This window comes from Phoca vitulina, unplaced genomic scaffold, assembly GCF_004348235.1.
Source record: "Phoca vitulina isolate PV1807 unplaced genomic scaffold, GSC_HSeal_1.0 scaffold29, whole genome shotgun sequence".
Classification (NCBI taxonomy): Eukaryota; Metazoa; Chordata; class Mammalia; order Carnivora; family Phocidae; genus Phoca; species Phoca vitulina.
The window spans coordinates 19,183,636-19,325,663 of record NW_022589732.1 but is presented as its reverse complement, the minus strand read 5'-3'; the positions used below and the strand labels follow the sequence as shown (position 1 = coordinate 19,325,663).

The following is a 142,028-nucleotide window of genomic DNA, read 5'->3' as shown; positions in this document are numbered from 1 at the left end:
GAAGAGGGATGATGAGAAACCTACCCAAGTCAGCAGAAATCAGGACAGAAATAACACCTAAGTATAATAAATAATAAACAGAAAACAAGATGCAAGGAATAAAATCAAGAAAATCTGGTATGTGAACAGTCTGAATTCTCTGTCAAAGACAGAAACCACCAAATTTGGTTTGTTATCACTGCCTTTTGCCATCCTCCAACCCCAGTCATGTGCTGCGCACAAAAGAAACATTTTGTCTTTTTTTTTTTTTTAAGATTTATTTATTTGAGAGAGAGAACGCACAAGCAGGGGAAGGGGAGAGGAAGAGAGAGAATCTCAAGCAAGCTCCATGCTCACACTCAGTGTGGAGCCCGACATGGAGCTCGATCCCACAACTCTGAGATCATGAACTGAGCTGAAACCAAGAGTTGGACGCTCAACAGATTGCCACCCAGGTGCCCCAACACTGAAAAAGAAAGATTAAAAATTAAGGGCTGGCAAAGACATACTAAGTAAACACAAAGGAAAATGAGAAGTGGAAATATTTATATTAAATATATGTTGGGGACTTTTCAACAATCCTGCCTCAGCAGGCTGAGGTTTTTTTCTAGTCCATTTTCAGCCACTTGCCTTTACCTGAAAACACAGGACTTTGACACTACTCACTAGGATTTTCCCTCAAACCCATTGATGTGACTTAAAACACAAGCACAGAAAAGAGCCTAAGACTTGGGAGCCCAAGTCTTTATTTTTTATTTTTTTTAGAGGGGGTAGGCAGAGGGAGAGAAACTCCAGTAGACTCCCCGCTGACCCTGGAGCCCAACACAGGGCTCGATCCCACGACCCTGAGATCATCACCCGAGCCGAAACCAAGAGTCGGATGTTCAACTGACTGAGCCACCCAGGCCAGGGCCCAAGTCTTCATAGCTCACATTTGGCCTTGGGACATTTTTGTGTACTGACTATTTTGTCACATCCCTTGCAGAATGGAGAAAGGCCCTGTGCTGTCGCAAACGAGGAAGGAACAGTGTAATTGCCAGTCAGAGCTGTCCCTGGCTGTAGATGCAAAGGAAGGAGCAAGAACCACAAAGGGAGAGAAGTAGTACCTGGGTCTGTCCCCAGAGCTTGCAGGCAATTATTATTATACCCATCCCTCCTAAGAAGTTGACTATCGTGGGGACCACTGGGACCGGATTATTTCATGACAATCGGGGAGCTGAGAAGCAGGTGGGGGAGACCCGAGCACCACTTGCTCTCCATAAGTCTGAACTGAAACAGGCCCTGGTGTAAACCCTCTGGCTGATGCCTGCCTCTATGTTTCTGAGCCTTTCACTTACTGTCTTACAAAATACACTTATTTGTTCATTTTAGGTCTGTAAAGAAGAAAGGATTTTCCCAGACCCTTGGCAATATAGTCTCCTAAAACACAGATAACGTGGCACGTAAGGCCAAAGGCCAAAAGCATTAAATAAGCAACAAATGACACGAAGTACAATCCGCAAAGATAAGCTTGATAAACCTGCATACACCAAGCATGGATGTCAGATTACTACATCTAGAACAAATATAAGTACAGCCTGACTTAAATAGAGATTATAGTGAGAATTTTTGGAACACCTCTCAGAATGACAGACCAATAACGCAAGGAAAGGCAGGCAAGCTCAAGTTAACAGATACATCTACAGTCTGTGCCCCACAGAGAATACATAGCCTTTCTTGTCCGTGAAACCTGCTGGTATGGATCATATAGTTGCCACAAAGAAAATCTTAATACAGCCCAGCGAGAAGAAATTTTGCTGATCACATTCACTAATCATAACCCAATAAAACCAGCAGTCCACATTAAAATGTGATCATACTCCCCACAAAACCACTTAGAAATTCAGGATGCTGTCTTCTAAAACATCCTTGGATCAAGACCGATCTACATGGCAGGGCAGCTGGCTGGCTCAGCTGGAAGAATGTGTGACTCTTGATCTCAGGGTCATGAGTTTGAGGCCTGTGTTGGGTGTAGAGACCACTTAAATAAACAAACAAACTTAAAAAAAAAAAAAATCCCTGATCTACATGGTGACCATAAAGGAACAGAATGGTGAGCCTTTCAAAGGCCCACCAGCTAGAGCTGTCTACACATGAAAAATGTTGAGCTTTACATGCTTTTTATTTTTTTTTTAAGATTTTATTTATTTATTTGACAGAGAGCTACACAGTGAGAGAGGGAACATAAGCAGGGGGAGTGGGAGAGGGAGAAGCAGGCTTCCCGCTGAGCAGGGAACCCGATGCGGGGCTCGATCCCATGACCCTGGGATCATGACCTGAGCAGAAGGCAGATGCTTAACGACTGAGCCACCCAGGCGCCCCACTTTACATGCTTTTTAAATCAAAGTAAAAGACTAAAAATATAAACGAACCAATTTAGATATTAAAAGTGGAGCAACAAAACAAGCCAAAAGTACAAAGGAATGAATAATGATAAAGGTTGAAATTAATGACCAAGAAACAGAAAAAAAGTGGAAAGGATACAAAAAAATTATCTGGTTAGCAAATCCAGTTGGAATACCATTCATAATATCTACTAAAGATGTATTACAAGGCCTGTAATCTGTCCCTGATTTGGAAAAGTTAATATAAAAATGTCAACTCTTCCTTATAAATACATTCAATGACATCCCAATCAGGGTCCTATAGGTTGTTTATTCCAATACTATTTCAAATTATAAAAACAGTCAGTGGTCTCAACACCCATCAATAAGGGAAAGGTTGTATAAACTGTGGTCCCTCTGTACTATAGAACATTCTACAGTGGCTACTGACCCTGAGCACCGCTCACCCAGAGTTACTGCCCGTGATAAACTAATCAAAACCACAAGCTGCGGAGTAAGGTGTGCAGCATGAATCCATTCTGTGAAAGAAGCAAACCTTTACAAGGACCCCTGGGTGACTCAGTCGGTTAAGCGTCTGCCTTCGGCTCAGGTCATGATCCCAGGGTCCTGGGATCGAGCCCTGCATTGGAGGTCCCCGCTCAGTGGGGAGTCTGCTTCTCCTTCTCCTGTTCCTCCTCCCCCTGCTTGTGCTTTCTCTCTCGCTCTCTCAAATAAATAAAATCTTTAAAAAAAGGAAGAAGAAGAAGCAAACCTTTACAGGTGCCTGTGTCCCTACCACACAGAGGGATGGAGGGGGGACCCCTGGGCTGCAGGCCACCCACACTGCTAACTCCTCCGGGTGGAATGGGAAAAGGATGAGCTGAGAAACGGAAACAAACACCCCCTCAGTGCGGGTCTCCCCCAGCACCACCCAGTCCCTCTCCTTCCCTTCAAAGCTCGTCTACACTCAGCATGGCCAGATCTGCACTCCTGCAACTCCTCCGCCCATTCATTCCGATCTGGCTTCTACACCAACACCCCAGCAGAACAGCCATAGCTAACGTGCTGCGTGTCCCCCTTGTCACTTCCCACAGCAACAACAGCCACCACCGGCCACTCCCTCCTACTGAAGTGGACTCGCCCTGGCTCCTGTGACCTCACACTGTCCGGTTCTTCCTTCCCCCTCACGGACTGCTCTTTTTCTAGCTCCTTCCTGGGCTCACAGTTCCTTTACTCAGCTGTTCAAGGTGAGTTCTTCAATCTCATCATGTCCTTTATAGCAGATACAATGTCTTTATAGCAGATAAAAATGTCTCTCTAGCCCAGACACAGCTGCCTACTCGGTTCCCCGATGGCACCTCAAATGCTCCATGTCCAAAACTGAATTCACGATCATGATCTTGCCCACCCTCCAGACCTGGTTCTCATCCAGTATCCCATGTCTCTGGGGAATCCAGGCAGACAACCTAGGGTGGGTGGGGTGGACTGGTGCTTTTGTGCACGTAGCATAGGGCCTGGCAAACAGTGGGTACTCATTAATGTTGGTTCAACAGAAACATGCCTTGTCACCCACTTCCTAAAAATAGCCGTGACCTTTTAGGTGAACACGGCAAACTCACATCTGCTATCACCAGCAGCCCCCCACACACACATTAACACCCTTTCCCCCCCAGAGATGCCACTCCCAGGCTTAATCTGCTACATGCTCCCCCTGCCCAGCTAAGCCCCTCTGGGTTTCTCCTCTCCACCTTCATTCCGATTCATCTCAGCTCATGATCCTCCCAGCCAGCCTCCCCCCAAGCTCCAGGTGACAAAGGCTGGGGACACCAGACTTCCCTTGCAATTTCAGGAGCAATTCTTCCCTTCTTTTCTGCTGAGGCAGTGGGACTTTCAGGAGCACAAGCCCCTGGAAGATCAGACACTAAGGGATCACAGAGCCAGGCGTCAGCCGTCTGCACACTCCAGCCCATCTCAAGGGTTCTTGCAGTAATGCACCCAAGAGATTAACATTGTCATGATCACACCCTGACTGATCTTAAACCCCCTCCGCAAACATCTCACCAGATTCTGCAAACAACCATATGAGGTAGGCATTTTACCATCCAGAACACTGGGACCCTGTGTGGCTCCACAACTTGTCCCAGTGACCCAAAACGGATGAGAACTCTTGATTCCTGAGTCCTCGGTTGCCCTCACCCATTACTTTCTCCCATCAGCGTGTTCGAGTTACTGTTAGGGCCCTATGTACTGTTAGGATCCTCCCAAATTCAAACCACCGGGTGACATCAGACCCTCATTTCATGCGGTGCTGGGGCCAGGGTCAGCAGGCCTACTGTGGTGTGGTTTCAGCCATTATTAGAAAGCTCCACTGAATTTCAACAACTCCTTGTAAAATTGCAAATTCCCAACAAAGAAACTTCAGTTTCTTCATTTCCCCTAAGAGCTTTCCTATCCAGGATCACTCAAATTCCTGATGCACCAGGGGACAATGGCATCAATAGGTGTTGTAGGGAAAAGTCCAGAAAGACCTGAGTCTGCCTGCTTGGCTGGGACTGTGAAGCACACCAGCACACAGACTCTTCCCCGAGTGCCCCCCCCCATGGGATCAAGTGCCAGAAGCTGCCTCAGGCTTAAGGAGAGAGGAACGAAGGAGGTGAATCCAAGAGGAAGGAGGGAGAGAGCTCTAGAAAGGCCCTGGGTTCTCTGCACAGATCCCCAGCACTCGGTGCAGATTTCCTTTCTACATTCACTTCCTGCCTACACCGGCTTTTTGTCTCTCTGTACTGCAGTGAATTCCCAAGAACCCACACTAACCTATTCTGGCTGGATTCTTACTCCTGTCACTCCAAACTACCCATCCTCCCCAGAATCACATGAGCAAGGCATCGCTAATCGATCTTGGCCTTCTAGGTCCAGCAATCCAGGGTGGGCCCTATCTGTTACCCTTGCCCTGGCTCCATAAGGGAATCAAAGGGGCCTCTCAGGCAGCCCCTACTGCCACCTCTCAATCTGGACTATTTCCATCTCAGGCTCTCTTTTGTTGCCTACTCAAACCCAGCCTTCAAGGTCTAAGATCAAGGAAAACCTTACTTTCTGGGCCTGCCTCTTATGCGCAGTGAAATTCTGCTGAGCACATATATTAGGCAAGGCCTGTCCTGGGTGCTGTGAGACCAGGAGAGGAGTAAGAAACAGCCCCTGCCGTCCAAAGACAAAGGACAGGGCAGAGATAAGACACGTGGCCATACAAATACTAAGCAAGGCAAGTAGGGAGAAGTGATGCCAAAGGAGTGGAGGTGGAGGGCTGCGTGGGCTCAGAGTATGTCTTGGCCCTTCCTGCTAGGAGCAGGCCCCTGGATGGCTCCCAGGAGGGTGGGGAATCATGGGCAGAGATGGGGGAGGAGGGCATTCCAGGAGGGCAGAACAACATGAACTACAACAGAGGAACTAGCAGGAGAGCAGTTCAATTTGGACCTCCAGCTGCAGGAAAGAAACGACAGCTATTACTACTGTATTATTATTGTTGACACTTCTGTCCCAGGCCCTGCCGTAAGCTTTACCCCATGTGGATGACATCCACCTAAAACACACAGGTATGGCCTAACAGTCACCATCTCAGCTCAGTGTCTGGGCTGTATGGTTGTAAAGTATTAACTCATTTAATCCTCACAATGCCCCTGTCACGTAGGTATTATTACTCCCACTTTAAAGATGAGGAAACCGAGGCACAGAGACTAGTAAGAGACAAGACTATGGAGGGATGCAGGACCCTGAGGTACTGAGCACCCAATGCCAGGGGCAACAGACTTCCCTGGCACCTCACCTGGTCTGTCTTGTCAGGGACCACCTAGAAGCACAGGAGTGTGCCTTGAGGGAAGGAGCACTGTTAATCTTCCTGGAATCCCCAACAATGGACTGAAGCAAGGAAGGAATGAAGGAACATAATGAGAGCCATTTAGGAGTGAGCAAAAGAACACACCCTGCCTGTCCAGCTCCTGGACCCAGCCTTGCCCTCCCCTGCAAGCTTTTGTTCCTGTTGTGGGAGCAGGGAAGAGGCTCATCCCTGGTCAGGGCAGCCAGCAGTAAAGCGTGGGGGAGAGGGGATCGGGAGAGAGAGCAGAGTGGCTGGCTACCTTGGATACCCAAAGCAAAGCAAGGTCACTGATGGGGGGGAGCGGAGAGAAATGTCCCTGGGGACCAACTGTAACTTGCTTGGGCTAGAACTGGCTAGCTTAACTTCTCTCCTCTGAAGGGGAACTTTGCAACTGTCCTTTAAACCAATAAACTGGGTTTCTGCCCTTTTAAGCCTTCATCAGGCTAGGTAGAGCCCAGGGAGAGAGAAGAGTTCAAGAATCCCTCCCTGAAACTGTAGCTCAAGGGGAAAGTCAGAGAGGGTAAACACACAGGTGAACACAGCGCCCGGGATGGTTCCGCATTCTCTCAAAGGGCCTTACAAATAATCTCCAACAGCAGCAGCTCCCAGGATTTGCGTCCTCCCGGTTCAGGAGGAAAGTTCATGAAGCCAGCCTCTGCGAGCTCTCCTTAGCACAAGCCGGAAGGGCACCTACACTCTCGAGAACTCGGCTGGGTCTGAGGGGCCCGGGCCACCGGCCATCCCCATACCAGCCAGTCGCCTTCTGGTCGCAGGTTCACCTGGTCGCAAGTTCACCCAGTCGTCCCACGCCCACCCAGGAGCGGCTGAACCCCCGACCCCAGCCGCGCAGCACAGTCACGAGGCCCTGGCCACAGGGGGCCGGCCTGTGCACCGCCCACCCCACAGGGAGGGCAGCCCCCCGCGGCCGATCGACCCAGGGCAGCCGGGCCGACGCAGCCCGTCGGGACCCAGCCCGACAGCCCGACACCACCATCCTCCCCCACCCCCCCAACCGCCGTGCCGCCGTGCAACCTGGAAGCCGCAGGGCCGCGGCGGGAGCCGGCGCGGGGCGGGTCCGGGGCTCACCGGCCGGGCCGCGGCGCTCTGCCGCCACCCGGTCCCTTGCCGCCGCCCCGCTCCGTGCCTCCGGCGGGCCGGGGAGCCCTCACTTACCGGGCCACTGGCCACTGACCACAGGGGTGGGGGCCGCGAGGGGCGAACGGGGCCGCGGGCAGCGGCGGCTGTCTCCGCGGGCGTCCCGGCCGCGGCGCCTCGGTCGGCCTGGAGCTCTGTCCCACTCCGGCTCTCGGGGCACTCGGGGTACTCCTCGAGCGCCGCAACCGTCAGGGCCGGGCCGGAGGAGGAGCCTGCGGGGCGGAAAACTCGGCGGCGGCCCAGCGCGCCCCGGGGCGGAGCCTCTCGCGCTGGGGGCAGGGCGGGGCGAGGGGTGGGGCCGGAGCGCGGTCCCGCCCCCAGGTGATTTCCTGGAGGGCTAACCCGCAGAGAGACGCTTCCTGGGGCGGGGGGACAAATCGCAGGCCTTCTGGCGCTGTTGGACCGGGAGGGTATTCCGCCGGTGCCGGGAGGTCGGCGAGGAGCCCCCAGCTACGCCCGCCTCCTCCGTCAGTCGCGCCCTGAGCCGCGTTCTCCGGGTGGGTATTCCCCAAGCCCCCTCCAGCCCTGTGTACCGTTGTTAGCGACTCTCCTTCAGGTAAAGAGCGCTTTCCACAATAGGAAGGTCATGCAACAGTATGGAGGTGGGGGTGGGGAGAGTAGCTTTATAGTGGAGAGACCCGACAAACTACCTTAGCTAAGTGATCAAGGTCAACGTCAAGAGAGATAAATCATTAGTGATACGATGTGCCCATGTGGTCTTCCTCCCAAGAATATAGCCAAGAAAAGCCTAAGGAGATAGGAAAATAATGTAGTGTGGCATCCTGGAGGGGATCCTGGTAAAAGGACATTAGAGAAAAACTAAGGAAACCTAAATAAACTATGGACGTCAGTTAATAATAAAGCATCACTGTTGGCTCCTTCACAGTGGCAAAAGCACCATGCTAATAGGAAATGCTAATAATAGAAGAAACCAAGTGTTAACTTCTCATTTTTTCTGTAAATATAAAACTGTTCTAAAAGAGTTTATTTTTGAGGAAAAAAAAGCTCTCACGGATAATAAATGAATATATGGTAGTTTAAAAGCAGTTTTTAGAAACAGATTCACACTTTACTCTTCCAGCTCACTTTTAGGTGTGCCCTTCCAGATCTTTCTCTCTGCAGCACTCTATGTGTGTATATACTCACCTAGATGTACTGTTTAAAACGGTGTTGCAGTATTTTTCTGTGACATGCTTTTTTACTCACTACATCTTGGAGGGTCTTTCCATGCAAGCGCACCTTGTTCTACTTGGTTCTTCCCAAGGACCCAAGGGGTGCGCAAACGTGCGTGTCACCTAGGTCCTTAGGGAAGGACATTTCGGTTGCTGTCGGTTTGGGGCTATTGCGAACAGCACTGCTGGTCCTATTTCCATTTTCAGAGCGCACAGAGAGGGAGGGACCGGGGTGCTTAGGTCCAAGGGGAGACTCTGGGTAGGGTTGCTGGTGCCGGGCGGAAGCCGCGCCCTCCGCCAGTCAGTTGCCGCCCGACTACGAACCTCGGGGACCCAGTCATTTTCCGCGGCCTGTGCAACACCGCTGTCCCCGCAAAGGCGCGGCCCTTTTTCGGGGCTGAACTGCATTTTTCAGCGATGAGTGGGCGGGTGAGAGTGAAACTCAAGCCAAAGGCTCCAGTGCGACTCGGAGGAAATACCCCGCCCCCACCCCCAGCAGAAGACGAGCCAAGGGTCAGTGGCACCAGGAGACTCCGCCAGGCTTGGGTATTACCGCGGTGGAGGTGCCCGCGGCGCATCAGGAGCGGGCGTCGGAGCGAAGCCCCCGCCGAGCCCGCGGCGCTCCGAGAGAGCGTCTGTCGCCTGGTGCGCCCTGGGCTGGGGGCTTCGTCGGGGAAGGTCACACCTGGCGCCCACGCAAGCCTCTGCTTGGACACCCTGCACCGGCGCCGCTCGTGCCGCGGCTCCCGGCGGCCTCAAAGGCAAGCTTCTTTGAACGGCTCACTTTTTCCGTAGATGAGCTATTGCTTCCTTAAATACCACCTTAAAAAAAATAAATCAGTAGGGGCGGAATTCCTTCTGCGTGTAGCACACACTTTCCTACGTCAGGACTGAGCTCTTCAAGGCCCAGGATGGTGAATAGCTACCACTGTGCTCACCTTTCTGTGACTTTCAACCATTTATTTTTAACAAACGTCATGTTGAGCTCCGACTTGGTTGGGACACTTGTGTCGGGGAAAAGGTTTGGTGCGCAAACACCTGGGTCCTGTCACTTGGAAGTGATTCGTTCTTTGAGCCTCGGTGTTCTCGCTTAGAAAATCTTCCAAATGATCTATGAAAATCTGTAAAGTAACCACTGCTTCATCGCTGCTAGGGGCTGATGCAAACATCAGATGAGGTAAGGGGAAGCGAGTGCCTTGTAAACCGGTCAGGTGCTTCAGAGCTCTGAGTAGTACAGGACCTTTATAATCTTTCTGATGTTGAGTCATTGTACAGACAGTGTTTGAGTACAGGCAATGTGCCCGGCCCTGTGCTGGGTGCCCCAGAGACAGGGAGAAAAGAAAACTCCTTCGCTCTAAACGCAGTTCTCTAGTGGAAAAACAAATAAATCGCAAATACCTCACAAAATACAGGCTTGTAAAAAGGATCCTTGGGGTCAATGATGAGATGGAAGTGTAGAGGACAGGATCCAGAAAGGCTGCTTCTGATCAGTCTGGCCAGACTTTACAATCGACTTTTAATTATTTTTATTTTTTAAAAAAATTTATTTATTTGTCAGAGAGAGAGCACAAGTAGGGGGAGTGGCAGGCAGAGGGAGAATCAGGTTCCCCGCTGAGTAAGGAGCCCAAAGCCAGCTCTATCCCAGGACCCTGGGATCATGACCTGAGCCAAAGGCAGACGCTTAACCAACTAAGCCACTCAGGCATCCCTATTTTTTTTTTTTTTTAAGATTTTATTTATTTATTTGACAGAGAGAGACACAGCGAGAGGGGGACCACAAGCAGGGGCAGAGGGAGAGGGAGAAGCAGGCTTCCCGCAGAGCAGGAAGCCCGATGTGGGGCTCGATCCCAGGACCCTGGGATCATGACCTGAGCCAAAGGCAGATGCTTAACAACTGAGCCACCCAGGCGCCCCCCTATTTTTTTTCTAATCATGTTCATTCTTTTTAAAAAAATTATCTACTGCTTTCATTTCTGCTTTTATCTTTGTAGTTCTGTTCCTTCTTTCTTTGGATCTGCCCTGGTGTTCTTTTTCTGGTTTCTAGTTGAACATTTGGGTCACTTATTTTCCAGATCTTTCTGTTGTTGTTCTCTGATAAATGTATCTAAGACTAGAAATCTCCCTCTACATCCTGCTTTAACTACAAATCACAAGTTTTAACATGTCATGCTTTTGTTATCTCTCGGTTATAAATATTTTGGTTTTTTTTTTTCCAGTAGGATTTTATCCTTAATTCATGGATTATTTAGAAGCATGTTTCCATGGTTTTTTAAAAAACATTTTGTCATAGATTTCTAATTTTAATGCTTAGAGATTTTTGGAATTTGGTGAGACCTCTTTGTGGCCTGATAGACTTTTTTTTTTTTTAATGTCCCAGTTTTTGTGAATGCACAAGCTTCTTTCTATATGTTTCTCCATCCAGTTTGCTAACCTAGTTATTTAGGTTGTTTATACCCCAGGTTTTTTTCTGTTCAAGCCGTTGATTTCCGAGAGGGTTGATTTAACGTTTTCTATCTTTATTGTGCTTTGCCAATTTTCCCCTATAATTTGATCTCATTTTGCCTTACAATTTTGAGAACAAATTATTAGGTTCACACAAGTTCATAATTGGTTTATCTTTTGGCGACTTATCTTCTTTTATCATTTTTCTCCTTAAAAAATTGCCTGCTCTTTAGTATTGCTATCTAAGATAGTATTTGTCTGGTATATGTTTTTCCTCTCTTGTTTTCAGGCTTTACTGTTCTTTAGGTTCATGTCTTGGAAATGACACAATTTTTTAACAATTTTTAAAAAGTTCATCTGAGTATCTGCTTTTAATTGGTGAGTTTAGTTTATTTTAATAATGATTACAGAAATTTTTGGACTTATCTCTGCCCCCTTTTAGGAGATACACACATATACACACACGGGTGCGTGCACGCACACACATACACTCAAGGCTGATATTCACCTAAAACACGTGCTAAAATGCTGTAAATTGTAAAAAATCAAAATTCTTTCATCCTGCTTGGTAAATAGTGGTTGCCTTGAGACCTCATAGTACCCCCACCCATGATCTTCCCCTGATCTAGCAACAAAAGGGGCAATACTTATCACAGGGGGCCCTCCAGCACCTTTTTCAAGTCTCTTATTGGTTAGTAAAGGGGCCAGGTAGGTGGATTAATATTTTGACTATCATGTGAAATACGCTTTCTCTTTGTTTCTTTTTTCTCTTTTCCTACTCCCATTTGGAATGTTTGAATTTTCTTTGTTTAATAGAGAGGTAATACTAGAATTAAAAAGATATGAATAAATAGCTGTTTGTTAGACACCTTTACCAGAATATCCCTCATAAAACCCAAATTTATAATGTCAAAAAGTGAACTAACCATCTTTCCCGCTCAACCTGTTTTTTCTCTTGGATTCTGTATCTCAGCTGAGATACCACTGCAGGGCCCCTCACTTCTACGGGTTCTTCATGGGAGAGGCTTAGCACACTTTTCTGTGGTCCAATGTTTTTGTAGAGTTTGCAAAAGTAAGCTATTTTGAATACAAACAATTAAGACATCTGGCTCTTTTTATCCTGAGTTCTCTAAAAACCCCTCACAGCAGAGGGGCCGTAGGTATTTTTGGGGATTTAGCTAAAAAAAGGTGAGCTGGAGTTTCGCTTAGTTAGGGTTTAGTAGGATATGTTCATACCATTTGCAGTCACTTCTGTGTGTGGTTACATTACTGCTCATCTTTCAATGTAGGAACGGTTTCTAGGAACATGGCTCTGATTCAGCCAGAAGAGCCAGAGATGTTCAATAATAAACATGTCCTATAGCACCTGTTTTCAGAAATATGTAGGCAGTGAAGGAGAAACAAGATTTGATATGTTTGGAACCAGAAACCAGTCTATGGAAAATTCTTCCAACCATTGTATGTATGAAGTTTTAAGCATGTCAGTCTATTCTCATCCAGGCCCATTTATTTTTTGTTTTGTTTTTTATTTTTTATTTTATTTTTTTTTTAAAGATTTTATTTATTTTTCAACAGAGAGAGAGACAGTGAGAGAGGGAACACAAGCAGGGGGAGCGGGAGAGGGAGAAGCAGGCTTCCCACTGAGCAGGGAGCCCGATGTGGGACTCGATCCCAGGACCCTGGGATCGTGACCTGAGCTGAAGGCAGACGCTTAACGACTGAGCCACCCAGGCGCCCCTTGTTTTGTTTTTTAAAGATTTTATTTATTTATTTGAGAGAGAGAGAGAGAGCATGTGAGCTGGAGGAGGAGCAGAGGCAGAGGGACAAGCAGATTCTGCACTGAGCATGGAGCCCAACATGAGGCTCTATCTCATGACCCTGAGATCGTGATGTGAGCCAAAATCAGGAGTCCGTAGCTTAACTGACTGAGCCACCCAGGCACCCCTCATCCACACCCATTTAAAAGGGAAGCCCTCCCGTAGGGAATATACTTGATAAGGCAACAAATGCAATGATTACATACAAACATATAGAAATAGATCTTTTGAAAAACAATTGCAGGAAATATATTTTACTAGCACTCTGTGTAATATGGCACCAACTGTGGGAGTGCTGCCTGTGTGTGAAATTAAATGCTTTCTGTATCTGACTGTATCACATCCTAACTTATATCGTGTATTTTATACTGATAGAGTCTATAAATTCTAGATGCACAGGCCAAGAAAGATGAAATTTTATTATGACTTTATATGAACTACATCAGCAAGAATAACACAAAACTCAATTTACCACTACAATAAGAACATCCATGACAAACTGGCAAATACCCATACCAATTAAAGAAATGTTTAAGTTTAGACAAGAAAACTTAAATGCCCAGAAATCTCATAACCCATACATGAAACTTGCTAGAATTATTTCCAACTTTGACAATAGTGATACAAATATACAGTGTAGGGAAGGAAAAATTCCTCTTCTACCTTTCAAGTTCTTCCAGTTGGACTAAGAGTTTTTTTATATGTATTCTTTTTTTTAAGATTTTATTTATTTGCGATAGAGCGAGCGAGCAAGAGAGCACGAGTGGGGGGAGAGGCAGAGGGAGAAGAAGCAGGCCCTCCACTGAGCAGGGAACCTGACCCGGGGCTTGATCCCAGGACCCTGAGATTATGATCTGAGCCAAAGGCAGACACTTAACTGACTGAGCCACCCAGGTGCCTCTGGGATTAAGAATTAAATTTACATGAGACAGGTTAATAGGAGAAAAAAAAAAACAGTTTTATTATGTGCGCACAGAGGCCCAATATTGAAATTGAGCCCTGAAGAAATGACCAAGGCAGGCAGTTTTTATACTTTTTAGACAAAGAGATGATACATTTCTGAGGAATTGACAGGATAAAGAAAATAGTGGAGAACTTCGATTAGGAAGAAGTTCTAAGCAGATTTTGGGCTGAGATAGTAAATTAGTAAAAAAATAATAGGGTTTGTTTCTACAGCTTTCTTGGCTTTAAAATTCCTATCTGGTGATAAGGATGTCTTTTTACTTCTTAGTGTAGGGAGGGTACGTTTTGTATGGGAGATTTGTTTCCTGCTTTCGGGAGGACAGAGCAGGGGCTGAGTGTCTTGCACCTGCTTTTTCCCAAATAGCCTCAGTTCAAAATAATCAATACACCATTTGGGTATATTTTGGGCAGCCTGCCCCTGGCCCTTACGACATGATACTACCAGCAGTATTAATTGTTCGCAGCTCAAATAGCTTACTTCTGCAAATTTTACAAAACCGTATGACCATACTGGAAGAAGACTGAGGTCTCTTTCTATTCTACTAAAGAAAACTAATACTATTAGAAAATCCTCCCTATCTATAGATTTTTCTTCCTAAATATTTCTTGCATCTGATCCCTACTTTCCATTGGTTAAGTACCACTGTTCTACTTTTCAGGCCCTTATGATTTCTAGCCTGGACTCCACAGGAGCTTTCTATTTTTTTTTTTTTTTAAGATTTTATTTATTTATTTGACAGAGAGAGACATAGCGAGAGAGGGAACACAAGCAGGGGTAGTGAGAGAGGGAGAAGCAGGCTTCCCGCTGAGCAGGGACCCCGATGCGGGGCTCGATCCCAGGACTCTGGGATCATGACCTGAGCCGAAAGCAGACATCTAATCACTGAGCCACCCAGGCGCCCCTGCAGGAGCTTTCTAACTGGTCTTACTGGCCCCCAGTCTCATGCCCCTCAGATCTGCCCCTCACATCCGACTGTGTCACTCCTTTAGGACCATCATGCTCCCCAGGATAAGGTTAAGCTCTTAGGCTGACACATAAGACCATACCCTGCCTCTCCTTTTGCAGTGCATGCAACTCTTGCCTCTCTCAAAATGTCAGCTCGCTTGTAATCCATCCTCCCCTCCATACCATGTCATGTCCCCATACCTTTGCTCATCTAGTCCCCTCAGCCTGCAATATCCTTCTCTTCACTTTTCACCTTGGTTGCTCCTACTCATCCTCCAAGACTCTGCTTAATTTTCATCTTTTCCGGAAGCTCTCGGACTTCCTCCTTCAAGATAGGGGACTGAGCACATGCTGTAGTCTATCTCCTCAGCCCCAAGCTCCAGAAATTTCAGGAAAGAAAGAACTGGTATTTTTAAAGAAGATGACAAATAAGGTTCGGAGAATTAGAAGCACTGAAGAATTTCTGAGAACTTGAAAGCAGACAGAGTGAGATACAACACTTCAGCCTAGCACATGAGCACCTAGTACATATATCCTTGAATGTGTGTACTATACTATCTACTACAAAAACAGGACCAGCAACAAGGACACCCCATGCCTGAGGTAGAGGAGGCCTGGGACAAAAGGCAGCTAACAGGTTACTGATGGGAAGGTGAGCCACACTCACCGTGGGAGCAGCTAGATGAGTAGACTCCTGAACATTTCCTTAAACCCCACCCTTGAAGACAAGATAGCCAAGACGGGAGTGTTTGTCTCCACATATGAGGGAGTGAAAGACATGGCAAGGCCCAGATGGATGGCAAAGCCAAGGAGAAAAGGGTAGCCGCTAAGCCCCAAAGACCAAATACAAGAGCATCCACCCAAGGGTCCACCCTGCCCATCTTGCCCATCCTGCCCATTCTGAGTGTGTGGAACACATATGCAAAGTGGTTTTCATCCCTCCATCAGAGGGAGTTATGCAAACAGATGTTCTGCAGGAAATTGCATGGGCAGACATGAGTTCACTGCCAAAAAATTAAATACCATTTGAGAAGCACCAATCCATGAAGGAAAGATTTATAACTAAAGAAACATAATAATCATTGCTAATATTTACTGAGCATTTATGTGCCAGGCACTATTCTAAACACATTGCATATGTTAAGAAACTTGAACCTGACCAGAAATCTTTTTGGGTAGGACTATGTTTATCCCCTTTTACAAAGGAGGAAGCTAAGGTGTAAGTGATTAAGTAACTTGCTGCAAAGCTATACAGCTTAGTGCACAGAGCCACAATTCTACCAACCCAAGCTGTCTGCCTCCAGATTCCAAGATTCAACAAAGCAAATAAGGCAACCAGTACTGAGCTTTGAAGTAAGTATAATTAATATTCTCAAACAAGAGGAAATGCAAAAGAACCAATTAGAGATGTTAGAAATGAAAAAATATAATTATAATTAAAGAAAGAAAACCACCCCAAGTATATGAGCTAAGGGGTAGAATGTATGTAGCTGAAGAGCTAGTGACCTAACAGATTGGACCAAGCAATTTTTCCTGAAAACAGAAAGGGATAAATAAATATAAACCAGAAAAGAAAAGATAATAGACATGGAAGAGAGTTCCAGAAGAGCCACCATCCATCCATCAGGTGTTACAGAAAGAGACTAGAACAATGGATGTGTCCAGTGAAACGTGGTTGATTGGCAACAATCTCTTTTCTAACCCTCCCCAAATCCTAATACCATGGCAATAAAGGAATAGCATAGGTGAAAACCTGCAAAGGCAAAAGGAACAAGAGAGAAGAAAATGGTGCTCAAAATTTCAACACTTTTTTTTTTTAATTATTTAAGTAGGTTCCACAACCAGCATGGAGCCCAATGTGGATCCCAAACACACGACCCTGAGATCAAAACCTGAGCTGGGTATCAAGAGTCAGATGCCCAACCAACTGAGCCACCCAGGCACCAGGCACCCCCAACAATGTTTTGAAGACCGAAAACATATGGTGGAGTGGTAATTGACTTGGTAGAAAAGAGGACGCTTTACCTTGGGTGCCCCAGAGGGAGAAATCAAGGAGAAGCAGCTGATTCTCCCCACCCACCCCCAGAGTCAGCAAGGCTTAGCCTTACAGATGGAAGGTAGAGTATGAGGGTGCAAATGGGAACAGGGACATGGGTAGAAACCCTAGTCACTTTCCCTAGCCCCTTCAGCAGAAGTTCCCTCTACCTGTGGAGAAAGAAGACTTATTTGTCATATAAGTTGAACTATGGAGACTGCAGAATAGGATATGTGAAGCACAATGAATTTGGGAGGAGGAGGTAGGGTATGGGTCTACACAAAGATTAAGCAAAAATCTGCATATTGAATGATGGGACCCTAGTCCCCAGGAGGTGATAAACCTGATTCAAATTCATAAGCAGGGAACTAGAGGTTTGACCTCCAGTGATAAAACAATCCTTTTAAGAGATATCCTCCAACCTTAGGGGATTTATAGAAAATGAGCAGCCCAGACAAATGTCCTCCAATGACTGATAGTTACTGGTTCTCTCAATGCAAAACTGACTGATGCTTGAACACCCTGCAGTGAACACCATCAGTCAACAAGCCCCACTGCCACGCAGAGATTCCAGTCATTGTTTTGTGCCTCATCCCTAACTGTGAATATCCAACTTAGGATCACCAGCCTGAAAGGAAGACCTCCAGAGAGAGTGACCAACCATCCTGGTTTGCCAGGGGCAAGGGGGTTTCCCAGAACACAGGACATTCATTACTGAAACTGGAGAGTCTCTGGCCAACCAGGATGAATTGGTCACCCTACTCCAGCATGTGTAAGCAAGATCCATAGCTTGGCTTTTGCTTAATAGTTTCCAAACCTGACCTACTTGCCCAGCTCACAAGCTGTGAGCATAGTCATCTGCTATTATTTATAGGGTCTTGTGGTAAAATCTGCCAAAAATTGTATTAAATGGTTTGTGACTTTTGCAGATCCTTTTCCAACCTTTGACATGATACGTAGGGAAGGATATGGACTATGCTAGGTATCAAAGATAGCTCCTCTAATTTTTAGTTTTATCTTTAATCACTTGAGACCACATTTGGATGGGCTACATATATGTTTTCCTGCTGAACTCAGTGCAGCTCCCCAGCTAATGCTCGTTCTGAAGGGTCAGTGTCTGTGCCAGGCAAGTCATGAAATGTGGTATCACCATGCCATCCCTGCCCTTTACCGGAGAACAGAAAGCTAAGCATTCTCCAGGATGCAAGTTACCTGATTTTGATATCATGGACTCAGAATAATCTTTTTTTTTTTTTTTTTAAGATTTATTTATTTATTTTAGAGAGAGAGAGCATGAGTGGGAGGGGCAGAGAGAGAATCTCAAGCAGACTCCGTGTTTAGTGCAGCGGAGCCTGACATGGGGCTCAATCCCATGACACGGAGACCAGGACCTGAGCCGAAACCAGGAGTCGGATGCTTAACCGACTGCACCACCCAGGCGCCCCTCAGAATGGTCTTAATAGACAATCGATACTACTATCTTATTACCTCCAGAAACAAGGACTACCAATTCTGGATCTGAAGCAATCATTTTAAGAGATATCCTCCAACCTTAGGGGATTTATAGAAAATAGTTATGAACAGAGAGCTACCTTATTTGGTTACTTTGGGAGTGCATTTCACGTTTAACTAGCAGGGCCTGCTGTTCAAAATGAGATGTGCTGCAGGTATTTGCCTGTGTGGCCAAATAGGCTCTGTGGTTACACACCTGCTTTCCTGTTTCTCCAGACTGATTTTTATTGCCATTGCACGGTATGAGGTGCAACTGTGGGGCTTCAGTTACCTGCCTGTGGCATTCTTAGGGAACTCTCCAGGTTTCTCCTAAAGCAATTCTTGGCTCTACCAGCAGGGGCTCCCTTGACGCACTTTGGAGGGGATGTGTGTTGGCCTTTGCTTTAAGAACATGTGCTTGCTGGCCCCCGAGTTTTCCTCAGAGGATTGAATTGAAGTCCCGGTTGAGTTTATTATTAAGGCATGTGGCTCATTTCTTAAATGGCAATGGAAAGTACCAACATTCCAAGTCGAATTTCAGCCCCAGAGTCACAATGTACTTTTTAAAAGTTTGGCCAAAAGAAATGCTGTTTTGGACAAGTACCTATGAAGTATGTATTTTATTCAATCTCTAGACACATATTCTTAAATGTATATATATTACCAATTCAGCTGGAGCAGCAGAGTTGTGTGCTTGAGTGCCTCCCACGGCTTCTTAAAGATGTACTTTTAGTGGATTATGTTTTGGTTGGTGGCCCTCAATCTATACTGAGGGACATTATGCAAAATATGGCTTTGAACATTGACCCCTTGTCTGTTGCAGGGATGTCATTGAGCGCGCTGCTTGTTATGTCCATAGCGACCTCTCCAAGAGGACAACTTGTAGAAACGAATGTGTTATTTGGTCTCACTATCTGGAATAGTTGCCTTTTTTTTTTTTTTTTTTAAAGCAACCTGCAAATACTCTGGATCTTATAATAGGTCCTATTTCCCTCTCCCTATCTGCTGCTAGGGTCTTAGAGCTAAGCTGATAAAGAACCATGGGACTGTACAAAGGGGACTAATCACTCAGGTTGGCACCGTTGGTGAAATGGAATCAGAGCCTGGGGTGTTGGCAAGGTGCTCTAGAGGCTGTAGCATCTTGAGTGTCAGGGAATCCCCTCCCTAGAGGAAGTTTGGAGACCAACATAAGTTTCTCCAAACCAGTCTTATAGAAGTGCCTGCAGATTATCCCTCTCACACAGAGTTGGGGTTAGGACAGGTATAGTAGGGTGATGACACGGGAGAGAGGCCTATCGAGTCTTCTATCCTCCCTCACTAGCTTTCTGTCTTTTATCACACATGGCATGGTTGGAAATGAATGGGCACCATATATGAAGTCAAGCGCCATGTGTTTCCCAATGCTGCACCCATCCCGGTCTCCAGATCTACGTACTTTCTGCCCCCAACATTCACTTCCGTTATGGGAGCCAGGGAAACAGTATACTCTAGATATTAAAAGTGTAGCTCTGGAGTCAGAGGGCCAATTTCAAATCCTGCCCCCATGCTCACTAGCTGAGTGGCCTTGGGTAAGAAATGTAGTCTCTTGATCTGTATGACAGGAGCCAAAACACTGTTTGCCAAACACAGTTGTTATGACAACACATTATATAACTACTGTGAATCATCTAGCACAGAGCTTGACGCAGCAATAGATGTTTGCTATGAAGAAATTCATCATGGTGGTTAAGAGTTTGGGCTTTGGGATAGGATATACGAGTGTTCAAATTCCAACTCTTCCTGGGCCAGCTGTGAAATGTTGGGCAACTTTCCAACTTCTTTAGTCCTTAGTTTTTTTCATCTGCAAATGGGACTAATAATACACATGAAACTCTTGACACACCGCTTCCTATGAAGTGTGTGTTCCATAAATGATAGCTCTACTTTCCTGTTATTTTACTGCCACCCCAGGGGAGAATACAGCTCAAGCTAAACAGGCAGGAGGAAGTGCCTAAGAGAGATTCTCCAGAGCTGCCAACCCTTTGGTAGCAGGGGAACTGATCTCCACCTCTGACATAGAGTAGTAACATAGCCACTTAGATTTATTGTTTTCTGTGTGCTAAGCAATGAGCTGAGAGTTTTCTATTTTTGTTTGACCCAAGACTAGGTATGGTGGATCTTTGGAGAGGCACAGGTACTCTATCAGTATAGGTCCAATCAGGAGACAGAAACCACATTGGGGTTTAAGCAATGGGAGTTTACTATAAATAACATTATGCTATAATAAAAGCATAATTATAGGATGTAAAGAGAACCCTCTAGGGCTACTCTCCGTACAGCTGAGAAAGGGAACCCAAGGAAGGGAATACAACCTCAGAAGGGGGCCACCTCTCAAGGCTGTGGGTCAGACCTTGTTGGAGAAGGTAGCATGGCAGCCCCTTGGATGGTGGAGACATTTGCAGGTGCCGTGGCCAGAGCTGCTCTTCAGTTGCTAGACAAGGGTGAAGCAATCTGCCCAAACACAGGTGTGTCACAACCTGGTGGTGGGATCTGTGGGCAGGTAGGGGGAGTCAGACAGCAGTGTAGGTGGGCGGCAAGGAGCACACAGTGTCTGTGTTGGGAGGGTCGACGGAAGGTGATCACCAGGCTGGACAGGACTCTAAGGTATCTGGGGGACCTCTTGGACACAGAGCTGGGGCAGGGCACCACAGGATGTCCGACACCTGCCAAAACCAGCAGCAGAAGCCCCTTCCTCCCGTGGAGTTCTCCCAGCACACTCTGCTGAGAAGGCTTACCAGTATGCTCACTGTAAAGGCAAGATGCTATGGGGATTCTGCCCATTAGCACACAGCAGCTCTTTGTGGGTGAATTTGGAGCTGAAAAGTAATAAATTGATAACTAGCATAGACACATTAGGGGCATTTGAAGAAAGCTGAATACACACATGTATGGATCCATGTATTCATGCATGTGCACATATGTATACTAATCCACCCTGCTCAGGGGGTATACTACTCCTAGAATGTTCACAGACCCCAAGTGAAGAACATGATTTGTGGTTCCCTGGCGGCCACAAGAAAGCCTCCATAAAGCACTGAACTCTGTGGCAAGATGGAATGAAAGAACTGGCCATGAGACTTCTAAAATCCTGTCCTAGTTATGGAGGGTGACATTTCTTCCTCTTTCTCCACTCCCTTCCACATTGCTCATGGCACCCAAGGGAGACCTGAACCCTAGCAGGGCAAGCCCATTTCCCTTTTTTAAATTAAATTTAATTAAATTAAATTTAATTAAATTTAATTAATTTATTTGAGAGAGAGAGAGAACACGAGCCAGGGGAGGGGCAGAGGGAGAGGGACAAGCAGACTCCACACTGAGCACAAGAGACTGACACAGGGCTCAATCCCAGGGCCCTGAGATCATGACCTGAGCCGAAATCAAGAGTTGGATGCTTAACCAACTAAGCCACCCAGGTGCCCCAAGCCCATTTTCTTTTTGCATATTTATTTCTCCCAAAGCCTAACTAATCCATCTGTCAGCTTGGGCACACAGAGGGCACTGTGCTCTGAACAGCAGGCTTCCTGGGTTCCTACTGAACAGACTCATGGACAGTCATTTTCCTCCACCAACTAAACACCAAGCTGCTTGTCGATAGTGACAAACACCAGTTTTGATACTTTCTACTGTTTTTGGCATGGTAAGTGCCTACTCATGGCCCTGCTGGGAGTAAGGGCCCAGAAGCTGAAAATTCACCTCCCATTCTGCTCCAACCCCATCCACAGGGCCGGATGTTGGTAGTGGTCAGAGACCGCTGAAGAATGAAATCGATTCCCTTAGGTGCTCAAATATTGTTTTGTTTTGTTTTGTTTTTTTAAGATTGATTTATTTATTTGACAGAGAGAGACAGTGAGAGAGGGAACACAAGCAGGGGGAGTGGGAGAGGGAGAAGCAGGCTTCCCGCCGAGCAGGGAGCCCGATGCGGGGCTCGATCCCAGGACTCTGGGATCATGACCTGAGCCAAAGGCAGACGCTTAACGACTGAGCCCCCCAGGCGCCCCAGTGCTCAAGTAGTATATGATGCATACATGGAACTCTGCCTCCATCCCACACCTACCAGAGTCAGAGGGGGCTCAGGAGCCTGCATATTCTGGATAAGACTGCCTTTCCCCCAGCCACATCACATTCGGCAGAGAGAAGAAGGCCTCTGGAATTCCTCATATTGCTGTCAGGCCCCCCTCTCTCCTCCCCACACGTACTCCTCACCACCATCATTTGCCTTGAGAGCCTCAGGGTCCACCTCATTAGGGCTTTATCTCCATTTGCCTCAGTCACTCCAAAAAACTCAGGCACCCAGGCCATCCCTTATCTCCCAGACTTGAAAGCCCATATAGCTCCTTATGGCTCTCTCCATCCTTTTCCCCATAGCACCTGACATAGAGTACAGCTGACCTACTTATTTGTTAGACTCCCCCGATTGAGGGCGGGGTGTCTTGTCTCTTTTGTTAACAGCTATACTCCCAGCATCTAGAAGGCATCTGGCATACAGTAGGTGCTTATTAAATATATGTCAAAGGAATGCATGAGCAAACAAAGCATCTTTGATGCCCTCCGTTCTCTGGGACTCAGTGTCTACCACAGCCCCGTTAGTCTTGTTACTACCTTCCCATCAAGGGCCTAAACCACAGCCCTTCCCCCACACTGGCTTACACAACTCTCTAGCAATTTCAGAGCATGGGCTTTGGAGACACACGGGCTTGGAGACACACGGACTCTGCCGTGTAGAGCTTTTTAGCACCTCTGTGCCTCAGTTTTGCTTACTTGTAAAACTGAGATTTTGTGGTCAAGTGGATTAAATGGAAGGTGTTTATAAAGGACTCAGCGCAGCTCCTGGCCCCCAGTAAGTGAGCAGTAAAGGATAGCAAGCAAGCAGGGAGGCCGCAGAGCGGGGTTGGGAGGAGCAAGGAGCCTTCCCCTGTCGCTCCATCCTCGATGCGTTGGTAGGGGATGCCCAGAACCCTGTGCTAAAATGGATTCTGGGCAGGCCCTGGGCTCAGGGGGAAAGAGTCCAACAATCGATTAATGATGTCTGTCATGGGCATGGGTTCTGCAGGCGGCGAAAGGATAAAGGAAGTAGCGGACCCAGGCCACACATTTGCCATCCTGATCTACAATTTCCACCTCCTCTCCTTTTCTTTTGTACATCTTGACTACTTTCAAGGGTAAGAGCTCCTCTCTTTCCGGGAGCTCCTCCCTGACCTCAGAGTCCTTCACACACCCCCACCCTGAAAATGGTACGGTGTGCTCTTCTGAGCCCCCACACATTTTCTATGCTGTGCCTTTATTATTCACCATATAGCATTTTGGATTGTGTTTTAACTTTCAGATCTCCTGTCTGCATATATAGGCTGAAAAATGCCTTCAGGGTAGGTTTTGCCTTTGAGAACTAACTTGGTAAAACAGGGTGCATTGGATTAGGAGTCAGAAACCTGACCTTGCTGTGCGACTTTGAGCACATTGCCCTGCCTCTCTGAGCCTGTTTCCCTGAATGAAAATGGGAACCTTAAGCAAGCTGCCTTCTCTGCCCACTGTATCCCAGCGCTGCGGGGGGAATCAGTATTTCATAAGGCTCTGTAGGGAGTAAGAGCGTTCATGTCCTTGTTGCATATCCCTGTGCTCTCCGCTTTCAGTGTCTAATACCAGAGTTTCTGCAGATGCAGAGTACGCTTTTCTCAGCAAAGGAGTAGGCAGATGAGTGCTCTGAATGGGAGAAACAGGCACTTAGGACATACTGACAGCTGAGTTTGGAGAAGGGAAGGGAAAATCCAACATTTCTCCCTTCATGCTTGCAATTGGGAAGAGTTAGGAGCCAGGAAAGGTAAATGCTGTCATCTGCTGGTCATTTCCTGTGTAGCAGCATCAAAACAAGAGTTTTGCAAACCTCTCGTGTAAACTTAGCTAAGGACCCAGGAGGGAGGAGGTGGCATTTGCTGAACGCTTACTGTTTATAAGGGACTATCTTCAAAGATGCTATAGAAGAGAGATATGAATTAGCCTTGGATGCTGCCAATAAAGAGGTCACGGACTCCAGAGAGCTAGAGCCGCCTTCCCGTGCCTGTGTGCCTCAAGCACATCCTTCAGCCTCTCTGAACTTTGGGTTTCTCACTGGGTGCATGGACTAGGATGGTCTCCAAGCATCTGAAAGGAGGACCTTGAAAGAGGAAGAGAATGTTACAGATGGGTACTGAGACGGAAAAGAGGACAGGTCAAGAGAAGCCCTTGGAAAGCCTGACATGTGTCCTCTTCCCTTGTCTCCTTGTTTGTGAAGCTGTGGGTTAGGCTCCGCATCTCTAAGCATCTGTCCTCCTCTGACTTCTTTCTGCTCAGGGGAAGGGACAGAGGAGTTGAAAGACTTCTCGAAGGAAGAATGGAACCAACACCTGTCTAGTCTCCACCAATTTTAAGAAATGGAACCATATTGTTGCCTCTGAAGTCGTCTATTATATGAATATATTTTAATTTATTTACACATTCTACTGTGGAGGGCATTTGAATTGTTTCCTATTGTTTCCAGATTTTTTGCTCCCTTGGACATCCATGCGTGTATATTTCTGTCAAGTATATACTCAGGGGGTGGAATTGTTGGGTTATAGACCAGGTGCCTTTTCAACTTTAGAGATAATTACAATTCATTATCGCAAGAGGTTGCACCAATGGAAACTCACATTAGAAGTGTGCGAAAGTTCCCATTACTCCAAATTCACTGCAAGTACTTGATGCTGTCAGATTTTTTTACAGTTTTGCTAATTGGGTGAGGGTGAAATGGTGTTTTACTGGGTTTTCCCCAATTAATAATGAGCATGTTTTCATACATTCATTATTTTGCATTCCTTCTGTCAAATGCCTGTTTATTTCTTTGTCTGGTTTTCTCTTGTTTTGTCTTTTTTACCTCATTAATCTGTAGGAGTTTTAAAATATATTTGAGATACAACTCTTTTATCATCTATGTATATTGGTAAATTTTTGTCCATTCTGTAGCTTGCCTTTCTACCTTCTTATAAATGTCTTTTGAAGACTAGAAGTTGTTAATGATAATGTAGTTGTACTAGGCAGAATCCTAAGATGACCGCCATGACCCTCATCCTGGTATAATGTCCCTCCACCAGAGTATGGACAAAGCCTGCACATATGACAGGTATCATTGGTGATTGTGTCATCTGTGGCAAAAGGAATTTTGCAGATGTGATTGTGGTAACTAATCAGTTGAGTATGAGTTAATCAAGTGGGAGATTGTTAATTGGTCTGTGTTTGTAACAAACCCACGCTGTGTTAATTGCTATGGCTTTCTAGTAATTCTAGATGTCTGGTAAAGTAATGTACCCATCTTGTTCTTCAAGAGTGTCTTGGCTTTGGGCTCTTCCAAATAAGATTTAAGATAGTTCATCAAATTTCATAGGACAACCTGTTGGGATTTTTGTATGAATTATAATATTATATCTATAAGTCAGCTGTGGGGGGATTAGCATCTTTAAGGTACTGAATATTACAATCTATGACTATGGTCTATGTCTTCTTTACTTGTCTTCTTTAATATTTTTCCTAAAGATTTACATTTTTTTTCCACTCATACATCTTTTGCAAAATTTGTTTTTAGGCACCTTGTGTCTTTTATTTCAACTATGAATGGCATCTTTTAAAAATGTATCTTTTCTGTTTGCTGCTGGTGAATAGAAATGCAAGCTGTTTTTATATTTTGATTGTGTATTCCGTGACCTTGCTAAATATTCTTACTCATTTGAATAGCTCAGTTGTAGATTCTCTTTGGTCTGATTTCGTCAATAGATATAGGACAATTTGGATTTGGTAATTTGTATCCTTCAAAGAAATGCATTTCATCTATATTGTCAAGTTTATTGACAAAGTAGTTTATAATACTCCTTTAGTATCTTTTTATTTTTTATTTTTATTTTTTTTAAGATTTATTATATTTATTTGAGAGCGAGAGAGAGAGCAAGCAAGCGAGCATGGGAGGAGGCAGAGGGAGAGAAACTTTAGCAGATCCCATGCAGAGAGCGGAGCCCAAGTGGACTCTATCTCAGGACCCTGAGATCACGACCTGAGCCAAAACCAAGAGTCCAACACTTAACTGACTGCGCCACCCAGAGGCCCTCTTTTATTATGTTTTTAATATCTGTAGGGTTTAAATGGTGTCTTCTTTTTATTCCCAACATTGGTCATTTTTATCTCTTTCCTTGATCAGTCTTATCAGAATTTTTGTTTTGTTTTTGCTATAATTTTATCATGTATTTCTGCTGTGTTGTCCATGAGTTTTTGGTTTGCTGTCTAGTTGCTCTGTTTACATGTGATGATTAGGGGAGGTTTAAAAATGATGTCATGGGGCGCCTGGGTGGCTCAGTCAGTTAAGCAGCTAGCTCTTGATTTCGGCTCAGGTCATGATCTCAAGGCCCTGGGATCGAGCCCTGCATCGGGCTCTGCGCTCAGCCAGGAGTCAACTTGAGATTCTCTCTCCCTCTGCACCACCCTTTCCTCCACCGCATGTGCACACGCTCTGTCTCTTTCTAAAATAAATAAACAAATCTTTTGAGAAATTAATAAAAATGATGTCATTATCATTTTCCCACAACCCCACACTTTGAGTTTTGAAGTATATTTCAATGGGTATAATTTTATGTTGGCAGATTTTTTTTACTTTCAACACTTTAAAAGTGTTGTTCCATGGGCTTCTGGGGATGAAAACTTCTATGTACCTATAAAATACAGTACATCAATAAAGAATAAATTATTTACTCCAAGGAAATTTTTTAATGTACAAATTAGAAAAAATCATTATCGTGTACTTCAAGATATATTATAATATATCCAGAATCTAATGATAACTTTTTAAAAATACAAATGCATGTTCTGTGTTTGGTTACCTCTAAGAGGACTGAAATACTACCTCACTCTAAAATATTCCAGGAAAAACTAACTATGTAGAATAATTTTCAAAAATTTGGAAGGAGGGACTACATAACACTTATTACAGTGTTTTATCATTGTTCACTTGCTTATTTATATTTTATTTTAAGCTTCTTGTCGGTAGGAAACATGTCTTTGTAATTGTTTCCTTTTGGTGAAGACTTTTTTTTTAAAGATTTTATTTATTTATTTGACAGAGAGAGACACAGAGAGAGAAGGAACACAAGTAGAGGGAGTGGAAGAGGGAGAAGCAGGGAGCCGGATGCGGGGCTCAATCCCAGGACCCGGGATCATGACCTGAGCCGAAGGCAGACACTTAACGAGTGAGCCACCCAGGCGCCCCTTGGTGAAGCCTTAATATATTTTAAATAGCTTTGTGTCTTCCAGAAGTAGTATGTGCTGGAAACATGTTATTTCTTTATTGGATTAACGATAACATGAAGGTAGTGAGATGATCATGCAAGGTGAAAGGGAACCAGTATTTCTTGAGCACCTACTGTGGGTCCATGATTACGGGAGTGTCTTGGAATTTGGGTGACATTGGGGATAGAAACCGGTGACGGAAATGATCAGAGTTGGCCTTCAAAGGCGGGGAACCTGCTATGTTTTGCTATGTTTTGCTGGCCATGGAGTATGTTTCACCCCACCTAGGAGTAACAGGGGCAGGGGTAGCCTTCACTGGTCAGGTGTGGGACTTAAGGAACAAAAACCCTGTGAACTGTGCTGGTACACAGCACCAAGGTCCACATGGAGGATGTCTTAGACACAAAGTGCCTGGAAAAAAGAAGATTCAGGAGGACACAGCTACTGAAGTCTTTGAAGGGCTACTGTGTGGAAGAAGGAGCAGACTTGTGTGAAGGTCACAACGGTGTCCTGTGGGTGGAAATTAGAGGGAGACAGATTTTGATTCTAGCTTCTTATTAGAGCAAGCCACTTGTAAATAGGATGGATTGCTTCAAGAAGTACTGAGCTCCCCATCTCTGGAAGTACACAAGCAGAACTTGGCTGGCCATCTGCTAGCTCACATGATTCCTGCATAAAGAGGGATGTTGACAACTGACTCTGGGGTCCCCAAGTTTTTGATTGAACCTGAGAGAGGCAGTCTCATCCCCTCGGGTTCTCAGCCAATTCATTCAGACACTGAGATAGTCATTTTTTATTTTTTATTTATTTTTTTAAAAAAGATTTTATTTATTTATTTGACAGAGAGAGACACAGCGAGAGCAGGAACACAAGCAGGGGGAGTGGGAGAGGGAGAAGCAGGTTTCCCACAGAGCAGGGAGCCTGATGTGGGGCTCGATCCCAGGATCCTGGGATCATGACCTGAGCCAACGGCAGACGCTCAACGACTGAGCCACCCAGGCGCCCTGAGATAGTCATTTTTAAAAAAGATGTATTTATTAAGTTGAGAGAGAGAGAGAGATGCATGAATGGGAGGGGCAAAGGGAGAGGGAGAGAGAATCTCACGGAGACTCCTTGCTGAGTGTGGAGCCCAATGCAGGGCTGGATCTCATGACCTGAGCCGAAACCAAGAGTTGGACGCTCAACTGACTGCGCCACCCAGGTGACCCTATAGTCATTTTTTATTTAATGGAAGATATTCAGACCAATGTTTGGTGGGGGGACACTGGCACATCTAGAAAGAAATACAGTAGGAGAAGCAGAATCTGCAAGGAGAGAAGAGGGAGAAGGGCTGTTGATGATGACCCAAAGCTTAGACACCAAGAGTCAAGAATATTCCATCTGGGCCAGATGTTTATACATCACTCTCGCTTAAGGACTGTATGGGTTAGGGTCTCCACGGGAAACAGAGTTGCCTCAGGTGACCCCCATGATGATACTATAATAGATTACTGACAGAGATATGGGCAGGTGAGGGGAACAGGCAGGAAACGGAGAGGCTCCAGAGACTAGCCCCGGTGGGAAGGCTGTACCACCCCAGGCTGCTGGGATTGGAAGAGGAAACGGTGTTCTGGACCCCTTGAGAGCCGGGGCCACGGAAGAGGGGTCTCCTGAGGGAACCGTCATCATGGAAGTCACACCTGGTGATGGAGACATGCTGATAAGGAGGGAGGGGAGCCAGGGAGGAATAACCATGGGACTCATTCCCCTGCCCTCCTGAAGCCCCCTGCGCCACCCTTTGGTCAACCTGATCATTAACCAGAGGCAGAGGAGCCAGGGGGACTTGGTCTACAGCGGTGAGCCTCCCCGAGTGCAAAGCAGAAAGGGGAAGAAAGTGCGGGGAGGGGTGACAAACAGAGGATGACCAGAAGAAGGGCTCCTTTCCCTGCCCTTTGGGGCAGAGCCTACAGGCTATCCCACAATCTCCTGGGCTGGAATGCAGACACCTCAGAAGATGAGGGCAGAACCCCAACAGGGCAGGAAAACTAGAATGAGTGAGCCTCGTCCCCAGAGCCACAGGGTTGCTGCCCCAGGTCCAGACAGTGCCATTAGGATTGTCAAACAAAGTAGCAGTGGGGCGCCTGGGTGGCTCAGTTGGTTAAGCGACTGCCTTCGGCTCAGGTCATGATCCTGGAGTCCCTGGATCGAGTCCCACATCGGGCTCCCTGCTCGGCAGGGAGTCTGCTTCTCCCTCTGACCCTCCCCCCTCTCATGTGCTCTCTCTCATTCTCTCTCTCTCTCAAATAAATAAATAAAATCTTTAAAAAAAAAAACAAAAAAAAAAAAAACAAAGTAGCAGTGACTCAGAGCTGCCAACCTGGGGCCCCCACCCAAACTATTACAACCTTTTGTGGATTTTGAGAAGGACAGAGTCCCCATTTTCCAGGAAGCTTTAAGAGCTGACTGCGTGTTTTTACAGTGTGCCCCAGGGGCCTAGTCACCTTCTTGCCCAGGACCCCCAGCCCTGTGACTGCTCAGAGCAACTATAACCTCGCACAGAGAAGCTCTCTTGCAGCACAGGCATCCTTCCAGTGTTTTCTGCAGAGTGGGCTGGTGTCAGCCCTGAGCAGGGTAGGCAGACTAGGCCTGGTGATGCTGTAGCTCTCTGTCTCTCCTCCCCAGCTGGGCTCTCTGCCCTGCCCTGCTGTCCTCCCCATCCCCAACTTCTCGGCCCTGGACAGCCCATGGGAGAATGGTTTCTGGCAAGAAGCACTTCCTGCTGGGTCCTGGGATGAGAAGAGATCCCATCTCGATTTCCATGTGACTCCATTAAGCCTCCTTCTGGAAGCCACAGGGGAGACCAAGGACAAGAAGACATGCCGTCCACCCACCCGCCCGAGCTTCCTGCCTGGTTAGGCAACAAAGCCTATACAATTCGCCCAAATTCCCGTTTCGTATTGCCATTGCTTCAAGCTGCAAAGCCGTTTCGCATGGAGTTTCACTCCAGCTGAGAAGTTCGGAAAATGCAGATTTCATTCCCATTTTGCGGATGAAGAAACTAAGGTTTAGAGGAGTAAAGTATCTTTGCCCAGTGACATACATGAACCGGTAGCCAACAGGCTAGGAGTAAAAGCTGGTTTCTGATATGTATGCCAGAGGATCTTCCCCTTGTCCCAGAGAGCTCCGCGTGATGAAAGAAAAAGTCCCTTCCTTAGTGGGCATTTTATGAAGCGACACATAGAAAATTCTGACCTTCTCACTCCAGTCCGAGCTGCCTTGGAACAGAGAAAAAAGTGGTTGTCAGAAAGGGGGCGCCTGGGTGGCTCAGTCGGTGAAGCACCCGACTCTTGGTTTCCGCTTAGGTCATGATCTCAGGGTCTTGAGATTGGGCCCCAAGTTGCATCGACGGGCTCCCCGCTCAGTCTGCTTGAGATTCTCCTCTCTGCCCCTCCCCTCACTCGCTCTCCCTCTTTCTCAAATAAATAAATAACTAAATAAATCGTAAAGTGGTTGTCAGATGGACTGGGTCAGGAAGTCCGAACTCACTCAATTATGTAAGAGACAGAGAGAGCTTGTGTAGATGCTTTAGGTAGGCGTGCTCCTCACGTGCGACAAAGTGTGGGGGCGTGTGGTGTGTGCGTATGTGGTAGTGGGAGGATATACAATGTGTGTGCGGACATGTGTGTGTGTGTACGCGTGCCCGTGTGCGCCGGCTCTGTCATACATTGTGTGTGTGCATATGGGGTGTGCATATGTGTTGTGGGTCTCTGCCGTGTGACGATCGTCTGTGTGGTGGGTCCTTCTGAGTCTGGTGATGTAGTAGGTGTGTGTGTGTGTGTGTGTGTGTGTGTGTGTGTATGCGGGTCTGGGACAAACCCCCCGGCCTCTAGTGGCGCACACGTCATGGCTAATGGACCCCCGGCGCTGCAGCGCCCCGGCCTAGCTAGGTCAGCATGCCCCGCCAAGGCCTTGTTGCAGTGTGTTGACTGGGGTTTCTTTTGTTTTAAATAAGACCCAGTGTAAATAAGGCCCAAATGCTTGGCACGGATGGGGATTTCACTCTGGCCCGATCCCCACCGCAGGTCTCCCCGAGGCACACCAGCTGCTCTGAGCTCCAGGAGGGACTTCCACCCCCAGAAGAGCCTCCCCCCTGCCCAGGACACAGAGAAGCTGTCCCCGAGCCTGACCCAGAATAGCCCTGTCAACCACTCTAGGTCCTCCCACCCCTGAGAAAAGGCAAAACTAATGCCAGATGCCAGCAATCTAAAACCTTAAATCCTTTGGCGGGGGGAGGTCCGGTGGCTTGGGCCGCCATCCTCCCTGGGAAGCCTGTCCAGACCTCCCTCTTTCACACTGCAATGCCCCCTCATCCCCCTTACCTCACTGGCACGCCTGACCCCTTCACGGGGGTCTCTTCCTTCTCTGTTTTCAGAGTAGCACTCGCCACCTTGGAACACTGCTCAATTTACCAGGAGGTCCCCTCTTTGTGCCCCTGGTGGGAATGTAAGCTCCGTGAGGGCAGGGATCCGTTTTTATCTTTCACAAGCCTGGACAAGAGGGCGCAACATTTAGAAGGGGCTGGAAAAGTATGTGTAGAAGCAAGAGGGGAAGGCGGGAGGTGGGGAGGGGGCTACTTTGCCCCGACTGGGCTTCGGCCTGTGGTGAGGGTATATGGGGGCAGCTCCCCTCCCCATTCCCCCCACTCACTCACCCCCCAGGGACAGCCGGGGGCCAGAGGGCAGCCCCTGGGGCTGCGGTTGGGGCAGCCGTCAACTCTAGCTGTGGGTAGGAGGGGGCAGGAGGAAGAGTGTGTGCAGTTTATAGGGACGGATCTGCTGCCTGGGATGCACTTAATTTAGCCCATGTCTGGGGAGGTGGGCAGATGAAAGCACATTGTCATTGTGTGTAGTTCTTTCCCAGGGCTGAGGGCCAGGCTTTGGTTCAGCTGTGTTCCTGGCCAAGGGAGCCTGAAGCCGACCCCAGAGCAGGGTGAGGTAAATACACACTTGGGTCCAGTCCCTCCTCTAGCAGGACAGGACAGCCCGACCTCGCCTTCCCCGGGGGCCGCGATGCGCCAGAGGAGTCCACGAGCTCGTCTTCCCTCGGGTTAGGGCTTTTCAGCCTGCAACCCCCTTTCCCAGGTATGGTCCCATCTGGCCCTGCAACCACCTGCCAGGGAACTAAAGTTTTCCATTTTGCAGAGGGAGAGGGAAGGTGCATAGGCAGAAGAGGCTTGCGGGAGCCGTGGGGGGCAGCTGGAACCAGGGCCCCAGCTCCAGCACTGGCTCTTCCATCCCCTGCCCACTGGATGCAAGGAGACTGACCCACTCGTTTCCTTGCCCGGCTGGGGAATGGGCCCACGGGAGAGGCAGGACAGCCCCTGCAAGCCCGCACCCAGGCCCCACACTGATGTCTAGAAGGCAGAGCAAGGCCATGCTGGGAATCAGAAGATCCAGGTTCGATCCCTGGTTTGGCTACCGATTGGGCAAGCCACTGCTGCTTTCTGGGACTCAGTTTCCCCACCTGGACAGCCCAAGCCCTGTCCAGTTGATGGTGTTCAGGAGGCCTCCGGTGAGACTCAGGCACAATGAGGCTTTGTACACCAGGTACTCCACTCACCGGCCAGAAGCTTCAGAGGCTTCTGCGGGAGCTCATTCTCTCCTCCTTTCCCTCCTTCCCACCTTCCCTTCTCTTCCCATCCTCTTCTCCCTCAGCCATGGGCCACGGGATCCGAATAAAGGCCAAAGCAAACCAGGCTCTTCAGGACCCTCTGCCCAGCTGCTGTCCCAGCAAGCCTCGGGGGCTGTCATAATGCTGTCCGGGCAGGATGGTGCCTGTCAGGCTCGCTCGCACTCACGGTCCCCATGGCACTTTTTGGAGACAACTCTGGTTGGGGCTCTGCTCACCCCAAGAGTTGAGTGATGACAACAGGACTTTTGGCTTCCAATGCTGGGTGCTCTCTGACTTTCTTCACTTAGCTTAATACCCTCTAGATCCATCCATGTTGTTGCAAGTGGCAAGATTTCATTATTGTTTATGGCTGAATAATATTCCATTGTATATATATACCACATCTTATTTGTCCATTCTCCTATGGATGGATACTTGGGTTGCTTCCTTATCTTGGCTCTTGTAAATAATACTGCAAAAAAATATAGGGGAGCATGCATCTTTTTAAATGAGTATTTTTATATTTGTTGGGTCAATCCCCAGTAGTGGGTCATATAGCATTTCTATTTTTAATTTTTTTATTTCTGATTTTTGGAGGACCCTCCATACTGTTTTCCGGAGTGGCTGCACCAGTGTGCATTCCCACCAACAGTGCAAGAGGGTTCCTTTTTTTCCACATGCTCACCAACACTTGTTATTGCTTGTCGTTTTGGTTCTAGCCATTCTGACAGGTGTGAGGTGACATCTCATGGTCGTTTTGATTTGCATTTCCCTGATGATGAGTGATGTTGAGCATCCTTTCATGTGTCTGTTGGCCATCTGGATGTCTTCTTTGGAGAAATGTCTATGCAGGTCCTCTGCTCATTTTTTCATCAGATTATTTGGGGTTTTTTTTGGTGTTGAGTTGTATGTAAGGACTTGAGTTTTAGCCTGGCTCATTATAAGCACCCAACACATGGTGACTGCTGGAATTACTGTTATTATTGTAGCCCCTCTTTCAAAATGTCAAAGCTAAGGCTCAGAGAGTTGAGGTGACCTGTCCGAAGTCACCCAGCTGGTGTTGAAAGGAAATTGGACCTGTGACTATTGCAAGCCAAAATGTAGACTTTTGAAACAGAGGAAAAGGGCAAGGGGCAATTCCTCAGGGAATGGGGGCACCTAGTTGGTTATGCGGGAGTCCTGCGAGGACCTGAGCCTGAGGCTCTGCAGAAGGGCAGGCCTGGGTAGGACAGTGCCAGGACATGGGAGCTTCACAACAGAGGGACAGAAGGAGGATGGAGGTATTGGAAAGGGGATGGGCTGGGAAAGGCCCCATAGGCAACAGAGGTGTCTTTCTCACCTGGAAAATGAGGTGATGATACTGTCTTCTGGAAGCAGATCCAGAAGTCAGCCCTGAACCAGAGGCAACCACCAGTATTGGGCAGAGGCTTCCAGGGGCCTCAGGCAAGATACAGCAAATCTTAGAGTGGGTGCTGCCCCCTGGGCCAGGGTTTGGAGCCCTCCCCATTCCAGATGGAGTCCCCAAGGGCCCCCAGAGTCTCAGTAGGATTATTTGTCCAACAGCCTCATCTGACAGATGGGAAAAGTGGGGGCCACATGGAGCATAAGTGACATGCCCTGGGTCCCCTTGAAGAGCCACTTTGGAGCCCAGATCCCGTTCTCTGTCCAACACTCCTGCATTGCCCCACACTGAAAATCTTGATGGGGAGGAGCAACAGGGAACTCCAGGGACCTCGAAGTGAGACCAAGGTCCCTGGAAGCCCCAGGTCTCCAGGCTCTCCCCAGACTTCTCTCCAGTCCTGGAATCTCACCATTAGAAGCAAGTTCCCCATGAGTAAGGGACAACTGTTCGTGCTTGGGCTTAGTTTGTAATCACAGGCAGAGACTGTGTAAGTGTCAAAATTACCGTTGGGAACATCTTAGGAGACACCTGGTGGACCCTTCCACGTGATCCTTCAACAAACCCAGGAGGGCAGGTATTCTCCCTGCCTTGGCTCAAACCTGGTTTCTTCGGTGGATGCTGGCTTGTATTTTAAGGTCATTCATGAAAAGTACCCTTATGTTCACCCGGAACACTCCCAACCCGAAAAGGAACAGTCCTGTGACAGAGCCTGGGGACCCAGCCGAGGGTGACAGATTCTGCCATCCCATCAACACGCTTCATCCCAGCACACTGGGATGGTGGGGATCTCCCCCCCTCCCCCGCCCAGCTAAATCAGGCTCTCCTCAGTGTCACTCTCGAAACGTGTTCAGCTAAAGGAGCACATACGTCCATGGCTCAGGTGGGGCTCCGTATCCAAGTGGGGGTAAATCACGTAGCTGCCCCACATGCTCCCGGGCAGATGACTGGTCCTTCCCAGGCTCCATGGTTGGCTGGAGAAAGGACATGGGTGCAGAAGTCATCAGAGCATCAAAACTGGGTCACATCCTGGCTTTGTCATTTCCTATCTCTGTGAACAAGATTCTCACCCTCTCTGTCTATTTCCGTGTTTGTCAAAGAGAAGAAGCAAGAGAGTTGAGGATAAAATAACACAAGCTTTTCCTGTAACAAGCACTCAGAAAATGGTAGTGAGCACACACCCACAGGCACGTGTGCACACACACACACACACACACACCCCTCTGCGGGGGGTGGTGATGCTGGTGACATGGGAACGGAGGCAGTTAGAAGAGGCAGGTGGAGACCTGGGGGGAGGCAGAGGCTGGGGAGGCTTGTAGGTGGGGTTGCTCCTGAACCCCACCCCAGGTCCAGTTCCGCCCCACCGCACTGGATAGAGGGTATCCTGAAAAGAGCCGCCAGCCTGGGGGGGCGGGGGGGGGGCCCGCAAAAATGCAAGCAGCAAAGCCGGACCCGGGGTTTTCCGCCAAGAGAAGAGCAGCAGGATACGTGTCTCCAAGTTGAAAAGCCCAAGAAACCCCATGGCCCTGAGCTCCTTGAGGCTTCAGAGAACTGGTTTGAGTGGCTGGGAGACGTCTGGGTCCCGTCCAGACCCCCAGCTAGCGCAGCAACACTGTCCTTTTGACTCATGTGGGGGGAAGGGAGGAGAGAGATGCGGGGGAGGGGCAGCCCCGCAGCTGTTCCTGAGCTGGGGGCCTCGGAAATTCGAGCTGAGCCACAGGCAGCCGGCAGGCAGGAGAGGGCCTCTTGGAAGCCTACTTCTGAGGCTCTGGCCCAGCCTTGCCAACAGCCCTGGGATTAGCTCAGCAGCCGTCTCTGAGCACTGAACATCTGCAGCCTGGAGTCCACTTCCCTCTTCCCCAGCCCCATGGGGCAGCCCCCTGGAATGGGGGGTGGGGGGGCAGACAGCTGCGACCTGCAAGGGAGGGCAGGAGGGCCCCCCCCCTACGACTGGGCTGAGACTTGGCTTAGGGCACAGCCATGGTACAGGAGTCACCCGGAGCCTCATTCCAGAAATGCCTTCCCCTTTCCCCATCTTGGGAGTCTAAAGGAGATGGAGTGGGGGAAAGGAAGGGAAATAGCATCTGCGCGGAGCCACTGGACCCCAGGGAGGGGCTGGGTACTTTACCTGATACTGACAACTATCTCAAGGTTGGTCTTATTATATCCGTTCTTCATTTGAGAAAAAGGCTCAGAGAGGTTAAGTAACTTGCCCACAGTGACCCAGTTAAGTTAGTAGCAGAGCCAAGATGAAAAATCCAGGTCAGTTTAATTCTAAATCCTGAGCCCTCTCTTTATCCAGGCCCCTAAGCATTAGGGCCAGGCAGGTCAGAATGGAATCCAGGGGCGGAGCTGCCTAGTGAACCTCAGGCTGCATCCCTAGGGTAGGGCACCGAGGAGGAGGGAAGAGGCAACAGTCTTTGCTAAGTGTTGTGTCTAGTTGTCACGCTGCAGTGTATCCAGAAGAGAAGAGCAGGGAAGAAGCCAGCTAACCAAGTCATGGGAGGCTCGGCTGGAAAAACCGGGGTTCTGTAGCTTAGAGATTTGGGGGAGGCCGGATTGTCGCTGGCCCTGAGCAGGCTGACTTGCTCTGTGGCCCACGCAGCCAGGCGAGGCTAGGTGTTGCTGCGGTAATGTACAATCCCCAAATCTCAGCCGCTTACCCAGCCAAGGCTTACTTCTTGCTCACAGCACAGCACAGATCAGGTGGGGGCTCTGCTCGTCCTAGTCACTCAGGGATCCAAGCCGAGTGGGGTTTCCCCCAGACGTGAGCACCCCAAGCACTGCAGTATAAGAAGGAGGTGAACTGCACACTGGCCTATGAAGGGTCTGTCCCCATTTCCTTGGCCAGAGGAAGGCACGTGGGACACCTAATTCCCGGAGGCCAGGAAGCACAATCCTCCCCAGTGCCCGAGAGCAGGTGGCAATGTTTGGTGGGCGGCACGGACGGCTAACTCAGGGCCCAGAGGGCTAACTGAGTGTGGGTGCCTGTGTTCACAAGTCAACTTCAAGTTCCTTTAAGCACGACCTTCCTGGGAAAATAGTGAGTACCCGCCAATAGAGGTGCGCAGACCAAGGCAGGATGGGTGCATTGTAGGAAGGTGGGGGAAGAGACTCCACTGTCACTGGGACGGCGGGAGATGGCCTGTGTGGCAATAGAGAGCGGTGCTGGTTAAGGCCAAGGGCTCTGGAGCCAGAGGTGGCTGTGTTCAAATCCCATCCTCTCTTACCAGCTGTGTTACTTTGTGCAGATTACCTAACATCTCTGGGCTCCGGTCCCCTCCTCTGTTACATGGGGTAGTAACAGCTCCATGAGATTGTTGTGAGGATTAAATGGGATAATGTCTATAAAGCCCACAGCACACCGTACCCGGCACATGGGGAGCTCTAATCAAGTCAGTCGCTCTTACTGTTGATCTCGTTTTCTATCCCAGATCCTGTGACCCGCCGTTCATGGAATCCTTGGCAGCGTATTTTCTGGGCCTCTCACGTCCTTAAGACATTAGTCAGTGGCCAAGGCAGGGTGGGGAGGGTTCTGTGTGCTGGCTGAGCAGGCTGATCTTTCCCCACTACTGCCACGTGGTCTCTGGAGGTAGAGTGTGCTCTGGGACCTTCTCTAACCCACCCCTGCTCTGCCGTGTGGTTCCCCCTCCTCCTGCCTCCAAGCCTGATTGCAAAACAATTACTGTCTTCAGCTCATCCCCAAATCTTCCCTGATAACCACTGAGCTAATTTATGTCTCCATGACTTTCCCTTTTCCACAATGTCATATAGATGAACCTGACAGTGGGTAGCCTTTCTGCTGTCTCTTGATTGATCTACTTTATTGAAGTTGGGTCATGTTGGAGGGGAGATTTCTCTGTCTCCCCTCCCCCTTCTCCCTTCAGCTATATCCCTGGCATTTGCTCCTTGGTTGCTATCTTTGTAACTCTAATTAATATCCATAGACCTTCAGCTGTCGACAGTATCCCTAAGGCTCCCCACTTAATGAGATAATGCTATCAGTGTTTGCATAAGCTCAAAAATGACTGTTTTAGAGACATCAGGAGGTGTAGCAAAGTGAGGTGGTATGTTTCAGAAATGAGCACTGCAGGAGCATCGAGGGGGGAGGAAGTTAGGAGAGGCTTCCTGGAAGAAGCAAGGTTTGAGCTGAGCCTTGTCCCCTTACTTTTCCAGGGGCAGCTGCTGGCCGGCCTGCTCTCTGGGTCTGCGAGCCCTGACCTGCAGTACCTGATTTCAGACACCAGGGGGAAGACGAGTGGCTTTGCTGGGTCCTCCCGGGCTGCACAGGCAGCTCCGCTCTCCCCAACCCCATCCCTTACAGCAGCGGGAGGAGGAGCTGATGAGAGGCTCTCAGCTCTCAGCCCCTTACCCCGGCAGAGGCTCGGATCGGTGACTGCTGTCTGAACTGTAGTTTCCAGGCCTTCGGATCACTGATACTGTCTTACCTGTACTGCCGGTTCTCAAAGTGTGGCCGCTGGAACCCTTGCCTGGGCACCAGCTTGTTAGGCGCGGGGATTCCTGGGCCCTGCTCCAGAGCTCTTATCGGGCGATGGGCCCGGGAATCTGCATGGTTAGTACTCAGCCCACATTCCTCTCCTACACGGGGAAGCCTGAGAGCCTGAGAACGTCCATCAGGCTTGCCATGGTCTTAGCCAGGCGAGCTTCTTCACGCTTTTCTGCCTACTTTCTGGAGCAGTTTCTGAGTAAAGGGTCCATAACTGGGGGAACACGGAATACTTGCTTCCTAAAGATTCTCAGGTCATACCACCATGTTAAAGCCCTGTGGTAAAGAAGGCTGCGTGACTTGTTAAATGTAGCATTCCCCAAATTAATCAACAGGGAACCCCTTTTCCCATGGTTAACACCTGCTTACATATAGAAAGGTCACCCTAACTACCATCAGGCCTGACCAGACTCTTCCCTCCATGGTCCCTGCAGACATCATGCACCTTTGCCACTTCTATGCCTCCCCCAACTCTGGCCTACACACTGGCTTAAACAGACTCCTCCTCCCCCAGGAAGGCTTCCCAGATCTCCTTAGCCCACCCAGCCTGGGACTTCTTGGGGTTCTGGCCTCAAATCACTCCCCTTTATATCTCCTCTTTTGTCACTTACTGGATGCTCAGCTCTACCCATCTTAGTATAACAAAAGCTCTTTCCTCCCTTCCTTCTTGAGGAGAAGTACAGGCACAGGACCTCCTGGAGGACAGCTCCAAGAGAGGAAAAGACAACAAGGCTCATTCCAGGCCCGCAGACATCTAGCCCGTTCCACAGCCCAAGAGCCAGCAAGCTGACCCGGGGCCCTTCCCAGTTGACCATCTCCTCAGTCGAGGCTGCCTAATGCAGGCCCCCAGCTCACATTGCCGCAGAAGTCGGAGACCGCCTGGATTTCCATTCTCCACTCATTTATTTAGCCCAGTGGTTCCTGGATTTCGGATTTCACGGGCCTATAAGCAAACCCACCCCACACTCTCAATTTAGAAGACAACATGAAGTTCCCAACTTTTAATACTTCCAAGAAACCCATTAATATATTATCTGATCTTGGGGCGCCTGGGTGGTTCAGTGGGTTAAGCATCAGACTCTTGATTTTGGTTCAGGTCATGATCTCAGGGTCGTGAGATCGAGTCCTGTGTCGCCTCTGAGCTGAGCATGGAGTCTGCTTAAGATTCTCTCTCCCTCTGCTCTTCCCTGCCTTCCCACTCATGCACAAGTGTCTTTTCTCTCCTCACAAAGATAATTAATTAATTAATTAGTTTAAAAAATATGATCTGATCTGCACTTCAGTTTTCCCAAAGTGTTCCTGGAGCTTTTAAATGGGAATCACCCATCCTTTTATAAAATAATCAAATACAAATTTTAAGATCTATATTCTTATTTTAATATCAAAACAAGGAAGAGGAATACAGGGTCCCAATAAAGAAAAGTCCTCTAAATGAATAAATTTAACTTTACGAAATATTTCCTATGTTGTCCTCAATTTTTCTATTTTGCATAAACAAGTGAAAAACCACAAACCCGTTTGTATTTTTGGTCTGGGGTTGAGGCGCAAACCCATATGAGCACCTGCTTTGAACACAACTCCTTGCTCGGGGCTGTGTTGTGGTTGCAATACTAAGGCATGGTCAGTACTGAGCTTTCAGTACGTATTTTGTGTCGTATTAAGACCTGACATTTTAAAGTGAAGAGAGATTGTGTTGCCACTGTTTTCTATATTTGGTCCTCATGCTGTTCCCAGGCTTGAGAGTTTAAGAAAATTTAGGAAAATAATACCCATTTGCACACCTACTATTTACTGTGAGTGTTGAAATGGGCCCCGAGTCTGTGGGCGGTTGTAGGCACTGCCCGTTGGACAGCATGGTCAGAGGGTGAGGGATGGGAACCTGCAGGGCGGCTGGAGGAAGAGAGGCGCTACAGTTCACTTTACAAAAGCTAAGCCCGAAGAAGGTCGTGATGCAGCTATCCTATTTCTAAACGACTGGCCCGGGAAGCAGCAAGCTGCCTGACACTCTGAGTCCCTGGAAAGAAGAGCTAGGCCCACTGGCAAGAAATTACAGAGAGGCAATTTTAAACTTAAAAGAGGAAAGATGTTCTCAGAATCAGAGATGCCCAAATATAGAAAGTGAGCTTCTCATTACTGCATACAGATGTTAAATAATCATTAGTCTGGGAGGTGATGGAGAGGATTACTACATTTAAATAGAAGTATAAGCACATTGTTTAAAAATGTTCAAATATAAATAATAGAACACAGAGTTAGATGATGATGATAGAAAGATAGATAGATAGAAAGATAGAAAGATAGAACAGAGAGGAAGAGACAAAGGAGGGAGTTTATGTGAACTAAATTCTTGTTTTTTTTTTCTTTTTTTTTTTAAGATTTTTATTTATTTGACAGAGAGAGCACAAGCAGAGGGAGAGAGAGGGAGAAGCAGGCTCCCTGCTGAGCAAGGAGCCCGATGTGGGACTTGATCCCAGCACCCTGGGATCATGACCCAGGCGGAAGGCAGCTGCTTAACCGACTGAGCCACCCAGGCGTCCCAACTAAATTCTTGTTTTTCATACTATGAAGACAATAGACTACCTAAAGTCAGTAAATCAAAAAACAGATCCATAAACATTTTATTCAGAGTTTCAGAGACTAAGGACTTCAATAAACAAAAACATAAATGATTAAAAGAGGTTGCCTTAGGGACATAAGTCAGAGGTAGGGAGGATTGGGCCAAGAAACTTGTTTTTCATCACACACAGGTATATAACTTGGGTTTTCTTTTTTTTAAGAATACAATGTAATATATTATTTTCATGTTGTTTTAAAAAATTCAAATCTACCTTCCTCATTAAACATATGAGGAAACCGAGGCCCTGAGAGTAGAGGTGCCTTTCCTTAGGTCGTACCACCAGCAAGAGGAAGGACCAGGAGTGGAGGCCCTGTCTCATGACATCCGCTCCTCTGAGCTATATGGGACTGCTCCGAGCAACCCTAGAGTTCTTTCTCACCCTGCTTCTACGATTAACCATCCTTCCAAGCCACTATGCCTTCGCACCTGCTCTTTTCTTGGCTTGGGGTGGGCCTCCCAGCTTCTTTCCCTGGCATGTGCCTGTTCATTTTTCATAACCCAGCTCCATGTCAATTCCTTCAAGACTCTGACTCTTGTCCTCCTCCTATACTGCCCCTGCCTCTACTGTAATGTTTCTTTCTGGTACCACTGGACCATAAATATTTGGATACCCATCTGTCTGCCCATCTTACTGTCTCATTTGCTAGACCATGAATCCCTCAAGGCAGAGGTTTATGTCTGATTCAACACTGTACCACGGCTCCCACCCCAACGCCTGCCGCTGGGCATTCAAAAGCGTTTGGGGAATTTGTGATGGGCGGAGCACATGAGTTTCTGCCTCTAAGATTCTGGGCTGGTGGCCCAAGGCCCAAACCCTGGCCAGGCCTCACAGCTGTGCAGAACGCTCTCCATCAGGTTTGAATTCATCCCTAAGTGACTCCCCCACCCCCAAACTTCATATGCTGTCACCCTCCTGTTTTCTTGCTCTCCTCTCACATCTCAAGGTTTATCTGCAAATCTCAGCACTCTCAAAGGGCATGCTTTAAGAGCCAAGTGGAGCCTTCCATCTGGATTGAATTAAACCACTGACAGAGTTATGTCCCCAAGTCAGCAGGAGCTGGAGGAAGGCATTGGGGAAGGGACCAGACCTTTACTCCTTAGAGGAACTAACTCAGAAGAAAAATAATGTGTTGGTAAGAGCTGCCCGAAGGAGTGGGAAGAGGATATGGACAGATTGAGTAGCTTTTGCTGGACATCTGTCCCCAGGCAGGGTCTTGGTGTCTCTGGGCCTCTGTTTTCTCACCTACATCATAGGGGAGGTGATGCATGCTCATGGTTGGGGGCGGGGGGAATCAGTGAGGAAAAGCACGAGGAGCTGTCTGGAACAGTGCTGGCTCAGAGTGGTGCTCAGTCTATGTGTGAGCTTTCCTTCCTCTCCAGTTCTTTTTCTATTTTTCTTTTTTTGTTGTTGTTTTTATTTTTATCCCATTTATCCATGGACATAGTCAAAGAGGCAAATTGTTCTTTTCTTACAACAAAAACTAGTTTCTTACCCTGTCCTCATTGTTTATTTTTCTCCAGAAGCAACTACTTCCAACTCTTTTTAACAATTCTGCTGGTATTTACTTCCATATTTCAAAATAACTTGCTTGCATTGATACTTTTTGAATGCACCTACTGAAGAACATCTTGGTTGCCTTTAGTTTGGGGCAATTAGGAATACAGTTGCTATAAACATTCACGTGCAGGTTTTTGTGTGGGCAAAGGTTTTCAACTCATTTGGGTGAACACCAAGGAGCTGGATTGTATGGTAGGCTATGGTTAGCTTTGCAAGAAACTTCCAGACTGCATTCTGAAGTGGCTGTACCACTTTGCATTCCCACCAGCAATGAACGAGAATTCCTGTTGCTCCACGTGCTCACCAGCACTTGGTGTTGTCGGTGTTTTGGATTGCAGCCATTCTAATAAGTACGTAGTGGTGTCTCGTTATTTTGATTTATAATTCCTAATGATATATGATGTGGAGCAACCTTTCATATGTTAACTTGCCATCTGTATATCTCCTTTGAGAAAGAATCTGTTCAGATCGTTTGCCTATTTTTTAATTGGGTCGCTTGTTTTCTTATTGTTCAGTTTTAAGAGTTCTTTGTATATCTTAACTACAAGGCTTCACCACATCTGTGTTTTGCAAATATGTTCTCCTAGTCTTTGGCGTGTCTTTTTCATTCTCTTTACGTACTGAACTTTTGTTCTAATTATGTGTTTAATTTCTAAGGGCTAGTTTTTTTCCTCTGGATGCTCTTTCTTATGGTTCCTCTTTTCGCCTCATGTATACAATAATCTCTCTCATCTCTCTGAAGATATTCATGACCATTTTTCGTATGTTTTCTCCCTACACAGCCTCTGTTTCTTCCAAGTTGCTTTTGTCTCTTAGTAGAGGCTTTCCTCAAAAGATAGGTGATTCTTGGCTGTCTTCTTGCCTGAGGAAGACCCCAACATCTGACTGGATGTTGTGCGTGCGTGCGCGTGCGTGTGTGGGTGTGTGTGTGTGTGTTGAAGGGGTGCTTGGCGACTATGGGCTTCTCTCCAGGCAGTCACGCTAGACGTTTTGTTAGGGAGTGCCTACACAGTCCGTGCCTGGATCCTATATGCCTCACTGCTGGTGCTTCCAGATTAGAGCGGGGGAAGAAGACTGAAGGTTTCAACATCATCTCTTAAGTAAACTTACATTTAATCCCATTTTTAATACTCCCCACTCATCCGTGCCTGCTGTCTTCCTGTCTGGATATCCTCATTTTATCCTGTCCAGAAAATGAAGCCTCAGGCTTCTGCTGAGCTGAACAGACAGTCCCCAACCTGTGTAGCGAGGGAGGGAATGGCTCCAGGGGTTACACTTGTTCTTAGATTGTTTGGGGGGGGCATAATATATTGAGTTCATTCCAAAGAGAAAATTTCATTTTCCCCCAATGTTTTCGTATTCTACAAGAATAACATCTAACGTCTTTTTATGGCGCTTGTGGACTTAAATTTTAAAATCAGAAGTGATGATATGAAAGTATATGTACTTTACACTAATTTCTAATAACTCCCTTTTAATACAAATATGATAGAATTATTTCTCTGTCATCCTAAGATTAGATTTTACTAAAATTTATACTTTTCTGTCATGTTCATCCAAAGATCCAGTTTTTTTTTAAATCCTTGATCTGTTCTTATAATGAGTGAACTTGAACAAAATACTCTTATCAGAAAATATTTCTATATCTGCTTGTTGAGTAGATTCTTCAAGTGTTCTGGGTTCTAGCTAGTTTTATCTAGGATTTATTGCTTCCATGGATTTAAAAAAATAAACTTTCTGTGTCCAGTCATATCTCCTTAGTCTCCTCCTGGCTAGAACTGTTCTCAGACTTTCCTTGTTTTTGATTATCTTGACAATTTTGAGGAGTACTGGTTGGGTATTTTGTAGAATGTCCTTCAGTTGGGATTTTTTCTGAAGTTTCTCTAGTGATCAGGCAGGATTATGTGTTCTTGAGAGAAAGACCAGAGAGAGGCATGGTGCCATTTTCATCACATTCTATCAAGAGTACATAATATCAACATGGCTTATCACTGATGAGGGTAACTTTGGTCACCTGGCCGAGGTACTATTTGTCAGGTTTCTCCATTCTAAAGTGGCTCTTTCCACCTTCCCCCACCACCATACTGTGATCTTTGGAAGGAAGTCACTGTGCACAACCCATATTTAAGGATTGGGGAGTTATGTTACACCCCCTTAAGGGCAGAGGATCGATATAGATTATGTGGAATTCTTCTGTGCAGGAGATTTGCCTGTTCTCTGTTTATTCTTTTATATCAGTATAGACTCATGGACCTTTATTTTATACATTGAGTTGTAATCCAATGCTGCTTTATTTCGTTACTCAAATTGTTCTAGCTTTGGCTGTTAGGAACTCTTTCACTTGGCTCCTGTGTCCTTTGACATGTCCCCATCATTGTGTGTGCAGTGTGCGTGTGTGTGTGCATGCGCACGAGAGAGAGAGAGGGAGAGCACACAAGAGAGCACTTTCTTACTTTTTAGCACTGCAAGATGCTCCTGGCTCATTTGTGTATTTCTTGCTCCAGTTCTAGAATCAACCATTTCTCCAAGGAGTCCTGGTTCCTTTTATTGGAGAGTAGTGTTAGAAACCAAGATCTGGGTACCGGTGTGTGCACTGATGTTGGGATGCTGTTGCTTCCAGGCTTGCTCAGCGGATAGAGCAAGAAGATATCTATATGTATACTAAGCCATGTGTATGTACATACCTATAAATATTCCTATATGTAGCCATCTATATGGTATCCATATTAAGCCAAATATGCATTTATTCTAGCCTCTTCTTCCTACCTATTTGTAACCTCCTACTCTGACAGTGAGAAGTCAGTCTCCATCCCGTTACCTAAGTGCTCAAGCCCACGCATAGCATTGTCAGAATGTTCACCTGTACTTCCACGGGGGTGGGGGGTGGGGGCGTGGCTTCGAGTACAGCTAGAGCACGGGGATTACATCCAGCTTCTTTTGTCTTTATTTTCTTTCATTTCCAGAATGACAGGTCAGCGCCTTTGCTCCATCCCTTCCAGTCAGGTTCACTCACATATTTGTAATTCAGTTAAACTGTTCTGTCACATCCTGCATTCCGTCCTGGAATCTGATGACCTTTTAAAGATGATTCTTTTAAATTTGCATAAATTAAGGTTCATTCTTTGTGTAAATAAGTTCCATGGGTTTTGACAAATGCACCACTACAGTATCATTCAAAGTAGTTTCGCAGCCCTAGACACACGCACCCCTTCCCCGTGCTTTACCTGCTCAGCACTCCCCCACTCCCTGGCATCACTGAGCTCTTTACTTCTTCTAGAGTTGTGTCTTTTCCAAGACTCCATCTATTTGGAATCACACAGTATGTGGTCTTTCGGACTGGTTTCTTTCCCTTAGCAATATGCGTTGAAGTTTCCACCATGTCTTTTCACAGCTTTGGAGCTCATTTTGTTTAATAACATGCAATTATGGGGATATACAATTTTGTTGGTTTGTTTATCCATTCACCTATTGAAGGGCATCTCGGTTGCTTCCAGTCTAGGGCAGTTATGAAGAAAGCTGTTGTAAACGTTTGCACACAGGGTTTCAAAGTGTGGGCACACGTTTTCAGATCAGCTGGGTCATTCAACAGACTTGGGACCAATCATTTTTTTTTTTTGGCCCCACCTTCACACCCACTTCCAGGGGAGAGGGATGCCGCCTGTTCTCAAGCCTCTGGGGGTTCTGTGGTGTTGTTCCACTTGCTTCGTGGCTTTCTACCTGCGTGCATGTGATTCAGCTTTCTCTGGTGGGCTAAGCTGGTTCCACTGTTCCATCAGCTTTCCAGCCTGGAATATGATGTTGCTTAATCCCCTCTTCTCCTCCCATTATCTTCGTGGGTTTATACCTTCTCTTGACCCTTTTGCTGTCATTTTAGTGGGAGGGAGTGAAAGCTAATGTCAGTGTTCAGCCCACCAACTGCAACCACCAACTTCTCCTTGCCTCTCTCCAAGGCTGCGAGTTGATCTCCCTGGGTGTGGAGTGGGTAGAGCCCGCGTTTGTCAAGTCATGGTTGCTACCACTCCAGTTATGGGAGAAGACCCTCTGCTCCAAATATGTCTCCCAGTCCCTGTCCCAGCCGGGGCCTCAGTCCCAGCTCCCTGCCCTTGGTGATCTCTGCCTTGGGGCTTTGAAGGCCCACACCTGTGGAGAAGGGAGGGAGTGGCTCAACATCCTGAGCTGGAGGCAAGGACATGTCTGGAGAAATGACACCAGTGTGGGACAGCCAGGAAGGGGCAAAGAGAGCAAGAGCCCCATGGACACGAAACATCTTCTGCTCTCTGTTTGGCCCATCCATCCTCATCTCCCCAACAAGCAGTGTCTTGCTTGCAGGAAGCCTTCTGGGGAAATGACCGAAGCGGTGAAGTTCAGGTTTATAGTCGAGAAATTGAATGATTGGTCATTGAATGGAATCACCTCCCTCTGCCCATCCTCTAGTAATCTTGTCCTCATCTCTTTTCACTCTACTGGGAGTACCTTCTCCCTGGTGAGTCCTTCTACTCAGTATCCTCACTTACAGCCTGTATTGTATCCTAAGGACTCTCTGACTTGTATCTCTGGCCACAGTCCCCTTCCTGCTCTCGCTGAGTGGCGATGGTTTGCCAGGTAGAGTAGCTGTGTGTGTTCTGTGCCATGCTGGCCCTTTCTAGATCCAGACCCATCATCTGTTTGGGTTTCTGAAGGATTCCGCCAAGTTTCTGGTTCACTTACATATCGTCTTCTTGTTTCTGAGAACTGTTCTGTATTAATTTCTTAGCTTTTAAATGTCTTTGCTATAGTTTTTTAGGTCTTTGAGCTGCCGGGGCTGGGGGGTGGGGGACAAGACAGCTGTGTGACTTGAAACTTGAGAGAACACCTATCTCCTCTCCTGGGGTTCATTTTTGAAGGGCCTTGTGGTATTCCTTCAGCCCTTAAGCCATCTTAAGATGCGTCAAAGTCTGCTTTCTTTGGAGAGGGAGGTTTCCCAGCCTCTTACGACAGCACAGTTTAGGACCTCCCAAACATGTGTGAGTTTTTCTTAGAGTTTATTTTAACCTCCATTTTTTCTCCTGCATCATTAGCTCATCTCTCAGTGGGGTTAAAAACAGCTTCCCAGCTCTCTGGTTTCCCCACTGGAAATTACACAGGAGGTCTTGTTCCCATGGGAAGGATGGGATGAAAATTTGGTTCCTAGAATGATTCCACAGCCATTTCACCAGTGACCAGGGGCTTATGCAATGTTCTCACTGTTGCCAGGCCTGTACCAGTAAATCTGCGTTGCCTGTGGGAGAGAACCCGTCCTGTAATTAAAGCCACTCAACATCTGCAGGGATGCCCTTATCTTGGGGCTGCAGTCAGGAGAGCACAGAGGTTAGGAGCGGGGCGTGCCTGCGTGCCAATCCGACTCTGCCACACACTTGCTGTGAGACTTCAGGCAAGTTACTCAACCTCTCTGTGCCCCAGTTTCCTTCTCTGCAGACCAGTAAGTGATGGTCATAATAGTGTGTGTCTCTTGGGTTTTCCTGATGATGAAATGAATGAACAAGGGAAAAGGGGCTCAGAATAGTGCCTGGTGCTCAGAAAGTGCTCTGCAGCTGTGCCCCGCTCTCCTCACCCCCTGTGCGTCCTAAGATAGAGCCTCCTCTCTGGTCAGGCCAGACCACTCCCTGTTTCCCTCCCAACTCTGATCTGTACCTGGAGTCCAAGGGCAAGATAAAATCCCCCTGTTCCTTCTTCCTTTCTTCCTCCTTCTCCTATTATCAATGATAACTACCGTGTATTAAATATTTGCTATGTGCTGGCTACTTTTCAAGTGTTATTTTTTTCAAAACTATCCATAATCCTGAAAGCCTGGTAACACCATCCTGTTTCGGGGAGGAAGAAGCAAGCCTAGGAGAAGCCAAGTAAGCGGCTCTGCTGGGTGGCCGAGCTGAAGGCTCCACATGACATTGACCTCCACAGCATGCTCTTTCCCTGTCTCACCCAACATTCACTGTCTGCCACCCCAACCTCCAAGGCCATGCTTGGGGGCTCTCCTTGTTGTGAATTAGATCACCCACGATGCTTTTGGGTGCAAGTGATAGAAGCCCCAACTCAAGCTGGCTTAAACTAGAAAGAAAACGTGCGGTTCACAGAAATGGAATGTTTAGAGAAAAGGCAGACTTCCAGCAAGTGTGGATCCCATAGCTCATCGATGTCCCCAGGGACCCACTTTGCCTTGTTCTCCTGCCCCACCTTCTCCCGTGGTCCTGGTCTCATCCTTACACGAGCTCTCACAAGGCTTCAGGATGGCTGTCAGCAGCAAGCTGGGTACTTAGGCTCGATTTCCCCCAGATCCTGAGCCGAGGATGTGAGATTAAGTAGTTTATTTGGGACGTGATCCCAGGAAACACGAGCAGGAAAATGGCAAACTGACTCGGGAAGGGAAATAGCCCATCAAGGGTTATCTAGACAATTAGAGAACTGGGTGCAAGGCCACTGAGGAATTTTGGGGAAGAGTGTAGAACCATGCATCACTTATCCCACCCAGTGGCCCTGGTACTTCTGGCCTGTGCCGAGAGCGGGCACAGTAGGCTCCAGCAGCCAAAAAAAGCCTCAGACCAAAAAAATAAGACCAAACCAAAAAAGCCAGAGTTGGCAATTGGCAACGGGACAGGGGCTCTGGGGAGGGCGCTGAGTGTATCTGTTACCCCAAGTGTGTGCCTCCTCAGTCCTGCCCGCTGGGAGAGGGAGCAGTCCTTCCCACAGCTGGTGCACCACAGTCCTGGGGTGCACTGAGGCTTGTCCTGCTGAGGTCCCCCATGCCCACATGCGAAATGAAACCCGTGTCCAGGAGAATACTCGGTCCTGATTGCCTTTGTCTTCAGTTACTGCCCACCCAGCCACCACAGTGATAGGTGGGCTAAGAGATGGGCTCATGCTCCTTGGCTGAGGTTCACCCAGGCCTCCCCCCAGCGCTGGGGTGGGGCCAGTCCCACCAGAACGGAAGAGCAGCTGTTCTGGAATGCTGGGAGGGTGGGGAGGATCCTGGGAAGCAAATGGCGAAGTTCATCACGTAAGTATTCTCTAGAACAAAAGGAATGAAATGGAAATAAAGCTACCAAGAGGAAGACTACAGAAACCTGCAAGCTTAGGGCTGGGAGAGGACTAAGAATGTCACCTAGCATAATCCACCTACACTGCTCCTCGTCTGCCCTCCAACGTGATATTCAATCTCAATGTGTATACCTCCAATGCTCTTCACCCAGCAACCCACCTTTGTCCTGGAGACATCTCTAACCACTGGAAGTCTCTCATCACATCGGGTTGGAATCTTCCTATGTCTTCTCTGGGGCTTCCAGGACACATCTGTTTCGTCTGCCCTCAATCTGAGTCCCACGGGGATGTGTAAACAGTGATGGCATTTCCTCCAAGACTTCCCCGGAGCACGCTGACCACTGCCAGGCCTCTCATCTCCCACATGATGGCCACAGAAGGGCTCCGACATCTGGAGTAGGGGGTTGGGGGAGGTCCTTGGGCAGGCATCTTGGAGGTGGTGGAGCCTCAGATGGGTTTCTTCGGAAGTATCAGCTGGTGTCTCCAGGTCAGCCACAGTTTACTGCTCAGAAGCCAATCAAACGGTCTCAGTCACAGGGAGGAGCCCCGGTTCCCTCATGGATGTGTTTACTTGGAGGATGTGAACTCCCAGACACACAAACACTCTGCCTGCCTCCCACCCCAGCAGTTCCCATGGGAGCTCTGGAGTGCCCCGCGATGGCCACGTGCCCTGTGGCTGTAGTCCTGAGGTCTAGGCTGCTCCCGTCTGGCCACATTCAGCAAGGCCCCACACCCAGCCCCAGCCCTGACCTCTCCTCACCTCAGGGGTCCGCAAAGAGGGAAGCAGTACACAACAATGGAAAGGATCCAAGCTGGAGTCAGAAGTCCTCCAGTGAATCCTGCTCCACTGGGATGAGGGACTTTGCCCCTCTGAGCCTCAGTTTCTCTTATCTGAAAAACAGGGAAAAGAACTCATTTGGAGGCATTCTGGGAAAGTGAAAGCACCCGGCGTGGGCCAGGTTCTTAACAGATGTGTATATTATGGAGCTTTAGTGGTGAAAGCTTCCCTCGATGCTCCCCGGATTATCAGGACCTGTTGAGACGGTTATTAATCTTCTGTTCTGGTAGCCCGGCAACTCAGATGGTAACACTTCTATCACGGAAACATTCCTGAACTCCTGCCTTCCTCTAAGATACCCTCACATAATGAACAGATAGGGCAGTGGTCCTACCCTGTCCCCAACCTCCAAGTTCTATAGACCTTCTAGAAGACACCTGCTATTCTGATCCCTCTCTCTTCTTGGGAACTGTCCCAACCCCGTTCACATGTGTATAGAGGGAGCGCCGTGCCAGATTACTACTCATCCCCTGGGGTCCTGTTGATCTGACCTTCTCTGTGACCTAAGCTGGGCTAACCAGGGTTCTTCTCTGGGACTCATCACGTTGAAAGTGGAAGCATCTTTCTTTCTTGAAGGCGTGTAGATCCGAAGCTGTTGGAAGCCACATGGGAAGCACCAGCAGACACACAGAGAGAAGCAGAGACAAAAGACACAGCATGACTGACTGAGTCCCTGGCTCAGGGGTTCTTTAGCCTTGCCTGTCCCACCGCTTAGTGGCGCAAAGCATCCTGAGATTACCGAAGGAGTGGCCCACGTCCCCCAGCCTCTTCTGAGGTCCAATTGATGGGACTGTGGGTGGACTTTTGACCCTGGGGGAATCAATCCAGAAGCTGGATTGATCCAATCAGATTATGTCTCCTCGAACTGGAGTATAGATGGTCAGGGTCAGATGTTAGCCAGTGCTGAGCTCTTGAGGTAAATAGGACCTTTGAAGGGCAGTCATGAGGATTCTTACAGAAGCCGAGGTGAGGCTTGGGGCAGTGCTCCGAGGGAGGCTGGGAGGGGGCCTGCCCTGGGTCCTGACAGCTTTCCCTTCCTGTTTTCACTCCTCCAGAGTCCCGCCCTGCCACCCCTCAGGTAACATGAGCTATTCCTGCATCTCCCTGGCAAATTGTCCCTTTGGCTCAAGCTACTTGGAGAGGGCTCCTGTTCCACGCACCCTCCTTCCAGCCCCCCTGCTGTCCTGTTTCTTCGACACAGCCCAAGATGGAGGCAACAAGCAGGAGTCTGAGTTTGCCCTACGGGAGCACTGGAGAATGGGTCCCTCCAGGACCTGGGAGTGCACACTCAAGCTTTTTTAAAAAAATGAGATATAATCCACAAACATACATTCATCTTTTTAAGGTATACAATTCAGTGGTTTCTTAGTGTAGTCACAGATGTGTGCGACCATCACCCCTCTGTAGTTCCAGGCAATTGTCATCGCTGGAAAAGAAACCCCACACGCATTAACAATCACTCCCCATCCTCGCCCCTGCTCTCCCTAGCCCCTGGCTACCCCTAAACCGCTTTCTTGATATCTATCCATTTGCCTCTTCTGGACATTTCGTATTAAGGAAATCACGCACAATGAAGTCTTTGGCGTATGGCTTTTTGCGCTTACAAGAACGTTTCAAGATTTACGTTGTAGCGTGCTTCATCCCTTTCATTCCTTTTCATGGCTTGGTGATCTTCACATTTTGCTTATCCATTCATCAGCTGATGGACATTTGGGTTCTTTGCACCTTTTGGCTACTGGGAAGAGTGCCGCTGTGAACAGGTGTGGACAACTGTTGGTCAGAGTCCCTGTTTTCAGGTCTTTGGGGCATCTGCCTAGGATTGCCGGGTCACATGGTAACTCTGTGTTTATGTCTTTGAGGAGCCGCCAAACTGTTTTCTACAGCAACTGCACCATTTTCCATACCCACCCCCAGTTTCTCCACATCCTTACCAATGCTGGTTATTTTCCTTTTTCAAAAAACAGCCATCCTAAGCGGGTGTGAAGTGGTATCTCATTGTGGTTTTGATTTGCATTTTCCCAATGACTAATGATATGAAGCATCTCCTCATGTGCTCATTGGCCATTTGTTGCTCTTCTTTGGTGAGATGTCTACTGATTTTTTTTTTTTTTAAGAGAGAGAGAGTGTGTGTGAGAGGAGGTGGGGAGGGGCAAAAGGAAAGGGGAGAGAGAGAGAATCTTAAACAGATTCCCCACTGAGTGCAGAGCCCGATGCAGGGCTTGATCTCACCACCCTGAGATCATGACCTGAGCCGAAATCAGAGTCTGATGCTTAACCAACTGAGCCACCCAGGTGCCCCTGGAGAAATGTCTATTCAGTCCTTTGCCCGTTTTTTTTTTTTAATGGTCATTTGTCTTTTTGTTAATAGGTGACGATAGTTCTTCATACGTTCTACATACAGATTCTTAATTAAATGTATGATTTGTAGATGTTTCCTCCCATTCTGTGGGTTGCCCTTTCACTTTCTTTATGGTGCTCTTTAAAGCACAAAGATCTTTAATTTTTGTGAAGTCCGATTTATCCAGTTTTTTCTTTTGTTACTTATGCTTTTGGTGGCATATCGAAGGTAAACTCAGTCTTCAACCTTAAGTTCAGATTCTTTCCATCTGTGTAGGTCTGAATTCTGCCTGAGGTTTGTAAATGTCTTTTCTATTACTTGCATCTTGAACAAGTCTATCTGTCTCAGATTACGAATTCCCAGGGCAGTGACCAATTCGTAAAACAAGTTCACACTGTACAATTAATTAAAGCTTTAATGAGGAGGACGATAATGATCCAGAGGCCAGTAAGTCCTCCCTTGGGTCGAACCTCACCCTGCAGAACAAATCTATTTCCCCTTCACAGGTACTGAAGATGACTTTGACGTGAAGGCCCCAGAGAAGGGGGTGGCCCCTGGACACCATGGAAGGGGTCAGGAGCGGCTGACCTGCTTGGATCATGCCCACCAGTAGAAAGAACTTCCGCTAAGTCTGGCTTTGTGCCAAGCCAAGGGCAGCGGTTTGTGCTGGGGTGATGATGGGGGCTGGGAGTTGGCATTGCCTCTCCCACTGCAAGAGGGTAAACTGTGCTCCCTGAGCAAAATCAAGTCTCTAGCACCGTCAGCTCAGGCTAAGGGCAATAACACAGGGGAGGCAGCCAGACAGAGGGAATGGAAGAGGGTGGCTGCTCAGCTCCTAGTCTCTAGAGACCTTCTGTGGCAGCAGCTCTTTCTGGTCAGCTGACTTAGAGCTGACCCCTGTGGGACTGTGGGGATCTTCTTAGGCCGTGCAGGGGCAAACCAGTCCTAAGCAGTGGATGGGGACCACAACTGACCAGCCTCAGATTCCAAGCTGCCCACACCCATGGGCTTTGGCAGGACTCACTAGCACATTCCAATCTGGCATCATTTAGAAAGCTCCTACCAAGCGCCCGTGCCAGGTCCCACAGGGCTCTCTGTCTTGGATCTCAGCTCCCTCCCTGGCGCATTGTGGGTATTTGGGTTGGTGTTTGGGTCAAGAGTCCCATGTCTCTGCTAAACTCAGAGGCCGTGGAAAGAATCCGGGTTTTGTTATGAGAATAGTTTCTATGTTGGATTACCACTTAATCCAAGTGTGATTGGGGATAAATCATTTAACACCTCAGTGTGTCTCCCTCACATCTGGGAAATGATGTGACTGATGTCCCACGGTGGCTGTGTGAGCAAACGAGGTGAGGTCTGTAAGTGTCTAATGTCTGATGGGATGGGCTTGCTAAATTGTAATCTTTTACTGCAGAGCCAACTTTTTGTCCGATCTTGCTTTAATCTCTTCTTTAATCTCCCACATTGGCACTTCAGCACAGATATCTTTCCCAAAGACTTGCATATCCAATTAGTCTCAGGCCTATCCACCTGTTCACCTGGGGCCTGGGTGCCCAGGCTGTCCATGCTGGGCTCCTCACCCCTCCCTGAAAACTCGCTTCTCTTCTCTCCCCATGTTTGCAGTCTCAGTGAGGCCTGACCATCCAGTGACCCAAGCCAGAGAGCTGGGTGTTTTCCTAGAGCTTTGTTCTTGCAGATTCCCCATACCCTACCAAACTTCCTTGACAACTCCTGATTACATCCTTCCCTCTCTGTCCCATGGCCCATGCAATTAATTAAAGCTTTAATGATGACCGGGATCATGACCAAAAGCAGGTACTCAATGAAGTCTTGGTGAATGAATAACTCCTCTCTGGTTTCCTGTCTGCCAGGCCCTCCCCTCCAGTTTCTGCTCCACATTGTAGTCAGGGCATCCCTCCAGAAGCACATATTCCTTCCTGCCCTTGCCAAGACCAAGCATTTAGTGACTTCAGACTGTCTGATTGTGTGAGGTTCTCCAGCAGCGCTTGACGGCCCAGGCCAGTCCAGAGAAGGCTGGTGATGAATGAATCCGTCCTGGAAATTTCTCACCCAGGTGAGACGGCTGGGCCAATGGGACCAGAGGGATTTTTACAAGACTGATTGACAAGGTGTGCCAAGACATGGAAGGTAGATGGGGAGAAAAGGAAAAAAGGGAGTAAGAGAAGCTGGGCTATTACCCAGTCAGTTGGAAGGAGAGCAGTTATGGTCAAAGAATGATGTTTATATTCTCAATGTCAGAGGCAGGGTGGCTCTGGGTGACATGGCCAGAGTATGGCTGGGGGGAGTAGGGGGACCAGAGGGCAGTGGCAGTGACAGTCCTTGGAGAAGGACCAGTCAAGGACCTGAAGGTATAGGGAGGCGATGGGTCAGCATATAATGGATTGTCCACTTTTGCAAGTGAAAGGAGGCTTTCTTCATCTACAGTCCACATAGGAGTAATAGGCATGAGCCTGGATTGTCCTGAGCAAACTGAGGCAGGTGATCATTCATTTCTTAGCCACTCAAGCCAATGGCAGGCCGCAGGATGGGGAAGATGAAGATGAAGTGCCAGGTATGACGTCATCAGGGACTGATGGGGCAGGCAGGCAGCTGAGCACAGAGCGAGGCAAGGTGTCGTGACCGATGCCAGGAAGCTCGCCGAGCAGGGGCTTTAAGGAGGTAGAAGAGCCTGGGTGGGAAGCTTGGCTGGGGACAGTGGAGGACACAGACACCACCTCCAGACCTGGGGGAGAATAAGATTTGCTCAACCTCATATATGAGTCATACTTTTTTGGACTTTCTCAAGCATTTTTTTTTTCAGTCTCATAACTTTCTTGAAAATTATGTTTCCCTTTCGGAAAACGAAACCAAGGCAGAATGTGATGTAGGTTGATTGACCCAAGGCAAATTGAGGAAACCCCTGAAGTAGGGTTGCCAGATAAGGTACATGACACCCAATTAAACTTGAACTTCAAATAAACAACGAATAGTTTTTTAGTATAAGTATGTCCTAAATATTTCATGGACATCCTTATACGAAAAACATTATTTTCTTCATTGTTTATCTGAAATTCAAATTTAGCTGGGCAGCCTTATTTTTTGGTTTATTTGTTTTGTTTTGCTAAACCTGGCAATCCAGAGGAAGATGAGGAGGCCGGAGCGGCCATAGGAATCAGAGAGCCTTGTTAGTGGCCCGGGAGGCTGGGAGGGCAGGGCCAGGTCTGAGCATGGCTGAGAGAAGAGTATCAGCCTGAGGAGGGTGACCAGCATGGGGAAAGGACTCAAAACCAGCCAAGTCAGCTTCCGGACAGGAATGTCTGTGGGGTAAGTGAGAGTGCTCTCTGTTCATGACTGTGCACACTTGCTCACTATCAGATTGAGCCTCAGAGTCCAGGAAGGGTGCTCACATCTGTTATTTTAATTGGATCGTCTCAGCCTTAAGAAGTAGGCACAGCACAGATCCCAGTGCCAAAAGCACTGATGAGAACACCAAGGTTCAGGGAGGTTTTGTTGAGGCTCTGGCGTTGGGGCCCACAACGTTGGGAAGAGCATCAGCTCTTGCACGGTGGATGGGGGAGCTGTGGCAAACCCTGAAACTCACCCAGAAGGGGAAGGCCCGGGGGAAGCGTAGTGCCTTCTTCCCAAGCCTGTGGGGCACGGTGGGGGGAGGGGGGGCTCAGCCTGAGAGAGCTTTCACTGGGGAGGGAGGGAGATGCAGGGAGAATAAAAATGACCAAAGCTCAGGATTTCCTAGTAAATCATTAGCCTTCGCCAGAATACAGAAGCTGTGGACTGTGATTATAAAATACTGAAATGCAATGAAATACAGCCCAAATAAAATGCAATAAAGCAAAATAAAATAACAAAGCTAAAAGGAATAAAGGTGTCGAACCGTCTGATAAAGGGTCAGAAGAGCCGGAACTGCCACAGGACTGGGGCCTGAGGTAGGCTCAAGGACAGAGCCTTTGGCTACCGGCCGGGGAGCCCAGGGGCAGCAGGGGACAGTGGCTGCACTCCTCATTCTGCGCACTCGCTCAGTGACCTTATGGCATCTCTTATCTCTTTTGGCGGCGGCGGGGCGGGCGGCGGTGAGTTAGGTAGTAGGTCACAAGGGCGGTTGTGTGGAGGTGCTCAGGGAGAGCTGCGAGCTCATTTCCAGGTGTGAGAAGACACAGAGCTCCTAGGTGCTCGGTCAGTGCACTGACCCACCAACACACAGCGATGTCCTACTGTGTGCCACGTGCTAGGCAAGGCCCCTGTCTTCAGGGGGCTGACATCCTGGTTTGGAGGTGGGTGAAGTTGGGGGGACACAGCCAATACATAAGTGAACAGATATGTGAGCAGGGAGGCAATGTTTGAGGTGAAGCCCGTATGAAGCGTGCAGCCCGGCACATATTTGGGGCTGAGTGGCCCAGGCAGTGGAGTTGGCTCGTAACCTAAGAAACCCTAAGGGGTAAACAAGCCGAGGATGTTAGAAGAACGAAAAGAAGGCCAGCGTCTAAAAGAGAGGCTGAGATGAGAGGCAGGGCAGTCCTGTAGGGCCTGGGGAAAGGGGAAGGTCTCTGGGGTTGGTTCAAGTGGGCTGGAAGCTGTCGGAGAAGTTTGAACAGCAGTGTAGTGGCATCTGATAGATGTTTTAGAACGGTAGCTTCAGAAATACACGTTGAGGGGCGCCTGGGTGGCTCAGTCGTTGAGCGTCTGCCTTTGGCTCAGGTCATGATCCCGGGGTCCTGGGATGGAGTCCTGCATCAGGCTCTCTGCTCAGCGGGGAGCCTGCTTCTGCCTGCTTTTCCCTCTGCCTGCCACTCCCCCTGCTTGTGCTCGCGCTCTCTCTGTCAAATAAATAAAATCTTTAAAAAAAAAAAAGAAAAAGAAATACATGTTGAGGACTTTGTGCTAAATGAAATAGGCCAGGCTCAGAAGGACACATATGACTTGATACCACTTACATGAGGAACCTAACATAGTCAAACTCATAGAAGCAGAGTGCAACCATGGTTGCCAGGGGCTGAGAGGAGGAGGAAATGGGTACAAAGTTTCAGGTATACAAGATGACTAAGTTCTAGAGATCTAGCATACAGCAGAGTGCCTACAGTTAACTATATTGTATTGTATACTTAAAAATTTGTTAAGAGCGTAGATCTTATGTTAAGTGTGCCTATCACACACACACACACACACACACACACAAGAAAGAAATATACGTTATATCATGACCAGGTACACCAGGTATGTATACAAACATATGTTTTTTAAACGTATCAAAATAAAACAAAAATGTCACAAAACAATAGATATTTGGTGCCGTGTATTCTGATAGTCCCAATTCTTCTGTTTCATTAAAATGAAAATCAGGTCATGACCCACTAAATTGATTTCACACCCACTAACTGGTTGTAACCTACAGGTTACACTGCTTTTAGAATATTGCTCTGGCCCTTGGGTGTAAAATAGATTGTGGGGGGAGTGGGGGGAAGCAAGAGGAGCGGCAGGAAGACCAGTGAGGAGGGTGTTGCACAAATCCAGACACAAAAGGATAGAGGATTGGACTGGGATGTTGGCGGTGAAGACAGAGGCAGATGGGCAGACATGGGATGTATTTTAGAAGCAGCATGGACAGGACTTATTAATGAATTAGATGTAAAGGGAGAGAGAGGGAGGAATTAGTAATGACTTAGTTTTTGGCTTGGGTTGCTGGGGAACAGCAGTGTTGATTACTGACATGGGTTACCATGGGGAGGGAGCAGATTTGCAGGTAATCAAGAGTTCTGTTTGGGCAATGTCAATTTCAGCGCAATTTCACTCCTCTTAATTGTTCCTGCTTGAGGCTTAGCATCAGCTCCTGAGAAAGCACACAACAGGTAGAAAGCAACCCATGGTGAAACATTAAGGCAAAACAAAAAACTTAGTTAATAGCTACTCAGAGCTTCCTCTCTGCCCAGCAGTGTTAAAAGCATTATGCATCTTCTTTTAATTCTCAGGATAATGCAATGAAATAGGGGCTATTACTGTCTTCATCTTATAGAAGAGGCACAGAGAGGTTACTTTCCTGGTCCTTAGTCACATAGCAAATACCTACCTGAGCAGAGATTTAAACCAGTTCTGTCTGACTGCAAAAGGTAGCTCTTGTCACGGAAAGAGGTACTCAATCTTTTGGAGAAGGATAACTCTTGACTTGGAAAGATGGCATATTATCTTGCTGAGCTGAAAAACAAAAACAGGATTCAGACCGTAAACAGTACATGAAGTTTTTGATCTGCTTTAATGTTAAAAGAGAAAGAGAAAAGACTAGAATGATGTATATGACAACGTTAACACTGGTTATCATTGGCTGGTGGGATCACAGGTGGCTTAAATTTTTGACAATGATAATACACAGCCATTGTAAAAGAATTTCCTTTAAAAATGGAGAAAAAATGAGATAGTGTTCTGCATATCTAGAGAGTTTACAGGAACACAGACCCACGGGACAAGTGTGGTGTGTTTGTGGTGGAAGCCTCAGAAAGCCTGGACTCTCCTCTCTGTACCACCCATGACTCACTGTGTGGCCTCGGGCAAATCTCAAGCCCTCTCTGGACCTCAGAGGGGGGATTTGGAGGAAGTGCCTAGGAGCAGTGGTTAATGTTTAACAGTTAGCTCTCCAAAAAAAAAAAAAAAAAAAGATCCGTGATATGTAGCATTCACTGATTTCCATGGTATAAATACTCCCGCCAGTTTCAAGGTCGGATTCAGGTGACCAATGTATACTGGGAAGAGATGCACAGGAACACGCCATTAGCATTTCCACCATGAAAATAGAATGCTCTTGTTATCAAGAGCATGGGTAACAGTAAGGCATAATAAAATAATTAGGACTTGATGAGTTCTGAGTATTTACTACCTTTGTGTTCAAAGTAATTTAATTGTAATCTTATATAATTTAATGTTTAATAATAGCGGTGTTTAACAACTGGCTTACAAAATCCGTAAACACGTAACAGTCTGCTCCAGTGAGTGCGTGTGAGCCCGCTCGAGCTCACCACTGCCCTGGAGCCTTGAGCTCTGACATGCAGAAGGTCCAGGGTTAGATGGAGCTTGGAGCCCACGGAGGTCATGACCGTGGGAACTGAGCTCACCCTCCACTCCTCCATCCCACACGGCGTCTGGGCCTGAATCACAGTCTCTGGAAGGAGAGGGAGGAAGGAGCACAGGAGACAAGGACTCTAACCAGGAAGGCAAGGGGCAGGAAGGGCTGGTGGCATCAATGTTTTTGTTGGAGCTGTTTTTCTCTGTCTTATCAATGGCAGAGACCAGGGTAAACAATATCCTTGACTTAATATCACTTCAGGAGCCAACAGGAAAACCCCCCAAGCCTGGGTTTGTGAGGAGCTGGCCTCTCGGGAGGGTCTGAATCTTTTCCCAGCCTGAGCGCGCATGTTCTGCCTGCTTCTGCTTCCCGTATTCCAGCTGAGTACCCAGCTCTGCGGGTCAGGTGCTCCTTCTCTCCTTCCTGCCAGGTCCCCAGGCTTCAGACGGGAGTAGCGGCCTGCTGTGAGGGCCACGGCAGAAGCAAGGCCGCCTTTCTGCTCCTTGGCTTCATGTCTCCCACACAGACACCACCCAGTCTCCACGTCACCTTCACTTTGGGAGCTTTGGAGGCCCTCTGAGTATCACCTCCCTGCAGCAGATTTGGAAACTGAGGTCCAGGGAAATCAGGGAGCCTGCCGCAGTGTCAAGAGGACTAACTGCACACACATTGTGGCAACATTAAAAAGTCTGAAATCAAGTGTTGGGGAGGGTGTTGACCCACAGGACCTCTTATGCTGGAAACATTTAGCAGTATCTTGAAAAGGTGAACCTCTACATATTCTACAATGCAGCAAATGCATATACTCAAGAGATGCTCTTATGAATGAGTGCATGTCAGGAAGAGTCCTAGGGGCACTGTGTCAAGAGCCATCAGCCCGAGAGTGGCTGAGTGGAGGGTGAGCTCAGTTGCACTATGGGCTAGGATATAGCATCCAAATGAATGAATTACAGTGGCACGACTTTAATATGATTCAACTTTAGCAGTACTATGAGAAGTGGAAGAAGTAAGTCTCAAAGATTTCAAACAGCACGACCCCCTTATAATCATGTAAAAGAACAAAGCAAAGATATATTTTTAGAATACACATATATGAGGCAGGACTTTCTAAATAAGAAAAGCAAGGAAATGGTTCCAGACGGTGATTATGTCGGGTTGGGGAGCCTGGGGGATTGGCTAGGGGTAGACCTCATAGGTATATACAAGTCATTGCCAAGGTCCTAGTTTTTATGTTGGCTGGTTTGTTCACAGGGGCTGGTTCCATTTATAAATAATTAATTGCAAAATAATGTTACAAAGCTAGGATTATGGTTAATGCCCTTGCATGCAGCTGGGCTGAGGGAGAGGGACAAGGTTGGCATTGGACATCAGAAGACGTGACTGCTGTCACCCCCTAATGTTTCAGGGGCCAACTCAAAATCACAGAGCCAGAAGCCACATGATTTTCCTCTTCTCACTACTAGTTTTCAAATGGGTAAAGAGAGGTTTTTGAACCAGATCATCTTCGAGCCCCTCCATTAGCTGAGCTACAGCGGACTGCTTCTGCAGCAAATAAGCCCCCAGTCTCAGCGGCTGAAGAGCAGAAAGTTTGTCCGTAGTGCACATCACGGTCTGGGAGGTTCTCTGCCTCAGATCTCCTGCAGCGCTGATTCAGTGATCTGCCCTATTCTGTCGTGGAGTCGTTCACTTCCCATCTCAAGAATGGGAGAGAGAAACCACGGGGAAGCCACACCTCATCTTGCCGCCTCGTTAGAGACACCCTCCTTCTACTCGCTGTCCCGTTGTCAAGAACAAGTCCATGCTGTCCCCAGCTGCAAGGGAGGCTGGGAAGTGGAGAGAGGACATGGACGCTTAGTGCAGTGACCCTTCTTGCCAGAGCCCCCCTGCGTTTCTGCAATCCTCGAGTCTCTGAGTTGTTCCAGATCAGAGTTGACGGTCTCCTGTCTCTGAGTCCACAAACCACAAAGCTTAGCTGAGTTTATTCACTCACTCCTTAAGTAAACAGAGGGCAGGTTCTGCTCCAGTGCTGAGTCAGCCAAAGGAGTCATAGTCCAGTAGTGTTGCTGGGTGGAAGGGGGTGGGAAGGGAGGACTGACCATTCTATGAACATCATAATGCCATGCAAACACCCTCTAGTCAAGAATAAAAGAGAATATCGAATGCGCGGGTGTGAGGGTGAGAACGGGGGTTATGATTACAAAATTCTTCTTTGAGGTAGTCATTTTTTCAGCTAGGTTTTGAAGGGTGAGAGCAGACTGCCAAGAGGCTAACAGAGGAGGCTATTCCTGCCAGGGGAACAGCATATGCTAAGGCCTGAGGCAAAGAAGGCCTTGCATGAGTGGGAAAGGCCAGTTGTTTCATTTTGCTGGGGGGGGGGGGGAACACATGTGGTTTAGAAGCTGGAAGGTAGATTGAGCTGGCAATTAGGGTACAAAGGAGGTCAATAGCCAGAGGCCCACAGGGCCTTGAACATCATGCTCTGTAGGTGTTTGGACTTTATTCATGGGTGGCCAAGGAAAGATTGTCTAAGTAAGCAAGAAAGGCCAAGGGGTGCCTCGAGGGCCAGGTTGAGCCCCTCCCAAAGTCTCCATCAGCCAACTTTCTCCATTCTTTGATATGGGCAAGACTTTTCCCAAAACAGTGTAGAGAGTGCTATGCACTCAACTTTAGGGTGTTTTAATCCCCTTTTTCCAAACAGATGCTTCATAAGCCTAAATACATGGAAATTCCAGAGCCACTCCCCCAAGTGCTCTACAAGAGGACAGGACCACGTTTTGATCACAGGTCCTGAGTGACCAGGCATCTTCTTTCCAGCCCTGGGGGCCTGGGATATCTGCACAGATTGAGGTTTGCTAAGGGGCTATCGATAAAATGTATATAGCTTGTTTTTTGTTTTTTGTTTTTAAGGAAAAGGTGATGGGAAATTGAAAGGAGTGGAGGAGAATCATGGCTTCCTCTAGCTCCTGTGTGAAGAAGGACCCATCTCTGCCCCAGCACTTTTCTGAGGGCTACTCCTCAGGGAGCAGGGGCCTATAGGCCTGCTCCGATGACTTCTGGGGATCAGATGTCCAGAGCCTTCGGCCAGCTTGCCCTGGGCCATGCACAACGGTAGGTGAGAGAACCCGAGGCTTCTGACATCCAGGCTGGTCCCCCTCATGCTCATGCACATGTCCAGCCTTGAAACCCAGCAAGCACCCTCTGAGGGCCTTCCAGAAGCCAAGGCCATCAGAGCGTCCAATGCCTTCCTATGTCCTGGGGTTCAAGTAAGGGAGAAGATTTTGCACATGAGCAAACTGTCAAGCAGAGGATAATCAATTCGCCGAAGTCACAGCTGGGAAATGGACCGTCTCCAAAGGCCCAGGCACTTTCCACAACTCGGAACCGACACAGAATGGGTGGCTGAGTTTAAGGTTCATGGATCCCCTCACCTTTTGTGGTTCTTTTATCAAGAGTCATGAGTCTGTGGGTGGGGCCCGGAGTGGTCAGGCTGCCCCCATGGTTTGACGGTCAGAGTCTTGCACGAAGATGCTGAAATCGAGCTAGCAGTCACCGAGTTATATGCCCTGGCAACAAAGATTCTGTGTCCATGGGAAGAGGAGACAGTAAATAGTCTTCATCTTCTGGGTCAGCTCCACCCTTCGTGGTGACACAGAGTGTTGTGTTGAGAAGGAATCTGCAGTCATGCCTGGGGAAGAGTTCTGCGCTCAGTGATTTCTGTCCTGGGTGGGGGGATGGGGCAGTGGCGCATGCGGGGAGAGTCTTTGCCATTTTGCTATCACTGCTGTAAACCGACACCTTCTGTGACAACACACAGTCCAGAGGAACCCAATGCCTGGCCCTGGCCCGGAGGAGAGACACACTCGGCCTTCCCAGGGTGCACTTTGCTGTTTATTGCTGAGGCATGCAGTGCGGGCAGGTTCAAGAGGGCTAAGGGTTGGAAGTCACCATGCTACATGCTTTAGAGAAATAAGCAGCATCAACTAGCACATGGTCATGAAGATCCCTCTTCTTCCTCTGCTCATGTCTGGTTGCCTTTCAAGCCCAAACTGAGGCTGATTCCCCCACGGAGACCTCTGCTTGCTCCTCTTGCGTCTCTGAGCTCAAAGCTCTTGGTTTGAAACTCCCCCAAACATCTATCAGACTGTTGTCTGGGGAACTTTAGGGACAGACACTCCCCTCCACGCACCCTTTTCCTCTCAACCACCAGTCCAGATAAATTGAGTATTTCTCTTGTTTCGATTATTAATACCACGCTTCTCTTTTGAATGATGGCTTATTCAGAGTTAGCAAAGCACCGTCCTCTTGTTCACATCCTCACTTGACCACCTCAGTCAGTAATTGAGAAAATGGAGGTTTAAAAAGAGATGGCAGAGACTTGCCCAAGGCCACTTGGTCAGGTCTCTGTTCTCCAAATCCAAACTTTTCTCCATTGTCCCATTCTGGAGACCATGAGGTAGACCGAGTACCAGAAAGGGAAGGGGACAGGGACCTAAGTAAGCCTCGTCTGGGATTCCCTCCTACCTCCGTTTCTGGGACCAGAGCTGCCACACCAGTAGACTGCCAGATGAGGACCAATGAGAGGGGAATGAGGATGTGGAGTGGATTAGGAAAAGGTGGCTTAGCCATCAGGCTTCCCGGGTGAGCTTGGGCAAGTCGCTTTCCTTCTCTGGGCCATGGGGCCTCCTCCTCTCTGAAGTGAAGGCTTAGGCTAGGACCTCTGACATTTAAATACAAGGCTTCTTGATGTGTACGTGAGGGGGCGAGGGGAGGCACAGAGTTTGGGCCTGGGTGGGTCTTTTGAGCCTGGTACCCAAGCCCCTGATACCCATCTGGCCCTCCGCACCCATCACCTCCCATCCCACAGGAGGTGCTGTTTCAGGGACTCTTTGGGGACTGGCTGAGGGGCTGACCTCAGGGCAACCAGCTGCTACTCAGGCAAACTGCCTGTCAGTTGTTCACATTTATTGATTACTCATTGGGTACAGAGCTCACGTGTTGGGCAGGTGTGCTGCGGGCAAGAGGAGGAAGCAAAGTGCAAAACCAAAGGAGCCATTCAGGCTTCAAAGGGGAGCAAAATCGGGCCACCCCTCCCACCGTCCATCCAGCCCTCCACCTAGCAAACACTTGGGGATCATCTACTTTCTATGCAGCAGGCCCTGTGTGGGAACTATGGGGCAGGGGTGGGGAGGGGGAAAAATGGGCAGAGGCCACCAGCATGGTTGCCAGGTATGACAAGAACCCTCACAGCAGCCAATCATTGAAGGACAGGGAACCCCAGAGCAGATGTCTCTCTGGGCAGGTGACAGACTCAGAGTTTCAGGCTGAGAACCATGACAGAAAGGTTTTGAGTAGCTAGCCCTTCTCCATAGGTTCACTGCTTCCTGTTTATTGCCTTATACCTGGTGGTACCTGCTGGCCCGTGAAGCAGTGTGAATGTGCCACCCACACTGGGGAAAAATGCTCGAGCACTGCTACGTAACAGGACTCCCTTGACCCAGAAGGAGAGTGGGGGGCAGAGACAGAGAGCTCTGGGCTGGGCCTGGGTGCCTCAGGGTCTCCTCTGTGCTCCCCGACTGCCTGCTTGTGCAATTGGAAGATGTGCCCTCTCTGAACAACAGTTTTCTCTAAAATGTCCAGGGAAAGTCTAAGTCAGTGGTTTAAATCCTATTCCTCCTCCTCCCATCTTGGAACCTTAAAGATAGTAGTAGAGTTCCAGAGATGACTCCAAATATTTCCAGGAGTTATTACATGTATTTCTAACGAATGTGTACCTTCTGTTAAATAGATTGAACACTGATTTAAAATGTAAAGGGATAGGTCTCTGAAAAATAAACATATATTAAAATATACCTGATATAAGCACTATCATTTGTATTAATAATCACAGATCGTTTGATAGACAGAATCTTTGACATCATCGAATGATCTGAGACAAAAACATCGAAGGGGTTCTTGGTGACATGGTGGGCAAGGGGGACACATTCCTGAAGCCCATTCAGGTCCAAGCACCCACAGATGCGGTCTGTGCAGGTAGTGGGAGAAATCCTCGTGGAGGGGGTGGTGGAGAGCTGACTTTTATGGAATGCCTTCTGCTTACCAAACTCAAACTGGTCAGCTCATAAACATCCCCAGAGGAAGGACCTTGACCATCCCCATCTTAGGAGAAAATAGGCTTGTTCGCAGAGGTTAGGTGCCATGGGGAGGTCACTGAGCTGGGAGGTAGCCAACCTGGCACTTGAACGCCTGGCGGAATGGCTCCCGAGCCAGGGGTGAGGTGAGAGAGGTGACTAGGTCCCCTCCAGACGCCTTGCCTCCAGTTCCCTGGCGATGGCGTAGCGCAGGCGCCGGATGACTGCCCCAGACTGAGAGGGTGAAGGCCCTGGGCTTCGGGGTGTGTTAGGCGGCGGAGGGGAAGGGGGCGGAGGTTCCCCCCAGCCATACTTGGAGTAGCTGGGTCGTTCTGGAAGATGGGTGACAGTCGTCTTCCCGAGCTCCCGCAGTCCCATCTGGGGTCCTGGCGGCCCGCGGAGGCACCGGGTTGGACTGGGGCCGGGGGTCTGGGCGGAGGAAAAGGCCGGCGCAGAGCAGAAATAGGAGAAGGGAGAGGGGGAGGGGGGGAAGGCGAGGGAAGGAGGCGGGGAGTCCTTCCTGGGGCAGGAACCCGGGCCCCCCTTGGCGGAGCCGGCCCGCAAAGCGATTCCGCAGATGGAAGGAATTAAGTGGGAGGGGGAGGGTCCTACGGTGATAGCGAGAGGAGGGAGGGAGGGAGGGAGGCGTGTGTGTGTGTGTGTGTGTGTGTGTGTCTATGCGCGCGCGCCCGCGTGTGTCTGGGAGGGGAGAGGGAGAGACAGAGAAACACATCAGACTAGACGGAAATAGAAAAGACGACACACACACACACACGCACTTAAGAGAGACAGAACCACAGAAAAAGACGACGAGCCGGACAGAGACAGGACACAGGAGATACTAATCTGAAAGAGAGCGGAGAGAAAATGAGAAAAGAAGAAAAACAGGGCAAGAAAAACGAGTGAAAATGAAATAATTGCAGAGGATTTAGAAGAACGAGAGACAGAAGAGCGCCAAGCATAGCGAGAGCAGATTGATTAGGCCGGGGCAGTCCTGAGCTCCGGCAGGCTCCGGGAGCAGGGCGGACGGGGGGGGCGGGGTGGGGCCCAGGAGGGGCCCGCCCATGGGCGGGCCAGCAGAACGCTGCAAACACAGATGAGCCCTAATTTCCCCGCTGGCCCCGCCCCACTACTGCTCCATATTCAATGAGACAGCCAATGGAAGGCAAGGACGGTGCATAAGGGGCGGGGCCTCCATGGGCCCCGCCCCCGGGAACGGAGCCGAAGGGGTCAGCACTGAGGCAGATAGCGGATCGCGGGGCGGGGCGGGGCGGGCGGCGCGGAGGGGGCGGGCCCAAAAGTTTCCTGCCCAACTTTCGCTGCCTCCTTCCTCCGCCCGCGCGCGCTGCGGCTGCAGTCGGGGGGAGGCGGCGGCGGCGGCGGCGGTAGCTGCGGGCAGAGCGCAGGGCGCACGGCACAGGGCGATCGCCGTCGGGGCTCGGGCGGTGGGCAGCGGGCGCAGGCTCCCCGGTGCCCGCCCCCCCGCGGGGGGGGGGGGGGGCGCAAGCGGGCGGCCGGGGAGGGGCCGGCACCGCCGCCGCAAAATGAGCCTGCTGTCGGCCATCGACACGAGCGCCGCTTCGGTGTACCAGCCCGCCCAGCTGCTCAACTGGGTCTACCTGTCGCTTCAGGACACGCACCAGGCGAGCGCCTTCGATGCCTTTCGGCCCGAACCGCCCGCCGGCGCCGCGCCCCCAGAGCTGGCCTTCGGGAAGGGCCGCCCGGAGCAGCTGGGCTCGCCCCTGCACTCCAGCTATCTCAACAGCTTCTTCCAGCTGCAGCGCGGAGAGGTGGGTGCCCCCGCGCGCCCCCGCCCTCCGTCGACCGCGCGGGGCCTTTTCCAGTCGGCCCCGCTCTTCCTGGCCTGGCCCGGCCCGGCTCCGTATTGCCCGGCCCTGCTTGGCTTGGCTTCGCTTTGGTCTGCCAAACTCGCCGCCCGATGTCCCCGGGGCTCCGAGAGCGCGTCACCTCCCGGCTGAGCCCGGCTCGGAGCAGCTCGGGCGCGGGCGGGGCACTCTTGCTCCTTCTCCCAGCCCGGGGCGCCCTGCTCTAAGGGGACTGGGGGGAGCCCCGGCTGGGCGGGGGGCTCCGGATTCTCTCCAGACGGCCCGGGCGCGGCCAGGGCGGAGAGCCCCTTCCAAGTGTCCTTCCCACGCCCAACCCCATCCCCCTCTTGGCCACGGCTCGCTGGGACCGGGAGTGCAGATTCTGCTCAGAGCTCCTCCGCAGGGGCCTAAAATCTTTTCTCCTCCGACCTCGGTGGTGGCCGACCCGAAGGGCACCCTGGAGAGCAGGGTTTTTCCTGCTCTTCTTACACAGGGACCCCCAGATACATCCTCCAGCTGCTTGCCCTCCCCCAGCCACATAGGAAGTGGTTTGTGAGGGCTTGACCCCACAGACTGCGCTGTCCCCCGCCCTCCCAGCCTGGAAGGAAATGAAAGGGAAATCCTCTTGAGCTCTTGGGAGGGGGGCTAGCCAGGGGGAGAGGTTTCAGCTGCCCAGTGCCTTCTCCAGAAACCTGGGCTGGCTGCTTTGCAAAGTCTGCCTGTTGGGTGGATTCGGTTACAAAGTGGAAGGGGCAGCGAGTCTTCCCCAGCCAGATAAATACACAGATTGCCAGGACCTCCCAGCCCCTTTTCAGAGGTCTTCTCCAGAGCTTTCCTAGATACCACTCCTCTCTCCTTTGAGCTGGACTCCTCCTCCTCCTCCCCTCCCATTTACTCCTGCCACTTTTGGGAACTGCAGATACCCTTCTGTGGCCTTCACTCATCCATCTTCTGGCAGCTCTCCCTGCAAAAGTGCAGGGGGAAGGAGTGGAGGAGAGGACACACTTGAGGGTTCCTTTTCCTTCTGGACCTGAGCACGGCATTTAGTTTTAGGAGAGTCAGAGTCCTGAATGGGTCAGGGAGAAGGGCCTGTGAATATGTGAGTGTGCTAGGGATGAGAGGGGGAAGGCAGAGGGTTTCCCTTTCTGGTCCCATAATGTGTTCAACTCTGCCAGTACTGACGAGGAGGGGACATGGACATATAAAACGCTGGCCTGAGGTCTAGAGGTGGGCCAGTACCAGGCGAGCTGAGAGAAGGATTGGTTGACCTGTGTTGGGCCGGTTGGGCCTAGTGCAGGGAGATGGGTCTGGAGAGCCACCCCTTGGTGCCAGGCGAAAGCATCTATCTACCAAAGCTCTTTGTAAACTGTAAAGCACTCTCTCCACGGGAGGAATTATTCTTGGCTGGGAATCCTTCTCTCTTATAAGAAACCTTGCCACCTCTTCAGGGAATTGATTGACCAGTGACTTTGGAGTACAGGTTCTGGGTGTTTCCTCCCTGCCTGGGTCTTTTTAGTTGTTATCCTACCAAACATTTCTTGAGTTCCGTGTGGGCCCTTGGGGAAGCAGGGACAGGCCAGTGGGGGCCCCGGATGAGAAGATAGATAAGATGATACAATGTTAGTGGTAGGAAATTTCACACAGGTGCTGTGGGAATCCCAAGGGAGGACAGTGACCATGACCCACGTGACCGTGAACTCTCACCCCTCACAGGTCAAGTGGGGGGTCCATAATCATCAGCCTCTACTAGCCTCCCCCAGCTCCTACCCGATGGTGGCCTTCTTCCCCAAATGTGGGTCCCTGCTGAGAGGCTTGGGAGTTTGGGGCCATCCAGGGTCTTCTGTAGGGGTAGGATGTGGTGCCTTCTCTTGGGAATGTCTAACATCCAGGATCCCAGCTGGACCTCAGTGAAACTTGTCTCTGGTCACTTCACTGCTGCTCACCCCAGTTTCCCTGTGAAGAGGTACATTCCTTCTCTGGGGCAAGTGTAAAAGGAGATGGTAAAGGTTATGCAGCACAATGGTAGAAAAAAGTCTCTTATGACCTGACTTTGGGGGAACACCCTGTCTCTGTCTGGACCTCAGTTTACGCATCTGTTGAATTTAGTCTCTGCTGCCCCTTAGGGTGGTATGTATGGGATTTGAGAGATACGTACGCGAGCAGACAGGCTGAGTTGGGGGAGGTAAGAGGGGCTTCTCCTACGCTTGCAGGCCAGTGGCTTCCTTGGAGGGGCTGGAGGGTTGTGCCGGCTGACTTTCGGAAGGCTTTCTTGGCTTTGGACTCACTTGCTCTCACCCCTCACCCGCTTCGCCTCCTAAACCCTCTTGGAGCCCCAGCTGTGCTCCTGGGCTTTCCTGCGTCCAGGGCTTAGCCAGTGACCTAATATGGCTCCAAAATAGCAACTGGCTGAGAAGGCATGAAAAAATAACCCCCACCTGAATGCCACCAAGGGGCTGGTTGGAGAAGAAGCAAATCGTGTGGGGGCCGGAGGGGACTCTGCGAAGGGACCCAGGGACTCAGGAGCATCGCCATTCTGTGCAAGGCCTGGCAGGCCTGGTGGCGGTGCCTGTGGATGTGACTTGCATGCTGACCGCTGACCATGGCCTGTCTGCACCGGTCCCTGTGCCAAGAGCCCACCCCCTCCTGCACCACCCCCAGGCTGCTCCCACCACAATAGCAAAACACCATGAATGCAGCTGGGATTTGGGCGGGGGGGTTGAGGACATGGGGGCACAGAAGCCCATTGTGCCCCTGGAACCTCAGCTCTGGAAGCTGAAGATAAGCCAAGGGTTCTGAGTGGAACACTGGCCCCGGGAGCTGAGAGAGACGGCAGAGTCCGTGTACGAGGGCAGGAGCAAGCACCAGGAGGTGTCTTGGATGCTGGGGGGGGCTCTTCAGCTTCTCAGCTTGTGGTAAGGGTGCCAGGCCAAAGCAGGCACAGACACTTGGTGCGGTTTTTAAAAAAGGCCTCGGTCTAGAATATGGGCCCTGTGAGCTTCAGTTTCAACCCCTGATCTGTGGCAACAACTATATGTCTTTGTAGAGAGACTCCTGGGGCTCTTGGTTGAGCCCCTTCTCTCTCCCCTTAGGTACCCAGGGAAGGCCGTTCTTAGAGGGAGTGGGGGTTGGGTGGCTTCTGGGGGGAGGTCTTCCCTGCCAAGTTTAGCCTGGAATTTAAATTCGCAGCAGCGTGGGGGCTGTGGGACTCTACCTCCAGAAAAGGAGATGTACCCCTCATTGTTGAGCATTAGCTCTTGGGCCCCTCAGAGGGACGCCTGGACCTGTACTCCCTTAAGGGGAGCTATGGCTGTCCCATTCCAGGTCAGAGTCTGAGGGGGGCCGTTATCTTTCCCTCTTCCTCCAGGGATAGACAGACATGGCCCTACAGTCAAATGATGGTTTGTGGAGGCCGGGGGATGGGCTTTGGGGTCAAAGACACACAATGCTACCCACCTCCCCCCCCACACCCACCAGCATTGTGAAGGCTCTGAGAAGCCCTGCAGCATGGAAACTTATTTACCTTTCTTCAGCCCCACACTTCCATCAGTATTTGACCAGAGAATGTTTTTGGCGTAGAACATTTGACAGTGTTCTTCTGAACATCACTAGACGCAGGGACGGCTCCGTCGAGGCACATCCCTTCCAACCCTCAGGACGTTCTTCCAGGAGCTGTTGACCCAAGCCCTCTCCCCAGCGCAATCGGCTGCAGCACCGAAGACCCCCCCCTTCGCAGCCCTGGTCTGTCCACGGGAGGCTTGAGAACAGCAGGAGGGGTGTCACAAGGCTTTCTGCAGACAGGGCTGTTAGACACGCAAGGAGCCACCAAGGTGTCCTGCTTTAAAAGGCCCCCAGGTCTTGACAGTCTTGTGAAGGTTTTGTGTGTCCCTGTGCCGTCCACAGGTGCGGGTGAGCCCGGGCTGCCTGACCGGCGTGGATGTGTGAACAGAGCCACATGTCTGTGTGAGAATGGAGGTTTGCCTCAGCGGGCCTGAGAGTGGGTGTCCGGGGCTGGAGTTCGTTCCTAGCAACTTCTGTGGTCTGTGTGGTTGGCGGGGAGGGGGCAGCGCCCGGTCCTAGGAGGAATGGGCCTTCCGGCCCAGCAGAGCTTGGGAGGCTGCCTGGCTCCCTTGGCCAGCCCTGGGAAGCTGAGCTCTGACTCAGGCAAGGAGGACCATCATTCGAGGGCCTGCAGGCTGAGGTGGCCTGATCCTCACTCCATCAAATTAAGTGGACTGGGCGGGCCTGGACTCAGAGGGGAGACCACAGCTTGGGGACCTTCTGAGTCAGGTGGGAGGGAGGAAGGCAGGCAGGCTTAGTGATTTGTAATTAGCCAGGCTCTGTCAGCATGCAAAGGGGCTCCTCGCAGAGAAGATGGCCCCGAGTCGCAGTCCCCTGCTCTTGGGTGGTGCTTTCTTCTTGCCATCTCTTTCTTCAGAGCCCCCGTTTTACAGAAGAGAAAACAGGCCTGGCCGGTCACCCTCAGCGAGTCAGTGGCAGAACCACATCTGGAACTCTTCCAGATTCCAGCTCCAGCTGGCTCTGTGGCTCATGGTGCTGGCTATCCCCTGGGTCATTCTCGGGGCCCCGGGGCAGGGCAGGCACTCACCAGGGACTGCAGTGCCTCTGCCGTGTTGTCTCCGGCCTCAGACCTTTCGAGGAGTGGTAGGCATTGGGGCACTGGTCACAGGTCCCAGCTGTCCTGCCGTGTCCGTACCTCAGTGGTACCCACGGCTCCAGCCCCTCCCCAGGAACCCGGCGTGGGGCTCCAGGGGACGGAAGTCCAGGGATGGCCTGGCTTGAGAGAGTCAGAGGATGGCCATGAGCATTTACTAGCATTTTTGTCTCATGTCATAGTCTGTGTGCAGCGTCCCCATTGTCCAGGTGGGGAAACCAAGGCTCTTCAAGAGGAGGATGACATAGTCAGGGCATCAGTGGCGGGACCGGGGCTCCAGCCTAGGTCTCAGGAGGCTTGGTCTGTGCGGTGTGGGGGTAGTTGTGGTGGAGTATAATCTTTTATTCTGTCCTCCTCTGGCCGTACTGTGAAGCTTCGTGAAGACACTAAGCTTTGCACTGGTTGTTGCTCGTACCTCAAACACTCTTGCCTGCCCTCAACAACTGACAGATTCCAACTTCTTTCTGGCACAAGAGGCTGCCCCTTCTCTGAGAGGCGTCCCCCAGCTGCCACGGGGGAGCACACCTCCCTCCAGCGTCCGTGGCCCATGACAGAAGAGCTGTCCGTGCTTCCGGTGAAGCGAGCCGTAGCATTGGCTAGTGCGGAGGAACACCCGCTGCACGTGGGTCTGTCACATCAGCTACGTTGTCAGCACGCTGAGAGTGGAAATCCCGTCTTTTTCCACCTGCTGTTGCTTGGGCAGCGCCTGGGGCTGACTAGGTGCTCGGGTGCTAAGTGGTGAGGTGGATGGGTGACTTGTGACCACGTGAATGCTCTCCTCAGCCTCTTATCTCCTGTTTTATCTCACCGGGGAAATGCTTATGGATTGCTTGATTACCTGGGAAGAGCTGACTTGGGAGATCATAAAGCCCTGTCCCTAGAGGTGTCCCAGCAGAAACTTAGGTGCGCTCAGGGTTCTTGACCTTCTCTGGTTATGGACCTCTTCGAGAATCTGAAGAGCGCGAGAGTTCCCGGCGCTCATGCACAGAGCACAGGCGTATGTGCGCACACAGACATGCCTTTGCACGTGACTTCAAGGGGGTCATGGCGCCCCCCGCGACGACAACAGACCCCAAACCGAGGCCCCCTGCTCTAGAGGCTGCAAACCTCAGTGGTACCGGGGACTGGCTGAATATTAGGGTCCCTTTCAGCCCTTAGGTTGTCAAATTCATGCTTTCTGCTTTCATTCCATGACTACATTCTGGAAGTGAGAGGCAGCTGGTCCCCAGCGCTTACGCTCTAGCGGGGCGGAGGGCATACGGCTATAAAATGTGGGCACCTGTCAGGTGAGCGGTGAGCTGGGTGGGAGCCAGAGGGATGGAGTCCGGAGGGAGGGTCTCCCTGGGGCTTGTCTGCTGTGTCCTGCTGCCACCGTGCTCCTCCCTCTCAGGGTCTTTTCCCCATTTCTCTCTCCCCACCCCCCCACCAAAAGGCACACGGACCGCTTATTTAAGTTAGAATCTTTCATTGAGCTCTGGCTGTGTATGGGGAATTGTGTTTGGCACGCGTGGGTGAATGGGCCTCCAGGAGGCCGTGGAGCCCTTGGGGGTCTTGGGCGAGGGGTTGCTGCCTCTGGCGACGGCTAGCCCTGCCACCTTCCTGGCCCACAGGTCAGCTTTGGACCCCAGAAACAGGAGCCAAGCTGGGCTCTGACCACAGCTGAGAAATCTTTAGTCAAGGTGTGAGTTCACTTTCCCATCAGCCAACTCCTTGCCCTGCCAGCGGGTTGTCCCCTTCTGTCCCTGAGCGCAGCACACATCCACCTGTTCTTGTGGATCAGGGGTGGGGGGGTGGGGGGTGTGGCTCTGGGGGAAGACCCTAGGGGTAGAAGAAGTGCAGCTCCCCTTGGAGAAGGGGTGGAGCCATTTGTGAAATGAATGGTTTCTTGTGTTAAAGAGAGGCGCGTGGGTGTGTATGTGTGCGCGTGTGCACGTGTCTGTGTGGCTGGAAGGGCGTGTGGGGTGACTTTTTGGGATAAGAAAGCAGTTGTCCAGCTGATGAAAGAAGAGCTGGGGACTAGGATCAGAGAGTCCCTCCTCCCCCCTTCAGGGCCATCTCTGGTCTGGGGAGGAGGTAGGACTCAGCCTTTGCTCTGGCCACACGTCCTCGGACGCTCCCCTTCTCATAGCCTTGCCCACTGCCGTGTCCTATTCTGTGGGTGCGCTTCTACCTCTCCTCTCTTCTCTGCACTGGTTTCCTCTCTCCAGAGCAGGCTTCTCTGCACTTGCCCTCACTCCTGTCTGCCCCCCTCCCGCTGCGCCCGCTTCCTGTCCTGGGAGGGGGGAAAGGAGAAAGCACAGCATGGCCGGTTGAGTCAGCCCTGGAAATCTCGGCCTCCACACCCCAGGTCCCTCCGCAGAACCCCCAACCTGAGGGCCCAGACCCCTCACAGAGCGCAGAGAAGGTGGTGCCTCATCTTGCCAGGGCCGAGGGGCTTGGCAACATGAAGTCGCAGGCCCAGGGAGAGTGGTCCCCACCTGTGTTTTCCTCTGGCTCTCCTTACTGTAGGAGAAGCCAAGCCTTGGAAGCCATGTAGGAGCTGAAATATAACAGGCCAGCTCATCTGGGTGGGAATCTCCCCTTAGCCACATGCTGGCTCTTTTACCTTGGGCAAGTTGCTCAGCCTCTCTGAGCCTCAGTTTCCAGCTCCGTAAAATGGAGCCAGTAATGCCCATCCAAATAGTGTTCTTGCAGGTATAAGAAAACCAAGAAAGTGAAAGGATCCAGTCAAGTCTATGACACAGGCAGAATCAGAATAGATTTCAGCATCTTCCCCTCTAACTTTCCCCAACAGCCAAGCCAGAGCCTTGGAGAAGTTCCAGCGATGGGCAGGAGCCCGACGGTCTGTCCCCCGGGTATGGTATGAGGATCCCACACTTCCCTCTAGCTGCTGGGAGTGGGGAGGAGGGAGAGGTGGTCTCTTCCTTCAGGCTGGTGATTTGGGTCCAGTGGCTTCCATCCACCACAGTAGTGGGGTTGCCCTTAACCAGTGCCCAGAGCAGCTTAATCTTTAGGGTGAGAGTGCCTTTGACTTAGTCCATGACAACTCGGAGACCCCCCAACCTAAATCTTTAAGGTGTTAGGGCATTCATCACCTCGTCTTTCAAGTAGGGTTCCCAGACCCTTCTCTGCCTGTGATGGTCTGCACCCAGGACAGTGGCAGGTGTGAGGAATGGCAGAAACAGTCTGGGCTCTGGGGGTGACGGAATGTTGCAGAATCTTTGCCTTTCGATATGTCCAGCCTTGTGGGGAAATGAAGAGGCTTCAGAGTTCCTTTGGTCAAGGGTCAGCAGAGTCACGGGGTGATCCCCACCCAGCCTAGCCCTGCTGGACAGGAGGCCGTGAGGTCCTGGAGGAGGCAGGGACATCTGAGGCCTGAGTAAGAGGAAGGGGTGGGTTCAAGGCCACACCACTAGAGTTATGACCAGATCGAGGGCCAGGTCCTGGAGGGGGTTGGATGGACACAGAGAGGGCCTCCTGTTGAGGGGACAGCCAGTTCAGAACTAGAGGGAGGGAAGCAGGTGCCCCGTGGGACACCAGGTGGAGCAGCGTGGCTGTTTGGGAGTTAGGAGCTACCTGATGAAGGGCCGCTCCCGCTGGGCCTCACCCTCCAGCTATAGGCAGCAGGACTCAGAGCAGGTGGTGCCCATGGGGACCAAGTGCCCTCTGCGTGTCGGGCTCTGGGGGTGTCTTTCAGTAGCTGGTGTCTGGACCCTGAGAAAGCAGGACTGCCGGGATCATCCATGTTGCCCTCCGTCCCTGTTCTGGGTTGCAGTTTACAGATGGGAAGCCTGGGGCCGGGCCTGACTCCACAGCTGGAGAGGAGGGAACACGGCGTGTCCAGTCCCCGCAGGCCATGGAGAGGGCTGAGAGGCAACTCGCCTTTCACCTCCATGGCTGGAGCTCCTTGGGGCTTCGGAGAGGAAACAGCTTGCTGCCGCACCCGCCCTTTTAGCCAGCCGGCAAGCAGGACTCATGGCCCTCAGGCCTGGCTGTGTGCCCTGGTCTGTGCCCTGGGCCGCTCCGGGCCTCAGTTTCTCTATCTGGAACGTGAGAGCGGTTGGGTCAGCTGTCTGCTTTGTCCTTCCTGCTCAAAGATGGTGTCTTCTTGAGTTGGGGAGCTGGAGCCACCAGAAGGGACAGGCCAGAGCACCCAAGGGAGGGGGGAGAGGCGGTGAAGAGGAGAGCTCTAACTGCGCTTCTCTACCCCGAGCTCCTCACGGGACAGAAGCTGTGACCCTTGTGAGGTGGGGGGTGCGGGTGTCAAGCTGCTGGGGAGAGGACAGGCTGCTTGGAGGCCTCTGGCTGCCCGGAGGCCTCTGGCTGCCCAGGGACGCCCGAGGGGTCACCCGTGGGCAGGGCAGTGTGGCCACAAGACGGGGGAAGAGGCTGTTCAGGGTGTAATTAATGCACTTTCTGGCACCCACCAGATTTCCCTTTCCTCTTGACAGTTTGCTGCCAAAACAGTCCCGATTCCTGTGAACTTGCTTAAATCTTATCCAGAAAAAAAAAAGAAAGAAAGAAAAAAAGAAAAGACAGAACGGGGGGAAAAAATGAAGAGGGTTGTTATTTGTGAAATTGCATTTCCCAGCCATGAGGGTGAGTCACACCATTTGGAGCTTGGAGTTTCTTGTTTGGATGAACTTTTCTCCGGGAGGCCGTGGTGATGCTGTCCTCCTTCAGGCCATTTTGGGTGAGGAGGGGCCTCCACTCAAGCTCAGGAGAAACCTGGGTGGGTGGAAAGTCCAGGTGCTCCTGAGGCCAGGTAGGGCCGGGCGGTCTGGACAGACTGCCCCGGGGAGCTTGAACATGCAGATCTGGGCTGGGGGAGGGAGGAGCGGGGAGTTAATGTGTCAGCGGGAGAGAGTTTCAGTTTGGGACAATGAAAAAGTACTGGAAATGGATGGTGGTGATGGTCTCACAGTCACGGGAATGTACTCGGTGCCATGGAACCGTATGCTTAAAGACATAATTAAAATGGTCGATTTTATGTAATGTATTTCTTACCACAATAAAGCGGTAGGTTCTAGGTTCTCGGTCCCAGGTGACTGACTGCTTTGGTAGGTAGGTCTGAGGTGGGGCCTAGAAAACTGTATTTGTTAAAAGTTTCTCAAGGCGTTCAATACAAGTTTGGACATACTTGCCTCATCTGTAAAATGGGACAGTGACTCATAGGGTTGTGGTGAGCATCAGCTATCTTAGTAAGTGTACAGTTTCCAGTACCTGGGACATTGTAAGTGCTCAGTAGATGTGACTGGTATCATCGAATCCCATGGCCATTGGACCCCTCCGCACACCCCTTAAGGTTGTCCAGAATTGGCTCGCACACCTCCAGGGATGGGAGACCGTCTGCCTGTCAGGATGGACCACTCTCTCTTGGCTCCTCTGAGAGCTGGAGAATTGCCCTCACACTGAATGCAAGTTTGTGTGGTATTTTCCACTGGTCCTGGGTTTCATGGTAGCCCTGGGCAGCAGTAGAGTGGAGATGGTCATCAGGAGCCTTTGAGTTTCATGCCCAGACATCATAGGCTGACTGACTATGTGTTTGGCCTGGATGCCTTGGATGTGGTATCTGTGTCTTTTTTTCCAGATCCTAGGCTCCAGTCTGAGCCTATAGGAGAGGGAAAAGAGGCCTGGAGAGGGAAAGGACAGGCCCCAGGCCACATAGCAGAGTGTCCAGGGAGCCAAGAAGAGTGGTGGTCCCCAGATGGTGAGGGCTGTGTCCTCTAGGAGGGAATGCCAGGCCCCCAGAGATGGAACAAATAGGGAGGCTGAGGTGTACATGTGTGAGGGGTGGCATCTGTCCTGGTTGGGGGAGGGGTACTTGATCTCCTGGGGCCTGCTCTCAGCTCCCCTCCCTCCCTGCCCACACTCAGGGGACACAGGCAGGACTGTGCCCACTCTGAGCCTCCATCTGCCCCATCTTTGTAAGGGAGCCTAAGGCCACCTCCTCTCAGGGGCTCTCTTCCCCTAGCGGCTTGGGGACTTCCAGGAACAAGGCTGTCTTCCCATTAGACTGAAGGCTCCCCAAGGTCTATGGTTCCCTCCTGGAGTCCTTGAGCACCTGAGCTGGGACCAGAGGATGCCCAGGCCCCATGCCCAGGTTTGTCATTGACCCTCCTGCAGGAGCTGCCTCTTTACAACCTTGGCCTTTCCCCAGGAAGAGGGGACCATGGCTGTTCCCTGCCAGCTTCACCACAGGCCCCACCTTTGCCAAATTCCAGTGTGCCTGGCTGCCCAGAGCCCGTGACTCCTATAAATAGAGGCTGTATACACCAGGAGGGGGCCTGGGCCGCGTCTGCTTTGAAGCCAGGCAAGACATCTGGTTCCTGTCATCTGGAGGTGGGAGAGGTGGGAGAGGTGGGCTGCTTCCTCCCGGGCTCCCCGAGGGTGGGCCTGGGCCAGCCCCGGGGCTCCCCGGACACAGTCTGCGCAGGCCTTGTGCCACAGGAGACCAGGCAGAGTGCTGAACCTCAGTCTTCTCTTCTGTACAATGGAAACAATCCTACAAGCCAATGCTCCTCTTTCTTGTAAGATGGGGAAACGGAGTCAGCTCAGAGATAAGTGACTTGTTTAAAGCACTGGTAAAAGGCAGAGCCCCAGATCTAACAGGTTGCTTTCTACTACGCCTTCTTACCTCCTGGCGGTGTGTAAAGAACTAATAATCCTCCTCCTCCTCCTCATCATCATCACTGCTTACTGAGTGGTTCCTAAGTGCCAGGTGGGAGATAAAGTGACCTCACTTTAGCCTCATAGGCACCCTAGGAGGTGGCATTACTTCCGTTTTCCAGAGGGGGCGGTTCACTGGCTTGCCCACAGACGGACAGCTACGGTTAGAATATGAACTCAGGCTCCAGGAGGCCAGAGCCCCAGGGCAGCTCGGGAGTCCGTGTGAATTCACGAATGTGCATGTGCGTGCGCGTGCCCATGGACATTACCCTGAGGCCACAGCTGCAAACGAGTGTGCCCAGGCCTGGGCAGCCCTCACAGCTTCTGTCCCCCCACAGGCGCCGAGCAGCAGCATGTACAAGAGCGCCTCGCCCTATGGCTCCCTCAACAACATCGCCGATGGCCTCAGCTCCCTCACTGAGCACTTCTCGGACCTGACCCTCACCTCTGAGACCCGCAAGCCCAGCAAGAGGCCCCCACCCAACTACCTGTGCCACCTGTGCTTCAACAAAGGACACTACATCAAGGACTGCCCCCAGGTAAGGCGGCCCCGCTTCCCTGGGTAGAACAGGCCGAACAGCCCCCCACCCCACACACTCCCCGCCCCAGGGCCCCTTCCACAAACAAGCGGCCCTGTGGCCCTCTGGTCTCCACCTTTTTCTCCCCTCTGGTATTTCTGAGGCAAGGTTGGCTGGTGTGGTTGGGACAGAGCCCCAGCCTGGGCCTGCCCTGGCTAGTGAGCAACTGGGGTGAGGGACGTGCAAATGAGGTTCCGGGCCTTCACGTCTCCACCAGTCTTCCTGCCAGGGTGCGTCCTGTTACAGTGGGGCAGGACGGGGGCCAGCAGCCTCCTCGCAGCTCTCCCGAGAGAGACCCCATCTCCTCACACTCACAGGGAAGGAATGCGGGCTCTGGGCCAGGAATCCAGATGTGTACCCCCTCCCCCAGACCCCACTTCTCCCTCCTCTGCTCTTGTGCTTCCTCAGTCTCCTGCCTGTGAGGGGGGAGGTGAGAGGTCCTTACCCCCTCTTTGTGTCTCCAGGGTGGGTCTGGGTGAAGGCCTCAGGCACCACAGGCTGGGCATCTCTCTTGGGGTGGGAAGGGGCCAGGAGATCGAGAGTGTGGAGAGCAGCCCCTGTCTCCCACCCAGTGCTTCGCTGTGACAGCGTGGGGCTCCTGGGGTCAGATCCCACTCAGAGAATGACCCCTGACTCCGACAGACATGGCTTTGACAACCTGGGGAGAGAGGTTAAGGTCGTTTTAAATACAGTACAAGATGGATCCGTGATTCTTTTTCTTACTATTTTTTCATATTTTCTAATGTTTTTATAATGTGTATTTTTACTTTTATTTTACATATGTAATGGAAATGGGATCCTGGAAACTCAGAAAATCCGTGTAGTCTTACCCTCCAGATGGTGGCAGCCCAGGGTGTGGTCGGGTGGGGCTGGGTGCCTCCGGACCAATGGGAGGCCGAGATGTGCTTGTTGCTCAGTGCTCCTCTCAGAAATAGCTGTGCCATGCTTTAGGTCCTTGCTGCATCAATGTGGCCTGGGAGCTTGTTAGAAATGCAGAATCTTAGGCCCAACCCACGACTGCATTTTAGTAAAAGTCCTGGGGATTTGTGTATACCAGTGATCTCAGCCTCCGCTCACCCTTGGTCAAGACAAGTCCGCCCCTGACCCTGAGTATGGGAGCTGGCCCACTGATGGCTGTCCTCCAGACCCCACACTCCAGTGGGCCCTGTCTGCCCTCAGTAGATGCAGTAAACCAGGGGCCCTTGGCATGAGGAGATCTCAGCGCAGGGTAAGGCCCCTACCCCCCAGTGGTTCTCCGGATGGGATGAGGAGCAAACAGGCAGCTAAGGATCTGGTTGGTCCTCAAGGATGTGCCCCTGGCCCACCCAGGCAGCAGCCCCTTGTACCTTCCCCAGCTGAGCCCCTGCGAGGGGACTCTCACTTACTATACCTTGGAAACTTCCCTCATCATCTCCTGCCTACAGCCTGTGCTCACAATTACCCAGTGTGTCAAGTCTCTCATTAGCCTCTTGTTATATGATGCTTTGAGTGAGTCAAGCACTCATACAGAATCATTGAGCCAGTCTGTGGAGGTGCCGGAATTTTAACCCTAGCCAGCAGGTGACATTCAGGTACCAACAGGGGCTCTTGGGGCTCTGAGGAGGTGTGCCTGTTCTGAGCTGGCAGCCTGGGAAAGCTTCCAGGAAAAGGACGGCTTGAGTGGGCTTGGCAGGTTGTTGGAAGAAGGGTGACCAGTATCCAAAGGCAAGGGATGATGAGGCAGAGGTGGAGGGATGGTGAAGGTGTGTGTGTGTGAGTGTGTGTGCATGCCTGGGCCCTCTCCTAAATGTGGGGGCAGGTGGTCCCTGACCTCAGTGTCTCTTGATTTCCAGCACAGTGCAAACCCTGGTTCTTCCTTTATATGGATTACATAGTGTCTTCACTCTGCAGAAGAAGTACCGGCCCCATTTTACAGGTGAAGAAACAGTCTCAGAGAGCTGAAGTGCTGGGGAGAGGGCAGAACGTCTATGAGAACCCCAGTCTTGGGACCTCCATGCTCTTTGCTTTCTTGAGCATCCTATACCAGTCCAGGCTGAGATGCCCATGGCCTGGGGCCTCAGTTTCCCTCTTGAGCTGGTAGAGGCCCTCTTCCAGCTCCACCTCAAACCTGATTCTATCAGAGACTCCTGCAGGCCCAAGGACCTCCTCCACCTTTCACGAGAGTTTCATCATCTGTAAAGCAAAGCTGATGAGAACACTAACACATAGCAATGTTGTGAGGATTCAAGGAAGGAATGCATGGAAAGTGCTTAGCACAGTGTCTGGTAAGCACTTAATAAATGTTGGCTAGCATTGTTATCCCTTGGGTAACAATGGAGAGTGTGCCTATTTGGCAAGGTAGAAGGTATTTTGGCAGGCTGGAATATAATTAGATGTTCCCCACCCCTCAGCTGACCACAAGCTCCAGGGGCAGGTGCTGGGCAGATTCATCTCTGTACCCCCATGCTGGCCCAAGATACCACACACAGCAGGTGCTCAGTATAAGTTTCCGGAATGAAGGAATGGGCAGACAAGGCTTTTATAAGCCATGGAAACCTCTGTTTCAAATGAAATATTATGAGCTCAGCATATATAATATTTAAAAGTGGAGTGGGAATGCTTGTTTTGGTAAGACCTTTAGTGAGATATAATTCACATACCATATAATTGACCCATTTAAAATGTACAAGTCAATGATTTTTTAGTATATTCACAGAGCTGCTCAACCATTACCACAATCAATTATAAAACACTGTTTTAAAAGATTTTATTTATTTCAGTAATCTCTACACCCAGTGTGGGGCTTGAACTCACGACCCTGAGATTAAGAGTTGCATGCTCCACCGACTGAACCAGCCAAGCGTCCCCAATTGTAGAACATTTTTATCACCTCAAAGAGAAACCTTATACTCTTTAGCTATCACTATCCCCCTGGTTCCCCAACTCCTAGTAACTCATATTCTACTTTCTATCTCTATAGATTTGCCTATTCTGGACATCTCATAAAGATAGAATCATATAATATGCGGTCTTTTGTCACTGGATTTTTTCACTTAGTATATTGCTTTCAAGTAGTAATTATCAGTTCCATCATTTGGGAAGTGTTCAATCCTGTTCTATTTTCTGGAAGAGTTGGTGAAAAATTAATATTACTTCTTCTTTAGGGGCACCTGGGTAGCTCAGTCAGTTGAACGTCTGCTTGGGATTGAGACCCACGTTGAGCTCCTTGCTCAGCACGGAGTCTGCTTCTCCCTCTGTCCCCCTCATGCTCTCTCTTTCTCTCTCAAATAAATAAATAAAACCTTTAAAAAAATAATTCTTTAAATGTTTGGTAGAATTCACTCGTGAAGCCATCTGTGCTTGGGTTTTCTTTTTTGGGTGGATTTTTAAAATTATGAATTCAATCTCTTTGTGTTATAGATCTATTCAGATTTTCTATTTCTTCTTGAGTCAGTTTCTGTAGTTTGTGTATTTTGTAGAATTTGTCTGTTTCATCTAAGTTATCAAATTTATTGGAATACAATTGTTTGTGATATTCTCTTACAATCATTTTCATTTCTGTAAGGTTGGTTATAATGTCCCCCTCTTTTCTTTCTGATTCTCATAATTTGAGTCTTCTCTCTTTTTTTCCTTGGTCAATCTAGCTAAAGGTTTGTCAGTTTTGCTGAACTTTTCAAAGAAACAAATTTTGGTTTATTTGACTTCCTGTACTGTTTTTCTGTTCTCTATTACATTATTTTTCACTCAAATCTTTTAAAATATTGTGGTAAAATATATACAACATAAAATTTACCATCTTAATTATTCTTACATATACAATTCAGTGGTATTAAGGACAGTTGACCCTTGAATCATTTCGGTTTGAACATATACATAGATTTTTTCAGTAAATACAATACAGTACAATAACTATGTTCTCTATGATTTTTTTTTTTTAAGATTTTTTATTTATTTGTGAGAGAGAGAACGAGAGACAGAGAACATGAGAGGGAGGAGGGTCAGAGGGAGAAGCAGACTCCCTGCTGAGCAGGGAGCCCGATGTGGGACTCGATCCCAGGACTCCAGGATCATGACCTGAGCCGAAGGCAGTCGCTTAACCAACTGAGCCACCCAGGTGCCCCTCTATGATTTTTTTAATAACATTTTCCTTTCTCTAGCAAACTTTATTACATACAGTATAGAATACATGTAACACGCAAAATATGGGTTACTTGACTATTTCTGTTACTAGTAAAGCTATTAGTAGTTAAGTTTGGGGGGAGTCAGGAGTTATACACAGATTTTTGACTGCTCTGGGGGTTGGCACCTCAAACCCCACGTGGTTCAAGGGTCAACTGTACATTCACATTGTAGGGCAACCATCACCACCATCCATCCATGGAACTCTCTTTTTTTGTGTGAAACTCTGTGCCCATTAAACAATGACCCTATCTCTTTCTCTCCCCCAACCCCTGGCAACTACCATTCTACTTTCTGTTGCTATGAATTTAACTACTCTAGGGACCTCATATAAGTGGAATCGCACAGTATTTGTCGTTTTGTGATTGGCTTATTTCACTTAGCATAATGTCCTTAAGGTTCATTCACGTTGTAACAAGTTTCAAAAGTTCCTTTCTTTTTTAAGACCAAATAATATTCCTGTGTGTGTGTGCGTGTGCGTGTGTGTGTGCACGCACACATGCGTGTGTACGTGCATGTGTGTAGACCACATTTTGTTTATCTAATTATCCATCAATGGACAACTGGATTGCTTCCACCTTTTGGCTATTGTGAATAATGCTGCTATGAACATGGGTGTGCAGATAGCTCTGAGTCTTTGCTTTCAATTCTTCATTCTAATCTTTATTATTTCCTTCCTTCAGATTGTTTTAGGTTTAGTTTGCTGTTCTTTGTCCAATTTCTTGAGATGGAAAGTTAGGTTACTGATTTTACATTTTTCTTCTATTTTTAATGTAGATATTCACAGGTATAAATTTTCCTCTGAGCTGCATCCCATAATTCTGTGTGTTGTATCTTCCTTTTCGTTCATCACAGAGTATTTTCTGATTTCCCTTGTGACTTCTTCTGTGACCCACTGGTTATTTAGAAGTGTGTTGTTTAATATCCACATATTTGTGAGTTTCCCAAATGTGTTTAAAAATGATTCTCCTTTTATTCCACTGTGGTCAGAGAACATACTTTGTATTATTTTGGTGCTTCTAAATTTGTTGTGGTTTGTTTCATAGCATTTGGGCTATCCTTGAGAATGGTTCGTGGGCACTTGAGAAGAATTAATTCTGCTGTTGGTGGTTGTAGTGTTCTGTAGGTATCTGTTAGGTCTCGTTGGTTTACAGTGTTTTTGGTGTCTTCTGTCCCCTTGCTGATGTTCTGCCTCATTCTTGTAACCATTATTGTAAGTGTAGGAGTGTTGAAATCTCTATTATTGTTCAATTAACTATTTTTTTCTTCAATTCTTTTTTTTTATAAATTTTTTAAAAGATTTTATTTTATTTATTTGACAGAGAGAGACATAACGAGAGAGGGAACACAAGCAGGGAGACTGGTAGAGGGAGAAGCAGGCTTCCCGCAGAGCAGGGAGCCCGATGTGGGGCTCGATCCCAGGACCCTGGGATCATGACCTGAGCCGAAGATAGACGCTTAATGACTGAGCCACCCAGGTGCCCCTTTTTTCTTCAATTCTGCCAGTTTTTGCTGCATGTATTTTGGTGTTCCTTTGTTAGCTATACCTATGTTTATAACTGTTGTATTTTCTGATGAACTGATCCTTTTATTGTCCTAGAGTGTCCCTGTTTATCTCTAGTAACATTTTTGTTTTAAAGTCTAATTTCTGATACTAATATAGCCAGCTTCCTTATGTACATGATAGATCTTTGTTCATTTTTACTTTCCTATCTTTAGATCTAAATTGTGTCTCCTGTAGACAGCATGTAGTTGGATCTTGGTTCACTTTTTACTCACTTTGGCAATCCCTGCCTTTTGCTTGGATTGTTTGATCCATTCATATTATCGATAATGCTATATTAATGCTCTTTTGATATATGAGATTATTGATACCGTTGGATTTAGGTCTGCTGTTTTACTTTTTGTTTTCTGAATTACTCATGTCTTTTTGTTTCCTCTGTTCCTTCTGTACTGCTTTCTTTTGCATTAAATGATACTTTTCTAATGTGACATTTTGATTTCTTTAATGATTTTTTTTCACTTTTTAAAGCTATTTCTTTAGTAGCTGTCCTGGGGCTTATTTTACATACCGTAACATATAAAATCTGCTTCAGACTTATACTAACTTAATTCCAGTGAGATCTAGAAATATGACTCCTTTATAGCTCTATTCTCTTTTCCTGATTTTTGCGGCATTATTGTTACACGTATTACATCTTTGTATGTTGCAAATTCAACAATACTTGTTATAATTGTTACTTCATGTAATTTTATGTGTCTTAGAGAAGCTAGAAGAAGAAAAGAGAGCAGTTATATGTCCATAGCTTTTGGCATTTTAGCTCTTTTATTTCCAGCTTCTAGGTCTCCTCATTTGTTCCTGTGGACTCAAGTTACCACCTGGAGTCATATCCTTAGCCCAAGACAGATTTGCTTCTACCTGCCTCCTCTGTGCTACCATTGGCAAATATCTTACATTTCCAAATGTTATAGGACAGATAGTACAGTAATATACATTTTTTTATACATTTGCTTTTTAAATCAACTAAGAGAAGAAAGGAAAAGAAAAATTCATTTGTGCTGTGTTTTATAATCACATAACTACCTTATCAGAGCTCCTGTTTCTTCATGTGTATTTGCATTATGTCTGGGGTCACTTGCTTTCAGCCTGAAGAACTTCCTTTAGTATTTCTTGAAAGGTTGGTGTGCCAGCAATGAAATCCTGTGCTTTTGTTTATCTGGGAGTGTCTTTATCTCACTTTCATTTCTTAAAGATAACTTTGCAGGGTATAGAATTCTTGGCTGACAGTTTTTTCTCCCCGCTTTGAGCACACTGACTGTTACTCCACTGCCCTCTGGCCTCCATGTCTGATGAGAAGCAGTTGTTAATATTGTTGGAATTCCATTGTAAATGATGTGTCATTTTTCTCTTGATGCTTTCAACATTTTCTCCTTAGCTTCAGCAGTTTTACTACAATGTGTCTATTTGTGAATCTCTTTGTGTTTATCCTACTTGGACTCTGTTGAGCTCCTTGTTGATTAAGGTTTTTCATTGGATTTGGGAACTTTTCAGCCATTATTTCTTCAAATATTTTTTCTGATCCTTTCTCTTCTCCCCTTTTGTGGGATGATTTTTGAGTGGTCTCAGTGCTTTTAAAATCTTAAATGGTCTAACTGGGGGTAGAGTGTGTGGAATCCTAGGCATTTGCTGCCAACAGCCTGGGTGGTGGCATCCAGGAAGCAGGAGATACTCTGTGGCCCCCAGTGCAGTCAAGAAGGCCAGGGTGGGTTGGGGCTGCCAGCTCTGGTGGCAGCAAAAATCCCAGCTGGCTCTGAGAGAGGCATGGTTGCTGTCTGCGGGGCCCACCTGCAGGCTTACTGGCGCATTTCATGTTGGCTTCTGTGCCCCAGCGTGGCAGGCTGTGAAGACCCGAGTGGTAGCATTTTGCTCTGAGCCCACTGGAACCTGCATGCATGTGGGTCTTTGTGGTGGGGGGTTGGCTCAGTGCCACCTCTGTGCCCAGGACATACTACAGAGGGTACAGGAGCCTGGTACTCTGTTAACCAATCCTAAGGGTGGAGAGAGGCGTCCAGAGTTCAGCCATTGGACTGATGGGGCTTCTCATAGGTCCCAGGGGGCAGTGTGAGGGGGATTGGGCACTTTACAGGAAGACTGGGAGCCTCCTGAAACAGATGCAGAAGGTGCTGGACACCAATTACCAATGATGCTGAAGGGCAGCCCCTTTTTGGGGGGTGAGGCTGTGCCTGGGCCAAGGTCCATCTCCAGCCAATGTCAGCACTGACCCTAAAATGTCCAGGAGTCAAGAATGTCTACCATTCAGTTCTTGAAAACCCTGTGCCTGCAGCTGTCTCCACCCTGTGCCAGGCGTTGAGTTCCAGGGCAATAATAATATTAACAACAGTGATGCTAGTCTGTACGTGCTGAGTTGACCACTAAGCTAGGTGTGAAATATGCATTAACTCATTTAATTCTCTCAAAACCTCTATCAGGTCAATTGCCAGATGATAAAACTGAGGCCCAGAGAAGTTAAGTGACTTACCTAAGGTCATGTAGCTAGAAAACAGCAAAGATAGAATTGGAACGTAGGCCTTCCTCATTCCAGAACCCATACTTTTTATTTTTTATTTATTTTTTAAGAGGGAGAAGGGGTGGGGAGGGGCAGAGGGAGAGGGAGAGAGAATCTCTAGCAGACTCCCCGCTGAGCATGGAGCCCGACTTGGGGCTCGATCTCACGACCCTGAGACTAAGACCTGAGCTGAAATCAAGAGTCAGATGCTCCACTGACTTAGCCACCCAGGTGCCCCCAGAGCCCGTGTTTTTTAAATTAGGGTCTATGATCTGCCTTAGCATCCAGCCTGATCTCCACTGTCAATCTTAGAAAGTCAGGGTTCTTTATTTTTTTAATTTATTTTTTATTTTTTTAGATTTTAGTTCACATGTAGAGTATCATTAGTTTTCAGAAAGTTGGGGTTCTTTATTTATTTATTTTTGTTAGTCAGGGTTCTTTACAAAGATGGGTTACTGGAAATGAAGAGCGGCAAGGACGATGTGAGTAGAGACCATAACAGACCTGGTCTGGCCAAGTTGTTATGTCTGGAAGATTGCAGTACTGGCCCAGCCCCAGGGTGTCTGCGGCCCCCAGTGCAGTCAGAAGGCCGGGGTGGGTTGGGGCTGCCAGCTCTGGTGGCAGCAGAAATCCCAGCTGGCTCTGAGAGAGGCACGGTTGCTGTCTGCGGGACCCACCTGCAGGCTTACTGGCGCATTTCACGTTGGCTTCTGCGCCCTAGCGTGGCAGGCTGTGAAGACCCGAGTGGTAGCATTTTGCTCTGAGCCCGCTGGAACCTGCATGGGTATGGGTGTTGGTGGTGGGGGTTTGGCTCGGTGCCACCTCTGTGCCCAGGATGCATAATGTGCCCAGGACAGAGCTGGGCCCAGACACGCTACAGTTGCCCAGCCATCTCTGAGCTCCTACTGTGTGCCAGGCCCGTGCTCGATAAGGCTCCATCCCTGTCCTCAGTGGGATAGACAGAAACACTGCGGGCTGTTCCGGATGACCAGGGCTCTGGTTGAGGTTTGTGGCGCAGGACCGGCTCGGCCTGTGGCTTCATGTGAAGCCTCCGAGAGGAGAAGTCTAGAACTGGGGTGGGGAAGGCTTCCAAACAAGCGTGTAAATAACGAGGCTGTGCTTTCTGGGAAGTGCGAGCCCTTGGCTGTGGCTGGCGCGCTGGGTGCCTGAGGGGAGGAGAGGGAGGTGTGGCCACAGCAGGTGGTGAAGGGCCTGTGTGCCAAGCTGCACAAACTTGGTTATCTGGAGGGCAGGGGGCAGCCACCCAAGGGTTTGGGTGACATGCTCCGATTGGCATTTTGAAAGCTCACACTGGTGGCAGTCGGAGGCCGGGCCGGAGGAGGCAAGACTGCAAACAAAACCAGTCCAGTAACGTGGACGGATGATAAGACCAGATGTTGGGCAAGGAAGGGTGAGCAAAGGTTGGAGGTGAGGGGACAAATTCCAGACACTGTAAGAAGGTACCATCTCTGGGGCATGGTGACCACTCTGGGCCACCTTTCCTCATCTCCAAAATGTATCTGCAATTCGGGGTCCGTGCAGGACTCCCGGCCCTGATGGCTCACTCACATCTCTGGCTGGAGGAGGCAGGGGTGTGGATGAGGGCAGGACATCCAGGACCCGGTGTCCTTGCCCTAAGCCCTCTGTCCACCCTTCCTGGCGGTCAGGCCCAGCCACACTCAGCCTGGCAGCCTCCCATCAGGCGCTGAGCTGGGAGCAGAAATCCTCCAAGCTCTCAGGCTCTCTCGCTCAATCTTGCCATGTCAGGACGTTCTTGGTGGTGGTGGGGAGGGGGCTGCTTATATCTTTGAGGGAGGTCTGAGGGGTGTCATCTCCCGTGCCTCCTGTGTCCAGGGAAGGACCGGGCCCTGTGAGGGGTCCGGGGAGGGCCTGAGCCCAGGGGAGCTGCCGTTCCTGAGTCAGCATGCCCAGGGCGGCTAATGAAATCCAGATGTCAGACAGAAAACAATCATCGCCCCCACCCATCTGGCGGCTCGGGTTACTTGGAGATTGCAAAAGAAGAAGAAAAATAGAGCAGGGAGAGAATCGATCCTAGAACAGCTGAAACCTTAGAGGCGGTATGTAAATAGTTTCAGGGTCTTGCTCAGGCGAGGAACAAGAGGTGAGGGAAGAGCAAAGGCTAGCCCAGGCCTCCTTCTCCCCCACTCTGACCTCTGCAGCCCCTGGACCCCAGCCCTTGGACTGCTCCCCAGGCCAGAGCAGGCTGGGGTCCCTGGGGGGCTCTGAAGGAGGCAGGGAGAGCTGTGACCTCCAGCCCATGTCTGACGCCTACCTGGGATTTCCAGCCCCCCCCCCCTTCCAGCCCTGCCCTCACTGCAGGCCCAGGTGTCCTCCGGGGCCAGAGGGGCTGGAGCCTGGGAAGGGGACAGGCAGAGAGGGACTGAGGGTACACAGGATTTTCCCTGCAGAACCTTGGGCTCAGGATCCTTGATTAGTTCAGAGCCATCAGTATGCTGGTGGGGAAACTGAGGTTTTCTCGCAGCATGGGGCCAGGACTACATGTTTTGAAGGATCCATAGAGTGAGGAAGGAAGGAGGAGAGGAGAAGAAGGAAGGAAGGGAGGGAGGGAAGGAGGGAAGACAAACAGCATCATTATGTGACTCCAGCAAGGAAGGGCTGGCCCAGGGCTGGTGGCTTGTGTGTATACAGAGTAGTTTTGCAGGGGTTCCTCCGGACCTTGGGGCTGGCCGCCCGGCCAAGGGGCTTGGGCTGTGACGTCCTGGTGCTTGGCACAGGACCTGGAATGTGTCAAGCGTTCGGGGAATGTTAGCCGGGATGGGTGTTGGCGGGGGACTGTGGAGGGCCTCCTGGTCGGCATAGGTGCTGACGCCGGAGAAGGACCCCAGAGCCAGTGTGGCAGCCTCTTCTGAGACCCCGTCCCTGTGGTGGGGTAGTTCTGAACACAGACCCTGACGCCAGCCGTCCTGGGTTCGACCCCCGGCGCTGGAATGTACTAGCTGCGTGTCTTTGGGAAAATTAATGGAATGTCCCTGGACCTCAGTTTCCTCCTCTGTAAGATGAAGATCGTGGGGTGTTGTGAGGATAAATGAATTCTCTCATCCGTAGTGCTTAACAGAGAGCCTGGCACCTCATACACACGCCAAGTGTTAGCTGTTGTGATTGTGTTAATGACCATCCTTACTGTTATGCTCGGCTATTTCAGACTGTTTCAGGACATTCCAGAAGTCTGAGAAAGTGCTTCAGGGCTGTGGGCTTATCAGAGGGGCCCAGTCCTCCCATCCCATCCTGGTCCCACACAGGGGGCTGCTTCTCGGACGGGCCAGAAAGGGGCTGAGGGATCGTCAGGAGCCTTGGGATAGGGGCAGGGGCAGCCTCTTAGGACTTTGGGTCACCCAGGTTTGTTGAAGGACAGGAAGGTAGGGACTGGGTCCTGGAGGCTCCATTTTGCCCAAGTGGGTGCTCTAGGAGGAGGGCGCTGGGGCACGGCTGGAAGATGCCCAGTGCCTCCTGTGGGCTGTCAGCTCCCTTCTGGCCCAGCCAAGTGCTGGCCCCGGCACAGACAAGTGGGAGCAGCTGGGGGGGTGGGGGGCGGGGGGAGGGACTGAGAGGCGGGGTGCAGGGTGTGGGGGCTCCCTGGGTAGCCACTTGTACATCCTTCCTGCTGTCCCGGGCCTGGCAGGAAAGAGTCCGAGAGGGCGAGTTTCACATCCTCAGCTGCCAGTTCTCCTTTTAAATGGACCACAGATGGTGTCTCAGAGCCCCCAGCAATCTTGCCATGTCAGTTGGCCTTCCCTTCTCAATCCTCTGCCCCTGGGCCTCGAGGGACAGGGATGTTGGCAGAACGGGGAGCCAGGACCCATCCCTGGTCCTTGAACCACCTGCAGGGCTTAGTGGTTGGAGGGCTGGAGCCAAGCAGTTGCATCCTTGGACTGAACAACCCCCCAGTGTCATTTCCTCCAGGCAGCCTTCTCTGGTTTCTCCTGTTCTCCAAGCCCAAAGGGACTGCTTTCCTCTGAACACTGAAGGACCCCATTCACTCACTCATTAATTCCTTACCTGCCCGTGGCCTCTTGTGTGCCAGGCTCTTGGCCTGCCCCTCTCACATAGTTTTTTCCTCTTGGAGTAGCTCAGAACCATGGAAGGTTCTGACGGGGTCATCCCTTGGCCCCCTCAACCTCACTGAGGACGGGAGAGTGCAGGGCGGTGGAATCTCACAGAGCTGGGCTCAGTCGGCTCTTCTGCCCTTTCCCAGCTGCGTGTCCTTGTGCTTGTCGTACAGTGTACCCGGGCATCTGTAAAATGGGCTCACGCACCTTGCAGGGTGTTTGTGGGAAATGTGTGGGCAAAGCAGGTGATACAGAGCTTGGCATCGCACGGCAGTTGGTAAATGGCAGCCCTTGCTAGTCCTACACAGTACATTGCGGGGCCTCCCGAGCCTCATCGGCCCTCATTTGTGAAGAGCCTGGCTTCATGAGGTAGATGAGAAGCAGCCTGGGACGCAACGGGCACTGAACCTTCCTCTTTCCTTTTCCCTGCCCCACCCCCGCCAGGCTGCTTAACCACACACACAGGTGCACACCGCACCTGCGCCTACGCACGCACACCTGGGACTCTCAGCCTCTGCCTGGGCTCATGCCATCGCCCCCACCCTGCAGGGCCCTTCCCTCATCTCTTCCCTCCTACCCCCTTTCAGAGCCCAGAGGAATCCCCCTCCCTCAGGCACCTTTCCCAGCCATCCTAGACCCACAGGCTCTCCTCTCTGAACCCCAGTTTTCATAACCAGCACCCCAACCCAGGCCTTCAATGGCTTCTCACCTGTACTGTCTCTCCATCTAGTGCCCAGAGGACGGACCAGGCCCCTCATGATGTGGGCTCTGCTCTGCTCCAGGCCTGGAATGTGGCCCCAGCGTGGCTCCAGGAGGCATTGCCCATGTGTTTGCCATTTGAGATTTGAGCCTTCCCATGCCCCGGGACTTAGCCGGTGCCATGCCCTTGGCTGGTAATTCTCTCTCAGTTTCTCCTATCTTCTCCCAGCCCAGCCCACATGTCCCCTCTCGTGTGGAGCATCCTCCTGTGCCCCTCCATGCCCCCTGCCTTGCTGCTTCCCTGTCTTGCTGAGCCCTGCCTAGCCCTGGGCTGATCCTCACACAACCCTCTGTCCTACTTTCTGGGGGCCTGGCCCAGGCGGGGGCTGTGTCTGCTTGGCCGGCAGAGGGGCACGCGTGAGCTCTGGGGGCAGCTCTTATCCCAGGCCTGCTTCTCAGTAGCTGGTCACCTGTGGCCTAGCCTGTCCTGCCCTTGAGCCCTCACACTGCCTGAGCCTCTGAAATGGGGTCAGCTGGGGAGCCCGCGTCGGGACCTGTGTGAGCTCCAGAGGTGGGGAGGCAGGCAGGTGGGTTTTGAAAGCTGTCTAGTTGTGCCATTTGCCCCCACTGCCCATCGAGCAGCCAAGTGCAGCCCACAGAACGTTTGCCTGAATGACTAGAGGGTATGTGGGCTTCTGATACCGGCCCTCTTCTGTGCCTGGGCCCTGGAGATACATTTGTGACGGCAGCAGCTTCCCTTCCTACCATGTCTGGGGTGGTGCCCGGGGACAGAGCCTGCTCTGGGTTCTCCTGCACCCCGTGGTTTTGTCTGGAGAAGGAGGTGGCCTGGCCTCTGGGTTTGGGGACTGGGCACCACTGACCTGGCCTGCCTTTAAGAGCTGGGCTCTCTCCCCACCATGTCAAAGATTGGGCTGCAGAGAAATTGGACAGCAGGGGCCAGGAAGGAATGCCCATGGAGTGGGGTGGGGAGCCAGGGGAAATGAGACCTCCCTCTTGCCTGGCTTACAAAGCACCCCCGTCACTGGCTGATGCGATTCTCACTCCAGCCTGCGCTGTTTCTGCAGTCCGTCTCCCTACCTTCTTCTCTCTCTTCATCTCCCTCTCACTTCCTTTCTTCCTTCTTTTGTTTTGTAACAAAGCAGCACGGAGAGGTTAAGTAACTTGTCTCACAGCTGGCGAGGATCAGGCCAAGTCGGCCCCATTCCAGGGCCCAGCCTTTCCCACTGCCCCTCTCGGCCCACAAGAATGGTTCTGTCCCCTAGGACACACTGTGCACCTGCTGTGCTCTGACCCAAGCAAAGATCAGGCCGTGGGAGAAAGTGTGCCCCCTTCTTGCTCCAGGCTTTCCTCGCTGCCTTGTATCCTGGTACTTCCCTGGCTTTGGCTAGGGAGGGAGGCTTTGTATGGGAGCCAGTCTCTCATCCCACAGGTTGGGGTGACAGTGAGGAGGGGGATGTGTTTCCAAGGTGGTGAGCATGATGACAAGGAGTAAAAACTGCCAGAAGCCCAAGCTCCTCTGCCCCTTGCTGGGGAGCACGAAGCTCAAACAGGGCTGGGGGTCCCCTCCTCCCACCGGCCTTTTGAGCTGTCCCTATTCATCAGTTACTCCCTCCTTTGTGTTCCCCAAAGATCCGCACACAACCAGCTTAGTATTTTGTGTTCTGATTATGATCTTGGGGCAGGGGTGGGTGGGCCCAGGAAGTCCTGGTACACGGTGAGTACTCAGCAAGCGTGAGCTGCTTCTGCAGCTCCGACCCTGGCTGCCTGTGTCTGCTGGGGCACCTGCTGCAGAACTGGGGCCGTCATCTGGAGGGGCGAGAAGGCACATTAGCTGCCTGTGTGGGGGGCGCTCACTACGTCCAGCTGCTGCTCGAAGCACTTGACGCATGTTGACTCATCTACTTCCTGCTGCAGCCCTCTGGGCTGGGGATCCTATGTTCCCCATTGCCCTGAGAGGGTAAGTGACTTGCCCAGGGTCACACAGCACAGATGCTGTCCAGGAGGTCTTGCTTCAGAGGCTGTGCTGCCATAAATTTGTGAGGAAGGAAGGAAGAAATGAACAAGACTCCATTGGAATGTAGGGAAGGTAGGGAGCTAATATCGGCTGAGCATCCTCCATGTACCAGGGACCATGCTGGGTCCTTGCACATCGTCGATGTCCTTAGAGACAGCGAAGAATTCCCCTAGGGTCACACAGGAGCCAAGGACATAGCTGGGATTTGAGCCCAAGGAGCGTGGCTCTGCAGCCTGGCTGATTCCTAACCCCCCCGTTCCACCTACTCAGCCCATCAGGAGCTGGATCAGTAACCAGGACAGTTCAGTGAGGGCCCCCTGGGGACCCCCGAGAGGCCTCAGGGCTGAGGAGCTGGCTTCTACCCCCCAGGCCTACACAGTTACGTGGTAGACAGGACAGGGAGCTGCTGGGTGAGGCCACTCATTGCTAAGCTGTGTGGTTCTAACCAGTCACAGGAGGAGGAGTTTAGAGGAGGGAACACAGCCAGGTGGGTGACTTAGAACAAGCCCTTTGCCCTTGCTCTACCTCAGTTTCTCCTTCTGTGCAGTGATATACATCCCATCTGCCCCTCAGAGCTGCTGTGTGGATCTCACGAGCCAGCAGGGCTGGAACGAATTGCAAGCCAAGCTGAACAAAAGTAAGGGGTTCTTCAGAATAAAAATATTTTATTTATGAACATCTAAAGGCCTGCTTCTCAAAGTGTGGTCCGTGGACCAGCAGCAGCATCACCAGGAGCTTGCCAGAAATGCAGAACCTTGGGCCCTCCCCCAGACGTGCTGAATCAGAATAGGCATTTTCACAAACTCCCGGGTGACTCTTGGGCACATTACAGTTTGGTCTAAGGAATATCTGGACTCCTACTTCCCCATTTCTGAGCCTGCCTCTTGGGCCACCTTTCCATAGGCCGATAGGGGTTCTTGGGTGGAAATCCCCATCTCATTTTAGGAAGCACTCTGGCCCAGCAGGGCTTCTGTCCCTGATAGGAGCACATCAGATTCAAACTCTGACAGCCTCTGTGGCTTTGATGAGGCCACCCCCATTTGTTTGGGGGTACAGCCCCCCTGTGAGTCAGCAAGGCCAGCCCGACCTGCAACAGGGGTGGGGAGGGGGGCATCGTCAGCCAGGGTGCAGGAAAGCTGGGGATTGCCTTTGAGCCAGGGAAGGGCGTCTGTGCCCAGACTGTCTCCATCTTCATGCGGAAAGGCAAAGGGCTGGAACAGTGGCTGGAATGTTTTGGGTTGGACCTAAGAAGGAACTTACTAATTGAGAACAAGCCAGCAAAGGATGTTGAGCGCCCCCATCCCCTTAAATGTGTAGCCATGTTGCGAGAGGTCAAGAGGCAGAGCTGGAAGGGATTTCCAGATGTTCTCTGTCCAGCTTTTCTGCCTTAGGCTGTTTTGACATGGGCCAGGTGACTTGTCTAAGGCCACAGAGCAGGCTAGTGACAGCGAGGACCCCAGGCTTCTGACTCCCCACGCCTGGGGCATTTCTTCATTACAGGCAACTCTGGACACGCTTGGGATTGACCTTGATGACCTTCCTAGTGTCCCTCTAGCCACCCTTTGAAACAGTATAGAGGGCTTGGAGCATGCAGGTGGGGGGAAGGGAGGGGCTGGCTTTGTGAGTCCAGCAGCTTCCAGGTGTCTCAATCTGTCCTGGCCCACTTGGTCCCCAAGACCGCTGGGAATACCCCTGGAGCAGGGGGGCTATGAGGTAGACACAGCGAGTTGGGAACAGGGCCCCTGGAGATAGAGGGGTCCAGGTAGAGGAAGCAAGGGAAGGCCAAGGGGCTTGACCTTGGTGTAGGGACCAGTGCCGTGGTCCTTGGACCATTACCTGAATTCTGTTTGCTTACCTGTAGCACGGAAGAAAGTTGGACCAGATCAGTGATTCTCCATTGGAACTTCACAGTAGAATCACTTTGAGAATTTTTAAAAAATTTGGTGCTAGAAATTCTGATTCAGGAAATCTGGGGTAGGCCTACCCATGGCATTTTTTCAGCTCTCCAGGTGATTCTGGTGTGTACCTTTGCCCAGGTCTGAAGTGGTGGGGAGCTCAGGCAAGTGCTGCAGGGGAAGGGCCTCTGCAGGTGAGCAAATCATTGTTGTCCTTCTGAGGTCCCAGGAATACAAGATGACAGGATTCCATGAAACTCGGAAGTGGACATTCCAGTGGTCCCCCTTCTAACACTGTATGATCTTCAATCCTAGATTTCTTAGATCACATGATTACGAAGTGTTACTGTTCTTTGGAAGTAGGCTTCTATGCAGGATGATTGTTGACACTTGGTTATTCTGAATTGTATGATTTTAAGAGTCTGAGGTTCTATAATCATTCCATATCTGAACCGTGAGATTCTGTACTCATCCACGCTTCTCTGTATTTCAACCTGCTGTTATTATTGTCCTTTAAAATGAGGATCCCCTGCATCTCTGCTTCTAACATATTATTAGACTGACTTTCAAGGATCCTAAAAATCTAAGCTCTTAATGGTACTAACATTTAAAAACAATTCTAAATTCAGCAACTCTGTGATCTGTCATTTCATCCAGGCAGTTGGCCGCCAGGACCTGGAGCCTGGCATTTGTCTCCCCAGGGAGAGCTTGGATGGGTGCCCCCTCCCCTGCTTGGCCTGGACGGCCTTTCTTGGGGGAAGGAGTGGGGGTGGGGAGAGCAGAGACCCCCCCCCCCAGAGCCCTCTGGGCTCTGGCTCCAGCTGTGTCATCGCGGTAGAGGAGGGGAGGGCAGGGTGAGTATGAGGGCATGTCTGACCTCGCAGCGGAAAGGCCGGTGGGTGACGTGCATGGCAGCATCTTGGGCTCACTTAGTGCTGTCATCTCCCAGGGTGTCAGCTTTGGCTCAAGACATTAGGGTCTATCCCATCCAAAGCCCTGCCCCTAAACACACACATGCACACACCCTGATTCCAGATGGGAAAACTGAGGCCCAGAAGCAGGAGGTGACTTGCCTGACAGTGCTGGTGCCCAGGGCCTGGACTCCTCTAAGCGTCTGCAGGTGAGCAATTCTACCAGGCGCCCTCCAGCCAGTCCTTCTTAGGCCTTGCTTTCTGCACAGAACCACGGACCTTCTATAGGACCAAGTCAACGTTTAGGTTCCTCTGTGGTGATGGGGACCAGCCCAGCAATTCAGGATCACACATTCCTGGCCGGTAGCATGGCGGCTTTCACCAGGCCCAGGAGCGGCTCTCCCTGCCCCACATGACCTCCCCTGGCCGTTTCCTGTCTGCCAGACCACACCGTCTTCCGTTACACTCCCCCAGGACTGGTGTTGGCATGTGCCAGGGCACGTCAGGCTGGGAGACTGGGAGGCAGACGGTGGGCTAGGAGCAGTGGGGCGTGGGGTGGGCGTACTCACTGTGTCACCTAGAGAAAGCTCCTCTCTGGGGACCGGTGGATCCTAACCTAGATTCTTTTTTTTTTTTTTTGGTTAGAGGATTAACTGAGATTCTATACGGGAAACCCTGACAGGGACGGGCTGGGACGGGGCAGAGGCCAGCCTCATCCACTGCCCACTCCGCACCCGCAGGCCCGAGCCTGGCTCTGGCCTGTTCCTCATGGTTGCTGAAGGAGACTGAAACTGGGCTTATTTATATTCACTGGGGGAGGGGGTGGGGGGGAGGGTAATTTGGGATTTCAGACACTTTCCTGGGTTTTAAAAAGGTTGGCAAGATAGGGAAGAAAGAGTATAGAGGCCGTGGGCATTTGAGCTTTTAGGTGGGTGTCCCTATAATGATGATGAGCCCTGCTAGTTCCGGGGTCCCAACTCTGGGCCAAGCACTTTGCATTCATCAGCTCATTAAATCTCCTCTGCTCCCCACCCAAAACTCGTCATTCTTCCCCCTGGAGCCATGGAAAACCGAGGCTCAGAGAAGTTCAGCAACTCCCCCGGGCGCTCGCAACTGGTCACAGCAGAGGCAGGACTCGAACCCAGGTCGGAGCCGCCCGGCCAGCGCCCTCTTGCACTTTGCACCTGGCTGGCTCCGGAGCTAGACGGCGGCCACGTCCTCAGGCCGCCAGGGCATAGAAAGACATTTTCCAGAACAGGGAAGGGCGGCTGCAGTTTTCCTTCCTTCAGCATGGTTCCCTCAGCTTTCCAGGCAGTCCTTTGTGTCCTTTTGAGAAACCCAGAGCTGCCTGTGCCTGGGCCTCCCCCCTGCCCCCCACTGAAGCTTGTGGAGATGGGTGTAGAGCAGGGGCTCTGTGCACGGAGCTCCGAGTGTGCACCCTGACACGTCCGCCCCTCGCCGATACGCTGGTGCACACACTCGCACAGGGGCTCATGCTGCCGCCAAGCCCCGGGGAGCCGCGAGGTTGACCGGAAGCTCGGCAGACCAGCCTCCCTTTGGGTCCTGGAGCAGCTTGAAGGGCCGCTGCTGTCCTCCTGACCATTTGCTTCCCTGTGGGTTGACTTAAAATGGTGCTGGCAGGGCATCTTAAGGTGTGTGCCCTTGGGACATTCCTGTGCGTGTCATGCCTTGTGGGGGGTGCATGCATGCGTGCGTGTCTGCAGACCTGTGGCTGCCCAGGGTCCAGCTCGGTGCACGGGCTCAATGCCCCTTTGTGGGCAGAGCAAGGAGGCTTTGCTCCAGGGCCTCCACATGTCAGCATCTCCTAGGAGCTTCCTGCCACCCTGCCATCCTGGCCTTCTCGGCTGCTGGGAGTGAGGCACGGGTAGGAGACCAGGACCAGGAAGGAGCACGTGCGGGTGAGCAGCAGGGCCCAGGGATGGTGGGCTTCTGGGGGGCTTGTCTTGGATCCCTGTACCGAGTTACTGCCCTGCCGTCATCCCTGGGGAGGGGCGATGTGCCGTCCTGGTGACGTGGCCGGGGACAGGTTGAACAGCTATCTCCTGGGCGTGGAGGCTCTCAGGGAGCATGGTGGGGTCCCAGCCCTGAGAAGGTGGTTCCAGGAGGTGCTGGGAGAGCTTCTGGAAGTGGCTCGCCTCCCCAGAGACCGCATCCGGCTCTTTCCTCTCCTCCTGGGCCTTCTCCCTTTTGAGACTCAACCTCTCCCACTGACTCCTCCTTCTGGGCTCTGAAGAATCAATTGTTCTGGGGCTGAGCAGGCAGCTGGGAGCAGTGGGAGCTTCCCGTGGCCTGGCTGTTTCCCGCGTGGCCCTTCCTGCACTGAGGCTGTGTGCTCCCTGGCAGGGGAGTGTGTGTGTGTGTGTGTGCGTGTAATTATAGCACCACGGCAGGGTAGCTCCCCCCCACTTCCACGTCAGCTCTGGGATGGGCCCTGTCCCCAGGGACGTCTGACACAGGCGCAGGTGACAGGTTTATAGGCAGCTCTTCAGGGCAGGCCTCAGGGATAGAGCCAGGGCAGACAGCTGTCACCGGGCTGTCCCATCGACCACTGCTGCGGCCAGTCCCCCTTCCATCGTCACTGCCAGCCACAGGGCACTGCTGTCACCCTCCCCTTGCCCCCCCCCCCCGCCCCAACCACCAGCCAAGAGGGGGTCCCTGGCCGACCCCCATAGCCACGCAGGATGGTTGAGGCCAGACAACCTCAGAGTCATTCTTGACTCCTGGCTCTCCCTCCCCAGGGCCAAGTCTCCTGTCTGTCTCCCGAGTCCGGCACCTTCTCCTCTCCACCGCTGCTCCCCAGACAGGACCAGCAGCTCCTCTCAGCAGCACGGGGCAGCAGTTCCTCCCTAGCTGGTGTCCTCACAGCCAGTCCCTCCTCCCATTCAATCAGTTCTCCATGCGCAGCCGGAGACCTTCTGGAAGTGCCAGGCTAATCTGGCCACCCCCAATTTTAAACCCTTGGCTCCTGGCTTTAGCTTGCTAGAGACAGGTGAAGCAAAGAAGGAGTGATGGGAGAGGTCTATGGGAAGGGCAGTCTTGGCTGAGGGAACAGTAAGAACGGAGGCCCTGAGGTGAGGCAAGGATGTGCTTGGCCTGTTCAAGGAAGAGCAGGAGAGCCAGAGTGGCCCTCCTGACAGCTCCAGCTCAGAGGGAGGGCTGGTTGGGAGGAAAGGGGCTGAGGCACAGGAGTGAGCAAGTCCCCAGCACTGCTCTCCCTTCTCCAACCTCCTCCCCCAGCTGGGCAGCCTTCCTCTGGGGGACATAGATGGGCACTTGTCTTGAGAGCCCCCTCCCCTCCCCCTGCCCCTCTGAACACTCGCAGTGGGGACAGGAAGTGTCGGCCCTCGCCTCCCAGCTGCCCGGGTGGGATGCCACCGCGCGGGCCGGCCTGCCCAAGGAGGGACAGAGGCCCTATTGAGCTCAGTCTCTGGACCAGCAGGGACAATAGCCACACTGAGGACCAGGAACATCAGCCGGCATGCTTGTCCAGGAAGTTGCCAGGCTGCTGCCCGCCCCCCTCCCCAGGCCTCCCCAACCCCTTCTGACTTTTTCCTTTAGCTACTTTTTTTCAGGCTGATAGTAAGATCCAAAACGGTCACTTTGTCCTTCACCTCCTCCCCAGAGGCTCCCTGCTCTGTGCCAGACCCATGCTGGGCCCTGGGATCAGAGAAGAATCCCAGACGGTCTCTCTCCCCGGGGAGGAGACTGAGGACGAGGCAACAGACGCATGAACCAAGCGGGGCATCCCTTGTACAAAGCACAGCGGCCCGCAGTGGGCAAGGCTGGGTCTGCTGGGAGAGCTGGTAGGGAAGAATTCCTGGACGAAGAGTCGTAGTTCTAAAGTGCTCCTGCATCCAGGGTCCTGTTTCGAAGGCACGACGGCCGTGCGGCACAGGCAGGGCAGGACTAGTGCCCGTTATAGGCCCAGAGGTGGAAGGAAGTGATGGTCTCCGCCTCGGGGCTCAAACTCTGGCTGCTTCTCCAGCCTGCGTGCTGTCCACTTGCAGAAGGTTTGCACCAGAAGGGACCTAGGCCAGGAATGCCGGCACAAGTCAAGGGTGCCTGTCAGCCCCCCGCCCACAGGCCCAGTGAGGCGGATACCACCCCAATCACACCCTCCTTGCCTGGAGAATCCTCCTCACGCCAGCCCTCTGGTGGCAAGGAGCTGGAGTGACACCCAGGATGACCTGCCTGGCCTTCCTGGCTCTCCTCCCTCCTTTCTCACTGACCCAGGGGAGACTGATCCAGGCAGGGATGGGGTTGGGCTCGGGTCACAGCATGTTGGTGGTGGCGGCGTGCCGGAGCTGGGATGGAGCCTTCCGTTGTGAGGCTTCAGAAGCTGGGACAGGCCCCGCCGTGGGGCCCCCCTCTGTGAAGAAGAGACCCTGCCGGCCCGTGGTGGCACCCCACAGCTTCAGATATGTAATGATCTGGATGAGATGCTTGGGTTTTTCTTTCCCACCTGACCGTAAGCTCCTGGGGGCCGGGGTTCCATCCGTCCCGTTAGCCACTCTGCTTCAGTGCCTCATAGATAGTTGGCACACGGTACATGAAGTGTTGAGGGCATGAATGGGAGACCCTGTGGCGGGAGGGGTAGGTGCACACAGTGACCACTCCTCTGTCCCTTCCCCACTCCGGGCCTGGTTCTTTGGCCCCTGCTGGCCTGCAGAGGACAAGTGGGACCCCCAGGGGCCACACGGGCCCAGCCACCAAGCTGGTCACATACATGCCAGGACATGGTAAGCCGCCAGCCCAGTGGGGTGGTACTTGAGCTTCCTGTGGGGAAACTGAGGCCCAGAGAGCCACAGTAGTGAGCCTGCAGGGGAGTCTTGCAACCTGGGCAGGGAGCTGAGCCAGAATCTCCCGACTTCTGGGCACGCAATCTGGCCACCAGCTCCAACATCTGTAGCTCGGGGACTGGCTTCTCCTGATAGCGGGGCCCCTCGGGAGCCGTTCGTGCCAGTGCCAAGGCAAACAGCAGCGGGGGGGGGATGCCTGTGGGCCCTGAGTTCCTGTGCTCTCCTGAACAGACAGGGCCAGAGCCCCAAGCAGCCAGGCCCCCTGCTCCCTTCATTGTTCCCTGTGATGGTTTCCAGATGCCGAGGAGTCACAGGTTTGGGGCCGAGCCAGGAGGGCCAGGCCAGCCCTCCCCCAGCACCCCGCCACCACCTCCACCACCGCCAGTCCTGCTTTCAGAGACATGGCCCTTCCTCCCACTGCAGGCTGTCGCCCCACTCCAGCCCGGCAGCCTCTCCGTCCTGCCGTCAGCCCAGCTCCCGGGGCGAGGAGCCCTGCGCTCCATTCCCGGCTCTGGCCCTCACTTCCTATATGGCTGGGGCTAGTCATTTGCCTTCTGGGTGCCTCAGTTTCCAGGGCTGTAGAACGGGCATGTGGGGAGGGGGGCAGGGCAGAGAAGACAGCGTCTGACTGACATGCCTACTTTAACAGACTGTTATCAGTATCATCTAGAGCAATGGTTCCCACAGTGGGTCCCCGGGGTTGGCAGCATCAGCATCACCAGAACTTGTGAGAGATGCAGAAACTCAGGCCCACCCGAGACCTACTGGTTCCGAAACTCTAAGGATGGAACCAGCAGCCTATGTTATAGCGAAACCCCTTCCCCCGCCGACCAGATGGTTTGGATGCAGGCTCAAGCCTGAGAAACAACCTGTGCTCCAGAATTATGAGCGTGGGCATCTCGAGTCAGGGAAATGGAATGCAGACTTCTCAGCTGGGTGGCTCTGGAAATGAGCCTTAGTTCCCTGGTAAGGAAAATGGATCGATATTCCTCCCACTGTGCTGATTAAGTGAGACACTTAGCACCGGTCAGCCTGGTTCCTGCACCACTCTTCTGGCAGAGACACTCCGTGAGGGCAGGGTTGTGTCTCTGGCTCATGCCACCCCATCAGCACTTTAAAGGATCTGGCTCAGAACCCCAGCAGAGGGGCCCGTGCCCTCACAGGCACGAAGTGGGCCCTTGTGCCGCCTGAGGGGTCAGGGCCCAGAGCGACAAGATGAGCCCCCCAGGGTCCAGAGACCAGAAGGGTCCCTGTAGGCAGAAGTGGGCAAGGAAAGCCTCCGGGGGGAAGCTTCCACTGGATGGGGGTGGGAGACAAGGTATGCCAGATAGAAAGACTGGTGTGCACAGAGGGGAATGTGAAAATGAGTACCACTAGCCAGCCCCCCACTCCAGTGATGGGTACACTTTTTCCCCATGTGGGGCTGCCCCCAGACAAGGGCAAGGACGCCTCCAATGCCCACTCCCCAAAATCAGAGTGGAGACCCTCTGGGAGGCACATGGTACTGTGGCAGTCAGCCAGGCCTGGGTTTGGATCTCCTGCTTCCTGGCTGTGTGACCTCAGGCAAATCTCCCCACCTCTCTGTGCCTTGGATTCCTCATCTGTAGGGGTCAGAGTGAAGATGGAGTGGCCTGGGGGGTTATGCTGCACATAGGCAGGAACCGTGCTGGTTTTGTAGCAGAGACCCTGGGGCCCAGGGAGGGGAACGGAGCATCTGGGGGCATAAAGCAGAGAGCTCCCCCAGAGCCACGCTGCACTGAGCACTCCTGCCTTGGGGACAGGGGGGGAAGGGATGGCTTTGCAGACTTTTTTAGTCCCTGGCTGAGGAAGCAAGGTCTGCTTCAGTCTGGGCTATGGAGGTGAGAAATGGGAGGCTTCTGCCTCCCCGTGAACCTTTGGAAAAGTCACCTAAGAGCCTCTCTTCCTCTGCTAGGTCCTCACCCCGAAGGGGAAGAGCACAGGGAGGTTTGTGCCGTGGTCTGATGCCTGGCAGTGACCATGAGACGCACACATATGCATGCCTGCACACAAACTCAGCCAGGTCCGTATGCACACCCACCCCCCTGCCCATAGCCCATTCTCTGGTTTCTGTCCGACACTGTGGAACCACAGGAAAAGCTGGTAGCTACCTGGGCTGGCCCATAGGAGCCTCTTCACCTCTGCTCTGCCAATCACACTTGCCACAGGTGGCCTTGAAACCAGTCCGTGGCCTTCGGGACCTCACTTGGCAACGAGGGAATTGGACAACAGCCAACGAGACTGGAGTGGTTCAAGGCCTGCCTTTTACTTGCTTGGATGGCCTTGGACAGGTGACTAAAGCTCTCTGGGCCTCTGTTTCCTCATCTGGAAACGGGGTCACGATGAAGCCACCTGCAGGTCAGGTGCGTGGCCAGCACTGGTGTGCGGTGGACGCTCAGCACGGTCCTTTCCCGTCTGTGGTGCTTGTGAGCTCCAGCACTCACCTGCTGAAGGTTCTCAGAGGTGGACATCTTGCTTCTCTTTCTACCACTCCGTGGCCAGAGGAGGAGATCGAAGCCCAGAGAGAGGAGGGACTGATGTGAGGACAGAACCGAGGCTGGAGGTCGGGCCTACAGCCTCCCTCCAGGCAGCCGTGGGAGCCCCAGCCCTGGCCCCAGCCAGAGTGGCCCCAAACTGCTGACATCAGCGTTTTACCGGCCAGGGCAGATCAGATTTCTTTTCTGGCTCTGGGCCACCCTCCACACCCTTCCCCCATCGCTATTTTGAGCTGAGTTCCCCTGTCCCCTCCTCCCAGGGCTGTGGCCCTTGTACCAAAGCCTCATCCCAGGTGAAGATCACTACTGGGTATTCTACTGTAACCTTCCTGTCCCCAGCAGCGCCCCTAGGATTAGCGCAGAGCTTTCCTCTAGCAGGTAGGACTGGGCTGGTCACATCTGGCCTGGCCTGGCGAGGGACGGCCTCAGAAGAGCCCACACCAGGACCCAGCATTGCCCCAGCATTGCCCCCTCCTGCCAGTGTGACCTCAGCCCTGGCCCTCACACTTCACCCATCGTGGGCAGTGCCCATGCCAGGGTCCCCTCAGAGCCCATGTGCTCTGAGCCCCGCCCGGTGCTCCGAGGGAAGCAGGAGATATGGGAGGGCTCCTCGTCACCACAGCACAGGTACAGACTGGTGGGAAACGAGAAGGCAGAAATGGTTAAATTCGGGATGAAATCGCTGGCATGCTGGATCATCCCTGGCATGCTGGAGGCAGGGTCAGGGCAGGACATGACCCGCAGCCAAGCGAGTGGTGCAGGCCACAAAGTCCCCTGGGAGTTTGGGAGCTGGGGCCTCCTCTGGGGGAGGCAGTGGGAGGGTTCTCAGCTAGCGCAGGAGCCTGGGACTCAGAGGATGGACTAAGCACCTCAGGGAGGGCAGTTAACTGGGATGGGGGAGGCTGGAGGGCGTGGCCTTTGAGCTTGGCCATGAAGGATGCAGGGGCGTTCACCAGGTAGAGAAAAATTTGGTGCATCCAGAACAGCAAGAGCAGAGGCCTGGGGCAGGGGTAGGGGTGGGGAGGAGGACACAGCTTTTGCAGAAAATGATTTTGTTGACGTTGAGTGTAGGTCTTGTAGGAGGGGGAGTCGCTGCCACTAAGGTTAGAAGGTCATCTGGGCCCCATGGAGAAGGGTCCCGAATGCCTTCGGTGTTTTGCCTCAGTCCTGCAGGTGGGGGTGGGGTGGGGGAGTGTCCAAGCCTGCTGTGGTCATCAAAGTACCCGGGGGAGGCTGCCCGGCTGACCCCAGGTTGTGTCTGCAGCGGGAGAAGGGGGCACAGTCAGGAGAAAGGGCTCGCAGAGTGGACGGGCCACCCGAACAGGGATGTGCGGGGACGTGGAGGCCCACTCCGAACAAATGGTTTTCAGACTCAGTGGCATCCAGCTATGGGCCAACCGCAGGGTGGTTGCAAATCTGCCATCCATCTCCTACAGCGGCCGCGGCTCTCTCTGCAGGCACACGAGGGGAGGAAAATCCACATCTTTTGCAATAGCTATGATTCGGATGTTTTTCACCCCTTCGGACTGGCCCCTCTTCCCCTCCCCGCCCCTGAGCTCTGATCCATGCGGTTTGCTAGTGGAGGAAGGCCAGAAGCAGGAAACAGATAACTCAGGGAGTGGTTGTTCATGTGATTCAAAAGTGTTTGCTTTCCAAAAAGTTTAGCCCCAAAGTGCTTCACATTGCCTGGCCTCGGGGTGGCGTTCGGAGACAGGGGTTTCTGCCCCACTGTCGCCAGGGCTCCTCGGGGCACAGGCACCGAGCTGGGGGCATGTGGGGGTGCGGCGGGGGGAGCTGGAGGGGCTCCTTGGTCTCCGTGTGTCCGTTTCCGCTTTCCCTTTTAGTTCGCTTCCCGCCTTCTCGCACCTCGTCCTGTCACTCCCTGGTCTCCTCTCCCAGACTCTGCCCCGTCCTGCTGCCCTGTCCTGCTCACTCTCGGCTCTCACCCCACCCCACCCTCCCTGTCCCTTATTCCTGATGTCTCTGCCTCCCTTGCCCTGCCTCTCTCTGCGCCCCCCACCGCCTTGTTTTCCTCTCTCTCTCTCTCTCTCTCTCTCTCTCTCTCTCGGCCCTTCCCTCCTCTCTACACCCCCACTCCATGCCCCCTCCCCAGGGTTTTCCTGAGACCTTTTCCTGGCACTGTGAAAGCTCCCATTGTTCCCGGCACTTTGACAAACCCTAGTGTTGTGGAATCAGGATGGCATTTTTGCGGTAGCTTTGGGCTGGGAACGGGCTGGGAGGGGTGACAGGAGGCTGGGCTTTCTGGGCCCATGCTGGGCTGCGGCAGGAACCCAGAAAAGGGGAGGGGGCCAGGGGAGGTGGCCAGGATGCCTGTGCTCAGACAAGGGGGCCCTTGACGCTCCAGAGGAAACCCAGGGTGGCCTCTTGCAGCGTCCTTCCTCCCTCCCAGCAGCCTGCGGGCCGCCGGGCCCAGCCCACCTGTCCCTCTGATCCCTGCTTCCTCTGGGGCCTCCTCGGAGCCTGCAGCTGCCTGGACCAGGCTGCAGACGCTGAGGCGGCCCTCCTGCCTGCCTCCACGGGCCGTGTGTGTGTGGACACGTGAGTGTGGGGGTCTTTGGAGGGTCCCCAAAGCAGGGAAGGAAAAGTGTGGGTCTCAGCACGGGACAGACTTGAGCTCAGAACCTGCCCTCCCCACACTACCTACTAATTATGTGACTTCGGGCAAAGTCACTGCCCCCTCCCAAGCCTCAGTTTCCTTCTCTGTCATTAGGGTTAAGAGTGCTGATTTTGTAGGGCTGTTGCATCGATTAGAGATCGTCTCAAGTGTCACCTGGGAGGGTGAAGCGTAGCCTCAGCCTGAGGATATGGGTCCAAGAGTGTTTCTACAGGTGTGAGTCTCAGTTGGGCCAGAGCCTAGAAGTGTGAGGTTGATGGTGTCCATGACTGGTGTGGGCCACAGTTGGAGAAAGGGTCACGGGGCTGAGCCCTTTGGAAGGCCCCACTGTGAGAACATTCCTCATCTGTCTTTCTGGAATATTCCACTGGGCCTGGTGCAGAGTAGGTACTCAATAGCTGTTAGTTGAATGAATGAGTAATTGAGGTGGGGGCCAGGGGCTGGAGGTCAGAGGTGGGATCGTGTTCCTAGGAATAGGCTTGTTCTCTGGTTTCCCACAGCTGTTTCGTGGAGAGGAGGGAAGTGTTGCTTTGGAGCTAGCAGATTGGGTTCAAGTCTTGGCTCCATGGCTGTGGGGCCTGGCACAGGTTGCTTGGCCTCTCTGGGCCTCAGTTTGCTTTTCTGTCAAATGGGGAGGCTGTGGTTGGGAAGTGGCTGCCACATAGTAGGTGCCCATTAGATGTCGGTGTCCCAGCTCCTCCAGAACAGCCCCCTCACTTGCAGGTGAAGAACCTGTTGATTAGCATGGGAGGGCCAGGGCCCAAGCCCGGGCCTCTGGCCACAGCCCCTGTTCACCCTGCATCGGCCCAGACAGCAGGGAGGGTAAAGAGGTGGGCCCGAGGAAGGGGGGCTCAAGAGAGGAGCATCCAGGAGAGGGGCAGTACCTCCCCCAGGGAGGACCCCCAACATCCAGAAAGGGTCCTCAGAACCCTCTTGAACTATCCAGGAAGGGCCAGCAGAGCTGCGCAAAGGATCCTGGGACTATGAGCCAGCCACCCCTGCCCCTTCAGCCTCCGTATAGAAGGGCATCTCGAACTTCTGAGACCCAGGGCTCTTCCTCTCTCGACTCTGGGCCAGGAGCACCTCAGGCACCCGGCTGCAGGAGAGCATGCAGACAGGGTGGGACCGGGAGCCGGCAAGGAGTCCATCTGTTCCTTATTTCCTCCCCCTGCTCCTCCTGGCTACGGCCCTTGCCTCTCCGCTGGATGCACCGTGGGCTGCTGGCCTCGCGCTCCGCAGCGGAGAGGGGAGAGTGAGTGGGGCTGCCAGGCACACGTTGACTTACGGGCCTTGGAGGGAAAGTGACCCTGTCTAGCAGGTCCAGCAGTCAGTGCCACCCTCATTCTGGAGATGGGGAATCTGAGGCCCAGAGAGGGGAAGGGACGCCCCCAAGGCCACCCAGCATGCCAGGACCCATGACGGTAGCAGCCGATCCCTGTTTCTCCGCGTCCTGGCTGGGCGGGTTCCTCATCTTTGCGCAAGCCTGGCAGGGCAACTGAGAGAGTGGGCTCGAGTCAGGTGGCCTGGGTTCCAATCCAGACTCCACCACTTGCTGGCAGTGTGGCCTTGGGCAAGTCATTTTAGCCTTTTTGTGCCTCAGTGTTCTTGTTGGAAACCTGGGACGGCTCATGCCTAGCGCATGAGGTGGAGGTTGTTGTAAGAATACAGAGAGAGCCTGGCCCTGACGAGACTTGTTCCTCCGTCGCAGAGCTTGGCTGGCCACAGGCTGCCCTCCCAGGCAGGCAGAGGTGGTGCGTCCAAGGGCTGGGGTGCGGCCTGCAGCTGGGGCCACAGCTGGAAGCCTATATCCGGAGAGCGGAGGCCTGGGGCAGAACCTGGCATGGGGTGCTGACATGCAGGGGACAGAGCCTCAGCAGTCCCACCCTGCTGCCCTCTCCTGGGCCCAGGCTCCCCGGGATTCTCTGCCACAAACTAACCAAAGACGACAAGGTCCTCTCCCTGCCAAAGGGACTCTATCGAAAAGGGGCCAAGAGGAGAGCAAGCTTCACCCTCAAGGCTTACTCACTCTGGGTGGGACTCCAGGAAGCAGGGGCAGGGAAACTGACTGGCAGAGTGACCGGCCAAGCTCTTATGTCATGTGACAGGTGTGGATACTTCCCAGCTGTCCTCAGTTGAGGGAGCGGCTAGGATCTAGGAGGTGGGAAGTCTGCTCCGTGGCTGGGGGCAGGGCAGCTCTACGGACAGGACAGCCAGCAGCCAGAGGTCGGCCAGCGTCCAGCACGCGGGCCCCAGCGGCCGCACCTGCAGGGGCAAAGGGGGGGCAAGTATGGACTGAGTTGCCATCTCCATGGGTTGCCACCACCTTGGGAAAGCATAGGGCGCCCCCTCGTGGGCAGGAGGGGCTGGCCGGCCCAGGAGCCGGCTGATGAACCGTCATCATCTTCTCCATCAAAGTCATACCTACTCAATAAAGACAATTCATTAATTAGAATAGAGAATTCTCTCCCGGAGGCAACCTCTGAACGCTTCTGACCTTCTTGCTGCCGGCCCTTTTCATGCCCACTTTTCCTTCTTACGGTTTGAGTCTGGAGAGCCGCTATAGCCTATCACTTGTCCTGCTTTCTTTATAAACATTTTCCCAAACCCTTAAAAAAATTCCTCGTGAGTATTTTAACGGCTTCGCTGTCATTCATCCAATGGGTGTAACATCACTGAGGGAACCAGAGCATTGGGGTTGAGTGTTTAGCCCGTTCTAGTTTTTCATGTCATAAATCATGCCGTGATGAACATTCTTGAACACCCTCTTGGTCCACATCTCTGATCATTTCCTTAGGACGGTTGCCCGGAAATAGATTTGCTGGGGGAATGGACATTTCTAAAAGTTTGAAGGCTTGTCACCTAGTTGTGCTCTAAGAATCTAATAGGAAATACGCCTGTTCAGCCCCACCCCCAGCAGTGTCTGAGAGGGCCCCCACTCCACACCTGCTGGTTGGCCTTCCCCAGCAACAGGAGTTGGAGTACTACAGAGATGGAAGAGCCCTCAGAATAACGTGGTCCAACTGCCTGACCAAGACAGAGGCCCCCTCGGCAGCCTTCCTGATAGTTGTTTACCCAGTCCCCTGCTTGCATACCCCCAGTGACAGGGAGCTCACCATCTTACCATCAACCAAAAGAAATCTCATGAGCTGTTGGGAAAAAAGCACGGAGCCATTCTGAGGAAGTGCCCAGATAGTGTCAGCATCACCCTCCTCTCTTCCCAAACTTGCCTGAATGGCCCCTCCCACAACCCGCCCCGCTTTGCTCTCGCCGCTCCTTGGCCCAGCTCCCCCTTCCCTCCCCCACAGCAGCCACCACTGTCCACTTCCCAGGCTGCCCTGTGCGGGGATTCTAGCCATGGTATGGAGGTCCGAGGATGCAGCCCCACCTCCCAGCTCAGTCCCTGGTCTGCTGTGTGTCCTTGAGCAAGTTGCCTTGCCTCTCTGACCCCCAGAGGCCCTGTCTGTGCTACGGAGGTTGGTGTCTGAGCGCCAGTGAGTTTTGCCCGGGTTGCTGGCTGATGTGATTCCCCAGAGGAGTACGTGGCAGGGGCCCGGGTCAAGAGAGCAGGTCAGACCTGGCATCCTTCCCACAGCCAGGGCCAGTGGCGGCCCCTGCAGAGCCGTGGGCAGTCAGCGTCTGTTTCATGTTGAACTTTATGAGAAGAGGCTGGCCTTTCTGGGAGGAGGCAGGGGGAAAGTGGGGGGAGGTAGAGAAGCCTTTGTTCCATCAAAAATTCCTCCTCCCTTTGGCCCTGCCCTCCTCTGTAATCATAAACAGTGTTGGAATAAGTCCTTCCAGGAAGCGGCTCCTCACTGCTGAGCAGAGAGAGCTGCCCGCTGGCCCGTCTTCCCCTCCCTGCGTCCACTGCCTCTTCCCCCCTGCCCTGCAGGTCACTTCTCCCCTCTGCCCGCAGGAGGGCAAAACCACCAGGCTGGGCTGAGCAGAGGGACTGGCGGGTTTCTCCTCCGGAACACAGGCCTCAGCTTCGTGGTTGGGGACACACTTACGGAGTGACAGACAGCAAAGGGCAGCCAAGTGTAGCTTTGTGGCAAAGCCTGCCGGGCCTAGTCCTGCTCCTCACATGCTGGAAGCTCTTCGGCATGTCCTGCCCCTTCCCCGTGCCACCTCCGTTTCACCATCTGTTAAATGGGTTGATGATATTCCTTGCCCCACGGGGTTATGGGGAGAGTTGAGTGGGAGCCTGACAGGCCTCAGAAACGTCTGCCCTCTTTGCTCTTTCCTCTGTTCTCTACCAGCTGCACCTGCAGAGCTTCTGAGGCCTTCCTCTATCTTTCTTGGTTCCTCTCTGAAAATTCTAGAAGGTGAAGACACACCTAACGCAGTCTCTTTTTTGGCTGCCACCTCCCCTACCACCAGGGATAGTGAGCCCAGCCTCTACCCAGGCCCCCTCCCATCTTCGGAGCTTTCCTCCTGTGATTTCTACCCCCTGGTCTCAGCCCCAGCGTCTGCCTCACCCAGAATGCAGCCGTTACCAGCTCCAGCAGAAAATCATCCTGAAGTTGCTGATGGTCAGTGAGCCCCTGCAATGCCCAGCCACCCAGCTAACATCTTCATAGGCATGAATGCATCCCATCCTTCCAGCAGCGCTGGGGGGTGGGCCCTTTCCATCCTCCTGGGGTTCCAGAGGAGGAAACCAAGGCACAGAGAGGTGGAGACACTGATGGAGGGTCCCCCAGATCGTCCCAGGCAGAGGTGGAATGCCATCACCAGCATCTGGCCGTGACATCCGTGGTGTGGGCCACATCCCATGTAGTGGGGTGCCAGAGCAGGGCCCTCCCAGGGTGGGAATGGTGTGCTGAGGACCTCTGGTCCTGCAGGAGGCCGGAGCTCCTGTCCCTGGGCCCTGCCCAGCAGTTCACACTCCGCGATGGATGGCTCCAGAAGGCTGGTTTTCTAATTACTTGGTGTTGTGGTGCTTCCCGACTACCCCCCCTCCTCCCCACTCCTGCCTCTCATCCGCCTGCTTCGGTCTTTGGTGCACACTCTGTATCATCTTTCTCGTGTGGGTTTCCTTCCTGCTCATTTCTGAAGCAGAGACTCTTTGGGAACCGAATTGTCGGCCCCCCCCCCAGATCCTCACCCTTCACTCGGCTGAGTGCCCCCTCCCTCTGATGCCTGCCCCCCGCTTTGCCCCAGTTGCAGGACCGGTCAGTTTCAGAATCCAGCAGCCTGTGGAGCCAGATCCCAGAGTGGGCCTGGCTGGCGATGGCCCCCAAATTTCCTCTTTCAATCAAGGAGTCTCAAATCCTACCACTGGTGAGGCCCCCCAGGCCTCCCTGTCATTCCCTTCTGAATGGAGGTGCCTTGGTGAATGGAGACACTAGGGAAGTGTTCACGCAGTACTTCTTTCAGGATTACTGAGGAAGGGAGGCCACAGAAGCTGGGGTGGCTTAGATGCCGTGCGTTCCAGGCACCAGGTAGGAAAGGTGGCCCCGGGAGGGGTTAGAGGGCTCACTGCACACCCGCTAACTTGAGACCAACAGAGCTCAAGGTGCCTTCAGAGGCGTAAGTTGACCCCTCTACTGCAATTTGACTGGAGCCTGGACGCTGACTACACGCTGAGTGCTCCCCTTGGCATGATGAGCCGCTCTCACAGACCTGCCAGTGCTGAAAGCCAGCCCTGCCTTAGAGCTCAGACTGAACCTCCTTCCCAGGATATCATGGCTGCCAGGAAGGCCAGTAAAGATCCAAAAGACATTCGGCAGCAGGCCCAAAAGATCAGGGCAATATTCTTGTCACTTTCTAGATTTAGATTTACATACTCAGCACATATGTCCCTTTTCAGTGTTTTGCCTGAAATTCTAGTAGGCTGTCACCAAGTGGTGGTACTGGCTCCTGGAAACAAGAGACATGATTCCCGAAGGAAGCAGTTATCACCTTTATACGCTGCTGTTGTTCTGTATTAGTAAATCATAATAATAGCTAACACTGCTGTTTTATGTATTGGGCACTGTCCTGTTTCCCATGTATTATCTCGGTTAATCCTCAGAACAGCTTTATATGGTAGTTCCTGTCATTATCCTTGTGAAGTAACTTGCCCAAGATCACAAAGCTAGGATTTGGATCCAGAGTCTGGGCGCTTAACCTTTATGCATTCCTTCATTAATGGGCAATTACCCAGAGAAACACTACTGTAGAAACAGATCACCTCGTAGCCCAGAGCTGCTTAAGCATAATGGCACATGGATTCCCTGGGGCTCTCAGTAAGATGCAGATTCGGATTCAGTAGGTCTAAGGTGGAGCCTGAGAGTTTGCATTTCTAACAAGCTCCCAGGGAATGCTGCTGATGCAGTCTAGGACCCATACTTTCAAGAGTCCCAGCGTAGAACCTGTGTTTAAGCCCGTCTCAGACCCAGAGCCTGCAAGCATGAAGGACAAGACATCAATGCGGGGAGCCTCTGGTTGGAGTGGAGAGGACCTTCCTCGGCCCCAGCTGGTGGTCACCACTGAGATTTCCGGACCGATGTGGTCGTAGTTCTATGTGACATCTTCCATTTTCAATACTGGGGTAACGAATCCAACTTTATAAAACACCCTGCAGCTTGTACACGAATGTTCATAGCAGTATTATTCATAGTGGCCGAGAATTAGAAACAACCCAAATGCCTATTATCTGATGAATGAGTAAAGAAAACATGGCGTGTCCATACAATGGGGTATTATTTGGCAACAAAAGGGAATAAAGTACTGATAGGTGCTACTACCTGGATGAAGGTTAAAAGCATTACACAGAGAGAAAAAAGCCAGGCCCGAGAGGACAATTATTGTATGATTCCTCTTAACGGACTAGCTACAACAGGGAAATCTATAGACTGGTGGCTGCCCAGGGGCTGGGGAGGGTGAGAAAGTGGAGGTAGTCTGTCTGAGTGACTGTTAATGGATACACGGTTTCTTTCCGGGGAGTATGACAGAATGTTCTAAAATTAGCTTGTAGTGATGGTTGTTAAACTCTGTGAGTGTACTGAGACCTATTGAATTGTATACATTATACGGGTGAAATATGGGGTATGTGAGTCCTGTGTCACTAAAGCTGTTTAAAACAAAAACACCATGCAGGAGAGAACCAGTCTCTTTAATAGATAAAGCGCAGTTACAAATCAACAAGAAAAATAACAAACCGCAGCAGAAAAAAGATCACAAAGGACACACACCAACACTTAACATGACGGTTCTTAAATGCATGGGAAATTCTCTGTTGTTCATAATAAAAGACATACACGTCAAAGCCGCTCTGAGATTTTCTACCTCTTAGATTGGCGATGGTGGAAACTTCTGGCAAGCAGACGGGTCATTACGTTGGTGCCCCTGCAGTGTGGTGAGGCAGGAGCCAACTCGTCATTACTTTTCAAAATTAAAAGTGCACATACCCTGCAGTTTTGTTTTTGAGAATTTATCCCACAAATGTCCTCGCCCGTGCGCAAAATGTGATACACACACCCACACAATTATTCACTGTAGCACTCACTGTCTGTGATAAGAGCGCAAGAGTGCACCCACCCAGAGGCTCCGTAATGGCGCCTGGCAGACACGGGACCTCGCGGAGACTCCATGCTGGTACAGAGGTTAAACGCAAGTCAGTAGGTCTGTGTGTCCTGATGCAGGGAAAAGATATGTCATTATGCATCTTATAATACTAACATGCCCGAGACAGATTATGAAGTAAAACAGGGAAGGCGTAGAACCGAGTGTAGTGAGGGTCAGGGATGCGTGTGCATCCGCGTACGCTGCGTGTGTTTATAAATGGAGAGCCCACCTCCGGGCTGGGGTAAGGAAATGAAAATGGCCTCCAGGAAGGGAGCTGGTGGCCAGGCCCCGGGGGAGGGGAGACACCCCTTCACTGCACCCAGACTGCACACTTGGGCCCGTGTTGCCTCGCCAGCGACCATGCAAACCACACCACCGGGGGGCGGGGGCCGGAGAGCACCTGTGTGCAGGTGCATGGGACCCCTAGATGCCTTTTATGCCGTGAGTCAGAGAAGTTGTTCCTGGCCACTGTCATGTACTTTGCTCCCTGAAATCTAGAAAAGATGTGTATCGGGTCTCCCAGCCTTGGGATTCCCGTGCGTGCTCTGGGGGTGGCCCTGGTGTTCTCTGGCTGGGGACGAAAGGCGCCTTCCCCCCCCGCCTGCATGGGGAAGACTGTGGGGACCCTGTAGGGGCATCATTTTGGCCTGGTGGACCCCAGTGCCCTGTGTTTGCTTCCTGTCCTGTAGGCACGTCCCAAAGGCGAGGGTCTGACCCCGTACCAGGGCAAAAAACGCTGTTTCGGCGAGTACAAGTGTCCCAAGTGCAAGAGAAAATGGATGAGCGGGAACTCGTGGGCCAACATGGGGCAGGAGTGCATTAAGTGCCACATCAACGTGTATCCACACAAGCAGGTGAGCCGGGCGGGGCTGGGGACTGGGAGGCAGCGGCTGGAGGGGCTCTCTGAAGGGTCTCGGGGCCGATTTTATTCCTTATTGGGCCTCACTTTACTCCTGCATGTGATAAGGATGAGACCAGATCTCTCCAAGCTGGCCCTTTGCTGGTCTCCTCTGAAATGGGAGTGAGAGAGCACCATCTTCCCGGGAAGGGAAGGAGGTTCAGCAAGACCCTGAGACCGCAGACCTAGGCGAATTCTGAAACTGATGAGTGAGGTGCTACTGCGGGATGAGTGGGGATGTGGGCAGCTGGGCACTGCGGAGAACACGCGTCTGGTTCATTTGTTCCCAGCTGCCTCATGTACATAGGGCAGCTCCAGTGTTCCAGGCACCGTGCGTGGGGCTAGCGGCCAAGGCGCACATGGGCGTGCCGGAGGGTGGGGGGCAGACGTGGTGAGGCAGCTTGTCCCACGGAGGATCCACTCACTGCAGGCTGCAAAGAGGAGGTCTGTTTACTCTGGGACCTGAAGGATGGGAGGAAGCCAGACCTGTCACACGTGGGGGGCAGCAATCTTAAGAAGACCATACAGTTGGTGCAAATGCCCTGTGGCCTTAAGGACTTGGGTGCTTAAACCTCAGTGAAGGATCAGGAGAACCAAACAAGAGGAATGGGGTGGGAAGCTGAATGGGGTGCTTCCCAACCTTGGGGGCCACTCAAAACCCACAGCAAAGAGCTTTCAGCTTTATTTTGAGATGACTATTCTGATGTATGCAGAGATTAGTCTTAGTGCAGCTGGGTGCTCAAAAGTAAGGAGACCAGTGGGAAAGTCATGGCTAAAGTCCCGTGCATGCTAGGAAAAGAGCTGGCCTTGGACCTGGGTTGGACACAAAGTGTCACCGGTTGGATGTGGAAGGTGAGGGAGGGGCAGGCATCCATGAGCACGGTCACACCTGAGTGGATGGAGGTGGGCTTACTGGGGTGGGCAGCCTGGGCTGGAGGCAGGGCAGGGTGAGACCCAGGTGTCCCAGATAAAAGCAAGAGTTCTCTGATACGCATGTTACATTTGAGATGTGCCTGGAAATCTAAGTTGAGATGTCAAGAAGTTGGATTTGTTATGTTGCAGCTCATATGAGAAGTCATGGTGGCTCCTACATACTTGGGCGTCATTGACCTTAAGGTATTTAGGGAGTGATAAGATTTCCTGCAGAATGGAGACAAAGTGGAGACAAAATTCCCCAGACCATGTGTTGCAGAAGCCCAACACTGGGGGGGTCAGATGGAGGAGAAGTCCATCAAGGAGGAGCACAGAGGAGCATAGAGTCCTGGGGTCGGGGCTGTGCCATCTGAGGGGACAGGTGTGGTTGGTGCAGAGATGTCAGCTATCATGGCCGTGGAAAAGTGCCCTTGGGATTTGGCACTAAGGAGGTGGTCCTCAAACTTCATGGGGCACCACTCTGACATGGAGATCTTGTTGAACTGCATCTCGGCTCTGCGAGCCCCGAAGCTGATGCCCTGCAGGTCAGGAGTGAGGGCGGAGTGGGGATGTGGGTTCACGGGACCTGCTGGCTGGGGCAGTGGCTGTGGAGCCACGACCGGGGAGGGAGGGGTTTGTGGGGCTGGGCTGCAGAGGGAATACCTTCACTGTCCTCTCCCTCGAGGGGCTTTGACTGTGGAGAGCAGCAGGGCGATGGGGCAGTCGCTGCGGTAAGACAGGTGGCATTGAGGCGGGTATGATGGAGATGGGAAGGCCTGGAGCACGTTACAGGCAAATGAGGAGCGAGAAGGAAGCGAAAGTTTGATGATACAGGCAGGGGAGGGCGATGCCTTACCGTGGGCTCAGGGGGGCGGGACGTGGCGGGTGGTTAGGGAGCTTGGTGGGTTTGCTGGTGCAGAGAAGAGGAGCTTCCCTTCCAAGGCTTCTGTCTTCTCAGAGAAATGGGACAGGAGGTTTTCAACTAGCCGTGAGGGTGAGGAGGGGTGGGTGGCCTTGGGGAAGGACGAAGGAGGAAGTGGGCCTCCTGGAGAGATCGAGCTGCATCCCCGGCCCTGGGAGGGGTGTGAGGTCATAACTCTCACCAGCACTGCCAGCCTGGCTCTGTGACTTGCCCCAGCGGGGGTCACGGGGCAGATGAGGCCCAGAGTCTGTGGACAGCGGCACAGGGCAGAGGTTCACCTTCCGAGGGAAGAAGGCTGAAGAGTTGGTGTATTTGCAAAAGTGTGATGGTGCGTGATCCTGGGGAGCCAAGGGGTTCCTGATGGGCAGGGAGGTGGAGCGGGGGGCCTGCACTGGGTGGGGCGGCACAGGGAGCAGGGTTCTGAAGAAGACCAAGTCTGGGGTGCGGCCAAGGGGACGGTGGGAGAGGTCAAGTTGATGACATCGTGGGGGCACTGAGGAGGCAGGGCTGGGGCCAGTCCTCCTTGTGGAGGCTGTCACTGAGAAGGATGGTGGGAGCAGTGGCGGGGGGGTGGGGCGGAGGCAGGATGGAAAGGGAGGTGGGCTTTGGGGCTCTTGGGGAAGGCTCCCCTGAGGCACTGATGTTGGCTGAGCTCTGGTGGAGGGTGGAGGGGGCTGCAAGGGAGTGGCCGAGGGGGAGGGGACAGCGTGTGCAAAATGGGGAGGTCAGGGTCAGGCACAGAGCATTGGGGGTGCTGAGAGATGAAGCAGAGGTTGGAGGTGGGGTCCCAGCTGCATGGGGCTGGCTCAGAGGCTGTGGCCTGGAATTTGGTCTTTATTCTACTAGGAGCACGGGGGAGCCTTCTGAGCAGATTCTCGTGGTGGAAACATTTTGTGATTTCATGCCCCTCATGCTGGCTTCCACTGCCTCTGTTTGCAGACCCTCCCTGCCCCTCGCCCCCACCGCCCCCGAGGGTCTCTGTGGTTCCCATCAGCCACACTGCGGTACACGGACAAATAGACTCAAAGCTGGCCATGGCGATTCGGCGGACGGGGGTCTCCAGAGTGGCGGGCCCCGGCCCACATCCTAATGGCGTCGAGGGGGAGACTGAGGCCCAGCAGTGCCAGGACAGGCCTGATGACTCAGTGGGTAGGCCCGGTGTTTTAGGAGCATGTCCAGGCTATGGGGACAGGGGTGGGCAGTTTAAAGGAGACACGGTGTCCTGGTTCCTGATTTCCTGCCAATTCCTGAGAAGGTCTGAGACCCCAGTCCAAAAACCCCTTGCCCACCGTGTCAGACTAAGAGCACACTCCCCTTTGGGTTGCACTCTGCTCTCCCAGGGCCCCTTGGGCATGGCCAGTGCCGTTCAGCGGGATTCATGGCTTCTCTCACTGGGCGCACTTCGTCGAGGGCTCCTCAGGACCCAGATCTGAGTAGGTGCTGAAGGAGGACCAAGTTCCAGGGCTGCCAGGCCTTCCAGCAGGAGAGACAGGAGCCAGTTAGCAACTGGCGCCTGGGGCAGCCCTGGCCCGCATCACCCTCTGGGCGCCGTTCGCTGAGCAGCCCGCACACCCTTCCTGCGTACTGTGTGCTCAGACCCGGTGTTCTGTTCGTCCCCCTTCTACAGGGAGAACAAGCAGGGCCCTGAGAAGCCACGTGGTCTTCCCAGGGTCCGCAGGAGACAAGTGGAGTTGCACTTGCACCTGTGTTTGGAGACAGTCTGTGAAGTGTGGGGAGCCCAGGCCTGAGGCTAGGCAGGCATCAGTATGTGTCCCCGCTCAGCCGCACAGGCTTGGGGGTGCCGGAGCAAAGGGCTCAGCGTGCTCCCAGGGCGAGAGAGGAGGCAAGGCCGCAGGTGCATCCCCGTGAAGGGAGAGGGCAAGAAGGGAAAAATCGTACCAGTACTTGATACCTCTTAGCTACCCCATGTGGTCAGCTCTATTGGTTTCCCATTGTACAGAGGGAGAAACTGAGGCAAGGGGCGTAAGTGACTTACCCAAAGTCAGTAGAGAAACTGGGATTCATGAAGAAGGATCAAGTTTGGGGCCAGAGGGGGAGGGCAGCAGGGGGGCCAGGTCATGGTGGCGGGCTGGGGAGGGGAGTTGGTAAGGCCCCATTTCCTGTGGGGGCTCAGATGTGCAGGGGCTTGGGTGTGCTGGGGGTCTGCGAGGCTTGGTCCTTATAATGCTCACACCGTCTGCAACCCAGGCAGGGAGGCAGTGCACCCCGACACTCAGGCTCAGTCTCTGTGTAGGTACCCAATCCAGAAGGATCTGAGAATATGCGGCTCTGCTCTTCCCCTCTCGCAGTCAGACAGCCCTGTTTGTTGAGCCCTATTGCGTGCAGCCGGGAGACTAAGGCCCAGACAAATGATAGGGCTTGAGCAAGGCTCCTCGGCTTGGCGATGTTAAGGGGGCCTAGGACCCAGTTTCCCACCGCCTAGCCCCCCTAGTCTCCTCTCCTGGACTCCGCGTGCTTCTCTCCTGGCCTTTCTCCCTCAGGGAGATTACAGGCTGTGTGGGGAGGGGGGTGCCCCCACCCTACTCCCCAGCAATCAGGGGTCTTTGAAGAGCTGAGAGGAGGACTTGGAGTCCCCGCCCCCTAGCCCCCCGTGGTGGAGGGGGGCTGCTTTCTTTCTCCTCCCCCCCCCCCCCCCCCCCCCCACCGAGCTCTGACCTGTGCTGCATCCATCCCCTGAGAACCCTCCACTTTCCCTCTCCTCCCTCCCCTGCCACATCTGTTTCCTGTCAGGCTCCAGCCGCAGCCCCTGCCCCCCAGGAGAAGAAAACACTGAAGGGCTCTGCCTCCCTGCTGGGGGTGGGGACGGCCCTGGGGTGATCTATCCCAGCAGCTGGATGTTTTCCTTCGGTGGAGGGGAGTCGTCCTGATGGCCTCCCCTAGCTCTTCCACTCAGCGGAGCCCAGACCCGTGGAGGGCAAGGGCACGGATGGGGTCACGGCCAAGGAGGAGGGATGGTGAAGATATTGCAGGGGCATTTCCCTGGGGACTCAGCTAGCTCCCTGCCCCTAGCCTGCCCCCAGCCCTCCATAATACTAACGATAGTAGCGATAATACATGGTATTAATACTGGCCAGCACTTTGCATGTATGATCTTATTTACTCTTCACAAACACCTTATCAAGTAGGTACTCTTAGTAACCCCATTTTATAGAAGAGAAAATTGAGGCACAGAGAGGTTAAGTAACTTCTAGAGGTCACACAGCCATTATTAAGTCTTACAGAGCTCTTGAAGGCTAGTAAGTGCTTTAAGACAGTCGTCTCAGTTCCTGCTCTCTCCATCACGCACACAGTAGATGTTACTAAGCTCCCACCCAGGTTATGGAAGGGTGCGTTGAGGTTCTAGAGGAGAAAGCTCTTACCCGGCAGCCCTGGGTAGATAGGTGAAGCTGCAGGCCCTTGGGCAAGACCCTTACTGTCTTGGGGCCTCGGTTTCCTTGTCTGTAAAAAATGAGGATAGTAATATGCCCCTCGCAGCGAGGTTGTCAGGTTAGGTGGTAGGGTTTGCGTGGCAGTGCTTTGTGGGGTGTAAACCATGGGGGGCAGGGGTGGTGTGGGGCCTGCCGACTCTGGTCTCTGTGGCCCCACCTGGAAGACAGGTTCAGGGAGGCGCCCTGGCCAGCATGGAGAGCTGGAAACCAGGCCAAGTTTGATCTGGGGGAGGGGAGACTTGAGGGCCGCCTCTCTCAGACCTATGGGAGTGTGTGGCCCCTGTGTGGCGGTGATAATGAGGGTGGAGGGATGGGGAGCCAGATTTCAGCTCCAGGTCAGGAAGCCCTTCTCACAGCCAGGCTGCTCGGCTGCCAGGGAGCTCCCCAGCCCCAGCTTGTAGGCCGTGCCCATGGGTTGTTGTTGGTCTTCCTGAGATGTCTGGGAGAGCAGGTCAGGGGGTCTTCCTGGGCCTTCCAGCTTGAAATCACCGCCTCAGTGCCCCTTTCCTTGGTGGTGCGCCCCCCCATCAGTAATCATAACAAGCTGTATGAAGAGCTTTTGTCTGCTCTGCTCTTTCTTTCCATTGAGTTGTAACAAGGACCCCACAAGAAAAGTGTTGCCAACGCCCCCTCTTACAGATGGGAAGATGGAGGATCGGAGGGACCAGGTGGCTTGTCCAAGGTCGCACAGCTTGTACGTAGTTCAAGCTAAACTCTTCTTCCTCTCCCCTGGCCAGGAAAGCGGTCATCTTAAAGCCCGTTGGACAAGGCCAAGGCTCCTGTCCTTTTCGCACACCTTCTCTGCGTGGCTTCAGGCTTGAAAGCACAGAGATGGGTTTTATGACCCTTGGATCAGAGCTCTGCCCTTCCACCGTTTCCGTGCTCACCTCCTGGAGCCCTGTGGCTCTTCCATTTCGCAGACTGCTCTCAGTGTCCGCTTCGGGCTGGGTATTGCTTGAGGGGCCAGAAAAGCCCAGGTACTGCTTTTGGGAGGTTTGCAGTCTGCCCGCAGCTTCCCTCCAGGACCATCCCTGGTCACGGCCATTGACACCAAGGTTCCGTGACCCCACAGCAGCCTTTGCTTCCTGACCCCTCTCCTCAGCATGTGGGTCCCAGCTGTCACCGACCAGCTTCCTTTGAGTCCCCGCGATCCAGGCAGGGGACCCTTCTGCAGGTGGGCGTTCTGGGCTGGGGGCTTCGCCTGCCAGCCAAGAAACTCTGTGCCTCAGGAGGTGTGCCTAATAGCCTCCATAAATTTTCCAGGGAAACAAGTCTCTGCTGGCTTTTGCGAGCCAGGATGGGAGGGAAAGAGGGAGCAGGAAGCTCCTTATGTTGCAGCAGTGCTCTTTCCTGCATGCCTCACGCTGCTTAGTTTACAAACATCTCAACATCCGATTCTTCCCACGGCCCCACAACCGATGTGCAATGATGACCCACTTTCCAGATGCGGAAACTGAGGCCCCCTGAGCTCACATAGTGTGTGAGTAGCATCGCAGGTCTGGCAAGCCACCTCCCGTCTCAGGGCCTCCATTTCCCTGTTGGGACACGTGGAGTTCTGCTCCTTTGGCCACTCAACGGACAGGGTGAGGACTGTGCCAGGCCCTGGGGCGAGGGGTACTGGCTGCTAACCTCCCAGAGCCGAGGGCTCATTTACCCCAAGCCCGAAGCACAGCAGTGACAGGTAGCCTGGGAAGAAGCCCCGGGTGTGCTGGAGGTCAGGAGATGTGGGCTTGGGTCCTCCTCGCTCTGGGCCTCGCTACCCTCATCGGGGTAATGTCCATGCACCACCGTCTTGCCTGGGCCCCGGGCTTTTGTGAACTTCGGGGGTGACCGCTCCGACAGTCCTGGGGGAGGGCAAAGTGGCGTCCAGACCGTGCGGGTCCAGGAGCCCCAGCCCCGGGCCGCGCACCGGCCACAGGCAAGGGGCAGGAAGGGCCCCGGCCCCTAGGGAAACAACCTCGGTGACTCCAGGCTCTCTCTCCGGGCACCCCCACCCCTGTCTGTCTGTCTGTCTTGTGCTCTCTCTGTGCCTCTCTCTGCATCTGTCTCACTCTCCCTGCTTCTCTCTGTGTTTCTGTCTTTCTCTCCACTCCCCCCTTCCTCTCTGCAGAGACCCCTGGAGAAGCCCGATGGCCTGGACGTGTCCGACCAGAGCAAGGAGCACCCCCAGCACCTCTGCGAGAAGTGCAAGGTCCTGGGCTACTATTGTCGCCGGGTGCAGTGAGCCGGCCCCGCCGCCGCAGGAGACGCCCCTCCCTGTCCGCCTGCCTTGCCGCGTGTCCTTGTGTGCGTGGGGGCAGCCTCGCGGCCTTACGCGCTGGGCAGGGGTGTCTTACGCTCTTGTCTCGTGTGTGCTGACGGTGTTACGGACGCGGCCGCCCCCACGGAACACCGGCTCTCTGGGGCTTTCTCCAGGTGGGCCTGGGGTCTGTGTGCAGGAGACAGGGGTGAGCAGAGGTCAGCACCCAGGACCCCATAAAGCCCTTGGTGTCCCCTGCCGGCGGTCTTCCTCTGAGACTCCCTTTGGGGTGAGCAGCCTTGTATTGGCCACAAGTGCACTAAATGTACTGTGAATCCCAAAGCCTGCAGGGGACTGTCTCCCCAAGACTAGCCAGGCCTCCTTCTCTACCCAGAACCTTCCAGTTTGCCCTGTGTGCAAAGCCACTCTCAGAGAGCCCTATGTTTCTGTCCTGTCTGAGTCAGCAATCCTGGCGAGCTGACACCTGTTCTATTAGCTGCTGGGGAGTGGGCATCTCTGCCCCCTGCCCACCATGAGCCCCGAACCCCACTGCCTGTGACATCATTAACATTGCACACCCTAGACCCAGAGGTCAGGGACAGGGAGGCGCTGAATGTTGGACAGGGTTCCACGGTGTGACCTGGGGCGCATCAGACAACGCCTTCCCCCGCCCCACACCACACACTTCTCCCGCTTGGGATTGGATTTTGTCAGGCCCCTTCCCTACCCTTCTCCTTCACCCCCACCCATGCTGGGGTCTACCCCCTGATCGAGGCCGTAGGGCCCGGCGGGGAAGGCCCTCTGGCAGGACGGACACAGGCCTGGTGGTCTGGAGACCTAGGTTCTCGTGCCGGCCCTGCTGCTCACACACTACGAGGCCTCGGGAAGGACTTCTCATCTCCGGCCCTCAGGGCACCCACTGGTTAAGTGAGAGAGGGGTCCGGGGCACACAGGCTCATTTCAGTTCTGGTGTTGTGGGGTTCACGTGGAGCTTTATCTGGAGAGGCCCACCAAGTACCACACTGCGCACGGTCACCCGTCAGTCACTTAGGATAGAGCTGAGGGATGCCCGTCCTCCCCCCGTCACCGCCTGTAACCCCTGCCCTGCCTGATGTCCTCACCCCACCCCTGCAAAAATGAGGGAGAAGGATCCCTCCCTCACACAGGGCAACCCCGATGTAAGCTACAGAACCTCTCGTTTATAAAATGGGGACAATGATTTCCTACCTCCCAAGGGAGCAGGGAGGCCTCTGGGCAAGTCACATTGGTCAGGGAGACCGCTGTCCTGGCTGGTGGGAGGGATCACGCTCGCCTCTCTCTTCTCTCCCCCGTGAGAAGCCCTATTTTTACTGTCCCATCATCCCTCCTTTCTCCCAGGGAGAGGGAGAGAGCCGGCTGGCAGGACTGGGTCACTTGATTTTGCCCTAACATTATGCCTCTGTGGAAAAAAAAAAAATCAGACCATGAAATGGACCTGAAATTCAGTGTTTACCATGGCTCAAGGTCACCCAACTGGGGCCCGGTCGCCTTTTGTTTTCCAATGAAAATGCTGTGTACAACTGAGGAGTTACAGTGAAGTGATAACCAGGGGTCCAGGGAGCAAGTTGAAGAGATGGCATGAGTGCGTTTGCAGCCTGGGGGAGGAGGGGTGCTGCAGGGGAGACGGCAGGGGGCTGTGCCCTCTGAGCACTTAACAAGAGGGTATTTGCTCCAGCCTGAGCCCCGTGGCCACCTCCCTGCTGCCCACAGGGGCAGAGTGCCCAGCAACCAACTGTGAACACCCTCGCCTCCCACCGACAATGCCACTGAGGAATCCCTCCCAGCCGTTCCCTGTCTTCTCCGTGGTGGCAAGGTGAGCTGGAGTCGTCCTGGCCCAAGGCTCTCTGTCCCTAGGCAGAAGGCTGTTACTGTCATCTTAGCGCACCACGGAAGGTAGTGTCCGCAGTGGTGGGCGGTGTGCTGGTCTCTGCCGCGAGGACCGGGACCCAACCCTTCCAGGGTCCTGGCCCCAGAGGAGGACCTTGGCCCCAGGAGGCCCGGAGCCTGCCAACCGTGCTGTGGTGGTGGGGGCAGCCCACACCCTAAAAAGAATGCAGGCTCCAGACTGCTAGAGGCCAGAGCCTTCCCCGGGCCAGTAGGAAATGGGATATCACCCCAAAGTGACCTTGTCAGTAGGCCTGTCCAGCTGGTAGCTGCCGCCCCCCCCCATCTGTGCAGAGCTGGCCGACGTGGGGGCTGGGCCCTCCTGCCCGAGGCAGCCCCTCCGCACTCCCCACCCCTGCATGGCTCTGGCTGAACGTGGGAGCTCTCTGTGGGCAACAGGAGCCGATGCTGTCCAGGCCGGGTACCGGGAGGATTAAGTGCTCAGAGGGCCCGAGAGCCCAGGAAACAAGAAAGTGTGTGGTTTGTATGTTCAAAAGGGACAATCGCCTGCAGTCAGTAGATCTAGTGATCTAGTTGAGAGATAACAGTGTTTAACCCATATGAAGTATTCGATAGTTCTACTTGTGAATTTGTATTTATTTTGAGTTATACTTGACACAGAATTCCTTTTTTTTTTTTTTAAGAAAAATACTATGTGTGTATTTTGAAAAAAAAATCATAGATGTTAAAATTTCTTCTGGTTACCAATTTTTCTCATGACACTGAATTTGTTACCTTCTCCCGAAAAAAATCTTCACAGTGATCTTTGTCTGTATATATTTGAGGGCCTTTTTTTTAAAAAAAGAAAAAAGAAAAATATAATTGCTCGATTTTTGAGATTAAAAAAAACAAAGGCATTTTCAAAACTTCGGAGCTTTCAGGAGGGCACTAGAATATCAAATGAAGATTTCTGGAAGTATTTTTGCAAACCTTCTGGTTGAGCTGCAAGAAAATATTTATGGTGAGAACTCTCTTTTTTCCTGTTGTTGGGTTTTTTTTTGTTTCGTTTTGTTTTTGGTTTGATTTTTTACTATGCTTTGATCTGTAAAAAGTATGCAACTGAACTACATTAAGAAGGAAATATTGTCTACATAGAATATTATATGAAGTTGGTACATAATTCTGAGGAGGAAAAAAAATCTTTGCAATTCTTTAAGCCATATTGTTGTTATTCTGTGTTGTTTTCCTTGGATGAAAATATCAGTATTAAGTAGCCAAGCATATTATTCAAGTGCTTAGACTTATTAATATGTTCGTGTCCTGTATTTATACATATGTGTATTTTGGAAAGTATTGCTTTTTTTTAAGGGAAGCTATTATTAGATATGTAGCCAAAAAGGGAATAGTGACCCCTTTGATCCTCTTCAGCTGAGGGTAACGAACACAGCATTGTATTCCATTCTCTTGCACCTTCTTGTTATTATCTTGTTATTATGGTTATTAACTTTGTCGGGGGGCAGGGTGTGTGCCAGGGGAGGAAGGGGCCTCGCAGTATTACGCAGCCAGCCTAGGATGACTAACCAGCCCCTCCATGGTTGGTCAGCTCCAGAGATGGCCTCCTTGGCCTGGTGGAGGGCTCGGGTCAGCCGGGCCCAGGACGGAAGAGGAAATGGGAGGCAGACTTCTCCGTGCCCCTCTTTGGGGCTTGGCCATCTGAGCCTCGCCTCTGAGCCCCATACTCTTTGAACTAGGATGTGCCAACCAGAGCCCTTACACCTGCCCTCCAACATCTAATAGAGTTGAATCTACTCTAAGTGAATATTTAATCCAACATCACTACATTGTAGCCCAGTGCAACAACTAATCCTGAAGTTTGGGAGGCGTTCCAGCTTTCAGGGAGGTGGCTGAGCCGTCCCCCAAGGGCTGGTGGCAGAAGGGCCCATCGCCGTCTGTCGCCAACCTCATCGTCGGATCTCCTCCGTTCCCGTGTGGTGACCCTGTCCGTGTCTGTATCTGTTAATACGTGTGTGTCCAGCTGAAAAGACAAACAGAACCCGTGGGCCCAGCTCGGAGGGTGCATGGAGAAGGCTCCCGACCTCTCCGAAGGGCTGCCCTCGGGGTGGCATTCCGTTGTGTGCCTTATTCCTGGAAAATCTGTATACAGCTTGCCTATAGCAATATAGCCTTCTCATGCTGTATTAAAAGAACTTTTAAAAGCAAGAAAGGCTCATGGGTTTCCTTGTTTACACAGAGCATCAGTGGGGAGCTGGACGTCTTCACAGATTCATGAGGCCAAGTGGGGTGGGAAGGACTTCGAGCTGCCTTTCTCCTGTCCCGGGTCTGGGTCATCTTGTCCTTGCCCTGCCTCCACGCCATTGATTTGCCTGCTTCCAGCCCCTCTGCCCCCAAGTGGACACTCTCTCCAGAGTCAGGGCCCTCCCCAACTCGGGCCCCAGACTGGGCGAGATTGTCAGCACATTAGGTCACACGTTAGCTCAGCAGTGGGACTCCCGGGTGACCATATATAGGAGTGAATCTTCCTTGGAGGCAGCAGCCCTGGGCCGCACCGCCGTGGCCACACTTGGCCCTCCTGCCAAGCCCAAGATTTGGGCCTCAGACCCTGGGCATCACACAATGAGCAATCAGAAGTGTCCAGGCCTCCTGGGAAGTCCCCAGGAGAGGGAACAGAGGATCTCTCTCTTCTTAATGAGCCAGGATGAGGCCAGGCTGTCACAAGGTGGGGCTCTAGCTGAGAGCCACAGACAGGAAGTCATGGATCTCAAGAAGCCACCCACACATGGAGCCCCTTGGCCCGGGGCCAGTGCTCTGGTCACTCTCAACCTTGCTGCTCACTGGAATCACGATGGGAGCTGTGGTCCCACCCCAGAGATTCTCGAGAACTTGGCCTGTGTCCTCAGGTCTTTAAAGCCCCCAGAGAAGTCCAATGTACAATGTCGAGAAATATCAGGCTTTGAAACGGTCCCTCATGATCCTGTGGGGCCAGTGGTGATGTCAGGGTCGGGGAAGCCGGTGGGCAGAGGTTCTGACCACACTGGCGGGGCACCCCATCCTCAGCTCCGGCCAGTTACTGCTATCTAAGAAAATACTGCTTAGATGGGGGTGGGGGTGTCCTGGAAATCCAAGTGGTTATGTGAAATTTTCCAACTTTAAATTTGGCAACTAGCCTACTAAAGTTGTAAATAGTATATAGGTCAAACCATGTGTCTGTGGGCCAGCCCTTGCCTCCAGACTGCAGCCTCTGAGACAGAGCAGAGAAAAAAATGTGGGTCTTTGGGATCGGGGACCACAGTGGGGGAGGGGCGGGGAACAGGCAGGAGCAGAGTACGACTTCAGAAGCAGGGAGTGCGCCCCCTGTGTTATTTGGAGTGTCCGGTGACTCCCAGAAGCCACCAAGCCCTTCCCTGCTTGCCGGCACATTCACCCCCAGATGCCTGCCTTCATGGTGAGTGACGCGGTCGATAGGGCTGGAGTCAACCTGAACTCAGAACCAGAGCCAAGCAGGTGAGTGGAGAAGAGGACCAACCCCAGCACGGTAGGAGGAAGCGGGGATCACCTCCTCGGAGTGCCTGTTTGGCATCCCAGGAGGGGGCGCCCTCCCCAGGAGGGATCTGCACAGATCCGGGGACCGGAGCCCTGCTCTTCAGAGTGTCCCTGTGCGCACAGCCCTACCGCCCCGGCCGTGCGAGGCCGAGCCATGCCTCCGCCTCTCTCTGAGCCCCGGCCTCCCCAGGGATAGTGTGCAGATCAGACAGGTCAGATGGCCTTGTAGGCACCGGGCCCAGTGCCTGGCTTGGCACCCGGGGGTTCCCCAGGGACGTGGCTCCGTTGCTCCCATTGTCCGTGACTCAGGCAGCAACACCTTGCCAGAGATCACACAGGAAGTCAGAGGGGCAGCCAAGCCTCCCCCCCGCAGGGCCCCCAGGCCCACTGACTGGCCCCGCAGGCGCTCACTGGGCACCCACTGTGCGCGGGGGCAGAGGCCGCGAGGTTAACATTCGGTTATCTGCCCTGGTGTGTCAGTGTGCTTGCGCCCATGTGTGTGTTTGGTTTTGTTTTCCGTGGAAAGAAAACAAACCCAAGGCAAACACAGCTTGCATTTCGCCATCTCCCGGAGCTGTGCAAACCAGTAATTCCCCTGGACAGGAAGGGTTTCCGGTCAGGCAGCTGGCTGCGAGGCCCCGGAGAGAGCAGAGTCCACCTCGGAAAGGGGTGTCAGGGCACCAGAGAGGACAGCTCCGCGCTGGGCCTGCCCCTGCCTCCCTCGGAGCCCGACACCGGCTCGCACCCCTCACATTTCTGACGGGCCCACGTCGAGGCCCCCAGAGGAACGCTTGCCCGGGCTCGCCCAGCGGGCAGGTGGCAGCGGCGGGGTTTGAGCCCCGAGTTCTCAGGCCCCGTGCAGGGGTGCGGAGGCAGCACTGGGGCTGAGCCCAGGCCTTGGTGCACGGAGCCCCCTCGGTGCCTGCTCTAGACACGGGGAGGGAGACCAAGGCCAGAGCGCTCAACCCCCGCGCCTTTCCCGTCTCAGCACCAGCACCCACTGGGGGCCCTAGGACCCCTCGTGGGACCTAGACAAGGCTCCTAGCACCCTTCTCAGAGTGTGTGACGCTGAGCCTCCGTGTCCTTATCCGCATGCCGGGGGCAGTGGTGCCACACTTCCAGGCCGCGGCGGACACGCTCTGTGACGGCTACTTCTCGTCCCACCGGGCCCGCGCTGTGACTCCTCACACCGGGAGGCTGGGCCACGCCGCCATCCAGCCACAGGCCCGTGTCTTCTCTGTGGCCCCACGGGTGCCCCGAACGGCCCCGGCAGGAGCCAGGGCAGGGAACAGTATGCCAATATGGCAGGTAGAGAAACGGAGGCCGGGGGGAGAGGGGGCTATGATGCCCCAAACTAACAAGTGGGGTGCTCTGCTGCGCCCTCTGACCTCCACACTCGGTGCAGTTTCTGATCCTGACGGGAGACTCCCTCTGGACTCCCTTGTGGCCAGTTCTGGTGCCCTGAGCTGTGGCTGGGCCCCGCAATGAGCTGGTAGTCAGGCCCCCGCCTGCCCTCAGACACCCTGACCCCTCTCCCCTTGGCCTGGGAAACCCAGGGTCCGGCATCCAAACACCACCCCAAGCGGCTCCCTGGCCAGGGCTGCCTTGGCCAGGCTCCCATATGGCCTCTGGGAGAGGGAGAAGGGGCAGGAGGACCTGGGACAAGGGGTGGCGGCCTGCTGGGGGAGGGCTGTCGCCTCCAAGGTCAGGTATCTGGATGTTCCCTGGGACGCTGTGCAGAGCCAGGAACAGTCTGTCTTCAGGCACAAAGGCCCCTCTACACACACCCACTTTATCCAGAGCTGTTAAGAGTCCCTGCGCTCACCTCGCCCGGCCACACACGTGTTCACACACATTCACACATATGCACTCACACCCGCGCACAGACACGCCTGCTGTGGCCCCTGGGGAGTCCCGTGGGAGTGGGGAGCCCTGGGACACCCTCTCCAGCCAGAACAGTGCTCCTGCAGTGTCCACAAGCTGGGGGTCCCCAGGGTGGCCCCTCTCCCTGACCCCTCTGACCCAAGGGTCACTTTTAGGGAGGAAGAAACTCCAGCCAGAAGAGTCATGGACCCCATGTGAATCTGCCCATCCGCCTCCCCACGAGTTCCCCCCCCCACGAGCTGGGGACCGCGGAACCCTCAGGTAGGTGGGAGAAGCCAAGCCCCAACCCTTGGCCCGACACAGGGAGCGAAAGTCCATCCTTGTATCTCAAACGGTTGAGAGAGTCCCTGTATGGTGAGGCGTGACAACAGCATCGGGGGCGCGAACACCACGTCCTCGTCTATTAGATGCTGGAGGCTGTGTGGGGCCAGGTGAGACGAGGCCTGCGCTCTGTTTCTAAATCATCCAGAGTACAGGATGGGCAGCATGGTGAGGTTGGCTCCCGTGAGGCATGGGTGCCTGGGGCCTGATGTCCTGCACTCTCCACTCCTGGGCAGGAGACGAGCTGCAAGGGGAGCCAGGCCGAGGGAGTGCACCGAGGCAAAGTGTCGGTGCGGGTGGGGGTGGGGGGGCGCCCCAGACATGGCCTCACCCACACCCAGCGCCCTCCACGGTCCTCTCGCCCGGTAGCCAGGGCTCTCTCTGTGTCTCCAGCGCCAATGTGGCCCGGCACCTGGCAGGTTGAATGTGGAATAAATGAGTAAATAAGCTCTGGCCAGCATTCAGCGGGCCCCCTGCTGCCCCAGCCACTGAGCATGTGATTTCCATGCTTGCAAACACCCTGTGATGGGAGCTGGGCGTGAGGATGGGTACCATTTGACAGATGGGCAAGCTGAGGTCCAGGGAGGTGGAGTGACTTGTCCAAGTTCATTTGGCTACAAGAGTAGAGCCCCTCCCCGGACCCCCTCCCAGAGACATCTGTCCCCAGGGCTATGTCCAGCCCCGAGGACCCAATGCCTGCCTCCTGCAGCTGTGTGCCCTCCCAGACAGCCAGTCAGACATCCGGGCTGGCCTGGCCTGTCCTCAGCCCCCTCACACCCGCCCAGCCTGGCCTGCCAGCCTTCCTGCAGTCGCTCAGAGCCAATAACCACGCAGCGCAGGCCCCGTGGTGTTCCTGCAGGCCGTGTGGGAGCCAGAGCCCAGGCCCAGCCCCCTCACGGCCCCCAACCTGCCCGCCACACCCTTGAAAAGTTCGGAGGGATGAGGGGGAACACTGCTTCTGCCTCCGCTGTCCCCAGGGTCAGCCAGGCCCAGCATCTGTGCCTCCTCTCCCTGGATCCTTGCTCTTCCTTCCCCCCAGAGCCGTGCACGCAGGCCAGCCACCTTCCCACATCCTGCATCTTGGTCCAGGAAGTGAAGAGTACTTTTTCGTGTCCCCACGCAGACCAAGCTGGGAGCCAAGCAGCAGTGCCCTCTACCCCCTTCTCATCGTGCCACCGCCCCCGCCTCTGGTCACTCCTCTAGGTCGGGCTCGGCCTCCACGGCCCCTCCACACGCAGCTCCTGCAGCCCATGGGGCGAGTTGGGGTCCAAGTCTGGGACCATGGTACCCGCCTCGACCTCCATCTCGGCCTGCCCACCCTCATCCTGGCAGGGATTCTGGGTCAGATGGACTGGACACTGAACCACAGCTTATCAGCTGTTGTCCTGAGCAAGTCACCTCCCACTCTGAGCCCCGGTTCCCTCGCTCGTAAGATGGGATAATGCCCGTCTATGTCCCTGAGGGTCCCTGTTACGACTAGAAGGAGGCGAAGTGCTTGGCAGCTAGAACGTGCTCAGGAACTGTTAGCTACTGCAGCCCTCACAGAGGTGGTGACAGTCCCCTGAGCCTGTGCTGCTCAGAAGTGGGCTCCCCCGGATCCCCCTCCGCCTCTGCCTCTTAACCCTTGAGCTCTGTGTTCTGAAACCTTCACCCCGACCAGGAGGCAGATGTGGAGCCCAGACCTTGCTTCTGGGAAGGGACTTAGATTTGCCGGCTCTTGGGCAGTAGACCATTCTCCTCCCCTCCCCAGGCACCCACACCCTGTTAGTTCGGTGCTGACTGGCCTTCTGCCTCAGTTTCCTCCTTGGGCTGAGGCAAGAAACCTCTGCCTAGAATGTATCTCGTCCTCCTCTCCCTTGGAAACTGACCCCAGCCCCGCACCACAGTGGAGTCTGCTTCAAACCTTGTGGTCAGGCTCTCTCTTCCCTGACATCCTTGCCAGTTCAGAAGCCCCCACACCCCCCAACCGCGCCGCCCCTCAGGCCTCTTGCAACAATCGGCCGGTCCTCTGCTGCCCTCTGGTGGCAGAGTCTGAGAACAGCAACTTCCTGGGGGGGAATTTTCTTCCTCCCCAATTCCAGGTTAAGTCCTGACCTCACCTGCACAGGGCTACCTGCCTCATCACCTATGAACAATATCGTCAAGTGCTAATACCTGAGTTTGATTATAAAAATAATGAATGCACGATATGAAGTGGGTACAACACAGGGAAATAGGAACTAGGATATGAAAATACCGAGTGGCCCAAATTCCCCCAGAGAGCACTACTGTCAGGGGTTTGGCCATATCATTCCATAGTCTTTTTGCTTCTACAAATCTGTGTGCATGTGATGTACACACACACACACACACACACACACACGTTAACAGGATTATACTTGACATGCTGTTTTGACCAGCTTTGTCTATATCGTCATCTTGCCCTGTTAACACACAGGTCTGCCTCATTTGTCTAAGAGCTGATTGTACTTCTTTGTTGAGTAATGTATCTGTCATTTCCTTATAGAAGGATTTGAAGCATTATTGTTTTTAAAAGTCAATCATTTTACCTTTTTTAAAAAGTTTTTATTTGGGGGCACCTGTGTGGCTCAGTCGGTTAAGCATCTGCCTTTGGCTCAGGTCATGATCCCAGGGTCAAGCTCCCTGCTCAGTGGGGAGTCTGCTTCTCCCTCTCTTCCCCACTCATGCTGTCTCTTGCTCTCTCTCTCTCTCAAATAAAATCTTTAAAAATAAATAAATAAACATAAGAGTTTTTATTTAAATTCCAGTTAGTTAACATACAGTGTAATATTAGTTTCAGGTGTACAATGTAGTGATTCGACACTTCCATATAATACCCAGTGCTCATCACGACAATCCCCATCACTTATTTCACCCATCTCGCCACCCCCCCACACCCCGCGCTAGTAACCACCAGTTTGTTTGATATAGTTAACAGTCTGTTTCTTGGTTCCTCTTTCTTTATTTTCTTTCACTTTGCTCATTTGTTTTGTTTCTTAAATTCCACATATGAGTCAAATCATATGGTATTTGTCTTTCTCGGGCTGACATTTTGCTTAGCATAATACACTCTAGCTCCATCCATGTCCTTGCAAATGGCATGATCTCATTCTTTCTTATGGCTGAGTAATTTTCTATTATATATATATATATATATATATATATATATATATATATATATCTCACATCTTCTTTATCCATTCATCAGTTTTGGGCACTTGGACTGTTTCCGTAGTTTGGCTATTGTAGATAATGCTGCTATAAACATCGGGGTGCATGTAGCTCTGTGAATTAGTATTTTTGTATTCTTTGGGTAAATACCTAGTAGTACAATTTCTGGGTCATAGGGTAGTTCTAATTTTAACTTTTTGAGAAACCTCCATACTGTTTTCCAGAGTGGCTGCACCAGCTTGCATTCCCATCAACAGTGTAAGAGGGTTCCCCTTTCTCCACATCCTCGCCAACACCTGTTGTTTCTTGTGTTGTTGATTTTAACCATCCTGACAGGTGTGAAGTGACATCCCATTGTGGCTTTGATTTGCATTTCCCTGATGATGAGTGATGTGGAGCATCTTATCATGTGTTTGTTCCCATGTGTATGTCTTCTTTGGAAAAATGTCTATTCATGTCTTCTGCCCATTTTTTAATTGGATTATTCAGTTTTTGGGTGTTGAGTTTAATAAGTTCTTTGTATATTTTGAATACTAACCCTTTATCTGATATGTCATTTGCAACTATCTTCTCCCCTTCTGTCGGTTGTCTTTTGGTTTTGTTGACTGTTTCCTTTGCTGTGCAAAAGCTTTATATTTTGATGTAGTCCTGACAGTTTATTTTTGCTTTTGTTTCCCTTGCCACAGGAGACCTATCTAGAAAGAAGTTGCTGTGGCTGATGTCAAAAAGTTACTGTCTTCTTCTAGGATTTTTTATGGTTTCAGGTCTCACATTTGGGTCTTTAATCCATTTCGAGTTTATTTTTGTTTGTGGTGCAAGAAAGTGGTCTGGTTTTCCCAACACCATTTGTTGAAAAGACTTCTTTTTCCCATTGGATATTCTTTCCTGCTTTGTTGAAGATTAATTGAGCATATAACTGTGGGTTCATTTCTGGGTTTTCTATTCTGTTCCATTAGTCTATTTGTCTGTTTTTGTGCCAGTACCATACTGTTTTCATTACTACAGTTTTGTAATATAACTTGAAGTCCAGAATTGTGATGCCTCCAGCTTTGTTTTTTTTTCCGAGGTTGCTTTGGCTATTTGGGGTCTTTTGTGGTTCCATACAAATTTTAAATTTGTTATAGTTTTGTGAAAAATGTTGGTGGTATTTTGGTAGGGATTGCATTAAACGTGTAGATTGTTTTGGGTGGTATAGACACTTTAACAATATTTGTTCTTCTAATCCATGAGCATGGAATGTCTTTCCATTTCTTTGTGTCATTTTCAATTTCTTTCATCAGTGTTTAATAGTTCTCAGAGTACAGGTCTTTCACCTCTTTGGTTAGGTTTGTTCCTAGGTATCTTATTATTTTTGATGCAATTGTAAATGGGATTGATTCCTTAATTTCGCTTTCTGCTGCTTCATTATTATGTATAGAAATGCAACAGATTTTTGTACGTTGATTTTGTATCCTGCAACTTTACTGAATTCATTTATCAGTTCTGGTAGTTTTTTGGCGGAGTCTTTCAGGTTTTCTATATATAGTATCATGCTATTTGCAAATGGTGAAAGTTTGACTCCTTCCTTGTTGATTTGGATGCCTTTTATTTCTGTTGTCTGCATGCTGAGGCTAGGACTTCCAGTACTGTGTTGAATAAAAGCAGTGAGAGTGGACAGTCCCTGTCTTGTTCCTGACCATAGAGGAAAAGCTCTCAGTATTTCCCCACTGAGGATGATATTCACTGTGAGTTTTTCATAGAAAGCCTTTATGATGTGGAGGTATGTTCCCTCTCAATCTACTTTATTGAGGGTTTTTATCACGAATGGATGTTGTCCTTTGTCAAATGCTTTTTCTGCACCTATTGAGAGGATCATATGGTCCTTACCCTTTTATTAATGTGACGTACCTGTTGATTGGCCAATCTTTTTTTCTTAGTCACCTTTCTGTTTTGTGCAGCAGGAAGATCTGGCGTCAGGAGAGCCAGGGTCCAGGCTACTGTCACTGATCTCATTGCTGTGCCCCTCCAGGCTCGTTTCCCCACCTACACAGTAGGGCATCCGGCTCCATCTAGAATCCTTCGCTCTGATGATTCCTCTGAGCTGTGATCCCAGAGACTGTCCTGGGATCATCCATACAGTTTTGGGGCTGGTGCGGGGACGAGGCCTGGCCCAGTGGGAGCGTGGACAGTTGTGGCGAGGGACAGGCTGCGACGCTGCCCGCTGCCCGGTATTGGACGGGGCTGCCTGAGGGAGAGTGAGATCTGACCCACACTCCTCTCCTGCAGCTTGCTGAGGGCAGCTGGGCCGGCTGCTTTCTCTTGGAGGGGCCTGTGGGCATCCACAGCCACTTCCCCCGCCCTGAGCTGACTTGTATATCACCCAAGTAAGAAGGGAAAGTATTCCCCTTGTAAACAACTCAAACAATACAGAAGATTTCAGCTTCTGGGGTCAGAGGGCCTGGAGTCACCCTCCCACTTTAAACAACTAAATCAACAGACAAAATGTGGGACACCAACGGGCCCAGCTGTTGGACAGAACAGGGATTCCTGAGAAAAGGAAGTGCAAGCAAATGAGGTGAGGCCTGTGGTTTGCAGAGAGTACTGCCTGGACTGAGTGTCCGGGTCGCCGGGTGGGACAGGAGGAGGCACACAGCCCAGCCAGCTCCCTTACTGGAGGAGACAGACTGGGGAACTTAACGGGCAGAGGCTAGGTAGAATTTTTGAATCAGAACACTGGAAAGAAGACAGCAGCCCTGAGATTGGAAAGTGGCATGGAGAGGAGGAAGATCCCAGAGAGACGCTCCAGACCTGTGCAGAGGGCCCCCCTCACCCAGTTAGCTGAGACCAGATCGGTGCCTACGTGTGAGGAGATGACCCAAAGCTGACCGAAGGACCACTGCCCACCCCAGAAGGAACAGGCAGAACTAAATGCCCAAAGCTCACAGGGGGACAGAAATAGTCCCCACCAGCCAGATTGAGAAACCTCATAATAAACAGGGCAGAACACTGAGAACCATATGACCTCAGAAGTGGGACAAAATTAGTCCTTCACTAACAGATGCGCTGGTCTCTTCAACAAAGCTCAAAAGCAAGCCTCAAAGGAATAAAATGATCTCCAAATAACTTATTTGCATCCCACAACAAAGCTTAAGAATATTTACAGGAACACAACAATATCCAACACATTTAATAAGGTAACATGTCTGGCATCCATTAAAAGTTAGGCATATAAAGAAGTAGAAATAAGTAAAAGCAGACACAGAAATCACACAGATAACGGATGAGAGGACATTAAAGCAGTTATTATAACTCTATTCTGTATTTTCAAGAAGGTAAAGGAAAGCATGAACATGTTAAAAAGAAACATGGAAACAATATTTTTTGATACCTCAATCAAACTTCTGAGTGATGAAAACATTTTTCTGAAATTTTGAATCTCTGAAATATGAAAAATACACTGGAGATTAACAGCAAATGAAAAGAAGAAAGGATTAGTAAAACCTGCACTTCCTCTGCATTAGGCCCACCTGTCTGCCTAACCTGGCTTTAGACTGAGCATTTATTTAAGAATAAAATTGTGGTGGTGGTCTGAAAAAAAAAAAAAAAAGAAAGGATTAGTGAACTTGTTGACATAGTCATAGAAACTATCTAAAATGAAATACACCAATATAAAAAGACTGAAAAAAAAAAAAGAACAGGGCATCAATGAGATGTGGGCAACTCCTGTTGGGTTAATATACAAATTAGGAATCCCCAAAGGAGAGGAAGAAGAGAAAGATATATAAAGAAATAATTAATGAAAAATTTTCAGGCGCCTGGGTGTCTCATTTTTTAAGCATCTGCCTTCGGCTCGGGTCATGATCTCAGGGTCCTGGGATCAAGTCCCACATCGGGCTCCTTGCTCAGCTGGAAGCCGGCTTCTCCCTCCCCCACTCCCCCTGCTTATGTTCCCTCTCTCGCTATGTCTCTCTCTGTCAAATAAATAAAATCTTTAAAAAAAAAAAAGAAAAATTTTCAAAATTTGTGAAATCTATAAACCCAAGAAGGTCAATAAACCCAACACAAGAAATATATAAAGAAAACCATGTATTACATCATAATCCAATTTGCTTAAGATCAGATAGAAAATCTTAAAAGTAGATAGAGAGAAAAGGGTACATTACATACAGAAGAACAAAGATTAAAATTGTAGCACACTTTGCATAAGGGGGAAAAAAATCCAAGCCAGAAGACAGGGAAGCAGCATCTTTAAATTACTTAAAGGAGAAACTGTCAACCTAGAATCTTAACTCAGCAAAAATATCTCTACAAATCCCATATCTGATAAAGGACTGTGTCTAGAATACATAAAGAGCTCTTACAACTCAACAATAAAAAGACAACCCAATTTAAAAACAGAAAAAAGATCTGAGTGGACATTTCTTCAAAGAAGACATACAAATGGCCAATAAACACGTGAGAAGATGCTCAACATCATTAGTGAAATCAAAACTGAAATGAGATAATACTTTATACCAACTACGATGGAGAGAATTGAAAAGATAGATAATCAGAAGTGTGGTGAGGCTGTAGAGAAACTGAAACTCTCATACACCGCTGGTGAAAATGTAAAATTTTGTAGCCACTTTGAAAAACAGTTTGGCAGTTCCTCAAAACAGTAAACATAAAATTACTATATGATCCAGCAATTCTTACACATATGTAAAGAGGTACAATATATTTGCGGGTAATCTGTGGTAAGTTAAACTATATATTGCAACCCTAGAGAAACCACTAAAAATATAAAATGAAGAATTAAGTCTAATAAGTCAATAATGGAGATAAAATGGAATCATTTGAGAGAAAAAGCTCAATCCAAAAGAAGAAGGGAACAAAAAGCAGATGGGACAAGGAAAAAATAAATAGCATGACAGTCAATTTAAATCTAATGATATTGATAATTACATTAAATATAAGTGGTTTAAACATTTAATTGAGTGGTAGAGACTGTCAGACTGGATAAGAAAGCAAAGCTCAATGCACCACATGTGATCCTTGTCTCTTAGCTCTAAATTCTCCCTTGCCCTGTTTGTGATACTGTTAACAGTTCTCATTTGCCATCTGGAATTATATTAAACTTTATCAGTAGAGGGCGCTGGAGAGACACTTAATTCTTCAGAGTTCTCTTTCCCCTTAGTAGATAAACCCATGTTATGGTTAATAATTTTTTTTACTCAATTATAATTAACATATCGTGTTATATTAGGTTCAGGTGCACAATATAGTGATTCAACAGTTCTATACATTTCTCAGTGCTCATCATGATAAGTGTACCCTTAATCCCCTTGATCTATTTCACCCATCCCCCAACCACCTCCCTCTGGCAACCATGTTTGTTCTCTGTATTTAAGAGTCTGGTTTTTGTTTGTCTTTTTTGTTTGTTTGTTTTGTTTCTTAAATTCCACATATGAGTGAAAACTTATGGTATTTGTCTTTCTTTGACTGACTCATTTCACTTAGCCTCATACCCTCTATGTCCATCCATGTTGTTACAAATGGCAAAATTTCATTCTTTTTTATGGCTGAGTAGTATTCCATTGTATATATATACCACAACCTCTTTATTCATTCATCTAGCAATGGATACTTGGGCTGCTTCCATATCTTAGCTATTGTAAATAATACTGCAATAAACATAGGGGTGCATATATCTTTTCAAAGTAGTGTTTTCATTTTTTTGGATAAATAGCCAGTAGTGGAATTACTGGATCATATGGTAATTCTATTTTTAATTTTTTTTGGAACCTCCATACTGCCTTCCACAGTGGCTGCACCAGTGTGCATTCCCACCAACATACAAGAGGGTTCCCCTTTCTCCACATCCTCGCTAACACTTGTTATTTCTTGTGTTTTTGATTTTAGCCATTCTGACAGGTGTGAAGTGATATCTCATTGTGGTTTTCATTTGCATTTCTCTGATGATTAGTGATATTGAATATCTTTTCATGTGTCTGTTGGCCATCTGTATGTCTTCGTTGAAAAAATGTCTATTTAGATCCCCTGTCTGTTTTTTAATTGGATTAAGGTTTTTTGGTGTTGAGTTGTACAAGTTCTTTATATATTTTGGATACTAACCCCTTATTGGATACATCATTTGCAAATATCTTCTCCCACTCAGTAGGTTGCCTTTTGTTTTGTTGATGGTTTCCTTTGCTGTGCAAAAGTATTTTATTTTGGTGTAGTCCCAATAGTTTAATTTCGCTTTTGTTTCCCTTGCCTCAGGAAGAGTATCTAGAAAAATGTTTCTACAGCTGATGTCAAATTACCACCCATGTATTCTAGGAATTTTATGGTTTCGGGTCTCACATTTAGGTCTTTCATCCATTTTGAGTTTATTTTTGTGTATGGTGTAAGAAAGTGGTCCAGTTTCATTCTTTGGCATGTAACTGTCCAGTTTTCCCAAGACAATTTATTAAAGAGACTGTCTTTTCCCTATTGTATATTATTGCCTCTTTTGTCATAGATTAATTGATCATAAGAGCATGGGTTTATTTCTGGAGTCTCTATTCTGTTGCACTGATCTATGTGTCTATTCTTGTGCCCGCATATAAATTTTATATTCAACCTTCCCTGTTAGAATTACTGTGTTGTTTCTCTATCCTGTTTGGACCCTGACCAATACAGAATTAACACTGGCCAGTGGTCATAGGGGATAACCCCGCAAAGATGGGATTTAGAGATTTGTTTGGCTGTGTCCTCAGGCTTGAAGGCAGTGCTGGACTACTTGCTAGTGGGCAGTAGAATACTAGCAATGCGTGGCATGCAGTGACATCACAATGAATCACGTTATCTCCTGTGGTTATGTGACGAGAGAGGCATGTGCCTTGGGAGGCCAGGTGGCTGCCCCACTTGATTATTATAGCAGTGATGATGACCATAAGGACTGTGATGTGGGATGAATTATTTTGAGCATGCTTGACTGTTTACCAAAAGAAAATGACAAATTCTCAGCTTAA

The 142,028-nt window shown here is 51.3% G+C and overlaps 2 protein-coding genes across 2 annotated transcripts in view; one reads left to right on the top strand and one right to left on the bottom strand.

The window, feature by feature from the left end:
• The window catches only part of ANXA11 (annexin A11), a 41,638-nt gene extending 34,045 nt beyond the window's left edge, over positions 1 to 7,593 (bottom strand). Inside the window, exon 1 of the mRNA XM_032423636.1 lies at positions 7,387 to 7,593. The gene's annotated coding sequence lies outside the window, so the exon portion shown is untranslated. The remainder of the gene's footprint in view (positions 1 to 7,386) is intronic.
• Positions 7,594 to 68,098: 60,505 nt separating this feature from the next.
• Positions 68,099 to 128,337, top strand: ZCCHC24 (zinc finger CCHC-type containing 24). The gene is made up of 4 exons (XM_032423608.1): positions 68,099 to 68,513; positions 80,229 to 80,429; positions 116,524 to 116,688; positions 124,126 to 128,337. The coding sequence occupies exons 1-4, from the start codon at positions 68,268 to 68,270 to the stop codon at positions 124,237 to 124,239; spliced, it is 726 nt and encodes a 241-aa protein (XP_032279499.1). The 5' UTR covers positions 68,099 to 68,267; the 3' UTR covers positions 124,240 to 128,337.
• Positions 128,338 to 142,028: the final 13,691 nt, after the last annotated feature.

Bases quoted from the DNA above. Each gene is read 5' to 3' on its own strand.
- ZCCHC24 (XM_032423608.1), top strand. From the start codon at position 68,268: ATGAGCCTGCTGTCGGCCATCGACACGAGCGCCGCTTCGGTGTACCAG. The intron at 68,514-80,228 runs GTGGGTGCCCCC...GTCCCCCCACAG, and splicing joins TCCAGCTGCAGCGCGGAGAG to GCGCCGAGCAGCAGCATGTA. The intron at 80,430-116,523 runs GTAAGGCGGCCC...CCTGTCCTGTAG, and splicing joins ACATCAAGGACTGCCCCCAG to GCACGTCCCAAAGGCGAGGG.